This window comes from Aulonocara stuartgranti (assembly GCF_965226115.1).
Source record: "Aulonocara stuartgranti genome assembly, chromosome: 5".
NCBI lineage: Eukaryota > Metazoa > Chordata > Actinopteri > Cichliformes > Cichlidae > Aulonocara > Aulonocara stuartgranti.
The window spans coordinates 40213137-40357315 of record NC_138943.1 but is presented as its reverse complement, the minus strand read 5'-3'; the positions used below and the strand labels follow the sequence as shown (position 1 = coordinate 40357315).

The 144179-nt window shown below is 42.3% G+C and overlaps 6 protein-coding genes and 1 long non-coding RNA gene across 7 annotated transcripts; 4 read left to right on the top strand and 3 right to left on the bottom strand.

Annotated features, from left to right (window-relative positions):
- Window positions 1-9859: 9859 nt before the first annotated feature.
- On the bottom strand, window positions 9860-12741 carry LOC309707011 (acidic mammalian chitinase-like). The gene is made up of 11 exons (XM_082534092.1): window positions 12675-12741; window positions 12561-12587; window positions 12255-12459; window positions 12064-12120; window positions 11661-11826; window positions 11353-11477; window positions 11118-11241; window positions 10830-11012; window positions 10597-10713; window positions 10369-10501; window positions 9860-10159 (listed from the first exon to the last, which is right to left on the bottom strand). Exons 1-11 carry the CDS (start codon window positions 12697-12699, stop codon window positions 9903-9905), a joined length of 1419 nt encoding a protein of 472 aa, XP_082390218.1. The 5' UTR covers window positions 12700-12741; the 3' UTR covers window positions 9860-9902.
- Window positions 12742-36404: 23663 nt separating this feature from the next.
- LOC309707037 lies at window positions 36405-36957 on the top strand. The gene is made up of 3 exons (XR_014276884.1): window positions 36405-36469; window positions 36545-36606; window positions 36887-36957. It is a non-coding gene; the product is annotated as an uncharacterized lncRNA (long non-coding RNA).
- Window positions 36958-46938: 9981 nt separating this feature from the next.
- LOC309707021 (uncharacterized protein) lies at window positions 46939-49399 on the top strand (the record flags this gene model as incomplete). The annotated part of the gene is made up of 8 exons (XM_082534111.1): window positions 46939-47187; window positions 47304-47446; window positions 47618-47762; window positions 47859-47902; window positions 48045-48074; window positions 48282-48326; window positions 49109-49147; window positions 49325-49399. The coding sequence occupies exons 1-8, from the start codon at window positions 46992-46994 to the stop codon at window positions 49397-49399; spliced, it is 717 nt and encodes a 238-aa protein (XP_082390237.1). The 5' UTR covers window positions 46939-46991.
- Window positions 49400-49631: 232 nt separating this feature from the next.
- LOC309707012 (acidic mammalian chitinase-like) lies at window positions 49632-52981 on the bottom strand. The gene is made up of 11 exons (XM_082534093.1): window positions 52628-52981; window positions 52509-52535; window positions 52200-52404; window positions 52009-52065; window positions 51606-51771; window positions 51298-51422; window positions 51063-51186; window positions 50775-50957; window positions 50542-50658; window positions 50314-50446; window positions 49632-49953 (listed from the first exon to the last, which is right to left on the bottom strand). The coding sequence occupies exons 1-11, from the start codon at window positions 52650-52652 to the stop codon at window positions 49706-49708; spliced, it is 1410 nt and encodes a 469-aa protein (XP_082390219.1). The 5' UTR covers window positions 52653-52981; the 3' UTR covers window positions 49632-49705.
- Window positions 52982-66394: 13413 nt separating this feature from the next.
- LOC309706280 (uncharacterized protein) lies at window positions 66395-134503 on the top strand (the record flags this gene model as incomplete). The annotated part of the gene is made up of 3 exons (XM_082532648.1): window positions 66395-66510; window positions 133315-133813; window positions 134447-134503. 3 exons carry the CDS (start codon window positions 66395-66397, stop codon window positions 134501-134503), a joined length of 672 nt encoding a protein of 223 aa, XP_082388774.1.
- On the top strand, window positions 91329-92429 carry LOC309707017 (uncharacterized protein). Its single transcript, XM_082534101.1, has 2 exons — window positions 91329-92340; window positions 92400-92429. The coding sequence occupies exons 1-2, from the start codon at window positions 91360-91362 to the stop codon at window positions 92415-92417; spliced, it is 999 nt and encodes a 332-aa protein (XP_082390227.1). The 5' UTR covers window positions 91329-91359; the 3' UTR covers window positions 92418-92429.
- Window positions 107116-115378, bottom strand: chia.1 (chitinase, acidic.1). The gene is made up of 11 exons (XM_082534126.1): window positions 115295-115378; window positions 113603-113632; window positions 113277-113481; window positions 110925-110981; window positions 110670-110835; window positions 110073-110197; window positions 109801-109924; window positions 108121-108303; window positions 107832-107948; window positions 107583-107709; window positions 107116-107488 (listed from the first exon to the last, which is right to left on the bottom strand). The coding sequence occupies exons 1-11, from the start codon at window positions 115311-115313 to the stop codon at window positions 107280-107282; spliced, it is 1362 nt and encodes a 453-aa protein (XP_082390252.1). The 5' UTR covers window positions 115314-115378; the 3' UTR covers window positions 107116-107279.
- Window positions 134504-144179: the final 9676 nt, after the last annotated feature.

Here is a 144179-nt window from a genome sequence, read left to right as displayed (position 1 = left end):
TGTTTTAATCAAGAACTTCTACTAAAAACTTAATAAAAGAATATAAAAGTATAACAGACAATTTGAATAAGCTAGTAATTCAAATAGCCTTGTCTAACCTGCTCCTCAGAATAACTTAGACTCTGCTTTCACTTCTGCAAACTCTCTGCAACTTCCTGTCAGCCTGCAACTTAGTCTTTCTGAAAGACACACACACTGTTTAAACCTCTGAATACAATATCAATACTGTAAATTATATTATTAATGCAATGGTTTACTTACAGCTGGGCTCGTCAGGCACTCTTTTTGGCTGCAGTGGTTGTTATCATATTCTATCTCCTGTTTCTGCTCGGTTTCAACTCGTAATTTTCGACTCTCCTTTTTCTCCTTCCCTCACGCTCACACACACAGTGGGGGGGGGGGGGGGGGGGGCAGTCCCACACGTTCTCCCTGCAGCACGGACTATACTGCCCGTGAGGCTACAGTCTTAAAGGGCCATGCCTGTAACACTCAGCTCATATTGCCTTTATATTAAATCAATTTGTGAATAATACGTTTTAAAAGATTTCTTCACATCAATATGCAAGTAGAGGTGACGTAATTTAGTGATTCACCTGATTCACCTGATCCAGCCTTAACTATAAGCTTTTTCAAAAAAGAAAGTCTTAAGCCTAATGTTGAAGGGGCTGAAGGGTCTGCTTTCCATACTACTTTTAAATATCCTAATAACCACAAGTAAGCCAGCAGTCTGAAAGTTATGTGCTCTAATTGGGTGATATGGTACTATGAGGTCTTTAAGATGTCTGTCAAAGGACTGTAAGGCCAGTATGTGGAGTGGGCCCAAAAGCAGGCTCAGTTGAAAGCAGGGACGATTTTAGCCCATTTTTGGGGGTGCTTCATGTTTGCTGCCCTACAATCCGTCCTGCTCTGTAGTAAAATCAGCGACATTTGACTGTCCTGTTGCTCCCATTGAAATGTATACAGCCTATTTAAAATCTAAAACTTAACATTGTCCGTAGCCTGCTGTTGTTATCACTGTCCTGTTTGAAATGTAATGAGAGAAACTGGTTATTTTGTCATATGTGCTGATATTGAACCCAAGGTACTAACTAGCTAATTGACTGGATGCCCATTAACCTTATAACTCCTGGTGTGTGTGTGTGTGTGTGTGTGTGTGTGTGTGTGTGTGTGTGTGTGTGTGTACAGAGAGACAGGCAGGTTCATAATGGATATAAGGAAGTTTTTTTAAAAACAAGAGCCACGTTTAGGTAAAAGTGTGAGATCACATGATCTATCAATAAAGGATAATGTTGGATCATCCATCCATCCATCCATCCATCTTCATCCGCTTTATCCGGGGCCGGGTCACGGGGGCAGCAGCCTAAGCAAAGAGGCCCAGACCTCCCTCTCCCCAGCCACCTCCTCCAGCTTATCTGGGGGAATACCAAGGCGTTCCCAGGCCAAGCGAGAGATATAATCTCTCCAGCGTGTCCTGGGTCTGCCCCGGGGCCTCCTCCCGGTGGGACATGCCTGGAACACCTCACCCAGGAGGCGCCCAGGGGGCATCCTTGTCAGATGCCCGAACCACCTCAGCTGGCTCCTTTCGATGTGGAGCAGCAGCTGCTCTACTCTGAGCCCCTCCCGGATGGCCGAACTTCTCACCCTATCTCTAAGGGAGAGGCCAGCCACCCTTCGGAGGAAGCTCATTTCTGCCGCTTGTATCCGCGATCTCGTTCTTTCGGTCACTACCCACAGCTCGTGGCCATAGGTGAGGGTAGGGACGTAGATCGACCGGTAAATTGAGAGCTTCGCTTTTACACTCAGCTCCCTCTTCACCACGACGGACCGGTGCAGCGTCCGCATTACTGCAGCTGCAGCCCCAATCCGTCTGTCGATCTCCGGCTCCCTTCTCCCATCACTCGCGAACAAGACCCCGAGATACTCGAACTCCTCCACTTGGGGCAGGAACTCATCCCCGACCTGGAGTGGGCACTCCACCCTTTTCCGGCTGAGAACCATGGCCTCAGATTTGGAGGTGCTGATCCTCATTCCCGCTGCTTCACACTCGGCTGCGAACCGTTCCAGTGCGAGCTGGAGGCCCTCACCCGATGAAGCCAACAGAACCACATCATCTGCAAAAATCAGAGATGAGATTCTGAGGCCACCAAAGCGAAAGCCCTCCGCCACTTGGCTGCGCCTAGAAATCCTGTCCATAAAAATTATGAATAGAACCGGAGACAAAGGGCAGCCCTGGCGGAGCCCATCACCCACCGGGAACGAGTCCGACTTATTGCCGGCAATGCGAACCAAGCTCCTGCAACGGTTGTATAGGGATCGAATGGCCCGTAGCAATGGGCCAGACACCCCATACTCCCGCAACACCTCCCACAGGACACCCCGAGGGACACGGTCGAATGCCTTCTCCAAGTCCACAAAACACATGTAGACTGGTTGGGCAAACTCCCATGCACCCTCAAGTATCCTGGAGAGGATAAAGAGCTGGTCCAGTGTTCCGCGACCAGGACGAAAACCGCATTGTTCCTCCTGTATCCGAGGTTAGACTAACGGACGAACTCTCCTTTCCAGCACCCTGGCATAGACTTTCCCAGGGAGGCTGAGGAGTGTGATCCCCCTGTAGTTGGAACACACCCTCCGGTCCCCTTTCTTAAAGATGGGGACCACCGCCCCGATCTGCCAGTCCACAGGTACTGCCCCTGATCTCCACGCAACATTGCAGAGGCGTGTCAACCAGGACAGCCCTACAATGTCCAGAGCCTTCAGGAACTCGGGGCGGACCTCATCAACACCAGGGGCTCTGCCACCAAGGAGTTGTTTAACTGCCTCAGTGACCTCGCCTCCGGAAATTGGCGGGTCATTCCCCTCATCCCCAGACTCTGCTTCCTCCTCAGAAGACGTGTCAGTGGGATTAAGGAGGTCCTCGAAGTATTCCTTCCACCGCCTAACAATTTTCTCAGTCGACGTCAGCAGCGCTCCGCCAGCACTATACACAGTGCAGGTAGAGCACCGCTTTACCCTCCTGAGACGTCTCACGGTTTGCCAGAATCTCTTCGAGGCAGTCCGAAAGTCTTTTTCCATGGCCTCTCCGAACTCCTCCCACACCCGACAGCAGATAAAGGATCTTTATCTGCAGTAAAGATCTTTTCATACATTGTATACATTGTACCATAAGCCAAGGTGTCTCCATTTTTCTAATTTTTTTAATAATATTTTGTACATTTCAAGGACTCTTCTATTTTTGGAATGTATTTTTTATGTATCTTTATTATATTATACACACACATTAAAAGTGAATCTCTGTCCAAAAAATGCACTGTTTACTTTTTACTCACTGTGAGCATCATTCATTATTCTCCCGCAGTAATTAAGGTTAATGTCAATGGAAAATTGTACTTAGTAGTCAGTATAATCTTTTAATAATATAAGTTTACATATGGTAGTGATAGGATGTGCAATCCTTAATAGTCTGCAAAAGCTTTGCGTGCATTCCAGAGTGCTCTGGCATTCACACCCACATCCTAGGAGCATGGGAAAAGTCGTACCTTGTCTTATTGTTTTACGGTAGGATTAACGTAGCTATGTCAGTTTTAGTCTAAGTGCCCTTTTTTAAATATAGATTAACTGTTGGATTTTCCAGACCAGCAGGTTAAGTGAAGTCGTTTATGGGGTCACACTCTGACACACACACACACACACACACACACACACACACACACATACACCTCCACATTCCAATGTAAGGAATAAACGCCCACTGAAGTATAAATAAAGACCAGGGCAGTCTCAGCGTGGCGAGTCTCTGAGCCCTCACTCTCTCGTGCGAGCGTTCTGGTGACTGCCCTTGCTAGCAAGAAAACTGTGTGTTTCTCTGTGTGATTCTCAGCTGAAGAAGTGTTAGAATATATTTCTTAACAGTTAGGATATGTTTTTTTTTTTATTTTTTATTTTTATTCCAATCCATTCTTCTTTGGCAGCATTTAAATAGCCATTATCAGATTTGATGATTTTGTTACAGACTTTTCAAAAAGTGTTTTGCTTTTGTTTTCACAAACGTGGGATTAAATTGTGTTAAAATGTACAAAACAGTGATGTCATGTTTTGAGAAGAGGACTCAGGCACAGAGAGACTTGATGAATTTAAGAATCTTATGATTTAATAAAGAAATTTGCAGACTTGCACTGAGAGGGTAAAATTATGATGACTGATAATGGAGATGAAGACAACAGACGATGAGGACAGGGAGGAACAGGGGTTTAAATGCACCAAGGAGACAGTCAGAGAGAACTCGGGACAAGTGGAGACATTTAGGGATGCAGGGACTGACAGAGACAGGGAAGAAGTCTCATTGTGACGAGTAAAGTTTGGGCACCTCTTTGGGTGCTCAGCACCCCCAAAGCTCTGATCCTAGAATCGCCCCTGGTTGACAGACTGGTTCACAATAATTTATTTAACTTAGGAGTTTCAACAATGAAAACATGGCAGAAGCGAGAGTCTCATGTGGGTCAGAGGGAAAGAAGGGTTGTTGCCAGGCAGAGAACACGGCCAGTAAGTAAATCTTGATAGAGTCAATCCTTACTTAAAAAGCAGCAAGGAGCTCTTGGAGGAAGCAACAGAGCTAATGTTCAGGTGAGTGGTGAGAAGGACTCTCAAGACAAGAACTGGAATTAAAAAGCTCCTCCTAAGCTCAGCTCTGCTGAGCCCCCCGCGGTCCGCAGCGCTGTTGAAAAGGCTGTGGAAGTCCCTGTATTAAACACGTAAACCAGGGGCCCGTTCTTCGTACCTCGCTAAGTAGGTTAGCTGGATTAGATTGTTGACGATTTCGCGTGATCTTGGATCGTTCGGTTCCCCGAAGCTCATCCGGGACTTGCTGTCATAGCAACAGAGCCGTAAGCGTAAACCTGCTCGGGAGCAGGTTTACTTTATGTAAACAGGATTAGATCGCGGCCACGCAGGTATGTCCGCTTCATTTATACGAAAGCAACAGCGATATTCCACCACTGTTTCACCATAAATAAATAACATCAATGTAACTAAAGACAATGCAGCACCTGATCCATTTATTGATTTCACACAGATACATACAGGTCATTTCCTAAAAAAGGTAAATCTACTATTAACATTCTATTACATGTATGTTATTATTACAGATGTAATTCATATTTCAGAGTAGTAATTGGAAATTACTTTGTGTAATCAAGATGAGAGACCACGGCTATAAAAGCGAAGGTGGATTTGGGAACCCTGTCGCAGCCATGTCCTGTCCGTATACGCGAGACACCCATTGTGGAAGGTGCAAGATTGATAAGGAGAGTTTTCAGAATTCAGCGTATATTGCGGGACAGACAGGATCCTTTAGCTCAGCGCGACAGTGTGCTCATAGAGAGATATCGATTTTCCCGTGAGGATATAATTTACTTAACCAACTTGTTGACGAGGGGGTGCAGGACCACCACCTGTCTTTTTTTTTGCTCTGCCCTTTTCTTGGTTGCTGTTATAAACAAACAGATCATTCCAGGGTCTCTTTCCAAGAGACTCAAAGCAATATAAGTGATAAATATTACCATTCTGTAGAATATTCTTATATTTCACTTTTACTTGTTCCCATGTTCTAGTGGGTCCTGTTGTGGCTCTAATGTGAAAGAGGATATAATATAACATATTATAATATAATGTAATATAATATTGGATAATATAGTGTAATATAATAAATCTACCCTACCGCCTACTGGTGTTGGCCAGAGGGGCCGATGGCGCGATATGGCAGCCTGGCTTCTGTCAGTCTGCCCCAGGGCAGCTGTGGCTACAACCGTAGCTGCCTCCACCAGTGTGTGAATGTGAGAGTGACTGAATAGTGGCATTGTAAAGCGCTTTGGGTGCCTTGAAAAGCGCTATATCAATCCAATCCATTATTATTATTATTATTATTATTATTATTATTATTATTATTAAATTACTTACGAGTTTAATTTGTCAGCAACTTTCTGCCAGCCCTCTCTCCTTGCTTTTGCAGCCTTTGCAGTGTTCCCTTGCGTTCTGATTAAACTCTGAAACTCCTGAAATCCCTCACTCAAGAGTTCTTGCTCTGCTGCCGAAAAATACCGAGCACGCTCCGTCGACATTTTCGCCGACCAATCAGAGGGTTGCCGATCAATGTTTCCACTATCGATGCGTAGCCCCTTTTACGACACCCAGACGTAGAGACCTAAAATTCATTCCAGATACACAATATAACCATCCCTCCCAAACAGTGGTCACAAATCAGTCCAAATGTGTGGTAGTGGGCACATCTGCTATATTGAGATAATCCATCCCACCTCATCAGGATGCTGATCTGACATCATGAGTAGTGCACAGGTGTACCTCAGACTGCCCACAACAAAAGGCCACCCTGGAATGTGCAGTTTTTTGCGCTATTGGGGGTCTGGGGACCCAGAACCGGTCAGTATCTGGTGTGACCACCATTTGCCTCATGCAGTGCAACACATCGTCGCATGGAGTCTATCAGATTGTCAGTTGTGGCCTGTGGAATGTTGGTCCACTCCACTTCAATGGCTGTGCGAGGTTGTTGGATATTCGTGGGAACTGGTACACGCTGTCGTATACGCCGGTCAAGCACATCCCGAACATGCTCAATGGGTGACATGTCCGGTGAGTATGCTGGCCATGCAAGAACTGGGACATTCTCAGCTGCCATCTGCCCTGAACAATGTGAACCATGATTCATCCGTGAAGCGCACACCTCTCCAACGTGCCAGACGCCATCGAATGTGAGCATTTGCCCACACAAGTCTGTTACGGCGACGAGCTGGAGTCAGGTCAAGACCCCGATGAGGACGACGGGCATGCAGTTGAGCGTCCCTGAGACGGTTTCTGACAGTTTTTGCAGAAATTGTTTGGTTGTGCAAACCAATTGTTCCAGCAGCTGTCTGGGTGGCTGGTCTCAGACGATCTTGGAGGTGAACCTGCTGGATGTGGAGGTCCTGGGCTGGTGTGGTTACACGAGGTCTGCGGTTGTGAGGCCGGTTGGATGTGCTGCCATATTCTCTGAAACGCCTGTGGAGACGGCTTATGATTGAGAAATGAACATTCAATGCACGGGCGACAGATCTGGTTGACATTCCTGCTGTCAGCATGCCAATTGCACGCTCCCTCATTGCTTGTGGCATCTGTGGCATTTTGCTGTGAGACAAAACTGCACATTCCAGGGTGGCCTTTTGTTGTGGGCAGTCTGAGGTACACCTGTGCACTACTCATGATGTCAGATCAGCATCCTGATGTGGCACACCTGTGAGGTGGGATGGATTATCTCAATATAGCAGATGTGCCCACTACCACACATTTGGACTGATTTGTGACCACTGTTTGAGAGGGATGGTTATATTGTGTATCTGGAATGAATTTTAGGTCTCTACGTCCATCCCATGGGGAATGGGAGCAGTAACAAAGGTGTTGCGTTTATATTTTTGTTGAGTGTATATAAATAAAACTGAATTAAATGGAACTGATAGTGAAGTACTGGTTTAGGATTTGTCTTCAAAATGCTCACAATAATTTATCATTTATAGCTTTTTCTCTCTGTAGCACTAAAAGAACCATAGTTTTCCACAGCTGCATACCAAACAGATAAATAGCGCACTTAAGTAACACAATGTAGTATTTCATTCAGTGACATATATTATTATTATTATTATTAAACTAATAAAGTTTGACAATGAAAGTTTGATAATACCAACCATTGAATAAAATATCTTAAACCTTAAACTTGAAAGAAATGCCAAAAAACTAAAATTGCTTCCTCATACCCTTTTTTCTTTTGTGTTTTCTTTTTTATATTTATTATTTTATGTGATATGTTCTTTGTTTTGAAGTTGTTTCATCCCTGCAGGATCACTTAACATATTGTTAAAATTTTTCCTAGTTAGATCACTAACAAAAACAGGCATTCACCTGTTATTCAGAGGAGATGTGATTCCTGTCATGACTCATAAATGACTTTTTTTCCTGGACTGCTAAATCACTATCAGACTCTGGATTGAGACTTGCCCCTTTGATGTTGTGACTATACAGCACAGTTGTTCCAGGCTTACTGAAAACAATTACCATTCACTGCTCACGATATTGATAATATGTCTGTGAAGGTTCTCAGTCATCCAGGTCCTCGTAGTCAAAGGAGCTTGCAAAGAAAAGCGTCTGGACTTCTTTAAGTTGCTTGAAGACGTTTCACCTCTCATCCGAGAAGCTTCTTCAGTTCTAAGGTCAAATGGTGGAGAGTCCCAGATATAAACCTAGTGGGAGTTTCCCCCCACAGAGGGACAAAAGGACCCCTTGATGATCCTCTAATCGCCTGAGCCAAGGTGTGAAACTGGGTGTGGGTCCCAATCAGCCAGAGTTTCGGGTGTGTTCATTGTGAAACCTGGCCCCACCTTATCATGCGAATTCCTGAGGTCAGATGGCCCAGGATGTGAGTGGGCGTTAAGGCGTCTGGGAAGGGATCTCAAAACTGGATTATAGATGGCGGAGAGTTGGTGTCGTAAACCCCCGCCTCTGTTCAAAGATGGTCGCTCACAGTGGACATAGATGGCTTCTTTCACTCCTCTTTCAAACCATCTGTCCTCTCTGTCCAAAATGTGAACATTGGCATCCTCAAAAGAGTGTCCTTTATCCTTAAGATGCAGATGGACTGCTGAGTCTTGTCCTGTGGAGGTGGCTCTTCTGTGTTGTGCCATGCACTTGTGAAGTGGCTGTTTGGTCTCTCCAATGTAGAGGTCTGAGCATTCCTCGCTGCACTGTACAGCATACACCACATTGTTAAGTTTGTGTTTTGGCGTTTTGTCTTTCGGGTGAACCAGTTTCTGTCTGAGCGTGTTGCTGGGTCTGAAATACACCGGGATGTCATGCTTGGAGAAAACTCTCCTGAGTTTCTCTGATACGCCGGCTACATAGGGGATGACAATGTTGTTGCGTCTGTCCTCCCTCGCTGGTGTCTGATCTTCTTTTCTGTGCCTCTTTGCTGACTTTAAGAACGCCCATTTAGGATAGCCGCACGTTTTGAGTGCTTCCTTTACATGTGTGTGTTCCTTCTTTTTCCTTCAGGCTTAGAGGGAACATGTTCTGCCCGGTGGTGTAGGGTCCTAATTACTCCAAGTTTGTGTTCCAGAGGGTGATGGGAGTCAAAGAGGAGGTACCGGTCCGTGTGTGTGGGCTTCCGGTAAACTTCGATGTTGAGTTTGCCGTTCTCTTCAATGTGCACCGCGCAGTCCAGGAAAGGCAGACAGTTGTCCTTTGTGTCTTCCCTGGTGAACTTGATGTTCTTATCCACAGCGTTAATGTGCGCAGTGAAGGATTCCTTAGAACTGAAGAAGCTTCTCGGATGAGAGGTGAAACGTCTTCAAGCAACTTAAAGAAGTCCAGACGCTTTTCTTTGCAAGATATTGATAATAGTTTTTATATAACAGAGTGAACTACTTCCATAAACATTAATCTGGCAGTTCAAATCGATTATGATATGATTATGATACAATGTCTATTATGTTACTATTATGTACACTCAGTTTCTGTGACTGAAATGAAATCCCATGAGTGTATATGTAGTTAATAAAATCCATTATATTATATATTACTGTTGGATAGATGCTTAACAATAGTTGTAAGAGGCAACTTTTTTAAATAAAACTTTTCAGAAAAAAATATTATATTTTATTATTAATAAATATAGCAAAAATAATAAGCCAATTTGTAATAAGGTACTTTGAAGATTTTGTTTTGGAATTTGCAACCTGTATGAGACATTTAAACAAAAAAAATCATTTAGGTAAATGATTGTACGTATACAAGATGAGTTTAATGATGATGTTTAATGAATGATGTTTGCATCAGATTTAATACACACTGCCTTCACTCTTGGCTCATGGCCAGCCACAACACTTGCAACCGTCATGAAAGACAGATCCAGATCCACACTGGGAAACATGGGTCACGCCACCAGCACAGTTGTAAAAGCTGCTTTGGTCATCTGGGTTTGGGTAAAGGCCATCTGGTTTCCCATTGCAGAATCCTGGTCCCGGGGCATGGGTGGTAGTGGTTGTGGTTGTGGTGGTGGTGGTTGGAGTGGTGGTGCTCGTTCCAGGTTTTGGGGTGGTGGTTGGGGGTAGTGTGGGAAGCTCTGGAAGCTCTGGAAAATACAAGTTTAAATTCATGTTTATATAAGTCACTGCTTAAAATCAATTCTACCTTCTGAAAATATGCTTGTTTAGAAAATATTACGTCTTCATATCTAAATTTCACAGGTTCTTATGATACCAGTTGCACACTGTTTTTTTAAACATAGAAAGACTAAAAGAAATCATTGGCGTTAATCTGCTTTGGGCATACCAATTTCAAGAAGGTTGCGCAGATGAGAGAGCAGAGGATGGGGACCCTCCCCGCAGAATTTTCCTGCAAAGTCATCCAAATCAAGAGCCCACACAAAGGCCCCGCCAAACTTCTGATCTTTCAGGTAACGTACCTATTGGGGAAAAATTAAACAGAGATTGATATCACTACCTTGTACATACATAAATGTGTTAAACATAAAGAAATGATGCGAGTTTTCTCACTTACCTTGGTTTCATAGCTCTCCTTGTTGTCAAATCCTACCCACTCATTGTTTTTGAAAGCATAGGGGACTTTCTGGTCTTCAATCCAGTTAATGGTGCTGCCTTTCACGAAGGTACAGATCTACAGCACAGACTACATGGTTAACATTTGTCGTTTTATAAATATCATTAGATATCAAAGCAACATATGCTATACATCATGAGGCAATCATTAAATTCCAGCCTTAAGAAATGTACCTCATAATAAGACCAGAATCCAGCTTCACGGGTGTATGGACCAGCTGATGCTGGGCCGCTAGCTGGAGCACCAACACCAGTGTTTGATGATGTCAGGCGGAAGGTACGACCATAAGATGCAAATCCCATCCTCAGCTTCTCCAGTGGGGTGCCATTGTCTCTCCAATATTTCATGGCATAGTCCTATAGAAGTTAAAAAATGTGAAGTTTGTGTTCATAAGAAGTTACCTGTTAAAGTTACAGTTATCTTTTAAATGAATCTTATTTCAGTTTTAACGGTTTACTTACAATGTTGAAATAGATAAGGTCACCAAAGTCCTGAGATCCACGGTACAAAGGGCTGTTGTGTCCAGTGAATTGCTCCCAAGTTCCATGGAAGTCGTAGGTCATTATATTGATGAAATCTAATTCTCTGCAATAAGGAAATAAACATAAACAGTGACTTTCATGCTTACATTGCACAACTGTCAGATTTCTAAAAGTAGTAGATGAAGTAAGATGGTTTATAAAGCAGGACCCTCACTTGGCTATCTCAGCGATCTCATATCCAGCATCAATGGTTCCTTTTCCAGCAGCAACAGCAGCAGTTAGCATGAGCTGGGGATTGCCGGTAGCTTGGGCTTCAGCTGCAAAGGCAGCAACAAGTTCCTATAAAAGTGCACCACATAACAGTGTAAGAATGGAGTCCATGGGGTTTAGGAGGTATAGCAGATCATCTACCGATTGGAAGGTTAGTGGAATCAGTCCATTTAGCATTTACCATTCAAGTATGATACAAACGAAACAACATCAATGAGATGTAGATTTTAAAAAATGGAGATCTATACCCACCCTGCAGAGCAGAGTAAACCTCTGTTTGTCCTCAGGAGGACTTCCACGGGATCCAGGGTACTCCCAGTCCAAATCCAGACCGTCAAATCCATGAGTCCTCAGAAATCTGATAGTAGACTGGATGAACTTCTGACGATTAGCTGCAGTAGAAACTGTGATGGAGAACCTGCAAAAAAACAAAAAAACACAAAAACCAAGTTAACATTTGATCTTTATAGTAAAATCTGCTTAGTGCTTTATGTCTTTAACAGGAGAATTGTGATTAATGTTTGCTGTGTTTAATAATGGAAACTTCTTTTTGATTTTGATTTGATTCAGACTGATGGTTTACACATAATATTTGGTTAGCTACGTACCATTGTCCTAATGTGAAATAATTTTCTTTCTTTAAAGTATTTCTTACTGTGTTGACCCAAAGTTCCATCCACCAACGGCCAAGAGAGTCTTCAGGTGGGGATTCCTGGAAACAGCAGAAAACTTGTAATATCATTAAAGAAACTGTAATATCTTAGTGGAAAACTCTTAAAGACACGATACGCTCAAGAGGTATTGTGTTTTGCTTTACCTCTGACCTATAGGATAATATCCACTTACTTGGTCTTCAGATCATTGAAAGACTTGTAGAGGACGTCGTCATTCCACTCGTAGGTAACCAGCTCATTGTTGGAGTTGATGATGGAGAATGCATAGATGAGGGTGGTGCATAGGAAAGGGTCCACATTTTGTGGCAGAAACTTTCCATCTCCAGGCCTGTACTGGGACCAGTTGGTGAAGTAGCACTCCATCCTGCTGGCAGATCCTGTGGCGGTGCAAAGTAATATTAATAAAGCACAGGTCCCAGTAGTGATACACAAGTAGTGATCAAAATGTCAGTTGTTTACCAAAGTAAACCCAACTTACCCAGCTGGCTTATCACCAGGCACAAACCTATGGAAATTTTAATATAAGAGTAAGCAAAATAAAAACTTGCATGATATACTTATATTACATAGATCCAGTAAATTCTTAAAATACCTGCTAGAATTGTGAGCCTGGCCATCTCAGATTCACTTCTTAAGAGTTCACTTAATAAAAATGAAGTTGGTTCTACAAATCAGGCAACACTGTAAGACGTATAAAAGTATATATAAATAAATAATCACAATTACGAGAGAATAACTTCGAGAGACTGTTCCCCTTGTTTACTCACCTTGAGACCAGACGAAATACCCAAAAAAGCTGCAGCGAAGGTGGGTCTTTTATACACCTGATTGTATTATGAAAACCAGGAAGGTATAGCACTCTTTCGTAAATCCAAGTCATAAATGGTTTCTTTATTAGGATGTGCTTTGATAAGAGAGTGCTCAGTCTTAGCCATAAGTAGACAATAATTTACTCTATGTGGTATTCTTTTTATGTATATGACCCTGGTGTACTTTAGGTCACTAGATATATCACATTATCATCAGTATTCAGTTAAACCAATCTTAGGACACAATAATCTCCTGATATAACCTTGTTTTGGATACAGAGCATATTGTTATGCTGTCATGGTAACCTTACCTGGGGAAATATAGGTATGCAATTTTATTTTTTGATTATTTTTGATTAAAATAAAGAAGAAAATAACGAAATGGATTATAAAACAATAATACACATTGAAATGCACAAAATGAAAATGTAAACTTTAATATTTCAAGATTAAAGTCAATCTTCAAAGTACAGTGAAGTGTTTATATAAAAATATTCTGCACATTTCAAGTTTATTCTGACAATACAAGAAAGAAAATCCTTTCTTACTGATTAATGATCTACTGATCTACATTATACTATATTTGCACACTTTGCATCTTGCACATCTTCATCCTGTCTTGTCTACAATATCCTGACCATAACTTGAACCTGGTATTCAATACCTACTGCACAATCATCTCACTTTACTGTAATTACACATGACCACTTCGTATTGTCTCTGTCCTGTCTTTGTTTATTGTACAAAGATGTAGTAAGTAATAGTACCTTTTTAGCTCTTAATTTCAATCAAAGCTTTATTCGTCACATTTACCCAAATTTAGCAATTTATTATTTATTTGTAATTCCTAGTTTTATATCTCTCTGAGATTATTTTTTTTTTATATTCTTATAAATGCACCATGGGGCTTGGGGCGAAATGGCATTTCGGTACGCTGTATACTGTGTATATTATTATACTGACAATAAAGACCTTGAATCTTGAATAATGCCTGGAACTAATGGTGAAGGTTTGAATTTCTCAAAATCTGTTTGTTTTTCCTTTAAATGGTCTGTTTTTGAGTTTCAGGTTGTTATTTAAAATAGATGTTGTCAGGATCTGACGGCGCCCTGACCGGTGGACCTGCCAGTGTGTATATTTGTGTGCGTGTGTATGTGTCTTCCCCTCCGGCTCCGCTGTCATGTGATATATGTGACATATAGATAACAAGGAAGACCTGAACAATAGCAAAAGATGTATTTGTTTTCCATGATAACTAATTTCTTTAAAAAGGGAAAATAAATCAATTCATTCAGGAATCTAACTAAATATCTAACCAAAGTATACTTATCTCTAAGTATGCTTTGGTTAGAAAGGTGGCAATAATCAAAAGAGAAGCTCGTAAACTCGTAAAGCTGTATTATGACATATGACATTTATTTCTTTATATCATATTATGGCATTTATATCTTTTGTTGAAGACTAGCCATGACCTTTGATCATCAACCATAAAGCAAAGCAGCAACAAAGTAATTCCTTCATATATATATATACACACACATGAGTGCGTGCATGTGTGTGTGTGTGTTTGTGTGTGTGGATAGGTGCATAGGTATAACATAATATACCTACATAATAAGTAAATAAGTAAATCACAAACAAGTATTTTTTTTTTTAATGGCTCTCACCTATGGCAGTTCTTACAATCCATTCAAATAAATTTGATTCACTTCAATTCAATTTTACTTATATAGAGTCAGAATAATAATACTTATAATAATAATACATATGGTTAATGCTCCAAGAAAATAAGATAGTAACTAATTAAACTAAATAAAATAGTACAATATATTGTAAAGTTACAAAATATAGAATAGCTTTAATTATAAATATCCCAGTAGAGAGAGATATTAGGCCCCTTATGTCAAACAGAGTGATTTGTGGCCCCAATAAAAATGATTTGTAACCCTAGGAAGTAATAAAGGAAGTAATATAGGAAGTAACAAAAATATGATATTCATAAAAATATGATATTCATCAAAAAGTATGATATTCATCCAAAATATGCTAGTTCATAGCTCATTGCTTTTTTTCCCTCCAAAAAAGAACTAATTGATTATTTTAAAAAAAAAAGTTTTTATAACTAATAGCATTATTTCATTTTTAAGCCATTAAAATACGTTTTTTTTACTTTTTATGCTTAAAAACGCCATCTGGTGGTGGGTGTGTCTGGGACCGTGCTTGTGTCTTGGGTCCGTGCTTGTGTGTTTAAAAATGTGTTAAACCAGGGTAAAAGTGCTTAGTTAAACTTTTGCTTTGTAACGTTCAGTATGGCCAGACATACAGGTTGCATGCCTCGGGGGAAAACTTTATTTCAATTTATTTGCATTTGTTTAATCCGAACAAAGAGATTTAGAATCAAACTCAGAATCGCAAAAAACTCTCGCGATCCCCGAAAAACTACCCCAAGCATAAGCGCACCGCTGCGGCACACCTGCACCAGGGTAAACCTCCGCCTATCCCACTCCTGCTTTACAGGTGAAAATAGAGCAACAGCACCGCTAGTCTTTGACTTTATTTATGTTCTGCTGTGTCTTACTTGCATCTATTTGAAAGACTGAGTGTAAACACAAAAAATATTTTATTTTATGTGCTGGGATGTGCAGAAAATAGGTTTAAATGTTAAACAAATTTCTTCCAGTCAGAGAATGTTGCATATAATTAAATTTTTGCTTGATGCATAAAGTTAAAAGATTAAAACTAATAAAACAAGTTTAAAAAAAAAGAGACTTTTCCATTTGATTACATTTTGTATGATGGATTATGCAGAAAAAGTAGATTTGGGCTGAAAGATCTATCGCTTTATCACCTCTTCAGGTTGTAAATCGTGTTTTTTAAAAAGTAACTAAGTAACTAATTACTTTTGAAAATAAGTAATGAGTAAAGTAACTGGATTACTTTTTAGGGGAAGTAATCAGTAATTAGTTACTGATTACTTTTTTCAAGTAACTTGACCAACACTGATTATGACCCATCTCACCCTGGTAGTTTTTGCGGTGTGCAAAAATTGATTAAAAGCGTACAGGATGAGACTGGTACAAAGATTAACGCGCAAACAGCTCAGCAGTTCCTGTCAGAGCAGGATGCTTACATCTTACACCGAGCTGCACGCCTGCGCTTTCCGAGAAACTGTGTGTTTGTCCCCAGACACTTAATCAATACCAAGCAGACTTTTGTGATATGAGAGCATTATCCGAGCATAACGATGGCTATCAATATTTACTTACAGTTATAGATATTTCCTCTAAAAAGGCTTATGCAAGAGTCTTGAAAAACAAAACAGGCGTTCAAGTCACTAAGGCTTTTGACTCTGTCTTAAAAGATAGCCAAATCCCTCAAAAGCTACAAACAGATAGCGGTATGGAATTTTTTAGTTCCAGTTTTCAATTTTTAATGAAAAAGCATGGTATAAATCATTTTGCTACAGGGAGTGATCTAAAAGCCTCAGTCTGTGAAAGGTTTAATAGAACTAAGTAAAGGAAGTAAAATGTATAGATATTTTACAAGATTTATTACACAGCTATAACACTAGTTATCATCGGTCCATAAAAATGGCCCCGAATCAAGTAAATTCAGACAACACAGCATTAGTATTTCAAAACCTATATGGCACTTCTTCTTCTTCTTGCTGCAGAAAAAGCCCATGAAATTTAAAAAGGGAGGTCACGTGAGGCTGTCTAAAGTTAGAGGTGTGTTTGATAAGCGGTATGAGCAAACATTCACCGGTGAGATATTTACTATTGACCAATGCATACCCGGAGACCCTCCTGTTTATAAAATCAAAGATTATGATGGGGAAGAAATTATCGGTAGTTTTTACGAGCATGAGCTGCACAAAATCGCTCTTGCCAAGGAAAAGCTCTATCACATAGACAAAATTCTCCCAAAGCATAAACAGAGGGGACAGGTTTATTTCCTGGTCAAATGGAGGAACTGGCCTGATTTTGAATGGAGGAAAAAGGGTGATGCTGAGCAGAGGCCTGATGACGTGATTAAAATGAAAATACGCGCCGGCTTTTATGAGGACACGTTGAGAGCAGAGATTGAAGCCTGCCTCAGGCGTATCGACTCTGATATTTATCTAAAATATCACCCGATTGTTAAAAAGTTTGAATTCACAGCTGGGGGCATATATCAACTTAGGTTTTTCCCGCCTCTCGCATATATGCTTGGTGTCCCAGCAGGTGTCTGGCAGCGATTCGAGCGCAAATTTGCCCCATAACCTGCAGATATAAAGGCAGGGTGTTATCATCTATTCTGTTATTCTGATATAGCTGCGTTACAGCTCATGGGTGATAGCTACTCCCCCATACTGCGTACGGAGATATCATCACCCTGTGCTTTAACAAACCAGACTACATTCCTGTGGCTCGCAAACACATCGAAAATATCCATATTGAAATCAAAACCGATCAGAACGAGCCTGTAAACTTTACCTACGATAAAACGATAGTCAAGCTACATTTCCAGCCTGTCAAGGATCTGCCATAACTCATAGCAATATGGATAATAATAGATTTATACGGTATTAGGAAACGCAGGCTGGTAACGGCCTGCCCGGCTTTTCAGGTGCGCCAGTAATTTACGGACGAGGAATAGCATCTATTTTCTCAAAATTGTTTAGATTTGTGACCCCGTTCATAAAGCGGGGTGTGAGCATCGCAAAATCTCATCTGAAAGCTGCTGTCAAAGGCTTTGCTTCAGATGTTGTCACCTCCTCACTCTCAAATTTGACTCGTTCGAACACACCAGAACAGCAAGAGGGCTCGGGGCTGAGCATAATTTCACGTAGACCCTTAAAACGGCCTCCGGGTCAGAGGCTGACAGAGTTTAAAAAGCAGAAGAAAACGGTGAAAAAGAGGCAGACTGGTAAAACCATCAGACGGACAGGACACAAGTCTAAAGCTGATATATTCTAAAAAACAACAACTAAGAAACAAACAGCAATGTCTTTACTTCACGAGAGATCAAGTGAATGCACCTTATAAAAACACCTTGTGTGTACAAGAGATATTGAATTGAGGATGAGGAAAATGATTTGACCTGATTACGGTAATTTACAGGGCATGGTAATGCTAAAGAATTCGCTGGCATGAAGTTTGTTAAATAAGTTTTCAGGCATGCGCTTGCAAGCGTGCTGCGGCTGAAAGGATCTACTCCTGTCTCTTCAATAAACCCGTTTCTGAACAATGTGGAACCCCGAGCTAGAATTTCAACATCGTTTTCACAGTATGAAAGGGCCTCTTTCATGAAATTAAAGGTGCCGAAGCTGACTGAATGATACCATTCGTAAAATTCCTGCCTGCCTTGGGTCGTCATCCATTCCAGACTATAAGCGGAGGGGGGAGGGTAAGGGCCTGAATAAGTTAGGTTTTGTTTCGAACTGAAACAATGGGGGGAAAAGCCTTTAATGCTGTCTGAAAAACCCATTGCTTTGGGTATAGCTGACAGTGGCAGTGTTGCCAACTCCTCAGTAAGGAAAATTGCTATTGGTTGTCCTAAAAGTCGCTAGAAGTCGCTAAATGACGTCATCACCTAATTTGCATATTTGGTCATGCTAATCTAATTGTAACCTACGTTGTTGGAGAGAGAAATAACATCGTGGAAGAGACATAAAGTGAGTAAAAAACGTCCTAAATGCATTTAGAGTTTATTTAGAACTACAAATTTAATTTCTTTTAGCAATTATTGTTTTTTTATAATAATAATAATGGATTGGATTTATATAACGCTTTCAAGGCACCCAAAGCGCTTTACAATGCCACTATTCATTCACTCTCACATTCACACACTGGTGGAGGCAGCTACAGTTGTAGCCACAGCTGCTCTGGGGCAGACTGACAGAGGCGAGGCTGCCATATCGCGCCAACACCAGTAGGCGGTAGGGTAAAGTGTCTTGCCCAAGGACACAACGACCAGGACAGAGAGCCCGGGGATCGAACCGGCGACCTTCCGGTTACAGATACGCTTCCCAACCCCCTGAGCCACAGTCGCCCCAGGGTTGGAATTTTAATGTCACAATTCCAACCCTGCTCCTTTACCCGGGCCTGGACCGGCAAGTGACCTGAAATAGGCGCTCTGGTGGAGTTACTTTGTGTGTGTGTGTTTATAAGTAGTTTTAAACCTTGTGATCCACAAAACAGCATAAGAGTAAAAGAAGAACTGACTGCGTTACAGCACCCGCTGCTTGTTGAGAGTAAAAGCGATACGCGCTTTCACATCTTTTTTTAGGGGTCTGAAAACTCGCTAAATATAGCGACAAAGTCGCTAAGTTGGTAACACTGGACAGTGGCATAGGGAGAAAGCAGGAGGAGTCAATATAGCGCTGATTAAAGTCTGGGTCTGCAAAGCTGCATGATCAAGTTTGGTTTTAAACCTTGCTTAACCATGACCCTGAGAATAATGTACGCGTCAAACCCCTTAGCATTATGAGCGACAAAGATAGAGCCCTTAAAGAGAAGGTGTCTAAAATGTGCGAGGAACTTTTCAGCACAATCCTCACCCTGACAGCTCCAAGAGCGATAGAAGCGAGCTGGTTTCGTCTGCGTTTTTGCCTTGTGCTCCTGTTCCTCCTTATGAGATGCCCTTAGAATTTGAGGGTAAGATAGAAAATAGTTAATCATGTTAACTACAAAAGGGATAGTTTTTATAAAATAAGAAAAAAGTGAGAACCTAGAGAGACTGACCGTGATTGGATCTCAAAAGCCGGCGCCGTGAGTTTCGCCTGCCAGGGGGAGAGGCAGCATTGGCTGGGATGCTTCTCTGGGAGCCAGGGACACGGGGACCCAGCGCTGAGCGCAAATCTTGCCTATCCCTATCGGACAGACAGATATTTTTTTCCCCTATGGTCGCGGGAGAGAACAAGTGCCAGTGGGGATGGAACTGTGGCCGGAAGAAGAAGAAGAAGCCGACCGACCTAGCGTAGAGAGCAGGCCTTACCTGTCGCGGGTCGAGAGACGGATGTTCTTGTCTGTGGATCGCTGGAGCTCTGGTGGAGAAGAACTCGGTGAGCTCGAAAAAAGAAAGTTGTCCAAATCTGAGATGTCTAAAAAAAAAAAAAAGTTTTCTTTTGTACAATTAGCTTTTAATACGGGGAACAAGAATGAAACAAACCTACCAATTCGATCGAGAGAATCAAAAAGAGAAGAGTTGAGCACGCTTATTTCAGAGTCTAAAAAAGAAATAGCAAGGAGTATTTAAAAACAGGAAAAAACAGTAAACATATAAGCATTATATGAACAAGAGTAAGAAAAATGAGGTACCGGATGAGGCCATGATCGCTGCTATAGAAGCACTTTTAGCTCCGAGTGTTAAACTCGAGTTTATATACATTTTAAAAAAGTGTATTCCAATTGTTAAACAAACCCTATTTGCATGGTTCTTGAAGATGAAAAGCTTTTTTTGACAGAAAATGGTTAAAAGCAAAGGATGATTAACACTTACCGATTGATATGCACATAAGGAAAGAGACGCCAGTTGTTGAAGCGGTCTGGAGACAGGGGTCTTATGCGAAGTCACAAACAGTCTGAGCGGCGCTAGCTGTCCATGCTTCCGAAGTCAGACGTCTTGTGGGAGCGCCGTGCCAGTCTTAACCTCAACGGGGAATCATAAAAATCCAAGCTGCGTGCGATTGGCTAACCGGGGTGCGAGGGGAGCCGCCCCTTTGTTATGTGATTGGCAGCGGGGTGAAGTTAGGCGGAGTTGGTCTCCGGCGCAAATTTCGAACGAGGTAAGCAAGCATTCCGGAGCTGAGCCGCGGAGCAATTAACAAGGAAAAAATTGTGCGCTGGCTGTGGTTCTATGCGAGTAAGAGCGAGGTAGAACTTAGGCTGTGCGCTGAATTTGAGAGGAGCTAGTAAGAGGTATCGTTTTGAAGAAAAAAGACAAAGGACTTTTCAGGATTTTTCCCCTGTTTTCGAATATAAGGTTTTGGGTATAGGAGGCTGCTGCATTGAGCTGCGGCCGCAAGGTGGTTGGTGCCTGCCGTGGTGGTAATCCCCGAACCAAATGGTGGACACCAGAGGTGAAGGGAGCCACCAGGCTGAAGAAGGAGTCCTATCGGGCTTGGTTAGCCTGTGGGACTCCGGAGGCAGCCGACAGGTATCGACAGGCCAAGCGGAATGTGGCTCGGGCAGTGGCTGAAGCAAAAACTCGGGTGTGGGAGGAGTTCGGAGAGGCCATGGAAAAAGACTTTCGGACTGCCTCGAAGAGATTCTGGCAAACCGTCAGACGTCTCAGGAGGGGAAAGCAGTGCTCTACCTGCACTGTGTATAGTGCTGGCGGAGCGCTGCTGACGTCGACTGAGAAAATTGTCAGGCGGTGGAAGGAATACTTCGAGGACCTCCTTAATCCCACTGACACGTCTTCCGAGGAGGAAGCAGAGTCTGGGGATGAGGGGAATGACCCGCCAATTTCCAGGGGCGAGGTCACTGAGGCAGTTAAATAACTCCTTGGTGGCAGAGCCCCTGGTGTTGATGAGGTCCGCCCCGAGTTCCTGAAGGCTCTGGACATTGTAGGGCTGTCCTGGTTGACACGCCTCTGCAATGTTGCGTGGAGATCAGGGGCAGTACCTGTGGACTGGCAGACCGGGGTGGTGGTCCCCATCTTCAAGAAAGGGGACCGGAGGGTGTGTTCCAACTACAGGGGGATCACACTCCTCAGCCTCCCTGGGAAAGTCTATGCCAGGGTGCTGGAAAGGAGAGTTCGTCCGTTAGTCTAACCTCGGATACAGGAGGAACAATGCGGTTTTCGTCCTGGTCGCGGAACACTGGACCAGCTCTTTATCCTCTCCAGGATACTTGAGGGTGCATGGGAGTTTGCCCAACCAGTCTACATGTGTTTTGTGGACTTGGAGAAGGCATTCGACCGTGTCCCTCGGGGTGTCCTGTGGGAGGTGTTGCGGGAGTATGGGGTGTCTGGCCCATTGCTACGGGCCATTCGATCCCTATACAACCGTTGCAAGAGCTTGGTTCGCATTGCCGGCAATAAGTCGGACTCGTTCCCGGTGGGTGATGGGCTCCGCCAGGGCTGCCCTTTGTCTCCGGTTCTGTTCATAATTTTTATGGACAGGATTTCTAGGCGCAGCCAAGTGGCGGAGGGCTTTCGCTTTGGTGGCCTCAGAATCTCATCTCTGATTTTTGCAGATGATGTGGTTCTGTTGGCTTCATCGGGTGAGGGCCTCCAGCTCGCACTGGAGCGGTTCGCAGCCAAGTGTGAAGCAGCGGGAATGAGGATCAGCACCTCCAAATCTGAGGCCATGGTTCTCAGCCGGAAAAGGGTGGAGTGCCCACTCCGGGTCGGGGATGAGTTCCTGCCCCAAGTGGAGGAGTTCAAGTATATCGGGGTCTTGTTCGCGAGTGATGGGAGAAGGGAGCCGGAGATCGACAGACGGATTGGGGCTGCAGCTGCAGTAATGCGGACGCTGCACCGGTCCGTCGTGGTGAAGAGGGAGCTGAGTGTAAAAGCGAAGCTCTCAATTTACCGGTCGATCTACGTCCCTACCCTCACCTATGGCCACGAGCTGTGGGTAGTGACCGAAAGAACGAGATCGCGGATACAAGCGGCAGAAATGAGCTTCCTCCGAAGGGTGGCTGGCCTCTCCCTTAGAGATAGGGTGAGAAGTTCGGCCATCCGGGAGGGGCTCAGAGTAGAGCAGCTGCTGCTCCACATCGAAAGGAGCCAGCTGAGGTGGTTCGGGCATCTGACAAGGATGCCCCCTGGGCGCCTCCTGGGTGAGGTGTTCCAGGCATGTCCCACCGGGAGGAGGCCCCGGGGCAGACCCAGGACACGCTGGAGAGATTATATCTCTCGGCTGGCCTGGGAACGCCTTGGTATTCCCCCGGATACGCTGGAGGAGGTGGCTGGGGAGAGGGAGGTCTGGGCCTCTTTGCTTAGGCCCGCGACCCGGCCCCGGACAAAGCGGATGAAAATGGATGGATGGATGGTATAGGAGGGTTCCCTACAAGTTATTCTAGGGGTTTTTGTGCATTTTTTGGAGAAATACAGAGGTTTTTTCGGGAGTTTTTTCCTTCTTATTAGCCTAAGGGATGTGGTAGGAAACTGCGAGAGATTTTATCGAGTTATTATAGGGTTTTTTTTGTTGTGCGTTTTTGGAGAAATACGGAGGTTTTTTCAGGAAGTTTTTTATGTTGGGAGCCGCGGTGCGCTTATGCTTGGGGTAGTTTTTCGGGGATCGCGAGAGTTTTTTGCGATTCTGAGTTTGATTCTAAATCTCTTTGTTTGGGTTAAACAAATGCAAATAAATTGAAATAAAGTTTTGTCTGGCCATACTGAACGTTACAAAAGCACAAGTTTAACTAAGCACTTTTACCCTGGTTTAACACATTTTTAAACACACAAGCACGGTCCCAGACACATGCGCTGACCCACCGCCAGATGGTGTTTTTAAGCATAAAAAGTAAAAAACTTTTTTTAATGGCTTAAAAATAAAATAATGCTATTAGATATAAAAACTTTTTGATGAATATCATATATTTATGAATATCATATTTTTGTTACTTCCTTTATTACTTCCTTTATTACTTCCTGGGGTCACAAATCATTTTATTGGGGCCACAAATCACTCTGTTTGACATAAGGGGCCTAATATCTCTCTCCCAGTATATTACGTGAAACTCAATATAGATATAGTTGGAATTGAAGTGCCTCTCCTATCATATTGACTATTTTTTCTGTGGAGGATGTACAGATATTAAGTGTATGCAAATATTGGTGTCACGGTACAGGGTCTGAGAACCAGAATGTGTAAACTCTGGTTTAAATTAATATTCTTTGATTTATTTTTATGAATGGTTCTCTTTATTGTTTTCTACTTATGTTATATTTATAGTTTCTAGTCTTTAGGTTTCTGCCTCTGCCTTCCCTCTGTTTCATGTTTCTCCTTTTCTTACTTGTTTCCATGATCCATCTTCCCTCTGTCTCCCCAGTCAGTCATGTCTCCATGTCAAGTCTGCGTCTAAGTGTGTGTCATGTTTCCTGTTTTATTTTGACAGTCTTGCATCCTGTGTTAGTGTGCTCAGATTTCTTTCCTCCCATCTCGTTATGTTTTATCTCTCTCAGCTCTGTATCCCATGTGTTTTTTGTTTTTTTTTCTACCTGTCTCATCCGGCACTGTAACAGACTTATTGTCTGAAGGCCAAGAAAAATGCTCAACAGATTTACTTCCCCAAGTGCATCATTACAGCTTTTGCCATACTGATCCACTTGATTCTCATAGTTTACTCAATGTTTATTTTTTAATTATTTTTTAATTTTTAAGATATTATGATTAAAATGTACAGAATCGGGGGAAAGAAAAAAGACAAAGAAAAGTTACATTGGGAAATGGCTCAACAGAAACATCTTGATGCATGCTCAATCATCCAGGTAAGTAAATCTCCAAAAGTTGATTCTGTTCATCTGGGCTTCACTTCACTTGCATCCCAGTCACAGAAGCGTTGGAGGTCGTTCGTAAGAGATTACAGGATCACCCCAACCTCAGCAACAGGACCACTCTCAGCATTGACCAAGTGTGTTTGCTCTTGGAACTGTGTCTAAATTCCACCTACTTCACATACAAGGGTCAGTTCTACAGGCAGAAACATGGGTGTGTCATGGGCTCCCCAGTTTCACCCATCGTGGCCAATTTGTCAATGGAAGAAGTGGAAAAGAGGGCTTTGCTATCCTACCCTGGAACACCACCAAGCCATTGGTTCAGATATGCGGATGACACCTGTGTGAAAATCAAATCTCAGGACGTACCACAGTTCACATTAACTCGGTGGACCGACGCATCAAATTCACCAGGGAGGATATGAAAAGTGGCAGGTTAGCCTTCTCAGACTGTGAGATTTCCATCAGTAATGGAGGACATCTAAAAGCTGACGTGTACCGTAAACCTACACAAACAGATCAGTATTTAAGGTTTGACTCTCATCATCCACTGGAGCACAAACTGGGCGTCATCAGGACACTACAACACAGAGCGAACACCATCCCCACAGACACAGCGGCCAGGGAAGCAGAAGAACATCAAGAAGGCCCTGAGTAAATGTGGTTATCCCAGCTGGACTTTTGTCAAAGCTGGGAAGGCTCCTAAAGAAAGCTCCAGCCGATCCAGGAGAGAAGGACAACCGCTGCCTAAACGCAAACCTGTAGTGATCCCGTACATGTCAGGAGTATCGGAGCAGTTGAGACGCATTTTCTCTAAACCCCAAAACACACTGCGCCAAAAACTGGTCCACCCCAAGGATCGGGTCCCCCGACACAAACAGAGTAACATGGTGTACGCTGTTAAGTGCAGGAGGATTGGCAGGATTTATACATCGGGGAAACCAAACAACCTCTGGCGAAGCGGATGGCACAACACAGAAGAGCCACCTCATCAGGCCAGGACTCTGCAGTCTATTTACACCTACAGGCCAGTGGACACTTTCAATGATGAGGATGTAACATCCTGGACAGGGAGGAACGCTGGTTTGAGGGCGGAGTCAAGGAGGCCATTTACGTGAAAAGGGAAAGACCATCTCTGAATGGAGGAGGGGCCTAAGGGTCCATCTGTCACCATCTTACAATGCTGTGATCGCAGCCATTCCCCAACTCTCTGTGAATGGGACTCATGGCCATTGATCATTTTTTTCTTTCTCTCTCTCTCTCTCTCGCACTTTTTTTCCGCTTCACTCCGCATGCGAGCCTTGTGCTTTGTGCTGGGCAGAGGGGGGAGGGGCAGTAGTTACAGTTGCAGTAGCACAGGAACAGAGCGGAAGGGAGAGGCAGAAAGAGTCAGGGACAATAACGTCACATTAGAAAGGTATAGTAATCATCCACAACTATTTTCTTTCTTTTTTTTTTTTTTTTTTTTTTTTTAATAAACAACCTAGAAGAACACAAATAAACCAAAATAAACAAATATTCAAAAATAAACAAACGGGTGTGCCATCTACTGTGTATATACACACACACACACACACACACACATACACACCCATATAATTAGACATACATACACATACCTACATACATATGTATTCACCTATACCCTCATACATACTGACATATACATATATACACATAACAATTCAGAAATGTGGCATACATAATTACAGAGATTCAAACAAAATCGGGTCTCCTTGACAAAATGTAATGTTGCCATTTAACCCAAATATCACTAAATATGTCATATTGGAGTCTATTAATGAAGGTAATTCTTTCCATTTTAAACATCCCATAAACAGTCTAATGCCAGTCATTTAGTGATGGAATTTTCACACTAAGCCATTTCTTGGTAATAGTCCTACGGGCAGCCAGACTCAGAATACCATACAACAGCTTGGACGTTTTATCTACATTCACTGAGTATACAGTGGGGCAAAAAAGTATTTAGTCAGCCACCGATTGTGCAAGTTCCCCCACCTAAAATGATGACAGAGGTCAGTAATTTGCACCAGAGGTACACTTCAACTGTGAGAGACAGAATGTGAAAAAAAAATCCATGAATCCACATGGTAGGATTTGTAAAGAATTTATTCGTAAATCAGGGTGGAAAATAAGTATTTGGTCAATAACAAAAATACAACTCAATACTTTGTAACATAACCTTTGTTGGCAATAACAGAGGTCAAACGTTTACTATAGGTCTTTACCAGGTTTGCACACACAGTAGCTGGTATTTTGGCCCATTCCTCCATGCAGATCTTCTCGAGAGCAGTGATGTTTTGGGGCTGTCGCCGAGCAACACGGACTTTCAACTCCCGCCACAGATTTTCTATGGGGTTGAGGTCTGGAGACTGGCTAGGCCACTCCAGGACTTTCAAATGCTTCTTACGGAGCCACTCCTTTGTTGCCTGGGCGGTGTGTTTTGGATCATGTTGGAAGACCCAGCCTCGTTTCATCTTCAAAGTTCTCACTGATGGAAGGAGGTTTTGGCTCAAAATCTCACGATACATGGCCCCATTCATTCTGTCCTTAACACGGATCAGTCGTCCTGTCCCCTTGGCAGAAAAACAGCCCCATAGCATGATGTTTCCACCCCCATGCTTCACAGTAGGTATGGTGTTCTTGGGATGCAACTCAGTATTCTTCTTCCTCCAAACACGACGAGTTGAGTTTATACCAAAAAGTTCTACTTTGGTTTCATCTGACCACATGACATTCTTCCAATCCTCTGCTGTATCATCCATGTGCTCTCTGGCAAACTTCAGACGGGCCTGGACATGCACTGGCTTCAGCAGCGGAACACGTCTGGCACTGCGGGATTTGATTCCCTGCCATTGTAGTGTGTTACTGATGGTGACCTTTGTTACTTTGGTCCCAGCTCTCTGCAGGTCATTCACCAGGTCCCCCCGTGTGGTTCTGGGATCTTTGCTCACCGTTCTCATGATCATTTTGACCCCACGGGATGAGATCTTGCGTGGAGCCCCAGATCGAGGGAGATTATCAGTGGTCTTGTATGTCTTCCATTTTCTGATGATTGCTCCCACAGTTGATTTTTTCACACCAAGCTGCTTGCCTATTGTAGATTCACTCTTCCCAGTCTGGTGCAGGTCTACAATACTTTTCCTGGTGTCCTTCGAAAGCTCTTTGGTCTTGGCCATGGCGGAGTTTGGAGTCTGACTGTTTGAGGCTGTGGACAGGTGTCTTTTATACAGATGATGAGTTCAAACAGGTGCCATTCATACAGGTAACGAGTGGGGGACAGAAAAGCTTCTTACAGAAGACGTTACAGGTCTGTGAGAGCCAGAGATTTTCCTTGTTTGAGGTGACCAAATACTTATTTTCCACCCTGATTTATGAATAAATCCTTTACAAATCCTACCATGTGGATTCATGGATTTTTTTTTCACATTCTGTCTCTCACAGTTGAAGTGTACCTCTGGTGCAAATTACTGACCTCTGTCATCATTTTAAGTGGGGGAACTTGCACAATCGGTGGCTGACTAAATACTTTTTTGCCCCACTGTAAATATCCAAACAAAAGTTCATCCCAATTAAAGGGGAGTTGCATACTAAAAATGATCTGTAACTCAGAATGAATAGATACCCAAAAGTGTTGATCAGTGGCAGGACCAAAACAAGTGGAAGTGTTTTATTCCTTGGGCCCCACAGTTTCTCCAGCAGCTAGAGTGATTAGAATAATGTTTACTTTGTGCAGGAGTAAATGGCCTGTATTTTATATAGCACTTTCCCTAAGGACCCCAAAGCGCTTTACATATCCAGTCATCCACCCATTCACACACGCATTCACACACTGGTGATGGCAAGCTACATTGTAGCCACAGCCACCCTGGGGCGCACTGACAGAGGCGAGGCTGCCGGACACTGGCGCCACCGGGCCCTCTGACCACCACCAGTAGGCACCAGGACACAATGACCGAGACTGTCCGAGCCGGGGCTCGAACCGGCAACCTTCCAATTACAAGGTGAACTCCCAACTCTTGAGCCACGATCGGAGTAATAAAAAACCCACAGAGCCTCTTCCAACCAAAACATCTCCATATATTAGAACTAGAAATTCTCCACTGAAAAGCACACTGCTGATACCAAATGTCATTTGAAATTGCTGTATTTGTTTCCCTTTCCCATTTTTTTTTAATGTAGGTAGTATTCCGCTTCTTAACCTCTTGTATACCCTTATACAGTCTAGAAATCACCTTGAGGCCGGGATCTGCCTGGTAAGCCTTGACAAATATACTCAAAACAGGTAGAGAGAAAAGATCTGTTCTCTTAGGTATAAAGTTATGTAGGTGATGCCTAATTTGAAGAAACCTAAAAAAAATCCGTTTTGCTTAACTGGTATTGATCTTTTACTGATTGGAAGTCCCTAAAAATTCCCTTATCGTAAAACATACAGTATGCCATTAAGCCTTGTCCTGCCCATTTTTTATATCTTACATCTAACTTATTGGGTAAAAAATCAAAATCAAAAGCGCACCATTTTAAAATCCTGGCCTCTTCATTCCAATCATTCTTATTAAGAAATTGTAACTAAAGTTTTAAAGGCAAGTTAATCCATTGGTTTCGTTGATTAATTTGTTTTTAATGAGTGTCACATCCCCTAAGCTTGCCTGAATGGGAAAACCTCTTAAGGCCACTGTTTCTGTTTCTATTTCTTTCCATCTCGCTTGGTAGTCTACATTACACCAACACACTAATATCCTCAATTGAGCTGAAATATAATAATCTTTCAAACATGGGAACCCCAACCCTCCTTTGTCTTTAGCCAACTGGATAGTTTGATACTTAATCCGTGGTTTTTTCCCCTGCCATATGAACCTAGAGATTATTTTGTCCCATTCCTGAAATTATTTATCAGTTATTTCAACTGGGAGTGTTTGGAACAAATAAAGCATCCTGGGCAAGATATTCATTTTAACTGTATCAATACGTGATTCAAAATTTAAAAATGGTAATAAGTTCCATCTTTTAATATCCTCATTTATTTTATAACACAAAGGATTAAAATTTGCATTATATATCTTAGAGAGATCTTTAGTAATATTTACTCCAAGATACTTCATCTGCTCCGACTCCCAGTTAAAATTGACTTTAGACTTAATTTCCTGATTTGGCTTATAATTAAAAGTTAATATCTGAGTCTTCGATATATTTAGTTTATAACCTGATAGTGAGCTAAAGGTCTCCAGAAGTGATAACAGCTTGGGGAAAGTAATGTTTGGATTTGTCAAGTAAATCAAAATATCATCAGCAAACAAGAAAATCTTATGCTCTCGACCCATGATCTTGACTCCAGTAATAGTATTGCTTTGTATAACACTTTGACTCAGGGCCTCTATGAAAAGAGCAAAGAGTGAGGGACTTAACGGGCAACCCTGACGTGTCCCTCTCTGTAAATTAAAAACATTAGAAAGCGCCCCGTTAACTTTAATTCTTGCCCTTGGTGATTTATATAGTGCTTGAATAATCCTGATAAACGATTGATGAAATCCAAACTTGCCCATGACTTTATATAGAAATTTCCAATTAACCAGATCGAAGGCCTTTTCAGCATCTAAGCTCATAAGGACAATCTGAATTTTATTTTTCCCAACATAATCAATAACATTATCTTGCATTTCTCTCTGCTTAATAAAACCAGTCTGATCCAAGCTAATTATCTGAACAAGAATATTTTCAATTCTTTTGGCAAGGATGTATGTGAATATCTTATAGTCCTGGTTAAGAACACTATATAGGGCGGTAATTTCCACAACCAAGCCTGTCCTTTCCTTCTTTAGCTATTAAGGAAATAGAAGCCTCATTCCAAGATGGGGGGATTACTCCCGTCTTTAAAATATAATTGAATGATGTTCTCATCAAGGGAATCAATAACTCTTTCATTTCCTTATACCAATCTGATGGGAATCCATCCGGGCCTGGGGATTTATTAGGTTTTAATTTTTGAAATGTCTTAACTTCTCCCTTTCTAGGACCAGTATCTTCTTAGGAATGGTTTCATTTACCTGATAAGCATGAAAATGATCATGGAAACACGTTTCATGCTGAACCATAACAAAAACAGCTTTATCATCATGCAAAATTATCGAAGTTATCTTGCTGAAAACCGGCATGTTTTCATAAGTGCCTGTGCAAACAAAAAGCCCAACACGATATTCAACTCCACTACACTTTACCCAGTTTGTGAGATTGACAGTGTTCTGTAAATCAACATGAAGATATGGAGATATAATTTCTGAGTATTCTTGTGTTTCAAGTGAACGCATTTTAACTGGACCAGACTCAACTGCTTTTAAACTCATACATTCCCAATAATAAGCTAATGCAAACTGATGTTTCCTTGCAAGTGATACAGTCAAATTCTTAAAGTTCTTAACACAGTCTTTGAAAAATTTGTGTTTGGCTTCAAATCTCATGGTCCAGATATGAGTGAGAGGACCAATCTTTCGAATGCACCTTGGATAGTGGACCATGAAATGATGTTTTGGAATTAAGTTGTTTGATGGGTATAGTTCCTTAAAGAGTCTATGGTGTTCAATAATCAGGTGCTTTAAATACACAGTCATTCCTTCAGTGATAGAGTATGAGAAAACTACGTTTAGAATGTGCAACAACAAAAGCAACAAATGCCAGTGCAAATCATCCTCTGGTACCAGGTCACCAAATATCAAAGGTATGTTTGTGATCAAACAAAGTGTTTGTGATGCATTTAAACCTATTCCATACCCTGCACGATCCAGGTTAATATTCGTTGGTTTATTTCTCTTTTCCATATAGCCGTAATTAAAAGCATATATCCTATTTAACAAGCTATCTTTAGAGATGAAGTATTCGATTAAATATTGAAATAGCAACTTGACTTCATATTGACCAACCCCTTCCAAAATATCATGCATGATGTCAACGGCATAATTTTCCGCAATATTGAAATATTTTAATGAATTAAGTATGCTCTTTCTTTTTATGCCGAATGAAGATGTTAATGTTGGATCATCTACCAAATTATTATAATGTTGGTTATTCAGAATTGGTGATCTAAGAGTTAAACATGGGTCGTCCTTTGAGAAAACGAATTGAGCTGAAGACTGATCAATTAGGCAAAATCTACAAAAATAATTAGCTCTAAACGATTCCAAAAACCCAAGAATGCTATGCATCCCCAAGTTATCACCTGTAATTTGTGCCAGAGTACCAAATACAGGAAATTTAGCAAATGGAACAGCAATCCCACTCGTCTCTAATATTTTCAGGTCCTTTACTAGGGGCTTCAGGATTTCATCAATTCCATATTTTTTTGTGTCTTGTGCATAAAATAATGATACCAGATGAATGTTCATTAAAGCCGAATTCAGACTGGGAGGAAGATTTCTAAGGATGAAGTAAAGGCAGCCAACTTTGTGTATACCCTTTTTTGAACCTAAAGGACTTGCACACTCAAATTCGTCATAGTACAATTCCAAATTTTTAAATAAATCTGCAATGGCTGATCTGGAGGGACTGTCATTCGGTAATAGGGTCAATAATTGTTCCTGAATATTAGATTGCCAATCTCCCACAAATTCCTCTAAGTTCTGAACTGTAGAAAGAACTATTGTATTTGGTACACCACTTCCTAAAAGTCTGGCAATAATGGAGGCACACATGTCCTTGCTCTGATTTGAGAATGAAGGGCCTGCTTCAGAATTTTGGCACTGAGATGATGTGGATGGTGTTTCATCATTTAAGCACTGAGAACTACTAAACTGTTGGGTATCATGGTCAGAAGGGGTCTCATGAGGAACACATGTGCTAACAGTAGCATGTATCTTATTCAGATGTCTTCTAAATCCAGAATAACTTGAGAATTGTAAACAACATCCTATCTGACCACATTTTAGTTTCAAATTTTTGCCAGGATACATTCCATGAACTAGTTTTAAATGTCTGAACAAAAGTAAAGCTGTACCAAAGGATAAAGCACAGAGAAAGCAGGTCAACATTTTGAATGCATAACCTGGTTACTACTTATTCAACAGCTTTGCTCGCAACTCTTTGACTCTTGGACTTTCCACTGTTGTGCCTACATCAATATTGTACACAGTGGTCTGCAAAAATGTGTACAGGCTGGACAGAGCGTCTTCATATTTCACACTGAAAACAAAGTGGCACTTGAACAGCTCATCAAATGCACCCAGTGATGTGCCTGACTGACATGGAAGAAGCTTTCGATCCAAGACTATGTAGAAGCTGAAAACCTGTGCTTTTGAAGTCCCTGTGGCCAGGAGATATGGCTGAGGGTTTCCTTCATTGTTCATGAGGTGATCCTCAAGGCTCTGGCAAGACTGAAACACAATAAAAAGCATCACTTTATAAACCCTTGGGTTAAGAAAAAGGAAAGGGGAGACAGAACTGAACTTCACTAACATATAAAAACTGATTGAGGGTATGAGCAGAAAATAAGTGATCCATTCACACATTATGCACACTGCTGCTTTTTTGATAACTTTTAAAAATGAAAACTAAAATTACTACACTAATAAAGTGTTACTTTAGGACACTACTTGGCTCATCAGCATCATCCATTTCTTCGTTCAAAGCAGATTTCAGCAATCTTTTCAGAAGACAAGTCTCTTTAAGGTCTCTGGCTTCCCTGGCAACCTTGTCTTTAAAACTGGTGTTCCATTTTTCCAGGAACCTGGAAGCAGTCTCTACTCCAAACATCACTGCAAAGTCCTGCAAAATCTAACAAAGGAGAAGTATGTCCATTAAAATCAATTTTTTTAAGTCAAGTATTTTTCAGATCCCCATTTGTTTACCTACCAGTCCTTTAGTGTCCAAAAACCGAGGAAACATCTGAAGAATGTTTGCTGATTCTTGTGGGTCATGGAGTATCTGCTGACGATAGTAGAATGTCTCTCTCATCTTCTGGAAGACTATATCTTGGTCAGTGGTGTGATGAAGAAGAGACATGGCTTCCATACATTGATCTCTTGTTTGCTGGTCATTAGTATATTTACTTACCTTCAGCTTCAGTATAGATGACAAAACACACCTCTTTGACTCCTGCAAGTTCAGGAAAGACATCCTCATCCACCTCTATACCCTGCTCATCTGTGACTTTCAGTGCTGCATTTTCTGGTATGAGAAACTTCTGCTGCACTGAAGTAAAATCATCACTTAGTTAATAACAACATTATCATTTCCTCTTTAATGACTTAGTACAAACCATAACCATAACCATGGGCGATCGTGGCTCAAGAGTTGGGAGGTCACCTTGTAATCGGAAGGTTGCCGGTTCGAGCCCCGGCTCGGACAGTCTTGGTCGTTGTGTCCTTGGGCGAGACACTTCACCCGTTGCCTACTGGTGGTGGTCAGAGGATCCTGGTGTTATTTGTCTCTCAGAAACAGTTCATAACTTCCCTTCAACTCATTCATGTCACCTAAAAGGTAAACCTGTTTCTCCATCACCTGTTCAGCTCTGATGATCCAGTAAGGACATCTCCTGGTTTCATCTTCATGTTTCCCTCTCACCACATATCCAAACCGACATCATGACCAGCAGTTTTTTTGCAGCTGTGGCTCCAGCAAACATCAGCTGATACTAGAAAGTAATATTAAATAAATTCTAACAACAGCTGATCAAGCTTTAACGTGCTGCTGTTGTTTAGCGCGACATCCGCTGGTTTCCTCTTTCGGCGCAAAGTGAGCGATAAACAAACAAGAGAGAAAAGCCGATCAGCTGATCATTGATCAGTTTTCATGACTTAAGTAGAAACGGGAGAGGGAGGGGGGGAGAATGAGAGAAGAAGAGGCAGCTGTGCAGCAAAGACACAGAATAACTCCAGCTTTGTGTCTTTTTCATTGTAGCTGAATTACGGGACAAACTGTTCCTTTTCACCTCAATAAGAAACGCGTAATATTTTCTCTGAATACCAGACGGGACGGTTGGCAACTCTAATAACTTATGAACAAAATAAAGTTCAACATCATTAACTTCATAACACCCACCCAGCTTTATAGAAACTCCGTCATGCTAGCTAGCACGCAGTACGGAAAAAGTCAGCACAACGAAAATAAACTCCACCTAAACTTGGTTCATATCTGACCCAGAGAGACTGCAGGTCATAACTTCTTACCTGAAGTTCAGTTCACACTTGGACCGGCGGCCGCCTCGGGTCTCTTTTCCTTCTGCGTCCCTTTTCCTTCATCCACCTGCTGGCCTCCACCACTTGCTAATGTTACTGAATCTGTGGAAGCTACGCGATAGCCACCACACGAAGTAACGAGTAACGAGCCTATCTAAATCCCAGTAACGACTAACGCATTCCTGATTTTGGCATAATAACTAGTTACCGTGCTCGTTACCACAATAATAACGTAGTTACTGTAACGCATTACTTAATAACGCGTTAGTCCCAACACTGTTGATATCGCATCAATGCAGGCTGCACCTCTCTTTGGTTAAATACGGCCATTACCATGAGTCTAAACACAATATTACTGTAGTTAGCTAACGTTAAATGAAACATTAGTGTTAAAAAAAAGAAATACAAATGAACGTTTTCATTGACAACGTGAAATGTGTATCTTCAAATACAGTAAGATTAGTTAGCTAACTTTTGACTAATGTTAGCCTAGCTGCTATCAACGAATCAGCGTAACATGCAGAAAACACGTGTAGTGCTAGTTAGTTAACTTTATATTTTACTTATGCATCCATGTAACTGAACATATATATATAAATAACATTACTACACTCACAGAAAATTCCAAAATAAATAAAGTATTTTTACCGAGGCGGCCGCCGGTCCGAGTGTCAGGTGAACTGAACTTCAGGTAAGAAGTTATGACCTGCAGTCTATCTGGGTCAGATATATACCAAGTTTAGGTGGAGTTTATTTTCGTTATGCTGACTTTTTACAGTCAGTTACAATAACTCCTACTGCGTACTAGCTAGCATGACGGAGTTTCTATACAGCTGGATGGGTGCTATGATGTTACTGATAGTGAACTTTATTTTATTCATAAGGTTAGTTAGTAGAGTTGCCAACCGCCCTGTAAAAAACGGAATTCAGAGATGTAGTCAGAGAAAATATTACGCCTTTCGTATTGAGCTGAAAAGGAGCACAGTTTGTCCCGTACTTTAGCTAGGATGGAAAAAGACACAAAGCTGGAGTTATTCTGTTTCGTTACGCTGCACAGCTGCCTCTTCTTCTCTCATTCTCTCCCCCTCCCTCTCCCGTTTCTACTTCAATCATAAAACTGATCAATGATCAGCTGATCGGTTTTTCTCTCTTGTTTGTTTATCGCACACTTTGCACCAGAAAGAGGAAACCAGCGGATGTCGCGCCAGACAGAACCAAAGTGTGAGCAGTTGTTAGAAGACGAACATCACCCATCTTGAACATCCATTGATCTGTATAGTGCACTCTATGTAGTATTTTGTAGTGTATTAATTGTAGGCTGGGATATCTAATCAATTTAAAGGTTTTTGAGCATTTCTGAGACCAGAGGTTTTGCTGTATAACTAGTCTGTCAAGCGGAATAAAGTCTGTTCTTTCTAATGTATATTCAAAGTATTTAATTCCTTTTCGACGCCAATCTGGGAAGTTAATCATATCATTGTTCTGTAGTATGTCAGGGTTGTTCCAGATAGGTGTACATTTGCATGGGATTAATGAAGACCTTTTTAGAAACTCCCACCATGCTGTCAGAGAAGAGCTGATGTTGATGCTTTTAAAGCATTCATGTTGTTTGATGTTTGAGCTGATAAATGGAAGGTCTGAAATCTCTAGATTATTACATAGTGCCTGTTCTGCATCTAGCCAGGGCTCATCTAAGAGGGCATGTTTTAAACATCCTGAGATCAATTGTAGCATATGTAACCCACATAAAAATAAAAAGAACTGTATCTATAACTAAATCGGAATCTTAAATTCCAACCGGAGCGTGTCCATGAAGGCATCGTGACGCGTCATGACGCACGCCACGCCGCGAGGCTGCACGTGCCTGTTGTGACCAATCCTATTCGCGAGGCACTATTATATGCCTTCCGGGTTGTCGCCTCGAAACGACGCGGGGGAGAGGCGTTAGCGGATGGAAGCAACAGGTACGTGGGGTGAGCGCTTTTCGCTGTTTACTATCTTGACTTGTTTTTGAATTAATTGTGGATTGCGTTCAACAGTATTTTGATACCGCCGCGGGTAGATGCGTGGGGCTCGTATGTGACATCGCACGTAGTGAATGGTGAGTTGAGCCTGAATGTTTGTTTGTATTTGTGACCTGTATCAGTATGCCAGTGCTATTAGCTGATGGGATAACTAAGGCTGAGGCCTACTACATTACTACTACTCTCACTTTACGTGGCTGTAGTTTTGTTATTTGAGATTGTCATTTATTTTAATTCATTACAATGGTTGGATATGTATTTGTTGTATTTTCTCATGGATTTCATTGTGTACACTGGAACTAAAGCTAGCTTGGGAAATTTAGATGAATTTTGCTAATGGTGGTCTTGTGATTATAGTGCAGGCTAGTGGTGCCCTGGAGAGACCACAGCGACACCACTACTTTGGATGGTGAGCTAGGCCCAACGAGCCAGAACCCCAGCTATAACTTCCTGCGGTCTGGTAGGAGGCTGCTGCGGCCTACACTCTCCCCTCTTGGTTTTCAGTCCCCTAAATCTCACTTTCGAGATCTCAGTCTTGGAATCTTAGTGCTGATCATCATACTTCCAATTTCAACCTGTCTAGACTGTCATACGCGTTGGACTTATATCAATCGTGAAATAAACTTTATGGACATTGTTTGCCAGAGGTTGGACGAGGTTGCTGCACCGCTGTGCAGCGGATATTTTACAAGCTTGAATTATGTTTTATCTTTTCCTGTCTGCAGATTTTGTAAATATTGGTATTTGGTAATTGCACTTTATTTTCACTATAAATAATAACTGTAATCACAATATCTGTGGTTGTATGTTTATTGTACTTCACTCACCTCCTAGAGCCGAATCTGATATCTTCTGAATTAGCCCAACTACTCATAACCAACTTAAATTATTTTAGCTTATGTACTTGCTACACATAGTTGCTAAGAAGTTAGGCAGATCCTCCTTTATCCTTGATCCTCTGTAGCATTTCGGTGGTGCCGACTGAAGCCCCATACCCATGAGACGGCATCTAAGACTGAAGGTGTTCTAAAACAAAAACATCTTCAATCTTTCGTCTCCTTGAACTCCACATAACTAACCATTTGGACTTTGCAAAAGAGCACCAAGCACGGGAAATTGAAAGGTGGAAGAAAGTTTTCTCTGAGAAAAAATGTAACCTTAATGGTCCTGATGGTTTCCAACGTTACTGGCAAGACAAGCAGATCCCGCCTGATATGTTTTGAGGATGATGGTCTGGGGTGCTTTTTCCTTCAGTGGAACAATGGAGCTTCAGGAGGTGCAGCTGTGTCAAACAGCTACTGGCTATATCCACATGTTGCAGAGAGCGTCCCTCATGACTGAGGGCCCACCTCTGTATGGTAACAACTGGGTTTATGGGTTTATCAACAGGACAGCGCTACAGCACACAATGCCCACAGGACAAGGGACTTCTTCCAGGAGAATAATCACTTACAGAGGATTGGCTCTCTCTTGAATTTATGTAAGCATCTTGCACATATTCAACACAGTTGCCTCATGCTTTAAAGTTAAGTGTAACTGTATATTGTTCAACACACTTGGTGAAAGCAAACTTTGGTTAAATCTTCAAGGTACTAATCACAAAAATCTTTAACAATAAAAACAAAAAACAAAGCCCAATGTCAAGTCTATTTGATACTCCCTTTATGACAAGAAATTCTCTAGGACACAAACAAATAGTGTAATTCTTTGGTAAGTCTTTCCAATGGCCTCTATGTAGAGTTCAGTCATACAGTATAGGGTGATCCTGGATTTTTCTTTTAGAGCAGGATAGAGCAGGATGTATTCTCCATCTCCCATATCCATATCATGGTTGATTTCATGGTTGAGTCTTTCAGTTTTTTAATGGCAGCACCCAAGAGCTTCTCAGATGACCAGCTTGGTTCAACATTTAATGGTAGTGCTTTCCCTCTTATGGGTCTCTTGTCAGTCTTTGTTTTGTTCATCATCCCAGCAAAAAGATAGATTACATATTAGAAAAAACGATGGTGGTCACAGGTTGAAAACCTGTTGTCAGACAACAAAATAAAAGTTTTCAAATCTTTTTTAATAAAAACCTTCACTGTTTTCTTTGATTTCTTTTTTTTTCTTTTTGGATTTTGAGAGCATCCTCCTTTCAGGCTCTTTACCTTCAGGGTATTTGAACAAATGCTGAACAAATGACTTGGCTGAAAGGAGGGAATGAGAGGGAGATAGTAAGAGGCTCTTCATTAGTTTATCTTTGTATATAACTCAAAAGCAAACATGATAAAGTTAATACTGAAAAAACATATGAATATAGTATACATAAAACACCACCTCTTCCCAGTCAGATCCACCACAAACACGTTTTTGCTTTCAGAAATGTAGATTTATCAGTCATATCACACCGGATGTCTACAATTTCCCAACTACAAACAAATTCTTTGCTTTATGACACTATTTGCTTATACATGAATACAGATCTGAAAAGTTCAAACACCAAACATGTGAACAAGTCTTGCCCTCTTCATTTTATTTTCTTACAAAACTAGTTAGACTTAAAAGATAACAGCCGGTGCAGAAAGTATTACCTCTTTAGTATTTGAGGTCTGCTGCTGTGGCAGCAGCTTTAGCCAGGACAAAGCTGTTTTTTTCCACATGAACAATGAAATTTGTTTTCAAACTTAAACCCACAGAATGGACAATGCATCTTGCCCTGAAAAACACAAGTTGTCTGAGTTTAGTTGTTTATTTCACCTAAAGCAAAACAGCAGTCATATAAACCCTCATGTGTGTTTCAACAGATGACAGATTTTCAGGCTAATAGTTAACATCTAATAGCAAACCTATATCTATAGTATTTTCATTCCTCACAAATCTGAAAAATTCTCCACTTCTTTTAAGTGTCTCCCAGAGCAATGCTTAGCATGTTTTGGTGTTTATGTGTCCTTTTGCAGCGTTTTTCTGTTTGCTGGTGTTTTCTAAAGTTGCAGTCCATTTGGCCTCTCATGGCCACCGTACCTTCCAGTTTCAACATAACTTTGCACCAGTGAACCAAGTAAGGTTCATAAAGACATGGTTGAGCAAATTTCGTGTGGAAGAATCTTACTGAACTACAAAGAGTCCTGTCTACAACCCGATAGAACAGTTTTGGATTGAATTAGAGCAGAGCTTCTTATCCCACAGTGTCTGACCTCACAAATGTGCTTCGAGAGAAATAGTGAAAAGTTACCATAAATACACTACTAACACTCCCAGAAGGGTTGAAGGTTTTATAGCTGCAACGGGTGGGTCAGCATTGTATTAAACTTCTATGCATGTGAAAGCAGAAAAGAAAATAATTTTGGCAATATAGTGCATTTTGCAAGGTTAGAAACTCTAAGCAGTAATTAACACTTTATTCCCATACGGTAAAAAAATACATTTTTCCTGGCCAAAATATATTTCAAATATATGGTAAATATATTTTGTATTTGTGATGCTCCAAAAAAATATATTTTTGAAATTTAAAATACATTTCTTTCAAACCAAAATACATTTCAAGAAAATACATTTCCAACCTTTCAGTAGAATATATTTCAAAGTATCCCTTATCTAACCTCTTTGGACCTGGCGTCCACATATGTGGACGTCACATTTTGGGTTATTTAGACCAAAATACTCAATTTTGCTCTACAAGGGCCTGATATCCACTTCCGAGGACATTATACTGCTACTGTTCTATCAAAATTTTAAACAAATATCCTCATTTGTGGCTCTTATTTTTCTTAAAAACAAAAATAAGTTAAAAGAAAATCTGGTAATTCTTTTTTTTTACATTCATCGGGTGAATGTTAAGGGTTCAATATTGAGGAAGGGTACAAGAGGTGATCGAAGAATAACCACACTGATCCGGCCGGGTGAAGTCAAACGATGATTTTAATGAATACACGCGTGGGAAGACCAGTCTGTACGCAGACAAGAATTAATCTTCAACTTAATCAAAGCACAAACAATTATTTTATAGCATCAGGGTTTGATTAATGACGCCCCTTCATACGTCACAGGTACATTTTATACATAGATCAGCTCAAAACCACAATGACTTTTAACATAGTTCGAAAGAACATCATCTTCTATTTTCATAGCCGGTACTTCCGGTCAACCTTTCAGTTTTTGTCTTGAAGTGAATTGTTCCCCTTTTTGCCGAGACAACAAGGAACGGTTCCTCGTTTACAGAGACAGAGTGTGTGTCACGACCTCACTTCAGCCTCCATATATCAAATTCCCTTAATTTATATTACACAGACGTCTTCTATTTACAATTACTGTCAGATCTGGGTTCTCATTAAAATGACCCAATGTGCCCAAATATCAAAGAGAAATTAAAAATGCATGTCGTGGAAGACTTCGGGTCTTAGGAGGTTAAAATGTATTTAGTGCCATAATAATAATAAAAGTAACAACATCTGCATCTAATCACATCTGCAAACACAGTTGGATTCAAACAAAACACAGTCAAAGGTCTAGCAAGAATTAGGTTATTTATTCATTTGCTTACAGTATTTCACATTAGACAATATTAGCATTCACTTGACTTTGAAATTAATAGTCATTGATACAGTACACAAAATACAACTGCTATGTACACTTTAGTTTTTGACAATATATACAATATAGTACTTAAAGAAACAGTCCACTTTTTTTGAAAATAGGCTCATTCTCCATGTCCCTCAGAGTTAAAAAGTTGAGTTTGACCATTAAGTCTTTGGTCATTTTTATTTTTTACAGATTATACAAAAATCATAAGCACAATGTTCATTTTGTTGAGCAAAATTAAACAGCACTTCAAATTAAGTGAACAATCACTATGTTACAACAGTTATTATGCTCATGATTGGCTGTGTGCCACTGATGGCAGGGTATTTTCAGATGTCCCGTGGATCATTGATGAGCTCATACAGTATGACTCATAGATGAGCATCAAAACAATAGTTTGCTGATGAAGTGTTCAGAAACTGAGATTCTCTTATAGTTTCACAACAAAAGCCCAAAACCTATAAAAAGAAGTGTGTCCTCTGTCCTCTGCCATTTTGCTTTGTTATTTTGTGTTTTCCCCCTCCAGTGCTGGTAAGTAGGCCATGTTAATTTAAAAATACAATCTCTGAATAATAATGGTTACAGAATCAATGATCCCATCTTCCCCCAAACTCACAGCAAGTATCCTACAGTAATGGCTATACATAGCTCATAATGAGAGCAGATCGGGATCTGATTTGTTCCCTTAAAATGTAAGTCTTTTCCTTTGGAGCTGCAGTTGTGGATTAGATTACTTACACTGTACATGTTAGGCTGTAATCTGGTGTTACTGCTGTGTGTTCTACACAAAGATGTGTTCACCTCTCTGAGCAGAATCTGTTGTCTAGGGGCACAATCATCTTCTCAGGAAATCCTTCTGGTTTCCACTTGAAATCTGCTCAATACTCATATTTGCAAATTAAACAATAAGTTCCCAGAATCAAATACAGTTCAATAGCGAGGCAAACTCATATTTTCATATACCTTCTTTCTTGACGCCATACAAATCAACTGTATGGATTCCAAAATGGTCAGACTCAACGTATTAACTCTGAGGGAGTGTTCCTTTAATGATGCAATATAATATAGCACTTAATGACTTAATGTAATGTATATCTGACGTTTTGCCATTTAATGTTTAATTATGTATGTTTTTTTATGAACTGGTTTAAAATCACTTCAGAAAAATACCACATGGCAGAAAATCATGTTTTCTCGTGTTTAACCTTATTTAAGGAATTCACACTGATTAATGCTTCTAAAAATGTAATTGACTTTTAGTTTTTCAGTGTGAATGATCAGACATTTGCATTTGATCTCTGCAGCAAGAATACCTGTCACATGCCCAAGACGTTTTGATACTGGTTCAAAATAACTTGGATTTGAGGCACAGAGACTATGCTTTGCTCGTTCATAGAATCTTCCAATGGCATAACACGTCTCTCCACTTTCATTTTGACATATTACAAATCGTTTAATGTTAAAGAAATTTTGATCATCATCATTCAACATAACAGTGAATGAATTACGTTTGACTACACGACTGTAATCTTCTGAGTGAAACACCTCGCCATTTGTAATGATTCGTTGAAAGTACTTTACTCTGCTCCTTTGTACCCCATAACGACTCAGTGCCATATAGTCATCCCTCCTAATTAATCGCACTTTAGGATGATTAAGTGCAGTGATACCATGTGTGCGAGTTACATCTTTTAACTGTTTAGGTCTTGTTAGAGATTCAAATATCTCCTTGCATTCATTTGAGGCATCTTTCAGTAAAGTCTGGCCATAAAATGGTAAGGCCTTCTGTAGCCAGAACATTTTTACAATCTGTAGCGCAACCCCTTGAGTGCTTTTGATCATGTCTAGTAGTTTAGCATTGTAAGACTCAAACACAAAGGCGGAATGAGCCCACAAAGGCCCCCAGTTAACTACACTCCTTGGTAAATGGAGGCAAAGATGGACATTATAAGACAGATTAGCTTCCCCATAGAATACCTCCATGTCTTTCACAAAATCTGTTAGAAGTGCCTCAGACTCAGTAATCTGCTCTCTAGTTATATTTTCGCCCAACAGAAGGGATACTCCCTTGACTAGTTTAGACCAGTGATTCAGTAGTGGTTCTGGCAATACACCTTTCAGTACAGGTAAGCTATAATAAAAGAGCCACATATACCACTCATGGGCTTTCCAAAATTTCCTCAATGTGACAGACCTTGGCACACGAGGTACATTACATGGCGGTTTAATCTTTAAAAGCATTTCATCTAACAGTTTTGTAGACCTACCTATATACCAGTGCTTTTCATGGTTTTCACTGTTTAACCACAGCCCTGTTACAGTTCTTGCAACACCCAGAAGTACTGAATGCATATAGTCTGGGACAGACCCTTCGATAATATCAAAACTGGGAAGTCTACACAACATACTTGGCCCTTTAACACCCATAACAGCTTTACCAGACTGTAGCGCAGCTTCTACAAATTCATTAGTTTGTTCCTGATTGCGGAGCTGAATGTCCTTCTGAAAAGGATATACACGAGTGAATCCTCTGCCTTTTTCAACTACCTTTCCTTCATGAAGGCAGTAGGAGCATCCATATTCACCATTAAACTGTTTAAAATTTTGGATCACAGGTCTGGCAACTGAGTCACTCATTAGAATTAGAGGGATTACTTTTGTATTGACAGAAACGCCTTTGTCATCTTCCCATGTGAAACCACTGTCCTGTAGGCCCACACACTCATCAATGAAAGGTTTTAAGAAACTTCTCATGTGAGGCTTCTCATCCCCGAACCATAGTGCACAAAGGAGTACATTATCCTGTCTTGTTTTCAATGGCAATTCATTAATGGTGCAAAAAAGGGGCCAAATACTACAAGGGGACTTTTTAAAAACTGGCACACCATCACAGCTAAATGTTAAGCTGAGGGTTTGAAGGGCCGTTTCTGAACCACTTAAAGCTTTCTGATACAAAAAACCATCACAAATGTCACTGAGAGAAGTAGATGTTTCTGTTTGCCTTCCTATTAATTCATCTGTAATTCCTGGCATTCTCAAGAGATTTTTGAGTTGATCTTCCAAGGAGAGGTATATGAAAAAGTTATTGGTAAACCTACTTGCTTTGTCATAGGTGCTGTTGCATTGAACACAATGAACTTGGTCCAGTTCAGCTGACATTATATTACTGCACTGTTCACACACATAACAGATTTTCATGATGTCTTTTGTATCATCAAAAGCTTTGTAAAATGAATATTTTGTCCTGCATGCTGCATCACTGCCACCAACAACATTAAGGATTTTCATGATATCTTCAAGACAGTCATTGGTCAAACTGTGTTTGAGCTTAAGTGCCAGAAGTAGTAGTTGATTTTGCTCTTTAGTTTGACCTGAATCCACTGGGACCTCTATCTGAACAGGACCTGCAGTGCACTCTTCATCATTAGTCATCAGCAGAGTTCTGTCTTCTGGAAGGGTGTCTGGGATTTCCTTGAAAAGAGAAGCGAGAGAGAGAATTATGGGTCCTGTAAGCAAATCTTCAGTGTAAGAGCATTAACCTAGTGGACTCATAGACGCATTCATGTCTATATCGGTGAGATCTGCCCTGTAACCGTCTTCTCTGTATTTATGCATCTCTTTTTTTAACATTACAGCAGAAATTTGAAATTGGTCTCATTCACTAATTGTGCACTATTTGACATGTCCATTCAGTCTTGCCAAAATCTAAGTGTGCTTAGGCTGTCAAAATGAATGCTTAGTGCTTTCTTTCATGATAAATTCTGTAAGAATATATGATTGCAGTAGAAAGTAGAAATTACCGTAAAAATCATAATTAGAACAATGATTACTTGTTTTATTTTTTCTTGTTCAATGCACTAATTCATGAATATTCTTTAAAAAATTATGTCTAGAAATGTAATGATCTTTTTGATTTCATTTCTTGACTTGAAAATTCAACTAACTATTGTGTACTTATTTCGAGAAATCTATAGTCCAATACTCAGAATAAATTTAATTTAGGTTTATGCATTAAAAGTGTTTTCATTACAGTTAACCCAAAATGTTTGTATTCCAACACTAACCTTAAAAAGAGACCAATAAGATTATTATTCATATTAATATGAATCAAGCATTTATTATTTGTTATAACTGAGGTAATTAAATGCTAAGGGATAAGATAAAATGGATGATAAGATAAAAGGAATAAAATGTTATTTTGGTAATCATCACCCTCAAGTTGTTCTAAACCTATTTCTTTGTTCTGTTGAACACAAAAGAAGATATTTTCAAGAATGTTGGTAACCAGTTTCTTGTCCCTACTGACTTCCATAGTGTTGTTATTTCATACTATGTCCATACTATGTCAATGGGGACCAGCAATTGTTTGGTTATCAACATTATTTTGTTCAAAAGAAATTCATACAGGTTTATAAGAGTGAGCAACTTAAGAGTGAGCAATTGATTAGAGAATTTACATTTTTGGTTGAACTGTTCATTTATGAATTTACAAAAATGCAAATTGAACCACCAATCATATCACATTCCTTGATAACATTCTGAAGTTCTTCTTCTGCAACCTTAATTCTGAAAAAGAAAATATACAATAAAGAAAATAGAAATTGCTTATTGCTATATTTGAACTCTAAGTGAACTGCTATTAACACGATAAAGATGTGATCACTTATAAAGATGTTTATTGATCAGTAATAAGCAGATTAGACATAGCCTAGCTACATTCCCTGTTTAAAAGAGCCAACTCCAACTCCAGATCATTCATTTGGGAGCCAGAGTACCTTATGGTATGGTAATTTATAAAGATCATTTTTTCCTTACAATTTTCATTGTGGCTATTAATTACATTTGATAAAATTTACTTAGAATGATGTTTATACCATTGTTTTAAGCAACTGCATGTCCTATTTTTACAAGAACATAAGCTGAAAACACTAATTGAAAATCCTTCAATGCTATTCTGGAGTATTAAGCCCCAAATGTCTATTACACATTGGCTTTGTTTATTCTTGATAAAAAACAAACAAACATCTTAAGCATGCAGTGGACGATTATTTGCCACTTTGAACGATTACATAATTGTGGCATCCTTAGTGATTGCCACTAGATTTATTGATTGTGCGGCCCTATGGCATTCGTTAATGTTAAAGAGTGAGGGATATTACATTACCAACACACCTTTCTTTTTGTGCCCATCTCCGTTTGGTTCTTGAAGGAATTTCCTCTTCAGGATCAGTTAGATAACGTTTATACGAAATCCTTTCAGGAGGCTCGCTCATTTTGACTCACACGTGACCTGTTGATGACATTAAAATCACATTGAAGAAAACATCGAGGATTGTAAAACAGAAACTGCAACATATAAAATAAATGTAGTGAAATATATGCTTACCGAGCAGTTTTCCAGGGAGTTCGCAAAATTTCAGCGTCTTCTTCCGCGAGCGTCTGCACACGCAATGGAGACCTTAACAAAAACTTTAAAAACTTAAACGTAAAGTCCCAAAAACGTCCGTCTTTGTACGTCACAGGATTAATCGAAAAAAAAGGTACTTAAAACAATATAATATGTTTTTTCTATGAAATCTATGCTCGCCAGAGATTATTCAAAAAATGCAGCGTCTTCGTTCTAGATCTGTAGGTTGTGTGAAAGTGTAAAGGTTAATGAGCGGAGCAGAGTATGCGCATGCGCGTTGCCATTGTGCTTTTTATAAATAAAGATAAAATAAAAAGTAAATATTGAAATATTCCCAAACATGTGCAATGAACGCGCAAAAAATATTAATAATAGTAATAAAAAAAATTATTAGTTGTTGTTTCTTCCCCCCCCTCCCCCCCCCCTTTTTTTTTTGAAATATAACCGACGTTTGAGGCGCGAAAGGCCGATATACAGACGGGAAGACACAAGTGGATAATGTTCGCGTTAATTAAGTGGTCGGAAGATGGAAAGTTCTCAATTCTGCCGACTGAACACATTCGGGATTTTGATGAGGAGGAATACTTAAACGGTTTGGAGGAAAAGGACATTTATTTGGTGGAGTGGCGACAAGGCGCCAAGGAGCCAAAAGGCGGGTGGCCGGTCTATGAAGCCTCCATCATTAAGCTAGCAGGTGCCTTTTCTCCAGTATAATATTACTTTATTGTCGCTTATTTGTTAATGAAAATATGTAACTTAATTATATTATGATGTACTTTAGCCTTTTTTATTATTATTCTGCCTCCTCAGAAAGGGAAAAAACTTTGCAAACAAAGCTTAAGGAAATCGAAGAACAACTACCCAAGCCAGAGGTGCTTAAGAGAAAAAGTAAACCTTCTATGAAACTCCTTGAGGCCACAGAGGTCACAGACGAACCGGCAGCTAAGAAAAAGGTGAGTGTCTCGCCGCGTACACACACAGACATATATACTAATATATATATATACCTGTTTTGTGTATATATATGTATGTGTAACCCCCCCCCCCCCCCCCCAACATTTTGAGATCATTCCTTCATACAGAAGGTGGCTTTTAAAGAGAGAGTTTTTTGTTTCATTTCTTAGGCATACCCAACAGACCAACAAAACGATCTAAAGTTATGGAATGAAAAGAAACTTGAACATCTACAGCGTGTCATTAATCAGTTGAGAGAAGAGAACTCGAATCTAAAAAGAGAGAACGATAGGCTGAAAAATGAAATACTTGAAAGTAAGTACTGTACTATTGCATGTTTTATGTGTGTGTTTACACTTGTCATATACAATAACTATCAAAACCTATTCACATTTAATTTCACTTTCACAGAAATCCCACCTCTCCTTCAGGCTACACAGCATTTAATTACCAAGGTTAGAAACAAAGCACAGTTATCCTTCATTAATAATCACTAATTACAATGTTCCACATTTCCTTGCCTTTTTAATCATTTTGAGGCCTTTTGGAGTTTTTTTGGGGTTGTTTAGCAGTAATGTTTGTGCCTATTTATTTTAGCCCATGAAAATGAATGCAGATCTTCCTGACGTAAGTAAAATCTAATTAATTTTTTGTCATTACCATTAATTTTGTTGCTTTGTTGTTTTTGTGCAGTTTGCAATCATATAAACCTAACAAGCATCAGTCAGCAGTGTGCCTAACCTAAACAGATTCTTGCTTTATTCACATATGTAGTTATATGTACTTGTACATTGTACCTGACTTGTTTCTAATACATCAGTTTTTCTCTTACAGATGTCAAAGTCTCAACCTGATGCTGCCCTCCCTCATCCTCCTAAAGTAAGTATTAGTTGTTGTGGTTTTTTACGCAGTGTCTGTGTCACGTGATATTATGTCACATGCTAAGCATAACTATTGAAATAATAACTGTTTTATAACAGATTTTCCCAAACACTAGCTATGTTTGTTGTCATTCAGACCAGTACTACTGGTTAGACATTGCTTAATAAGGATTGTGTTTTTTTAGCTGCCATCACCAGTGTGTGAATGGGTTGATGACTGAATGTGTAAAGCGCTTTGGGGTCCTTAGGGACTAGCGCTATACAAATACAGGCCATTTACCATATAATTGATATTCCCGATTAATTTCTCATCTCTGATTGAATGCCTTTGTTTGTTTGCCTTTTTTTGACCATAACAAGACATTTTTGCAGGATGTATATGGTGAATTTATATGCATAGATACAGTCGTAGTGCTTGACACATGCACAGAGCAGTAGATGGACTAGTAGGGAAATAATTACAATCATGATGTTGATTGCTGATGTCAGTATATATATTTTAGAGGAATGTTTTGTTTTTCACCCAAAATGAACTATATTCTTCAGAAGAGATTTTTTACCCCACTGGATTCTTATATATTGTTGTTTTTTTTGCTTGTTTGTTTGTTTTTTCTCCAGAACATGTATGCTGTACCTATTTACTTGAATTGTATAGATATACATGACTTACAAGGTTTAGATTGTTGTGCAACATTGTCACATTCTGATATTTATTCAGTGGTTTTATGGCAGTCAATGTTATGTGTATTTTTTTTAATCTTTAAATATTCTCCTTTATAGGTGCCCAACTCTTCATGCAAAGCGTCTGGGGATTCTAAAGTAAGTATTTTTGATTCTGCTTTGTTCCACCGCGAAATGTCAATCTTTCTTATTAAAGTGTAAAGACTCAATCATCTAAGTTATTCTGAGTTCTTCCTTCTTTCATTTAGTTTACCAGTAATACTCTGTCTGTAACAACATTGTTGACTTCATATGTATGTGTTTATTTATTTAAAGGGTTCCAGTGATGCTGAATATGTAAGTAATTTTGCTGAGAATTTAGGTAGGTGCAAACTCAAATGTGTTTTTTAAAAACAATTTATATTGAAACACTCTTTTTATGTGATTCAAAGCTGAGGTGACCACTGTGACATTATTTTTGTTTTATTTGCTTTTTGTACGAGACAAAATCACTATTAGGCTGATGATGTCTGAACTGAGGCCTTCATTTTTGATGACGCGAGTTATACCCTGTTTATGGCAACTCTATCTATGTATCCAAGGACCCGAGTTATATAGGTGAATGAATGTGTACATAGAGGATACACTGATACACTTTAGTCCCTTTAATAGATGATGTTGGCACCAGATGTAATACACAATGCCTCTGCTCCAGGCTCAAGGCCAGTTACAGCATTTGCAGTTGTCATCAAAGACAGATCCAGCTCCACACTGCCCCACGTGGGTGTTGCCACCAGAACACATGTAGAAGCTGGCTTTGTCATCTGGGTGGGGATATAAGCCATCAGGTTTCCCATTGCAGAATCCAGTTCCTGGGGCATGGGTAGTAGTGGTGGTGGTGCTGGGTGGAGAAGTGGTGCTCGCTCCAGGTTTTGGGGTGGTGGTTGAGGGTAGTGGGGGAAGCTCTTGACAGTACAGATCAAAGGAATTATGTGTTATTGGTGGTTTTTCATTCATGTGTATCAATAAGCATGAATCCCTTAATGCGTAACTGGCTAAAACACAACCTCACCCTAACCCAACCCACTGTTGACCTATTAACATGAATTCTTCATTACTCCAATCGCTACATGAAGAACATTTACTGCCCTCGTACAAAAGTTTTACTAGTTCAAAACTGTATCGAACATATTTGTATTTTTATTGACTGTTGTAGTAACATCTTATCTAAATTACAGAGGTTCTTATGATAACAGTTCCACACTAATTTATTAAATATATATAGACTAAAATAATTAATCTATATGAATCTGCTTTGGGCATACCAATTTCAAGAAGGTTGCGCAGATGAGAGAGCAGAGGATAGGGACCCTCCCCGCAGAATTTTCCTGCAAAGTCATCCAAATCAAGAGCCCACACAAAGGCCCCGCCAAACTTCTGATCTTTCAGGTAACGTACCTATTGGGGAAAAATTAAACAGAGATTGATATCACTACCTTGTACATACACAAATGTGTTAAACAAAAAGAAATGATGCAAGCTTTCTCACTTACCTTGGTTTCATAGCTCTCCTTGTTGTCAAATCCTACCCACTCATTGTTTTTGAAAGCATAGGGGACTTTCTGGTCTTCAATCCAGTTAATGGTGCTGCCTTTCACGAAGGTACAGATCTACAGCACAGACTACATGGTTAACATTTGTCGTTTTATAAATATCATTAGATATCAAAGCAACATATGCTATACATCATGAGGCAATCATTAAATTCCAGCCTTAAGAAATGTACCTCATAATAAGACCAGAATCCAGCTTCACGGGTGTATGGACCAGCTGATGCTGGGCCGCTAGCTGGAGCACCAACACCAGTGTTTGATGATGTCAGGCGGAAGGTACGACCATAAGATGCAAATCCCATCCTCAGCTTCTCCAGTGGGGTGCCATTGTCTCTCCAATATTTCATGGCATAGTCCTATAGAAGTTAAAAAATGTGAAGTTTGTGTTCATAAGAAGTTACCTGTTAAAGTTACAGTTATCTTTTAAATGAATCTTATTTCAGTTTTAACGGTTTACTTACAATGTTGAAATAGATAAGGTCACCAAAGTCCTGAGATCCACGGTACAAAGGGCTGTTGTGTCCAGTGAATTGCTCCCAAGTTCCATGGAAGTCGTAGGTCATTATATTGATGAAATCTAATTCTCTGCAATAAGGAAATAAACATAAACAGTGACTTTCATGCTTACATTGCACAACTGTCAGATTTCTAAAAGTAGTAGATGAAGTAAGATGGTTTATAAAGCAGGACCCTCACTTGGCTATCTCAGCGATCTCATATCCAGCATCAATGGTTCCTTTTCCAGCAGCAACAGCAGCAGTTAGCATGAGCTGGGGATTGCCGGTAGCTTGGGCTTCAGCTGCAAAGGCAGCAACAAGTTCCTATAAAAGTGCACCACATAACAGTGTAAGAATGGAGTCCATGGGGTTTAGGAGGTATAGCAGATCATCTACCGATTGGAAGGTTAGTGGAATCAGTCCATTTAGCATTTACCATTCAAGTATGATACAAACGAAACAACATCAATGAGATGTAGATTTTAAAAAATGGAGATCTATACCCACCCTGCAGAGCAGAGTAAACCTCTGTTTGTCCTCAGGAGGACTTCCACGGGATCCAGGGTACTCCCAGTCCAAATCCAGACCGTCAAATCCATGAGTCCTCAGAAATCTGATAGTAGACTGGATGAACTTCTGACGATTAGCTGCAGTAGAAACTGTGATGGAGAACCTGCAAAAAAACAAAAAAACACAAAAACCAAGTTAACATTTGATCTTTATAGTAAAATCTGCTTAGTGCTTTATGTCTTTAACAGGAGAATTGTGATTAATGTTTGCTGTGTTTAATAATGGAAACTTCTTTTTGATTTTGATTTGATTCAGACTGATGGTTTACACATAATATTTGGTTAGCTACGTACCATTGTCCTAATGTGAAATAATTTTCTTTCTTTAAAGTATTTCTTACTGTGTTGACCCAAAGTTCCATCCACCAACGGCCAAGAGAGTCTTCAGGTGGGGATTCCTGGAAACAGCAGAAAACTTGTAATATCATTAAAGAAACTGTAATATCTTAGTGGAAAACTCTTAAAGACACGATACGCTCAAGAGGTATTGTGTTTTGCTTTACCTCTGACCTATAGGATAATATCCACTTACTTGGTCTTCAGATCATTGAAAGACTTGTAGAGGACGTCGTCATTCCACTCGTAGGTAACCAGCTCATTGTTGGAGTTGATGATGGAGAATGCATAGATGAGGGTGGTGCATAGGAAAGGGTCCACATTTTGTGGCAGAAACTTTCCATCTCCAGGCCTGTACTGGGACCAGTTGGTGAAGTAGCACTCCATCCTGCTGGCAGATCCTGTGGTGGTGTAATATTAATAAAGCACAGGTCCCAGTAGTGATACACAAGTAGTGATCAAAATTTATTTTCTTTAACAAAAAAGAAACAGAAAAAAAACTTACCCAGCTGGCTCATCACCAGACACAAACCTAAGAAAAATTAGAATGTAGGTAAAAGCATGATAAAATAAATGTCAGTGTTTACATTTATATTGTATGCATGCAATAAGTTCCCAAAATACCTGCTACAACTGTGAGCCTGGCCATCTTAGAGTGACTTCTTAATATTTCACTTGATGACTCTAAGAGAAAAAATGATGTCAGTTCCACAAATCAAGCAACACTATAAAAGCTACAACCTCCCACCCACCTACCCACCAGCAAAAAAAAAAAAGAAACCATGATTAAGAGAGAATAAGGGCTGTGCCCCTTGTTCATTTACCGTCAAACCAGAAGAAAGACCCAAACAGCCGCAACAAAGTTTGGCCTTTTATACACCTGATTGTTCTACGAACACAAAGACAATATAGCAGTCTTTCGTAAATCTAGGTCATAAGTGTACTGATTATTAGGACATGCTTTGATAAGAGATTGCTTAGTCTTAGCTATATGTAGGCAATAATTTACTCATTGTGGCACGTATATGACCCTGTACCTTGGGTCACCGGTCACATATCATATTGTTATATAGTATATTACATACAGGGGGTAAAGTAAGTATAGAACATGTCACCAATTTTCTAAATAAATATATTTCTAAATTTGCTACTGACATGAAATTCTTATCAGAATTCAATCGCTAACAACCCATCCGATCCACACACGCAAAGAAATCAAACCATAGATGTCCGTAAATTATGCAAAATAATAAGAAATAATACAGGGGGGAAAGTATTGAACACACACAGAAAGGAAGTTGCAAAAACAAAAACCAGTCAAGACACTCGCAGAAATCCATCAGTAACTAGAAAGCAATTCTGTCAAGAATTAGTAATTAGCTGGTTCAGTCCCAACTGATGGCCTATAACCTATAAGAAACACCTCATGATAGATAAAACCAATGAGCTCTCTGAGGACATACTGATAGCACTGGTTACAGAAGAATTTCTAGGCTACTGAAGGTTCCAGTGAGCACTGTTGGGGCCATAATCCAGAAGTGGAAAGAACATCATAAGAAGACACTGAATCAGCAAGTACAATTGTTCCAAAGAAGACAATAAGTTACTCACTCCACCGCCATGCTCACTGCGTAAGACTCCAGTGTTGAAGAAAAAGCATGTTGAAGTACATTTAAACTTTGCTTTTGGATGCCATAATACACGTGATGTTTGGGTGTCAAAAAACACTGCATATCACCCCAGAAACTCCATAAGAACAGTGAAGTTTGGAGGTGGGAACATCGTGGTGTGGGGCTGTTTTTCAGCACACGGCAGTGGGACACTTAAACTGAAGAAAGGGTGAATGGAAAAGTGTATTGAAACATTTTTGATAAAAATCTGCTTCCATCTACCAGGATAATGAAAATGAAATGAGGGTGGACATTTGAGCAAGACAGTGATCCCACACACAGCCAAGGAAACGCTCAATTGGTTTCATGGTTATTCATTAATTAAATATAGGATGATATGATACCTGATAGAATTTTTGTTTTGGATACAAATCATATTGTTATGCTGTCATGTTCCAGATTAAAGTCAGTCTTAAAATGAATCATTGGAGGAAGTATTTATTCCTTTATGTTTTTTCTATTCATTCATTTCAACATTTTATTCTCATAATACAAGATAGAAAATAATTCCTACCTGGTTTATGACTGTGCTAATAATAAAGGTTTGAATTTATTCTCAAATAACTCTTGTTTTTACTTAACCCCTCTTCTTTTAGTTGGGTTGGAGGTTGTTAAAGTGGATGACCTTATTGTTGTTTCAATAATAAAGTTTGGTTGAAGGTTGGTGGTTTGATTCCTGAAAAGAAGCCTTCTTTTTTTTTAATGTGTGAAGTTTTGTAGACCCAAGTATACAACATGTGTATGTCAGCTTTGTGTCTTTATATAATATAATAATATATAAGATATAATAATAACATGAAAATTTGATGTCAGTTGTTATGGAAAATCATTAGTTTCCAGTTGTAACTGATAAATTAAAAAATTAAAGCAAATAAAGCACGATTATATCATAATACAAAGTACATCGATCATATGGGTGCATTTTGTGATGAAGTGAATGACTCCAATGACTGATACCTAAACATAATAGAAGAAGTATGAAAAATAATAATCACTCAATGTTTGTCAGCTATGTGACAATAATAAAAAAGATGATCATAAACTGAGAAACATCATGACATAACAATATAGAAGTGCCCATCTTCTAAGATTAACCGCGTTGATTATTTTATATCTCTCCTTTGTTGAAGACTGGCCACGACCTTTCATCATGAAAATGTTTCACAGCTAGTGCCATAATTAACATTTAGGTGATTTGGAAATAGGCTTGAGTGAATACACGTTATCCTGTGCAATAAACAGATTTACAATGGTGTGACGTTTGCGTGTGCTGGAACAAGTGATAAACCACTAACAAACTTTCAAATGAGTGGAAAGGAAAAAATAATACAGGTGATTCTGATCCCCCACCTGCTGCATGAATTTACATTGTCAACAAATCATTCTTGACTGTTTTCAGATTTCTTTTTTATTTCATAAAGTGTTTTTAAACAACAAAATATACCCTTTATTTAAAAAAAACAAAGAAAGAGATTTTCCTTGCTTGTGCAATCAGTTAGTGCTCACTCCTTCACATTATCTTATCACTTATCACTGTAAGATAACGTAAGGCCATCTATCTAAACATTATCCTTTTAGATGGCACAATATCCCCTGTGCTTTCCCTTACAAACCCTAGAATTTCTACAGTTTGCCTCAATGTTACACATAGTTTTCAGGGTGTGAAATAAAGTGTGCAAATTAAAATTAAAAGGGTGCTTAAAAATTAATCTTCAAAAAATAAAATAAAATGCAAAACACAAACAGAACATATGATACATATTCTGTTTGTTCCATTTATGATTGCTTGACTGATAAACCTGCAACTTAGATTATACTACCAAAAATATTCGCTCATCTGCCTTTGCATGCATATAAATTTAAATGGCATCCCATTCTAAATCCATAGGGCTCATTATAATGTCAGGCCACCCTTTACATCTACATCAGCTTCAGTTTTTTTGGTAATGCTTTCCACAGTGTTAGGAGCATGTTTATAGGAATTTTTGACCATTCTTACAGAAGCACACTTGTGAGGTACTGATGTTGGACAAGAAGACTTTGGCTCACAGTCTCCACTTTAATTCATCCCAAAGGTATGCTATTGGAACGACTTCAGGACTCTGTGGACTTTTTCCACTCCAAACTCATTCGTCCCTGTCTTTATGGACATGGCTTTGTGTACTAGTGTGCAGTCATGTTGGGACAGGAATGGGCCATCCCCAAACTGGTTCCACAAATTTGGGAGTTTCAGGCCCCAGTCCGCGAGATCTTCAACGCACACCTCCGGCAGAGCTTCAACAGCATTCCCAGGGAGACTGGGGACATTGAGTCCGAATGGACCATGTTCAGCGTCTCCATTGCAGAAGCTGCTGCATTGAGCTGCGGCCGCAAGGTGGTTGGTGCCTGCCGTGGTGGTAATCCCCGAACCAAATGGTGGACACCAGAGGTGAAGGGAGCCACCAGGCTGAAGAAGGAGTCCTATCGGGCTTGGTTAGCCTGTGGGACTCCGGAGGCAGCCGACAGGTATCGACAGGCCAAGCGGAATGTGGCTCGGGCAGTGGCTGAAGCAAAAACTCGGGTGTGGGAGGAGTTCGGAGAGGCCATGGAAAAAGACTTTCGGACTGCCTCGAAGAGATTCTGGCAAACCGTCAGACGTCTCAGGAGGGGAAAGCGGTGCTCTACCTGCACTGTGTATAGTGCTGGCGGAGCGCTGCTGACGTCGACTGAGAAAATTGTCAGGCGGTGGAAGGAATACTTCGAGGACCTCCTTAATCCCACTGACACGTCTTCCGAGGAGGAAGCAGAGTCTGGGGATGAGGGGAATGACCCGCCAATTTCCAGGGGCGAGGTCACTGAGGCAGTTAAATAACTCCTTGGTGGCAGAGCCCCTGGTGTTGATGAGGTCCGCCCCGAGTTCCTGAAGGCTCTGGACATTGTAGGGCTGTCCTGGTTGACACGCCTCTGCAATGTTGCATGGAGATCAGGGGCAGTACCTGTGGACTGGCAGATCGGGGCGGTGGTCCCCATCTTTAAGAAAGGGGACCGGAGGGTGTGTTCCAACTACAGGGGGATCACACTCCTCAGCCTCCCTGGGAAAGTCTATGCCAGGGTGCTGGAAAGGAGAGTTCGTCCGCTAGTCGAACCTTGGATACAGAAGGAACAATGTGGTTTTCGTCCTGGTCGCGGAACACTGGACCAGCTCTTTATCCTCTCCAGGATGCTTGAGGGTGCATGGGAGTTTGCCCAACCAGTCTACATGTGTTTTGTGGACTTGGAGAAGGCATTTGACCGTGTCCCTCGGGGTGTCCTGTGGGAGGTGTTGCGGGAGTATGGGGTGTCTGGCCCATTGCTACGGGCCATTCGATCCCTATACAACCGTTGCAAGAGCTTGGTTCGCATTGCCGGCAATAAGTCGGACTCGTTCCTGGTGGGTGATGGGCTCCGCCAGGGCTGCCCTTTGTCTCCGGTTCTATTCATAATTTTTATGGACAGGATTTCTAGGCGCAGCCAAGGGGCGGAGGGCTTTCGCTTTGGTGGCCTCAGAATCTCATCTCTGATTTTTGCAGATGATGTGGTTCTGTTGGCTTCATCGGGTGAGGGCCTCCAGCTCGCACTGGAACGGTTCGCAGCCGAGTGTGAAGCAGCGGGAATGAGGATCAGCTCCAAATCTGAGGCCGTGGTTCTCAGCCGGAAAAGGGTGGAGTGCCCACTCCGAGTCGGGGATGAGTTCCTGCCCCAAGTGGAGGAGTTCAAGTATCTCAGGGTCTTGTTCGCGAGTGATGGGAGAAGGGAGCCGGAGATCGACAGACGGATTGGGGCTGCAGCTGCAGTAATGCGGACGCTGCACCGGTCCGTCGTGGTGAAGAGGGAGCTGAGTGTAAAAGCGAAGCTCTCAATTTACCGGTCGATCTACGTCCCTACCCTCACCTATGGCCACGAGCTGTGGGTAGTGACCGAAAGAACGAGATCGCGGATACAAGCGGCAGAAATGAGCTTCCTCCGAAGGGTGGCTGGCCTCTCCCTTAGAGATAGGGTGAGAAGTTCGGCCATCCGGGAGGGGCTCAGAGTAGAGCAGCTGCTGCTCCACATCGAAAGGAGCCAGCTGAGGTGGTTCGGGCATCTGACAAGGATGCCCCCTGGGCGCCTCCTGGGTGAGGTGTTCCAGGCATGTCCCACCGGGAGGAGGCCCCGGGGCAGACCCAGGACACGCTGGAGAGATTATATCTCTCGCTTGGCCTGGGAACGCCTTGGTGTTCCCCGGATAAGCTGGAGGAGGTGGCTGGGGAGAGGGAGGTCTGGGCCTCTTTGCTTAGGCTGCTGCCCCTGCGACCCGACCCCGGACAAAGCGGATGAAGATGGATGGATGGATGGATGGATGGATGGATGGATGGATGGATGGATGGATGGATGGATGGATGCATGGATGGAAATTGTCCTACATGTGTAGGTATGCCAGAGCATTAAAAGTTTCTTTCAATGGAACTACGAGGCCGAGACAGATTCCTGGTAAACAACCCCACATCACAGTCCTCCCTCTGCCAAACTTTATACTTGGTACAATGCGGTCAGACAATTACCATTCTCCTAGCAATCGCCAAACCTAGACTTGTCCATTGGATTGCCAGACAGAAAAGGATTTAGGCTTGCCTACCACTTCAAAGCTGAGTTACTGTCATTCCCAAACACTTCCACTTTGATATAATACAACTAACAGTAAATTGTGGGATATTTAGCTTTTTTTTATGTCTGGACCCTGCTGCACAGGTGACATCTAACACACTGGGGTTTCTGAGAAAGACCCATTATTTCAAAAATGTATGTAGAGCCAGTCTGCATGCCTTCATTTACCTGTGGCCATGGAAGTGATTGCAACACCTGGTGGTGTCACCCTTCCAGCACTGTGTTTTGTAGATCTCTTGAACAGAATCATTATCACCCAGTTATTAAATGCTATATAAATGGCACTATTACTGGTAACAGAAGGCAAAAGGGTATGCATACAAAACCCCATATTACATAAAGCAATGCTTCAATGTAAAACGAATTCAAAATTTAAAACAAAATTTTATAAACACATAAAGATCAAGATCATTTTGATTTAGTCAAACTGAAAATGACCTTCTCTCTTTTTGCCATACACTGTAAATTCTAATTAGTTCCCAGAACTCAAAAAAGCTATGCAAACTCGTTCCCTCAACAAAATTGAGTAAAGTTTAAAGAAATCAAAATAATTAAGGAAACTCGTTGCCTCAAAAAAACTAAGTAAAGCTTACTTAAGATGACTGTTAGGACAACTTACACATTGCAAGTCTGCAGTATTAAGAATAACTTGATATTTCTGACTGTACAGTACTAATTGTTTACCTACTGACAAACATTTCAAGTTCAACTAAATGAAAAAACTATTTGTGGTAACCTGAATATGATTAAAAATAATTAACAACACTTTTTGTAATGATGTTAAAATCAGCCCAACTTTTATTTTCAAACACAACAAAGTATAACAGCCAACATACTGGACACTGTTCTGCTGAGCAACAAACAGTTATATCGCCATCACTGTTATAATCTTACAATGAAACAAAGTCTCAGATGTAATTATTCTGAAAATAAGTTTAGGCCTACCACAACTTTGTTTTGTACTTACTTATATAATCAAAATAAAATATTTGTTGTTCTGTCACAAGTGCATCTCTGATTTAAACAACACATTTGTTTTCCATTCCAACACAGGAGCTGGAATGTTGTAATGTTTTAAGGATGCTTGTTTCCAGTCCAGGCATTACTGCTGAATGACTGTCATGGATTGAGGTGATCCACATGTAGGTGCAGAAGAAGGTCTGTAACTTCCCTTAAGTACAGTGGCAGTGGATGTGGGTTGGAGATGCAATGAGCTTGAACCTGCAGGCGACCATCTTCACTGACCACACCATCTGTGACGGAGGACTCATCTCTCCTGGTGTCCTGCAAGCAAACAATCATATTTTTTGGAACATGAACTTAATTGCTTTCTTAAAACATTTTTTTTCTGCATTTGGTATAAACAGACTCCAATTTGGACAATCTCAGGCTCCCTCCCCACGGAGAGGTGACACTGTCAGTCTGGATAGCCGTGACCCCCACCCAACACACAATAATGTCATGAAAGCATCATTTTAAAAAGGGCTATGCAAACATGGCCAATAACGTTCATTCTAATGATGTGCATTTGGGAACAAAACAAATGTTGCTGTTAGAAAACTTGCAGACTTCACTATATACAGTGTAGACCCTCTAAACTAAGTTTGGGGGATGTGATCTTTCAAGAAATGCAGACAAACTGTTGTTGTTTGTTTACTTCCACAGCATGTCTTGTAGAATTAACTGGAGTCACCAGCAACAGCATCGTGCAGTCATATCTCAAGTCTAATAACAGAAAACAGGAAAAGATCAGTACAGAAACAACTTCCCCAAACCAAAGCACAAATAAAACAATAAGTAAAACAGGCTGATCTAAAGTATGATTAAAGCTCAGCCTCATTAATATAAATGTCACTGGCAGTTGCTAATATATTGGAAAACCAAAATACTTACTGATGTCTTTCTGTCCAACAGCAGGAGTGCTGGTCCCTCAAAGACAGCAAGAAGCAAGCAGAGGGAGAAAACACAGAATTTTTTCAGAAGCTGATTTGATCCTTAAAGGCTGTGCAGTCATAATAACGTACAACACAGAGGGTCAATGTAGACCCCATACAACCAAATTAGACTAACACATATAGTAGTAAAAACACCATCTACTACTGTGTCTGAATGTGTGGTATTGGCACTGTCAGTTTAGGCCTAAAGAGATGTGTTTAAAAAAGACCACCTAATTTAAATATAATCATTACATGCTTGTTAAAAGCTAACTTCCAATATATAAAGTTTCTTATAAGCAAAATGACCAGATCTAACATATGGCAGTGTTCATATGTAACATAATGTTTCTTATGATTCAACTGTGGAATATAACTTAATTCTTTAGAAGGACAAGCTGTAATACTTTATTCTCAAGTATAAAGCCAACCTAGTCTTTAACCATTTAACAGGCCACTATTCTGGATTATAGCTTTCACCACAAAACTTGTTTTTAAACACATGTTTTAAAAAAAAAATACTATTGTTAATATTATTATTTAAAATGTAATTAAATAGAAAAGTCGGTTAAATATAAAAGCAGTTAAAGAAAGGCTAGATTTGACATTAATAGATGTCACAGATGTTCAAAAGCTGCCGCAAAGCAGTAGCGGTTATTGATACGGGCTACACGGGCGGTTGCCTGGGGCGGCATCATGGTGGGGGGCGGCATCACGGGCATCGGCAAAAAAAAAAATAAATGCTTGTACTCATGCGTCCCCGACGTCAGCCAGCGCATATTGGGAATGGTACAGGCGCCAATCAGTTTTCTATCGCCCATTTGCTGGGAGTATAGGGCGCCCTTTGTTTGCGAGGTGCGCCTGCTGCTTGCGGCACAGGGAGGAGAGGGCGGGGCGGCAGGGAGCAGCATCTAATAACCAACTTGCAAAGTTAAACAAAATAAAAACAAACCAACAAACACGAAAACACCAGACATCATGATACAGACTTATAATTTGCACCAATGTTTTTTCGAAATTCTGTACATGAAGAGTGAGTGCGAGAGCCCTCGGTGCGCCTGCTCGCTGCTGAAGTCAAAGTAAACTTTATTGTCATCTCCGCTACATACAGTCCAGCATATAGAGAGACGAGACGACGAGGCTCCAGCTACAGCAGTGCAAGTAAACAAACAATAAATATAAGAAGAGTAAGAAAATAAATATACACTTTAGGACTCGGGATAAAGGATCAATAACAATTTAAAATTTACAGTTTCATGATTTAAAGTCTCACACAACCCGTCGAAAGGGGAGGGGCCAGCTGCTTCCAAATAGAGCACATTTCATTTGTAATGTTGTAAATCCAAGCCCATTATGTATTCATGATTTGAATCCTGGGTTGTGTGAAATCCCAGAAATAAACCTTAGACAAAGTGAATCCGTGAACTAAGGCGTAGGTCTGTTGAGTTTATCAGCGTTTTTGGATAAATAATAATACATAATACTGGTAACTTACTTAAATTGAGTTCTAATAACAAATTGATAAAAATTTTGTTCAGCCTACTTAATATTTTTAATTAAACACAATATTAGATTTTACAGTGTAGAAAAAAAAATACATAACTAGCATTACATACATTGTGCAAGTTCACAGCAATAACCGAGAGAATAGCCCAATGTTCAGAGGATTCTGGTAGAAGTAGAGAAGAAGACCTCTCTTTTAAAAACTGCTGTGAATACTGATGAATAAGTAGAATGTAAAAAGACCACAGGACAACAGAAACAGGACAAAACACAATCTACAAGTGAAGACAAAAATTAATGGCATGCAATTGTTGCATATAGACAGATGGCAACTGAAGAGAGGGAAGTGGAGAAGAAATGCTTATCGTATCATGAGAAGTGCAGCAACCTTAGAATATAGCAGCAAAACTAAGAGATGGTCAAAGGTCACCTGATCCAGGCCAAACTATAGCCTTTATCAAGTTTTAAGCTTAGTCTTAAAAGTACAGATGATGTGTGTCTCCTGAACCCAAAATAGAAGGACACAAACTAAAAGCTTTGCCTCCCCTTCTACCACTGGCAACTCAAGGAAACAACAAAGTCACTCAGCCTGCAGTCTGAGAGCAAAGTCCTCTATCGGGACAATATGGTACAGTGAGGTCTTTAAGATAAGGTGGGGTCTAATCAGTCACGACTTTGTACACTATGTGAGGAGAAAGTTCTGACACTTAGGAATGTAATGTGCTGGACAAAAACATAGTTTTTTGTAGTTTCACACCTGTACACTACCACAGTGGATTTTAAATTAGCTGTTAATATATGATTGGAGTACTGCTTTTCAGCTTTAACTCAAGGGGTTTTGCAGTTGGGCTGGCTATAGCCCAGGAGGTAGAGTAGGTCGGAAGGTTGGTTGGTTTGACCCCTGGCTCCCCCCACTGTTCATGTCAAATATCCTTGGGCAAGATACTAACCCCCGGTTGCTTTCCAATGCATTCACTGGAGTGTGACTGTTAGTTAGTAAGCACTTAAAATCATAGAAGAAAGTGAATGTGGCATGTTGTATCGAGCGCTCCGGTAGAGTAGAAAAGTCCTATATAAGAATCGGTCCAAACCAAATCACATCTTCTGCATCATCTGTCAAACATGGTTTTGGAAATGGTATGAGCATGTACGGCTGCACTAGTATTTACTGATGCGAGTGCTAATAGCAGGATGAAAGCTGAAGTGTACGGGGCTATACTGACCTCCTCAGATTGCCAAACTCAAAAGAACTCACAGTGCATCAAATGACGAAAGATTCAACCCACATAGCAAAAGCAACCTGAAAGTTTATCAAGGCAAAGAAATTGCCTCAATGATACCATATTTTTCAATGGTCAGTCACCTGATCTAAATTAAATCAGCACGTTCTCTGGTTATTAAAAACAAAACTGAATGCAGAAAGACCCACAAAGGAGCAACTGAAGGTGGCTGCAGTAAAAACAAAGCAGAGCACCTCAAGGGAGGACACACAGAATTTGGTCATGGTTATGGGTTCTGGACTTTAGTTATTGAGTACAAAGTGATTTCATCCAAATAGTAAAATACCCATTATATTTAAAATGATGTGAGTCTGTCCAATTAATAAAAAAAAATGTAATGTCTAAAAGTTCATGTAATACTTAAATTAAATTTGAAAGTCAGTTTAAAATTTTCAGCTTAAAATGTATCTCTTTGTTGACTGTGAAAAAAATGAAGAACAATGAACTGGATCATGATTAATGATACACTGGAGCACAAAGAAATTATTAATCCATTGATAAGGTAAGAAGTAAATAACAGAGTGACACGTGGCTTGAACATGTGATTGAAAAGTTTCCCAATCATCTGTCTTGGGCACAGACAGTCAACATTGAGGTCAGTCTAAGTCTTTGCTGCTGTTGGTTTCAAAGTGCAATCATTCAGAGATATTGTCATGGTCTGGGTGAGCAGCTGGGATTTTCCATCAGTGCCAGAGCACCCTTGGCTCCGCCCGTGGGCACGGCTTTCTCAGCTTCACGCATCTGGAGCCAATTGGGGCAATCAGGCCAAAGAGGGATTTAAGCTCTGCGCTGTCATCTCCTCCCTGCCAGTTCGTCAGCTACCTGATGTTGGTAACCAGCTCCCACGTTCATGCTGCTAATCTCAAGTTGTTTGACTCACGCTGTTTCTTGTCCTTCAGGACCTATTCTCCAGTGTCGACTGCATGAATGTCATGATCCAAAGCATACCATATCATCTGTGAAACACATGCATGTCTTTGGCTCTGGGACACTAGTGTTTATTGATGATGTCAAAGTCAAAGTCAGCTTTATTGTCAAAGTCCATATGTACAGTCATACACAGGAATTTTAAATTGCAAGTCTTCCATAGCAGTGTACACTAAAATATAAAGATAAAAAAAGGAAAATAAAATAAAATAAAAGTCTTATGTACAACACAATACCATACTATACAATTATTTAAAACAGCAGTGTCCAACACAATCATAGTGACTGTGGGCAAGTTTGTATGCAAGTGGGAGTGGGGCAGTCAGTGAAAAGGCAATGGTGGTGGGTCAGGTGGTGGTTGTATGTTTGAGTAATGGGGAGTTCAGAGGGAAAAGGTGAATGCAGGTCTGGTGTGTGTGACAGCAGGGAGTGAATTCAGCATCCTGACAGTCTATCAGTCTGCTGGTTCTGGCCTGGAGGCTCTTCAGTCTCCTTCCACATGGCAGCTTCTTCAACTGAAGAAGCTGTTGGATGGATGAGTGGAGTCACCTGTGGCGCAGAGGGCTTTCCGGATGAGGCAGTTGCAGTAGATGTCCTGGAAGGAGGGAAGAGAAGCACCCACGATCCACGAGCACCAACCCAGAAACCCAGCATCCAAAACCCCAAAACACAAACCATCCCAAAACAATCCACAATTAATGACAATAATAATAAGTAATACACCAAACACAAAATCACTGAGTCAATGGGCTCATGACCATGACACCCGAAGTCTTTGATGATTCCTTAGTCTTCTCCACATTCAGGGACAGGTTGTTGTTGCTGCACCACTCGGTCAGATGGTTAACTTCCCTCCTGTAGTAGGTCTCATTATTGTTGCTGATGTGATCTACCACAGTTGTGTCGTCTGCAAACTTCATATAAAGGTTGGAGCTGTGTGATGGTGTGCAGTCGTGGATCAGCAGAGTGAAGAGCAGAGAGCTCAACACACATCCTTGGGAAGCCCATGTATTCAGTGTTCTTGAGCCGGAGGTGCTGCTGCCGACCCATACTGCCTGCTGTCTTCCTGTCAGGAAATCTAGCAGCCAATTACACAGCGAGGTGCTGACCCCCAGCAGATCCAGATTGTGAATGAGTTGCTGGGGAATGATGGTGTTGAATGATCGAGTCTTTGGTGCCGGTGTGAAGTTCTTCTGGTAAAGAGGTGGAACCAACAGTGGTCTGCAGAGTGGGCTTGTAGTCTGTGATGGTCTGCATCCCTTGCCACAGCCTCCGAGTATCTCTGCTGCCACTGAAGTTTGCAAAATCCTCCTGGAGTATTGCCTTTTTGCCTCTCTGATGCAGCGTGACAGGTTTGCCCCTGCTGTTCTTAAACTCATCTCATCCCCGGCTCTGAAGGATGCGTTTCTCACCCTCAGGAGCCTGTAGACCTCATCTGTGAGCCATGGTTTCTGATTGGTCTGGACAGTGATGGTGCTTGTCTGTGACATCATTGATGCATTTTAAGATGCAGCCAGTGACAGTTTCGATATATTCCTGCAGGTCTGTGGTTTTGTCGTGTGTGACGGCCTTTTTAAAGATCTCCCAGTCTGTGGTTGAAAAGCAGTCTTGCAGTGCCTCTGAGGACCCTTCTGGCCACACATGTATCTGCTTACGAACTGGTTTGGTGGCTTTGAGCAGGGGCCTGTATGCTGGCATTAGCATAATAGTTATGTGATCAGAGGCACCAAGGTGGGGGAGGGGAAGGGTTTTGTAATCTCCTATCTGGGTGGTGAAAACATTGTCCAAAATTTTGTTTTCTCGTGTGGGGAAATTTAATGTGTTTATGCAGTTTGGAAAGCACAGTCTTTGGGTCTGCATGATTGAAATCACCTGCTAGGAAACAAAAAGGAGCACAAGAGTCCAAACACACAAGAAAACAGTCCAAGAACACAGGAAAACGGATCAAAAACAAAACCAAATCCGAGCCCAACAAGAAACCATGAAAAGTTCAGGGGGCCGACCGTGCACACGGCAACGGGCAAACAGTTCTGGAGGCCGACCGTGCACACGGCAACGGGCAAACAGTTCTGGAGGCCGACCGTGCACACGGCAACGGCGGCGACGGGCAAACAGTTCTGGAGGCCGACCGTGCACACGGCAACAGCGGCGGAGGCAAAACCAATCAGGAGGCCGACCACTTGGAAGGTAGTGGTGGCCACTGAGCAGGTCTGGAGGTCGGCCGCGATGCCAGCGGCGGCGACGACGAACTCTTTCCGGAGGCCGTCCCCGAAGGCCATGATGCCAACTTAGAGGCCCGGAAAACAGCCGGCAGAGGCGGAACGGGTCGAGTTGGCTCTGACGGTGGTGTGGCAACCGCAGCACCAGACGAGGCAGGACCAGACGAAGACGAAGACGAGGCAGGACCAGACAAAGATGAAGACGAGGCAGGACCAGACGAAGACGAAGGCGGAGCTGAAGCTGGACCAGGCATGGATTAAGACACGGAGGCTGGACCAGGCGTGGATGAAGACACGGAGGCTGGACCAGGCGTGGATGAAGACACGGAACAGGCTGGAGCGTTTTCTGCGAGACCGGGGCATCCGCGGTGAGGAAGCAGACGAGTGGGCCGAAGGATAGGCTGCTAGTGAGGAACGGCAGCACGGAGGCCCTCCAAGCGCTAGCCGGGTCCCGTCAAAACGGGAGCTGCACTTCCACAATGAGTCCGCTGGATCCATTACTGGTCGCGTCGTTCTGTCAGGGCTCTGTGTGCAGGCAGGCGGAGAGGAGGATCCAAACGCAGGACTCAGACACTAACTTGAAACTCAAAAACCTCAGCTTTATTGCTGGTACGAAAAAAACCATGAAGTGAACATGGAATATGGAGAACAGAAACACACAGGCATAATCTGATGGTACGACGCGACACCCAGCATGGGAAAACACAGGGCTAATATACACAGGGTAGTAATGAGGGAATGGGCAACAGAAGGGAGACACACCTGGGGGAGATCAGGGCTAACGAGACGGAGCAGCTAAGCTGCACACACTAACATAAGACAACAACTTGCACAATAAAACAGGAAACAAGAATTACTAAACCAGATGCAGACATGACACTGAGAGACAGACTAGACACTGAACAGAAACTGCAACACACATGAGAACCCAAAACCTAAGAACTGATCCCTCACCAAGAATAACAGAAACAGGTCTATAATGATAATAATAAACAAAGCACCAGAACATCAGAAAACAATCCATAATGCAAAAATAAACCAAAACATAATAAACTCAAAATACTGGGTCCAACGGACCCAGAACCGTGACAGAAACCGCTCTGACCAAAGTGTTTAATGACATATGTCTGAATACAGACAGTGGAAAAATGTCAGTCTTAGTTTTACTGGATCTCAGTGCAGCATTTGATACAGTTGACCACAACATATTACTCAAACGACTGGAGAACTGGGCAGTTCTTTCAGGAACTGTACTAAACTGGTTCAAAACATACTTAGAAAACAGGAAATACTTTGTATCAACAGGTAACTTCACATCTGAGCAGACAAGTATCACATGTGGAGTTCCCCAAGGTTCCATCTTGGGACCCCCTCTGTTTAACATTTACATGCTCCCACTGGCACAGATTATAAAGAACAACAAAATAAACTACCACAGCTATGCAGATGACACACAAATATATATCACAATGTCACCAGGAGACCATGGCCCTGTACAGGCTCTTGTTAAATGCATTGAGGAAATTAATGACTGGTTGTGCCACAATTTTCTCCAGCTAAATAAAAACAAAACTGAGGTAATAGTCTTTGGCGCCAAAGAAAAACGATTACAGGTCACCAGAGAACTTCAATCTATACACCTAAAAACCACAAACCAGGCGAGAAATGTGGGTGTAGTGATGGATGCAGACCTAAACTTAGAAAAACACATTAAGACAATAACAAAATCAGCTTACTATCACCTCAAGAATATATCAAGGATAAAAGATCTGATGTCTCAACAGGACCTGGAAAAACTAGTCCATGCATTCATCTTTAGTAGGCTTGATTACTGTAACAGCATCTTTACAGGTCTACCTAAAAAATCAGTCAGACAACTACAGCTCATTCAGAACTCTGCTGCTCGAGTCCTCACTAAGACCAAAAAAGTGGACCACATCAGTCCAGCTCTGAGGTCTTTACACTGGCTGCCTGTCCGTCAGAGGATAGACTTTAAAGTTCTGATGCTGGTCTATAAAGCTCTGAATGGTTTAGGACCAAAATACATCAGTGACCTCCTGACCCAGTATGAACCTTCCAGATCCCTCAGGTCATCTGGATCCGGTCTTTTATCAGTTCCCAGAGTCAGAACCAGACACGGAGAAGCTGCATTCAGCTTTTATGCTCCTTATATCTGGAACAAACTCCCAGAAAGCCTCAGATCAGCTGAAACACTCAGTTTATTTAAATCCAGGTTGAAGACTCACCTGTTCTCAGCTGCATTTGAATAAAGCACCAAATCCACACTTTAAGCTTAAATTTCAAAACTTACATTTAACTACTGATTTTATCTACTGTTCTGATTTTATCTGTTTTGATTTTATATACTGTTTTGTTTGTTTGTTTGTTTGTTTGTTTGTTTGTTAATTAGTTTGTTTGTTTGTTTGTTTGCTTGTTTTAATCAATTTTAAATCATGCTTTTTATTTGTTTTTGTTTCTAATGTCTCTGTAAAGCACTTTGAATCACCTTGTTGTTGAATTGTGCTATACAAATAAACTTGCCTTGCCTTGCCTTACACCACTGCAATCAGGAAATATAAAATATTTAGGTTTTAATGTCTCTCCCAAGCTTGCAGATCTAACTAAATTAAACCATATCCCACTTTTAAAGAAGGTAGAAGGCGATCTGGCTAGGTGGAAATGTCTACCCATATCACTCATGGGAAGGGTTGCCTCTATAAAAATGATGGTCTTACCAAAAATAAATTATTTATTCTCAATGATCCCAACTAAACCACCACAAGATTGGTTCAGATCTCTAGATTCATGTATGTCCAAATTCCTTTGGAAAGATAAACCCCCACGTATCAGCTTAAAAACACTACAAAAGACCAAGGATAAAGGAGGATTAGATCTACCTAACTTTCAGCACTACTTCTTAGCCAACAGGCTTCAGTTTATCTCAGGATGGCTAAAACATACCGTCTTAGATGAACCTTGGCTAGATGTAGAACAAGCACTTTGCAATAATCTAGAGATCTCAGACCTACCATTTATCAGCTCAAACATCCAACAACATGAATGCTTTAAAAGCATCAACATCAGCTCTTCTCTGACAGCATGGTGGGAGTTTCTAAAATTGACGGAGTCTTCATTAATCCCATGCAAACGTACACCTATCTGGAACAACCCTGACATATTACAAAACAATAATATGATCAACTTTTCAGATTGGAGTGGTAAAGGAATCAAATACTTAGAACATATACTAGAAGGAACAGAATTTATTCCATTTGATGGACTAGTTACACAATATGGGATCAACAAGAAAAGATTTTTAGAATATCAACAAATTAAATCCATAGTAAAAAAGAAATTTAAACCGGGTCAAGTTGAACTACAAACACCACCAAGTGTCGTTCAATTTCTTACTCTTAAAACCCCCAAATTACTATCCAAAATATACAGAATGCTTTCTAAAACAGATGAATCAATATCACTTCCTATTGCAAAATGGGAAGCAGATTTATCAGTTAACTTAGACCTAAACTTCTGGTCTCAGATTTGCTTAAAAACCTTTCATCTAATTAGAAATCCCAGTCTTCAATTAATTCAATACAAAATACTACATAGAGTGCACTATACAGGTCATCAGATGTTCAAGATGGGCTTTACGTCTACCAACAACTGCTCACACTGCCAAACCAATTCACCGGACAATTATATCCACGCTCTTTGGTTCTGTCCACCAGTGCAGAAGTTTTGGCGCGAGATATGTGAAGACTTATCGAGGTGTCTGAAATGTAACATTCCAACTTCCCCCTTAGTGTGTTTGTTGGGCAGCTTAGATAATGTCACTTCAGAAAAGAATATAGCCCATATGGTTTTCACTGCCCTATGCATAGCCAAGAAAACAGTCCTCATGAACTGGAAAAATAAAAATAATCTTAACTCTAACCAATATAGAAATTATCTATTAGATTACATTAGTCTTGATACAGCCTCTGCCACCACATCAGATCAATTTCTCTGGGCTCCTTTGATCAGCTCCATCACCTAGTGGGGGTGGGGTGTCATAATTTGGTCCCACCTTCGCTGTTGTGATTGGTGTGGGGGTAGGGACAGGCTTAGGGTGTCGTGGGGTTCCCCAGGAGCATCTTCCTTGGGGGGCTCAATCCGGGGTAGCGGTCATGGCCTATTAGGGGCTCTGTTGGCTCTTAGGTGATGGTTTCCTCGTGGTAGCCTGGCTGCCCCTGGGTTGGTCCAGGACAGGCGTGGGATTCTGGGGGCGCTCCGTCTCTGGGCTGGGGCCCCCTTTCCCTGGCGGGTTGCGGAGTATGGGGGTGCCTACTGGGGTCAGCGGGGGAGCTGGCGGGCAGAGGGAGGTTTTGGAGTCTTCTCACACCCCCGTTCTCTGTGGCCTGCTGGTGCGGGGGGGCAGGAGGAGGAGTTGGCTGTCCGAATTGGGTCTGGAGTGTGGGGCCTCCCTGCTGCTGCGGAGTCGGGGCGGTCTGCTTCTCCCCACCGCAGCGAAAAGGGTAACACCACCTGGGTCTGGGTGCAGTTTCCCCCTCCAGGGACAAGGGTACCTAGACCCGCTTCGTAGAGTACGCTTGGGGAGTGTGATCGTGTGTACAGCGTCTCTTTATGTCTGTCTCCACGTTGGTTGAGTGTTGAGTAATTGCATATGAGAGCATGAGGGTGGGAATGGATGTTTGTATATGTGTGTGCCTGTATGTCTGTGTCTATATGTCAGGTTGGGTATCAGACACCACCTCTCTGGGGACATCTCAGGCCCTCCAAGGTTTGGAGGCCTATCTCCCCCCACCACCACTTCCCCTGCCAGTGGCAGACGCCCTCAGACATCGGTGCGTTGGTGGTCCTTTGTGTCCGGGGGTGGGTGTCCAGGTACACACCGGCTCACTCCTTGGTGACTGCTTATCGGGGCCTGGAGCCTGGGGCTCGCACGGGCCACTTCGGGTGTGGGGTGCCCTCGGCTTCTCGGCCTGGAGCTTGGTTACTCTAGTGCAGCTGGCTGCTGGCGGAGCTCACGGGCACATCACTGCAACCCCCCCTGGCTTCTGCTCTGCAGCTGGTGAGTGACCCCTCATCTGTAGCCTTGCCGGAATGGTAGAGCGGTCTGCACTTGATGATCATAAGCTCCAGCAGAGGTGAACAGTGTTTGCAAGCCACGACAGCATCACAACACCGGGCATTGTTGATGTGAACACAGAGTCCTGCTTCGCTAGCCTTGACCCCTTCGGCGAGAGCTCTGTCTGCTTGAAAGCATGTTAGCCGGTCGAGTTGAATGGAGCTGTCGGGAATGTTATTATTGAGCCAAGTTTCCACAAAGGCGAGGACACAACACACTCTCACTGACTTCAAGGTGGACCAAAGTAAGCATACACAATCTAGCTTGTTGTCCAGGGAGCGCACGCTGGACAGTACGATGGTGGGAATAGCAGGTTTGTTTGGATTAGCCGCTGGCCTGCTCCGGATGCCTCCACACTTACCCTGCTGTCTCCTCTCGCACAGCCTGAGACGTTTCCACTGTGGGCGAGACCTTGCGGCAGGGATCACTAATTGTAGATGCCTCCGAAGCAGTCCGCTGTTCCTCAAGAGTGATTGGTGGCTCTTCCGTGATTAGAAAGTTAGTGGATTTGCTTCTCTTGATTTTGAGAAGGAGCTCATGACTGTAACAGCGTTGTGAAAAACAAGCAAAAGAGCAAAACAAAGACCCAGGAGTTTATTAAAGCAAAAGGTGGAATATTCTTGAATGGCCAAGTCATTGACCTCTTAACCCAATTGAGCGTGCATTTTACTTGTTGAAGGCTTGAAACAGAAAGACCCACAAACAAACAGCAACTGAAAGCCTCTGCAGTAATAGCCTGGCAAAGCATTATGTAATGCGGAAGGCTTTAAGAACCAGGGGACCCAAGGGAGGGTATAAAAGAGGAAGTAGCAGCAGGTCTTCCTCTTCTCTCCTTTGAAGTTATGAGTGGCTGTGAACAATGGTGATTTGGGAAGTGAAAAGCCTGAGAAGATTTAGTTGCCTGCTACACAAACTGTGGTTATGTATCTCTATAGCAGAGATTCAGGTAATCTGAGAAGACACTAAGCAAGTTGTGCAGCAAACATAGTAGTCAGTTGCAGGACGGGCTTGTGTCACAGTTTTTTCCTCTTTCTCCTTTTCTGTTGCATTTTCTCCCTAGTTTGTTTCAGAGCAAGGGTCACCTTTTAAAACTGATTTTCTAAATTTAGTCTGGGTTTGCATTTATGTTAACTGAGCCGGTGCAATATTAGTCTGTGTGTAATCCCTGAGCTGGGTCTCATGCCTCATGAGAATCAGGTCTTATGGTGGATGGATTTCCTGTGTTTTAACATAAATTGATTGCAGTTATACCAATTATTGCCTTGGGGAAGCACTTAGTGCGTGGGATAAGTGTTCTTGTGAGCCGTATTTATCTGGGTGGACTTGTTTTTTTTAAAGCAACGAGCACCTGTTTTCTTCTGGTGAGAGCAAGCTACCAGGTGATTGTTACATTGCTGGCAGATTGCACGATTAAAGGTACAATGTTGGTCGTTAGTGACCTTTTAATTGTGATATTTTAGTTTCATTGCAGACCTTTTTTTTTCTTTTAAAATAATAAACTTTAATGTATCCTGGCTGATTCTGACCTCTTTGCCACGTTTATTCTGGGTTCGTTCCTTTAAGAGCTCTGGGTCTGAAAGTTTGTATAAGTAGTATAGAGGCCCTTGGCAGTTATTGTGTGGTTTCGATCACTACAATTAAAAAGGAGGAAACTGGTGAAGGAAACATCTGGTGATGTCCATGAGTTCAAGACCTCAGGCTGTCAGTGCCAGCAAAGCGTTTTCAACCATGTATTTGAAATGAGCCAGCCATGGGAAGAAGGCTATTCTGTGAGCCGCAGTCCACCATGAAACACCTCCCCAAACATGAGTCCCAGAGGTGGGACCAAGTCATTGTTTTGCAAGTCTCAAGTAAGTCTCAAGTCTTTATCCTCAAGTCTCAAGTCCAGTCTCAAGTAATGTCAGGCAAGTCAGAGTCGAGTCTCAAGTCACTGGTGTAAAAGTCCGAGTAAAGTCACAAGTCTGAAATTTTGAATTTCAAGTCCTTTCGAGTCTTTAAAAAAAAACCCGAAAAAAGCATGTTGCAGTTATATGCTAAATGTAAATATTAGACCATGTAATTTTAAAATCTGTGTTTTTCTCAACACATGACAAAATAGTGAACTTAGAAAATATACACAAATTGTGAAATTGCACCTCTTTAAAATGCAGCTCAATTAAACCTAGCTCCAAGAATAATTTTCACCGACAGTTCTGAGATAAGCTGCATGTTATTCTTGGATGCGGTTGTAGGACCGGCTTTAAAATCGCATGACAAAAATATCATACACATTAAAAAAAACTGCATCACCAACGTAGCCTGGACAACATTTGCTAGTTAGATGAAGTCAGCTATCTCATCGTAGCATATTTATATGCATATTTATAATCAGAATCAGAATCAGAATCAGAATGGGGTTTATTGCCAAATGTTGAGCAGGTTTACAACATTAGGAAATTGCTGCGGTGCTTCAGTGCAAACATGCTGTCATAAATAGCACTTAAATAGACATGAAAAAAATAAAAGTAGGGATAAGAATTAAAAGTGCTACGTGGAAAGATATGTGCATGAGATATACATGAGATATATACATGAGAATGAGAATTAAGAGTGCTACGTTGAAAGATATATACATGAGTGCAGGTGGTGATCAGTGCCAAACATAGAATGATGCAGTGACACAGCGTAGGGTCATGTGTTAGTGGCGGGTACAGTCATATGGTTATTGTTCATGTGTCCAACAGCAGAGGGGAAGAAACTGTTCTTATGGCGAGAGGTTCTGGTGCGAATGGACCGGAGCCTCCTGCCTGAGGGGAGCAGGTCAAACAGACTGTGTCCAGGGTGAGAAGGGTCAGCTGAGATCCGAGCTGCACGCCGCAATGTCCTGGAGGTGTACAGGTCCTGCAAAGATGGGAGTCTGCAGCCAATCACCTTCTCAGCAGAGCGCACAACACGCTGCAGTCTCTGTTTGTCCCTGATAGTGGCTCCAGCGTACCACACGGTGATGGAGGAGGTGAGGATGGACTCGATGATTGCAGTGTAGAATTGCATCATCGTCCGTGTTGGCAGGTTGAATTTCTTCAGCTGCCTCAGGAAGTACATCCTCTGCTGGGCTTTCTTGATGACGGAGGTGATGGTGGGCTCCCACTTCAGGTCCTGGGTGATGGTGGTACCCAGGAAGCGGAATGAGTCCACAGAGGTGATGGGGGTGTCAGTCAGGATGATGGGGGGGAGTGGGGCTGTGTGCTTCCTGAAGTCCACAATAATCTCCACTGTCTTCTGGGCATTCAGCACCAGGTTGTTGTGGCTGCACCAGGACACCAGACGTTCAACCTTCCTCCTGTAGGCAGACTCGTCCCCGTCCGAGATGAGTCCAATAACGGTGGTGTCATCTGCAAACTTGATTAGCTTGACAGACTGGTGGGTGGAGGTGCAGCAGTTGGTGTACAGGGAGAAGAGCAGAGGAGAAAGAACACAGCCCTGAGGGGAGCCGGTGCTGATGGTCCGGGAGTCCGAGACATTCTTTCCCAGCCTCACATGCTGCTTCCTGTCCGTCAGGAAGTCAGTGATCCACCGGCAGATGGGATCAGGCACATTCATCTGGGAAAGCTTGTCTCGGAGATGGTCTGGAAGGATGGTGTTGAAGGCAGAGCTGAAGTCCACAAACAGGATCCTGGCGTAGGTTCCTGGGGAGTCCAGATGCTGCAGGATGAAGTGTAGGGCCATGTTGATGGCGTCGTCTACAGACCTGTTGGCTCTATATGCAAACTGCAGGGGGTCCTGAGATGGGAGAGAACTAGGCGCTCAAAAGACTTCATGACCACAGATGTCAGAGCCACGGGTCTGTAGTCATTTAGTCCAGTGATCCTAGGTTTCTTGGGGACAGGGATTATGGTGGAGGACTTGAAGCAGGCAGGCACATGGCATGCCTGCAGTGAGGAGTTGAAAATGCCAGAAAACACTGGGGCCAGCTCGTTTGCACAGTGTCTGAGGGTGGCAGGAGACACGCCGTCTGGGCCGGGAGCTTTCCGAGCATTCAGGTTCTTAAACTGCTTCCTCACATCTGCTTCATGAATATGAAGAGTTGTGGTGGGAGGAGGTGGTGTGAAATCCTCTTTTGTGTGGGGTGAGGAGGGGGGTGTTGTAGGTGAACGGTTTGAAGGTGGTGATGGCTCTATGTAGGGGGGAGAGGTGGGGGAATGAGTGTCCAAAGTGTCTCTATTGTTGGGGCCGTTGGAGGTGTGAAGGCTGCCTGATGGCTCGTCTAAACGGCAGTAAAAGTCGTTGAGGGTGTTGGCCAAGAGCAAGTCATCAGTGGAGTGGGGGGTTTTAGGCTTGTAGTTTGTGATATTCCTAAAACCTTTCCACACAGAGGCCGAGTCATTCTCTGAGATCTGCTGCTGCATCTTCTCAGAGTGCTGATGTTTAGCAATGTCCACTTCTTTAGAGAACCTGTACTTGGCCTCTCTGTAGCAGTCCCTGTCTCCGCTTCTGAACGCCTTTCTCTTTTCCAGCCACAGCTTTTTGAGTTTAGGAGTAAACCAGGGTTTGTCATTGTTATAACTCACCCTGGTGCGTGATGGCACAATGCTGTCCTCACAGAAGTGGATATAGGAGGTGACAGTGTCCGTAAACTCGTCCAAGCTGTTAGAAGCAGCCTTCAATGTGTCCCAGTCTGTGGACTCCAAACACGTGCGAAGCTCCTCCACAGCCTCGTTGCTCCACAGTTTTTTAGTCCTCACGACGGGTTTGGAGAGCTTCAGCCTCTGTCTGTACGCGGGGATTAGGTGGATCATGACGTGGTCAGAAAGTCCGAGTGAAGCGCGGGGCACCGCACGATAGGCCCCGCTGATCGTGCTGTAGCAGTGGTCTAATGTCCTCTCCTCTCTGGTCGGGCATTTAATATACTGCTTATATTTTGGAAGCTCATGGCTCAGATTGGCTTTGTTAAAGTCCCCAAGAGCAATGATGAGAGAGGCCGGGAATGTCCGCTCCGTGTGGAGAATCTGCTCCGCGAGTGCGCACTGAGCTGCCTGCGCATCTGCGTCTGGCGGGATGTAAACAGCGGCCAGGATGAATGAAGCAAACTCCCGCGGAGAATAAAACGGTTTGCAGTGGATAAAAAGATATTCCAGAGAGGAAGAGCAGTGCTGAGCAATCACTGTCACATCTGTGCACCAGCCACTATTGATGTAGAAGCAGAGACCTCCACCTTTGGACTTACCGGAGAGAGCGGCCTGCCGGTCCGCGCGCAGCAGATGGAAGCCCTCCAGCTTGAGCGTGCAGTCTGGGATGTTCTCACTGAGCCACGACTCCGTAAAACATAAGACACAGGAGGAGGCAAAGTCTCTGTTCATGCTTCTCATCAGGGCCAGTTCGTCAATCTTATTGCCGAGTGAGCGTACATTAGAAAGGAAGATCCCAGGAAGAGCAGTTCGCAGTCCGCGTCTCCTCAAACGCACGAGTGCGCCGGCTCGCTTCCCTCTCTTTCGGCGTCTCGCTTTCCTGGTCAGAGTCAGCAGTAAATCTGCCGCAGATGCGACAAATATTGGAAATAAATCCACAGGCGTTGTAGTCCTGTAGTTAAGGAGCTCTTCTCTGGTGTACGAGTATCCAGAGGAGTGCCCAGACACAGAGAAAATGCACAAAAACAAAACAAAAGTAATGCACTGAAGCACCAGGGCGACCATCCGCGGCGCCATCTTGGTCTTGGTCTTTTCATACGGTTCTTGGAGTGAGTGCATACACTCATGAAGTTTAGTAACTTCAGGTCACTGCAACAAGCCCAGGTACAGTTTACCGATGGATGGGTACAGGACCTTGAAATGCACCGTGTAGAAAGTAAAGACCATCGTACGTATCATAAGTTTACCAATCTCACAAATCGTCGTCATGAATACACATTCGTTAACCGTTTATTAATAGGACCTTTGAGCTCAACGGTAATTAATTAGCAGTGGAAATAATCTCTGGTACGCATTACAGAAATGTAGCAGTGACAATAATATTGTATGCGGCAATTAGTGATACAAAAAACCTGTTTTATCCTGTGAATAAAAGTATATGTTTTTGTCAATGTACCATAATAACAGAAGCGAAACACAATATTGTGTCAGGACAATTCACTATTTATGCACAATAAATAAAGGAGCATAGCGCCACAATTTCTGTTCAGCGCCAGACTTGCTTGTAACCTATATCACCAATTATGTTAAGAAAAATGACGTATTAACGACTAAAAAACTCTGACCTTCGTGTAAATGCTTGGAGCAGACTAACCTGTGAGCTGGAGTGTTCTGGGACGTTATATTTGGTCTTTGAATGGCTGCAATCCAGGCCACCCATCGCCTCTTTGTTACTTCGGAAACATGGCTTGAACAATTTCTCTTCAACGACATAATCCGATAACAACTGATCTCTTTACCCGTCGGCTTCCCGTGGCTGTCATGCGACCGGCTATTGCAGTTAATAATACAACAGCTTCTTGACATTTTTGTGTTTCTTTTTATCGCTGTGTGACTGATTTCAATTGAAAGCCTGCGTGCGTTAGTACCTCTTGCCACGAGTTCCCAGAATCCTTTGCGGTTCTACCCCGGAATGACATCACATTTTCAATCTCTATATAATATACATGTTAAATTTTATATTTGGGGTGAAATATCAAGTCTTTTCAAGTAAACCGGTTCAAGTCCAATTCAAGTCCCAAGTCATTGGTGTAAAAGTCCAAGTCAAGTCACAAGTCTTAGAAAATTTTTTCAAGTCAAGTCTAAAGTCATAAAATTAATGACTCGAGTCTGACTCGAGTCCAAGTCATGTGACTCGAGTCCACACCTCTGATGAGTCCTCCATGAAAAGCAGCTTTTCCTTGTTGCCGTCGTGGCTGCTACAGAGCACTGGTGGGCCCGTTTCCCTGGGTCTTAAAATTGCAAGGCAGCAGACAGTGCCATGCCTTCGCTCCAAAACGCTGATGATAAAAACAAAGCCCTTTTCCACGTTGCCGCCGTACAACAATCCCAGCCACCGTGGATGAGTCGGAGGGCCCGTGGAGTATCGGTGGGCGAGCGGGGGAAGCCACTGGTGAGTCCATGACAGTCGCCTGGACACCAAAGCCCCGGGTAGCCAGGAGGATGCGATCCTCCTCTTCTGAAAGGGAGCGGTAATCCTGCGTGGCCAATAGCGGGGAGTTGGCAAGTCCAGCACACACCTCAGCCGGCAGCTGTCAGAGGAAGAGGTGGATGAAGAGGAATCCTCCGTCATCCGTGCCCAGTAAGGACAGCATGCTCTCCATGAGCTCGAGAGCGGTACCATTGCCCAGGCCCGCGAGGGAGAGGAGTTTCTCGGCCCGCTCAGCATCAGAGAGGAAGTAGCTGCTTGAGGCGGTGTATTTACCTTGGGCGGGGGGTCCCAGAGGAGAGTCATCGGACTCTCTCATCATTGCTCTTGGGGACTTTAACAAAGCCAATCTGAGCCATGAGCTTCCGAAATACAAGCAGTATATTAAATGCCCGACCAGAGAGGAGAGGACATTGGACCACTGCTACAGCACGATCAGCGGGGCCTATCGCGCGGTGCCGCGCGCCTCACTCGGACTTTCTGACCACGTCATGATCCACCTAATCCCCGCGTACAGACAGAGGCTGAAGCTCTCCAAACCTGTCGTGAGGACTAAAAAACTGTGGAGCAACGAGGCTGTGGAGGAGCTTCGCACGTGTTTGGAGACCACAGACTGGGACACAATGAAGGCTGCTTCTAACAGCTTGGACGAGTTTACGGACACTGTCACCTCCTATATCCACTTCTGTGAGGACAGCATTGTGCCATCACGCACCAGGGTGAGTTATAACAATGACAAACCCTGGTTTACCCCTAAACTCAAAAAGCTGTGGCTGGAAAAGAGAAAGGCGTTCAGAAGCGGAGACAGGGACTGCTACAGAGAGGCCAAGTACAGGTTCACTAAAGAAGTGGACATTGCTAAACATCAGCACTCTGAGAAGATGCAGCAGCAGATCTCAGAGAATGACTCGGCCTCTGTGTGGAAAGGTTTTAGGAATATCACCAACTACAAGCCTAAAACCCCCCACTCCACTGATGACTTGCTCTTGGCCAACACCCTCAACGACTTCTACTGCCGTTTTGACGAGCCATCAGGCAGCCTTCACACCTCCAACGACCCCAACAATAGAGGCACTTTGGACACTCATTCCCCCACCTCTCCCCCCTCCATAGAGCCATCACCACCTTCAAACTGTTCACCCGCAACACCCGCCTCCTCACCCCACACAAAAGAGGATTTCACACCACCTCCTCCGACCACAACTCTTCATATTCATGAAGCAGATGTGAGGAAGCAGTTTAAGAGTCTGAATGCTCGGAAAGCTCCCGGCCCAGACGGCGTGTCTCCTGCCACCCTCAGACACTGTGCAAACGAGCTGGCCCCAGTGTTTTCTGGCATCTTCAACTCCTCACTGCAGGCATGTCATGTGCCTGCCTGCTTCAAGTCCTCTACCATAATCCCTGTCCCCAAGAAACCTAGGATCACTGGACTAAATGACTACAGACCCGTGGCTCTGACATCTGTGGTCATGAAGTCATTTGAGCGCCTAGTTCTCTCCCATCTCAAGACCCTCACGGCCCCCCTCCTGGACCCCCTGCAGTTTGCATATAGAGCCAACAGGTCTGTAGACGACGCCATCAACATGGCCCTACACTTCATCCTGCAGCATCTGGACTCCCCAGGAACCTACGCCAGGATCCTGTTTGTGGACTTCAGCTCTGCCTTCAACACCATCCTTCCAGACCATCTCCGAGGCAAGCTTTCCCAGATGAATGTGCCTGATCCCATCTGCCGGTGGATCACTGACTTCCTGACGGACAGGAAGCAGCACGTGAGGCTGGGAAAGAATGTCTCGGACTCCCGGACCATCAGCACCGGCTCCCCTCAGGGCTGTGTTCTTTCTCCTCTGCTCTTCTCCCTGTACACCAACTGCTGCACCTCCACCCACCAGTCTGTCAAGCTAATCAAGTTCGCAGATGACACCACCGTCATTGGGCTCATCTCGGACGGGGACGAGTCTGCCTACAGGAGGGAGGTTGAACGTCTGGTGTCTTGGTGCAGCCACAACAACCTGGTGCTGAATGCCCAGAAGACAGTGGAGATTATTGTGGACTTCAGGAAGCACACAGCCCCACTCCCCCCCATCATCCTGACTGACACCCCCATCACCTCTGTGGACTCATTCCGCTTCCTGGGTACCACCATCACCCAGGACCTGAAGTGGGAGCCCACCATCACCTCCGTCATCAAGAAAGCCCAGCAGAGGATGTACTTCCTGAGGCAGCTGAAGAAATTCAACCTGCCAACACGGACGATGATGCAATTCTACACTGCAATCATCGAGTCCATCCTCACCTCCTCCATCACTGTGTGGTACGCTGGAGCCACTATCAGGGACAAACAGAGACTGCAGCGTGTGGTGCGCTCTGCTGAGAAGGTGATTGGCTGCAGACTCCCATCTCTGCAGGACCTGTACACCTCCAGGACACTGTGGCGTGCAGCCCGGATCTCAGCTGACCCTTCTCACCCTGGACACAGTCTGTTTGACCTGCTCCCCTCAGGCAGGAGGCTCCGGTCCATTCGCACCAGAACCTCTCGCCACAAGAACAGTTTCTTCCCCTCTGCTGTTGGACACATGAACAATAACCACATGATTGTCCCCGCCACTAACACATGACCCTACGCTGTGTCACTGCATCATTTCATGTTTGGCACTGATCACCACCTGCACTCATGTATATATCTTTCTACGTAGCAATCATAATTCTTATTCTCATGTATATATCTCATGTATATCTCATGCACATATCTTTCTTTCTACATAGCACTTTAATTCTTATTGTCTGCACTGAAGCACCGCAGCAATTTCCTAATGTTGTAAACCTCAACATCTGGCAATAAACCCATTCTGATTCTGATTCTGATTCTGATCATGCAGCGGGTGGACAGTGGATCAAGCGAGGCCACCACATGGTGGTATTTGGTATCATCAGCTGAAACTCCACGAAGAGCAAACTGAGCTTTTACGTGCACGAACCAGGAAGGAGGGTCGTAAAACCAAAAATCTGGCTGCTTAAGTGCCACAGTAAACGCAGCCATCAGCGGAGGTGGAAGTCCGGTGGAAACCGATGCTCCCAAGCCGGCGCTGGCTTCGTCTTCAAACCTTAGCATGTTCGCCACATGGGTCACCAATGTGGCAGTATGTAAAGACGACAGGAGAGGTCTCAGTAGGTCTCACTACAACTTTATTAACCAATTCACCAGAACTCCACATACAAAAATCGCCAAAATCTCCACCCCAACACTTCCCTTAAACTTGGGTGTGAGTGGAGTCACCTGGTGGTCCGCCACAGTATATATGATGAATTCATCAAATCCCAGCCTCTAACACAGTGCGCTGAATCTGAGCTTTGAGTGTCCAGTATATTCTAATCAGTGCAATTTAAGCATTCACTGCACCTACAGTATCTACACCTGTGTGGCAAATGTGTGGTAAAGACACAGATAATGAAATTTAATTATTAATACAATATACACGATGAAAAACAAAGGCTGAAATTGATTCAGTTTAGTACTTTTCTCTGTATGCTCTGTGATTATAAAGGCCTTAACTACTTTAAGACCTCTATGAAAATCATTTACAGTATATATTACAGAATTTAAATCACTGCTGATAGTCTGGTTGTTTATATTTTCACGTTTTTGTGTCTGTAGGGCTGTTTGATGACGATTTGGACTCCTCTGGGAGATGAGGACACCCCCACATCTGTTCCATACTGCAGCCATGGATGGTGTTACAGCTCGGAGTCAGCTTTGGGGCATCAGACGCACACACAGAAAACCAGCACCTGGACTTCATGCAGGAGAGACGGCCTCAGTGATTTAGATTCATAAGCCAGTGCAAACATTTCTGGCCTCTTATCACTTAGATTTCTTTATCTTAAAAGTGAATGCATTTACAGCAGGAACTCCACACGTAGCCATCAGAAGTTTGGTAGCATGACTACTGTAAAGTTTTGTAGGGTCCTTGTTAAAAATCACACAAGCACCACACCACATTTGTCATATATAGTTCCATTTTGTACAGTACATTGTTGAAATTATAAACTATATATTCCAGTTATCCACTTATCAGTAATTTTTGAGTAAATGGATGTCACCAAAAAGTTGATTCTGTTCAGGACGTAGCAATTTCAGTGGGAGAAACGTTTCGTCACTCATCCAAGTGACTTCTTCAGTCTCAGCTGACTGCAGGTTTCCCCAATCTTATAAACAGTACATTTGCATAATGACTGAAACTAGCCCACTGAGGCTGGGAGGTCAGTTCCTTCATCATAATTATGCAAATTGCTGTGGCTGTGGCATCAGCAGTTTTGGCTTGTGTAAAAATTACCGTATGATTAGCACACATTTTTGCACACACTGGGCAAGTCATTTACATAAAGTGAAAAGAACAGTGGGCCTAGAATTGAACCCTGAGGGACACCTTACAGTAAAGATAGGGTGACTTGGTATTCTTTATTTGCTCGCATTGTTTTCTATCTGATAGGTAAGACTGTATCCATTTAACGGTGAGATTACTAAAGTTAAATGTTGACAGTCTAGACAAGACCTTAAGAGGATTCACAGTGTCAAACGCACGCTTGAAATCAAGAAAAACAGCCACAACATAACACAAAACAGTTACCAGTCCTAGAGTTACCAGTGCTTGTGGAGAAGAGGGTTTGAGCCAAGTTCCCGAAAGTCCCATGAAATCAACATTTGAATTAAAGAGAAGATGTTCCAGCTGTTCCCTTTTAGGGGCCATGCTGCATATGTTCAGATAGCCACCTAGGAGCCCTTTGTCTTTACACTGTGGATCCCATATAGTCCTAGCTTGATTAAGAGTCCGAAATAACTTACACGATCAATGCTTTTTAAAGACAGGGTTCCTCTGTATACACATGGATAGTAAGTCAACTAAACCTTGTTGACTTACTAGGTTTAGTTGTAATGGGGACCTGCAGCAGTGAGGTGTTAGCCCTGGAAACTGCTGTAGCCCCGGTAGCAGTGATGGTGTTAGCCTGGGAAACTGCTGTGGCCCAGGTAGCAGTGATGGTGTTAGCCCTGGAAACTGCTTTAGCCCCGGTAGAAGTGATGGTGTTAGACCTGGAAGCTGCTTTAGCCCCGGTAGAAGTGATGGTGTTAGACCTGGAAGCTGCTTTAGCCCAGGTAGCAGTGATGGTGTTAGACCTGGAAGCTGCTTTAGCCCAGGTAGCAGTGATGGTGTTAGACCTGGAAGCTGCTGTAACCCCGGTAGAAGTGATGGTGTTAGACCTGGAAGCTGCTTTAGCCCTGGTAGAAGTGATGGTGTTAGACCTGGAAGCTGCTGTAGCCCCGGTAGAAGTGATGGTGTTAGACCTGGAAGCTGCTGTAGCCCCGGTAGCAGTGATGGTGTTAGACCTGGAAGCTGCTTTAGCCCCGGTAGCAGTGATGGTGTTAGACCTGGAAGCTGCTTTAGTCTAGGTAGCAGTGATGGTGTTAGACCTGGAAGCTGCTTTAGTCTAGGTAGCAGTGATAGTGTTAGACCTGGAAGCTGCTGTAGCCCAGGTAGCAGTGATGGTGTTAGACCTGGAAGCTGCTTTAGTCTAGGTAGCAGTGATGGTGTTAGACCTGGAAGCTGCTGTAGCCCAGGTAGCAGTGATGGTGTTAGACCTGGAAGCTGCTTTAGTCTAGGTAGCAGTGATGGTGTTAGACCTGGAAGCTGCTGTAGCCCCGGTAGCAGTGATGGTGTTAGACCTGGAAGCTGCTTTAGTCCAGGTAGCAGTGATGGTGTTAGACCTGAAAGCTGCTTTAGTCTAGGTAGCAGTGATAGTGTTAGACCTGGAAGCTGCTGTAGCCCAGGTAGCAGTGATAGTGTTAGACCTGGAAGCTGCTTTAGCCCAGGTAGCAGTGATGGTGTTAGACCTAGAAACTGCTGTAGTCCAAGTCCAGGGTTTCGCTCAACATCGCCAGCCAGAAGTATTATCATCAGGAAATTCACAACCCCAAGGAATGATCCAAATACCGTTTTAACACGTTTACTTTGGGCATGCCCACAATCCAGGATTCTTGCATAAAAGATGTTGGCTCCTCTTGGCTGGGTGGAGAGTTAAATTAACCATTTTCCATGGACACGTTAAGCTCAAGAGGAATTCAAATTCAAATTCAAATTCAAATTTTATTTGTCACGTACACAGTCATACACAGTACGATATGTAGTGAAATGCTTGGACAACTGCTCGTGACCTAAAGAAAACAAAAAAGGAAAAGGCTATGAATAAGATAGGAAATAAATATGAAAAATTAAAAAGGGTAAATTTAACTAGGAAGGAATAAAATATAAATTAAGGTTAAAAAGGTAGAAAGACAAGAAAAGAATAAACAAACATGGCAAAATCAAAGGGTTTTTGATAAAAACATTTTTTAGCAAACACACAGGACCTGCCAGACTCTGTGGCTGCACCCTGGTGGCCAAGTTGAGTTCCCAGTTTTATCCTTTAAAAATGTAGCTTTCAAATAATTTCAGTTTCACTTCTCACCAGTCAGTTTCAGTTCTACAATTCAGTTTTTTGGGAGTACTTAAATCACGCTGCTGTTATTGTGTATATATTTATTTATATTTCTTCATACATTCTTATATAGTTCTATATTGTGTATTTTGTTGTACAGTTATTTTATTTTCAACTTTAATTTATATATTTTATCTTATTCTTTCCCAGTTAAGTTTACCCTTCATTCTAATTTGTGTTGTACAGTTATTTCCTTTTTAACCTTAATTTATATTTTATTCCTTCCTAGTAAAATTTACCCTTTTTAATTTTTCATATTTATTTCCCTTTTTAATTTTTCATATTTATTTCCTATCTTATTCATAGCTTAGACTAACTATTCCATCCATCCATCCGCTTCCGCTTATCCTTTTCAGGGTCGCGGGGGGCGCTGGAGCCTATCCCAGCTGTCATAGGGCGAAAGGCGGGGTACATCCTGGACAGGTCGCCAGTCTGTCGCAGGGCTAACACACAAGGACAGACAACCATTTGCACTCACATTCACTCGCACATTCACACCTAGTGACAATTTGGATTTTCCAATTAACCTATCCCCACAAGCTGCATGTCTTTGGACGGTGGGAGGAAGCCGGAGTACCCGGAGGGAACCCACGCAAACACGGGGAGAACATGCAAACTCCACACAGAAAGACCCCGGCCTGATGGTGGAATTGAACTCAGGACCTTCTTGCTGTGAGGCAACAGTGCTAACCACCGTGCCACCGTGCTGCGACTAACTATTCACTTTAGCTAAAGTTATTAAGTTAGCTAAAGAGTTGGGATGCTGTGTTAGACATAAATAAACCTAAAATACAATGGTTTGGACATACATTTGCACATTTCCCTACTGTAGAGATCTCTGCAAGCATACGGGAGAGGGTACAAGATGAACACTTTGGAATTCTACTAGAAACAGTCGATCATATTTGTTTGTCAAAGCTGAATCCAGGGCAAACTACGCTAAATTAGCGTTTTTAGCTAACAGCTACAATAAGCATAAAAGTTACTGTACGGCTATCATTTGTTAACATGACGCTTGTTCTTATACTTGTAATACATTTATTACCAACCTGAGAGTTTATCCGCTGGTCATTTGACATGACGAATGACTTCTGAGGTGTTAATCCAGCTCAAGATGCTGTAGATTCCCGTCAGTAATGCTTTCGGTCCTCTGATAAAACGGAGTCCTATAAATCTGCACTCAATTACTCTGGAACTGGAACCGGATGTAAGTCCCAAAAAACAGTTTTTTTTGTGTCCTGTCTGGCACTGTAGCAATCATAATTATTGTCTGAAGGCCAAGAAAAATGCCCAACAGATTTACTTTCCCAAGTGGGCCTTTTGCTATACTGGTCCACTTGATTGTCATAGTTTATTTGATCTTTATTAGTTATTTTTATTCTAAGTTATTGTAATCAGGCCAGATTGGACTCGGGGACGGGAAAGAAAAACAAGAAGAAAAGTTCAGAAGAAAGTTAACAGAAGGAGAAGGAAAGAAAAAGGAGAAAAGACAATGAAAATCTGCTTCATCACCTTTTTTTTTTTCCTGGATCACCTGTTGAGAAAAAAATAAAACAAGCAGAAGAAGACGAGAGCAATAGAATAAACAACATCACGATGATCTATGGGAATATAACAGTAAATACTAAATATTAAACATTATCGTGCAGCACGTAAGATCGACAGCGCACAGTGTGCTTTGAGGTAGGAGCCAAAAAGGGTGTAGTTTGTGGGTGTGATCACCCGTGTGTACACCTGTGAGCATGGACGCACTTGTTTTTAAAAGGTTCCTTCATGTAATGATCTGCTAGAGGGTGGGGGGGGGGCCACAGCCCCGTCCTCCAGGGCATGAAGCAGGTATGGAGGAGATCAAAACTCCAGACATCCAGAGGCCCCCAGAACACAAGAGACCAAGGAAGACCAACAGAGGGGCAGCCGCGCCACTGTCCCAGAAAGAGCTGAGGAGAGTCCCAGATGAGGGCTCACTCAGCAGCCGCAGAGCAGAAGCCGGGGGGGGGGGGTTGCAGTGACGTGCCCGGGAGCTCCGCCGGCAGCCAGCTGTGCCAGAGTGACCGAGCCCGAGGCCGAGGGCACCCCACACCCGAAGTGGCCCAAGCGAGCCCCAGGCTCCAGGCCCCGATAAGCAGTACCAGGAGTGAGCCGGTGGGTACCTGGACACCCATCCCTGGACACAAAGAACCACCAACGCACCGATGTCTGAGGGCGTCTGCCACTGGCAGGGGGAGTGGTAGGGGGAGATAGGCCTCCATACCTTGGAGGGCCTGAGATGTCCCCAAAGAGGTGGCGTCTGATACCCGACCTGACATATAGACACAGACATACAGGCACACACAGATACAAACATCCATTCCACCCTCATGCTCTCATATGCAATTACTCAACACTCACACAGCAGCAGGGAGGCCCCACACTCCAGACCCCAGTCGGACGGCCAACTCCTCCTCCTGCCCCCCCGCTCCAGCAGGCCGCAGAGAACGGGGGTGTGAAGACTCCAAACCTCCCTCCACCCGCTCATTGTAGTGTTGATGCATGCGTGTTCTAAGGTGCATTTAAAACCCAGGAGGGCATGGAGCTACCTGCCAGAGAGCAGCAGGTAAGCGCATGGTCCCTCCTGCTAGCCCTCAATGACTAAGTGTATTTAAAATTGAGAGGTGGCCAACGACGCCAGGGGTGAGGTATACACCCTGATGGTCTTTTGGAGTCCGTGTAGCGTGCCCACCCCCAAGATCCTATATGTATGTGTAATGAGAGTGTGAGTAATGTGAATGTCTAAGTTGTGGGATAAAATTGAGGCACAGGCAGCCAGAGGTGGACAAGGGGGGGGGGGGCTCCCCTTCACCCAGGTGACACACCCCTACTCCAAGGCCCTGCATGTGTGGGTGGTTGTGGCGGAGCGGGAAGAGGGAGGCAGCTGGAGATGGGGAGGGAAGGAAGGGAGGGGCAAGCGGCCCCTCCCTGGGGCCAGCTCCCCCGCTGACACCAGTAGGCACCCCCATACTCCGCGACCCGCCAGGGAAAGGGGGCCCAGGCCCATCCGGACCGGGGCCCAGTACAGCAGCGCCTCCCGGCCCCACAGAGCCCTGGGCAGCCCACCCGACCCCACCACAGAGAAAACTGCACCCACCCCACCATCCACTCATCTTCCAGACTACATAAGACAATAGACGCCCAGGCTGAGATCTTCCTCCACCTCTCCTGTATCTCCCCCTCCTGCAGGGTGAGTTCCTGAAGAGAGGAGAGCTCCTGCAAGATGTCGCAACCTCCCCTACCAGTCGAAGAGCCCCCCAGGTGGCTCGATGCACTGGCGGCACCCTGCGCCAGGGCTGAGCCCCCATACACCCACCCGCCCACAACCCCAGCAACACACCAACCAGGACCCAAGCCCCCGAGGCCCAGCCAGGGCCCCATCCTGGAGACGGAGCACCCCCACAACCCCACGCCTGTCCCGGACCCTGAGAAGTGAAATCTTTCCTTCCCCTCACCTCTACCAGAGGTCTGGGAGCTTGAGGATCCGGTACAGTATCTTTGCTGTTCCTAGGACTGCGCTCTTCTGGACAGAGATCCCTGCCCCGAGTGTGCCGATTACCATGGGGACCACTGTTGTTTTCATCCTCTACATCTTCTCAAGCTTCTCTGTCCCTCCTCCCTTGGTGTTTTCTTTTCTTTTTTTTAAATTTAGTTTTTATTGACATTTTATTGACAGTCACTGTACAGTATCATGTGCATCAGCTTCAATAATTTGTTACATCCACCTACATGTTTTTTAACAGAAAGTACATAAATACAAAAGAAAGGAAGAAGAAACAAACATGAACACTTGGGGAGCAAGATTTAATTACCAGTAATATACATGATATATTATTTAAGGTTAGCGAAGTCAAAATCAGGCATGTGTGTTATTATAATGTCCATTCATTTCTTCCAACATGATACACACAGGTCCCTCTTGTAATTCACATTCTTTGTCATTTTCTCCATCCTGTAAATGTCCACTGCGACGTCCATCCACATGTTCAAAATTGGACTCCCAAAGTCAAATAACTTCCAAATATCTCTTGTCTTGCTACATTTATTCCCTTCCAATAAGTTTAAATAACATGACAGACCTAGAAAATATGATAATGATTTGCATTTGTGTTTCCACAATTTCTCCAGCAAACAGGAGGGCTACCTTCAAAGTGAGAGTTTTGGTAAGGTGTAAATTAATATCTTATCAGGCTTTTCCAACCACGTTCCCTCCACCTTTTTGAGCTGCTACATTTCCATTGGTATGTCTAGATTGTTGTCCACTCTTCCTCCGTCATATCTATTCCTCCCTCCATTTCTCATTTTTTGTTCATGTATAGCATGTATAGTTCATGTGCAGCGTTCGATACTGTTGACCATAATATCCTATTAGAGCGATTAGAACATGCTGTAGGTATTACAGGTACTGTGCTGCAGTGGTTTGTATCATATCTATCTAATAGACTCCAGTTTGTGCATGTAAATGGAGAGTCCTCTTCACACACTGAGGTTAATTATGGAGTTCCACAGGGTTCAGTGCTAGGACCAATTCTGTTTACATTATACATGCTTCCCTTAGGCAGCATCATTAGAAGACATAGCATACATTTACACTGCTATGCAGATGACACCCAGCTCTATCTGTCCATGAAGCCAGATAACACACACCAATGAGTTAAACTGCAGGAATGTCTTAAAGACATAAAGACCTGGATGGCCGCTAACTTTCTGCTTCTTCATTCAGATCAAACTGAGGTTATTGTACTCGGCCCTGAAAAGATTAGAAATATGGTATCTAACCAGATTCTTACTCTGGATGGCATTACCTTGGCCTCCAGTAACACTGTGAGGAACCTTGGAGTCATTTTTGACCAGGACATGTCCTTCAACGCACATATTAAACAAATATGTAAGACTGCATTCTTCCATTTGTGCAACATCTCTAAAGTTAGAAATATCCTGTCTCAGAGTGACGCTGAAAAACTAGTTGATGCATTTATTACTTCCAGGCTGGACGACTGTAATTCATTATTATCAGGATGTCCAAAAACTCACTGAAAAGCCTTCAGCTAATCCAAAATGCTGCAGCAAGAGTCCTGACAGGGACTAGAAAGAGAGAGCAGATTTCTCCTGTTTTGGCTTCCTGTTAAATCCAGAATTGAATTCAAAATCCTGCTCCTCACATACAAGGTCTTAAATAATCAGGCCCCATCTTATCTTAATGACCTTGTAGTACCATATCACCCTATTAGAGCACTTCGCTCTCGCTCTGCAAGCCTACTTGTTGTTCCTAGAGTATTTAAAAGTAGAATGGGAGGGAGAGCCTTCAGTTTTCAGGCCCCTCTTCTGTGGAACCAGCTTCCAGTTTGGATTCAGGAGACAGACACTATCTCTACTTTCAAGATAAGGCTTCAAACTTTCCTTTTTGCTGAAGCATATAGTTAGGGCTGGACCAGGTGACCCTGAATCCTCCCTTAGTTATGCTGCGATAGACGTTGGCTGCCGGGGATTCCCATGATGCATTGAGTTTTTCCTTTCCAGTCACCTTTCTCACTCACTATGTGTTAACAGACCTCTCTGCATTGAATCATATCTGTTATTAACCTCTGTCTCTCTTCCACAGCATGTCTTAATCCTGTCTTCCTTCTCTCACCTCAGCCGGTTGCAGCAGATGGCCCCGCCCCTCCCTGAGCCTGGTTCTGCCGGAGGTTTCTTCCTGTTGAAAGAGAGTTTTTCCTTCCCACTGTCACCAAAGTGCTGCTCATAGGGGGTCATATGATTGTTGGGTTTTTCTCTGTATCTATGAAGCGCCTTGAGGCGACTTATGTTGTGATTTGGCGCTATATAAATAAAATTGAATTGAATTGAATTGAATTGAATTATAGGGTCGAGTTTGGTTTCATGTTTATAAGCCCTCTATACAGATCAGAGATAATGCTTCTATCTTTGAGCTGTATGCCCTTTTAAATAGGTCTAACAGCTGTTTGCTTAATTCAGCCTTAAATTTGATCGTTTTTACTGACAAAATGCCTCATCTGTAGGTATCTATAAAAATCCTGTGTTTCTAATGAATATTTTTCTTTTCAAAACTGAGTAGTGTACCTTACATAAAACCCCTTAAACCTTTATTTTTCCTATCTTTGACTCTAGTGTCCAATTTATTTGGAGCAAAATGTGTATCGCATGCACACCACTTAAGATTGTGTAACCTCCGTGCGGATCTGTGATATTTTGCTCGGCTAAAAGTTATCAAGGCTGACAAAAGCTTGGTTTTGCATTTGCTGGATATTGATCTGAAAACTCTTTTCTTGCTCCGTCACGACTGACTTTTTAGCTAACGTAAGCTAAAGTGGCAGTGTCTGGTTTTGTTTTTGACGCTGTCGCCGGTACGAGATTCCGGAATGGCACCACTTACCTCAACATCCAGCTGTGAAAGCTGCATCAACCTGAGCCAAAAAGTGATCGAGCTGGAACAAAGGATATCCACGCTATACCAAATCCAGGGGGCTGAATGCGAACTTGACACGATCCTCCTTGGCAAAGCTCAAACCACCGCTACTAGCGCTGAGCTAGCCGACACAGTGCACCATCCAGCTGCTGTGTCCCAAGATCCCACCAACAGTCAACACAGGCTCTCAACTTGCGTCGCTGGTGCTTCTGCCAAGGACGAGAACTCCTGGTTTCAGCTAGGGGCCAGACCCAAGGCTCTGGTCAGCTCCACTCCACTCCAACCAGCGCCATGGACCATGGTTGAGACGCGTGGTGGCTGCAGAGGGGGCAGGAGGATCCGTCTCTCGCACCCTCACCCCTCCGGTGCGGTAGTATTGGAGAATAAATTCAATGTCCTGGATCCTGTGGACTTTCCTCCTCTGACCGCTAGCCCTCGCCATCCCGCTGTGTCGCTGAGGTCTGCGCCATCTCCACCACTACGCCCCCGGAGCCGCGGCGGGCAACCCGACGCTGTGGTGCAAACTCACCGCGGAGAGCTGTGCTTTACCCCGGCTCCTCGGAGAAGAGGACCCACGGCGCGGCTACCTGGGAGTCACTCACGCAGTCCGGCTGGCGCATCTCCATCTGAACACCCCCGGTGTCGCGGCGCGGGCGTCTCAGATGGCCAACAGCCCTCGGTGGCACCGCCTCTCTCCACGCTGGTCCTCGGGGATTCCATCGTCAGGAACGTGCGGATGAGGGGGGCGCTCACGCTGTCGTTCCCGGGAGCCACTGTTGTTGACATAGTGGACAGAATTCCCAACATTCTGGCATCCCACCCACAGGTTAACCGGCTCATCATCCACATCGGCACCAATGACATCCCCAAACAGCAATCTGAGCTGCTGAAGTTGGACTTCCTCCAACTCTTCAGCCTCCTTGGTCAGTTGCAGGTGAGTGCTTTTATCTCTGGGCCCACCCCCACCTGTGGCAGATGGATAGGCCGTTTCAGCCGGCTGCTCAGCCTTAACACCTGGCTTTCCTCCGCCTGTATCTCCCACGGCGTGGGTTTTATTAACAACTTTGATGCCTTCTGGGAGAGGAGGCATCTTTTTGGGGCAGACGGGCTCCACCTCAACGCCTGGGGACGCCGTTTGCTGTCCGCCAATTTGGCATTTGGCGTACAGCACTCCCGCACATCGCCACTGTCTGCCACTGACTGATGTTCCCCTGGTCCCAGCTCCTATATTTGTTCCACTTTTAACAGTAATACACAAAACTCTGGACTAGGACCTTTCTCTCCCACAGTCAACACAATACCCGTCATAATCACAAACAGAGAGCAACAGAATTATCATAAATCCAGTAACTCCAAAAACATTAATAACCTCCGGCCTCTTCAAAAATATCAACATCCATTCAACTCTATTGTCAATAATCCACCAGTCTCAATCAGTATGGCACTTTTAAATGTCCGCTCTCTGTGGAACAAGTCTTTTATTATTAATGATTTAATTTTAGATAATAAACTTGACTGTTTATTTTTAACTGAAACATGGCTGGGCTCGGATGCACCAGTTGTTCTCACTGAGGCCTCCCCACCAAATTTTAATTTCTCTTTTTCTATTAGAAGTGGTAAGAGAGGTGGTGGGACTGCATCTTTAGCCAACAACACACTCACCACCAAACAAATTTTATTTGATCATTTTACCACTTTTGAATTCCATGCTATTGTTTTCAGCAGCCCTCCAGTTTTATCTGTCACAATTTATAGACCACCTAAAGACAGCGCTGCTTTTATCAAGGAATTCTCAGAATTTTTAACCCTTGTATGGTGTTCGGGTCTGTGAGACCCGTGTTCAGTTTTTTTCAAAAGAAAAATTAAACAATTAATTATTTTTTCACGTGTAAATGTGTTGTGTCTTTCCACTCACTCCACTTGATTATAACTGATTTATTTATAACATTTTATATAAAAGAAAAACGAGAAGCACATTAATTCATAAATGTGATCTAACAAAGGTAAAGGGAAAAAATTAACCATGTTTGCTGTTCATATGTCTTGTAATTGGGATGAAGTAAACATCTGTTGAGTAATTTAACATAAAATTGTTTGATAGTGTTAATTTGGAAAGCCAAAACTCTAGCGGGTCCACCAGACCCATGAACACTGGCTGAGTAACAAAAATATGAACACCACACAAGGGTTAACAAACATACATTCAAAATATAATATGATAATTTTAACCGGTGATTTTAACCTGCACATAGATAATCCTTCTGATCCTGCAGCAAAAGAATTCTTAAACATTCTTCACTGTTTGGATTTTATCCAGCACGTCACGCAGCCGACTCACAACAGAGGACACTCTCTGGACCTGGTCATCACCCATGGGCTGTCCACCAGTGTGTCCTCTGTTGTTGACTTGGCTGTCTCTGACCACTACTGTGTGTTTTTTAACATCACCGGTTTTATTCAGCGGAAGACCTCGGTGCGAACTGTGAGGAGGCGCTATCTAACCTCTGAAGTGGCTGCAAATTTTACCAGGGTTTTAGACGAATGCCCCCCTGTGATTTTACCTGCACCCTGCGATTTGATTTTTAGTTATTTTAACAGCAAACTGAAGAAAAGCCTTGACTCCGTTGCTCCACTCACCACCAAAAAGATTAACGTAAAACATGCATCACCCTGGAGAAACGAAGAAGTCAAAAAACTCAAAAGAAATTGCAGGGCAGCAGAAAGGAGATGGAGGGAAAATAAAAATACTATCAACCATCAAATATTTTCCGAGCAACTTAAAATGTACAATAATACATTAAGGAAGTCAAGAAATTCATACTTCGCCAAAATAATCAGTATTAACAAAAACAATCCCAAGGTCCTCTTTTCCACCATAGATCATTTATTTAACCCTGATTTTAACAGTTCCCAAAGAACCCCCACAGACTCGCTCTGTGAGCAGTTTGCAGACCACTTCAGGGGAAAGATCAGCGCCATCAGATCTGATATTTTATCTAATCGCGATATGATTGTAAACACATCTGAGGGCTCGATTGTACCTGAGGAGACACTGGACAGCTTTGTCCTGGTTAATGCTGAGAACCTTCAGAAAGTTTTCTCCACAGTGAGACCCACCACATGTCTTTTAGATCCAATTCCTTCTTCACTCTTTAAAACACTTTATGGATTTTTTGAGGCTGAGCTTTTATACATGATGAATTGCTCTCTTCAGTTGGGTGTCTTCCCTGCTGCCTTTAAAACGGCGGTGGTGAGGCCCCTTCTGAAGAAGAGCAATTTGGATTGTAATGATTTTAATAACTACAGACCTGTATCCAACTCACCATTTTTAAGTAAAATCTTAGAAAAACTTGTTTTTACTCAGATTAATGACTTTCTGAATGATAGACAGATCCTGGAGATATTCCAGTCTGGATTTAGGGTGAACCACAGCACAGAGACGGCTCTCCTAAAGGTTTTAAATGATCTTAGATGTAACTGGGACGCCCAAAAGCTCTCAGTCCTGGTGCTACTGGATCTAAGCGCAGCCTTTGATACAGTAGACCACGCTATTCTTTTAAACAGACTAAAACACATGGTGGGCCTCTCTGGTGCTGTACACAACTAGTTCACTTCCTGTCTCTCTGACAGAACTTTTATGGTGAGTATGGATACATGTTCCTCTAAGGTCCATGAAATGACATGTGGTGTGCCTCAAGGGTCGGTTCTAGGCCCTGTACTTTTTAATTTGTATATGTTGCCTCTCGGCAGTGTCATCAGGAGGCATGGAGTGAACTTCCACAGTTACGCTGATGACACGCAGCTGTACATCTCCGTGTCTCCTGATGACACCAGACCAATGGATGCCCTTTTTAACTGTGTCTTGGATATAAGATCTTGGATGGCAGAAAACTTTTTACAGCTTAACCAGGACAAAACTGAAGTTTTAATTGTCGGTCCTGAGGCTCAGAGAGAGAAACTCTTGTCTAAATTAGAGGCATTTTCACTATGTCCTTCGCTACAAGTGAAAAACCTGGGTGTTATTTTTGACTCTGAGCTTGGTTTTATCCCACATGTTAAACATGTAACCAAAATTAGGTTTTATCATCTAAAAAATATAGCCAGAGTCCGCCCTATTCTCTCTCGGGCCAACACGGAGATGCTGATGCATGCTTTTATTACCAGTCGCATTGATTACTGTAATGCCCTGCTCTCTGGTCTTCCTAAGAAGAATATTTCAACTTTACAACTCTTGCAAAACTCGGCAGCTCGTGTGCTGACGAAGACCAGAGGGTGGGCCCACATTACACCGGTTTTAGAATCGCTGCACTGGCTCCCCGTGTGTTTCAGGATCGATTTTAAAGTTCTTTTATTGGTTTTTAAATGTCTTAATGGTCTTGGGCCTTCTTATCTCTCAGATCTGCTTTTACCATATGAACCCTCGCGGACCCTGAGGTCCTCTGGTACTGGCCTTTTAATTGTCCCTAAAGTCAGGACACATACTCACGGAGAGGCAGCTTTTCAGTGGTATGGTCCTCGTCTGTGGAACAGCCTGCCGGAGGAGCTCAGGGCCGCAGAGAACGTACATGTTTTTAAGAACAGGCTCAAGACCCACCTTTTTAATTTAGCTTTTACTTAGCGTTTATTTATTTTTTATGCTTATTTATTCTATCCTGTTATTCTATTATTAATTTGGGATTTATCTAATATTTATTGATTTTATTCTTATTCATTTTTTAATCTTCTTACTCTATTTATATTTATATTTATATTGTATCCTGTTCTTATTTATTTTATCATTTTACCCTGTATATATCGTATTGCGTCATATCTCCAGTGTTTCCTCGGAGGGCGCTCTCTGCACCGGGGCTGTTATTGACCGTGGCTGCTGGGTCTCTGGGGTCCTCTCAGCCTGGTTGGGGGGCTCCTTGGCCTCCCTCCTGCTGTGTGCCCAGCCTGGAGGCTGCGGTCTGTGACCGGCTCCCGGTGCAGACGGCTCTCTGTTATAATGTTTCCTCACTTGGCTCATGCGAGCCCAGCCCAATTTTTACTCTTTAAGTGTGCGCGTGTGTGTATGTGTGTGTGGGTGGGGGTGGGGGGATATATGTGTATTGAGAGTGTGGGGAGTGAGTTGGAGGGTGGGGTGGGCTGCTTTTAACTATGTAAAGCACTTTGTGCTACATTTTTTCTGTATGAAAAGTGCTTTATAAATAAAGATTGATTGATTGATTGATTGATTGATTGAAGATTTGTTATATCTTCTTCTAGTTTATACTCTTTCATTACTATTTTCCAAATTCTAAAAGTCAGCTTGATCCATGGATTTTAATAGTTTTTATAAGGTCTTGCAGGCTACTGTCTGCTATAACAGCTTGTATCAGAATGGAGGTCAGGCCCTCCTCAATGCCTTTCCACTGAGCATCATATGGCTGTGTCCCAATTCAGGGTCTGCACGCTTGAAGTATGCATTTCAAGTGCGGTTACGTCACCGCCACGGGACGACAGCTGTCCCAATTCGAAGTGTACTCCAAATGCGCCGTCGATTTCCCCAAATATCAAGCGTGGTCCGGTGCACGCTTCGTGGTCCCATATATCCCACAATTCATAGCACGGCGGTGGGTGTGGATAATTTTGCCTCAAATTACGGCAGAAGGGAGCGGCCGAACAGTTTTTTTTTTCCAAACTTTATTGAACTTATAAAGCGAACAGTCAGTCATTCCAGTTCAGTTTGTACAGTAGACATACACGGCAAATAAGAGTAACAATATACAGTACAGTGAAATAAGAAGGATAAATAAATAAAGGATAAAAAAGAAAAAAAAAGGGGGGAATGTGACAGACTTCATAACAACTTTGTACTTGTTGTGACAGCTCATTCGTTAAACATTTCTGAATGAATTTCAATCAATGATAAACCTTTTTTATTGGAAGTTAATTTAAGAGAGTTTAAGTAATATTCAATTTCAATCGAAAACAAATTAAATGATGGGGTTGAGTTTTGAAATTTACATTTATGTATGTGGAATTTCCCTAATAAGATGGAGCGGCCGAAGAGTGAACTGTCAAAAGTACTGAATATGACGTCACTTATTTATGTGCGAATGTGTAATAATTAAAGTCAGTCATATATTCACAAACACAACAAGCTGAAAGTCAGTGATATATATATATATATATATATATATATATATATATATATATATATATATATATATATATTAGGGGTGCAACGATATTCGTATCGATATTGAACCGTTCGATACAGTGCTTTCGGTTCGGTACGCATATGTATCGAACAATACAATTTTTTTCAAATTTTTTTTTTTCAATTTTTTTTTTTTTTTGTGTCCCGTTTGGATCTATAGCCATCAGAATTGTTGTCTTGAGGCCAAGAAAGATGCCAAGAGGATTTATTTTAAGTGGATCATCATATTGGTCCATTTGATTGACCTTTATTAAAATTATGAATTTATTTTATTTTCAGTTGCAAACGGGACAGACATGACTGTGGGATAGGACAGGGGGAAAGAATGAAAGAAAGAGGGGGAGAGAAAGAAAGAAAACCAAAGGGGAGAAAAAAAAAAGAACAATACAAAATTTGTAATTTATTTTATCAACTTTCCTTCTGACGATGCTGTCTGTGTTGAGCGCTCAGTGAATCTGCATTTGACTACTCCGCCTAGGCTCGAGAGTGCAGCCTAGGCGGAGTAGTCGAACGCAGATTCACTGAGCACTCAACACAGACAGGATGGTCAGAAGGAAGAGCGCAGGGCAAGCTAGCGAGACAGAAGTGGACCTCCCCACCCTCATTCAGATCTGGCGTTTGGAATTATTTTGGTTTTCATGTGACGTATGACCCTGAAGGTAAGCGAGTCATGGACTAAAGTAAAACAGTATGTTGGATGTGCCATGCAATGCTCAATTACATGGGTGGGAGCTAGTGTGTTAGCGCAGTTAGCTCATTAACGTGTTGGCCGTCTAGCCCCTCTGTATAGGGTAGCTCGTTAACGGAGATTTGCCGTGTTGTGGCGTTAAGGTTATTTCAACGAGATTAACCTGAAAGCACTAGTGGGAACACAACGAATATGACTGCACATTTACACCGACATCATCCTAGTGCAAAGACAAAAACAACAAGCATGCTACTAACTTTAGCTGAGTCATTTAGACAGCTGTTATCACAGGATTCTCCTTATGGAGACCTGATATGTTTAATATGCTGCTGAGAATATAGCCCAGAAGAAGCGGATAGTATAGCTTTTATTTTGGAAAGAGACATTTCTCTGTAATAAACTCTCTTTTCCAAAGATGAGTGATTCCTCAATCAGATACAGGGCTCGCAATATCGCTAGCCCGACGTCCCGGGGCTATCTCTCCCCTGCCTGTCGGGCTATCGTAGGAAGGAAAAATATATGTCAATGCTTTTGCATTCTTTCAGAAATGTAGCTGGGTAATTATGTCATTGGGTGAGCCACTGTCAATATGTGACATATTGAAATCGTGTTTGAATTTGCGCTTGTTTTTTTGCTTTCACTTTGCAATCGCGCGAACTGTGTATAGAGAGCGACAGCACTGATCTGTGAGTGATGATAATTTGTGCACCAATTCCTCTGACATCGTCTTATTAATTGTTAGCTTACTATGCAAACATGACAAGTGAAATCTCCCGCAGCTTAAACATGTGAGAGGTTGATCGCGCAGAGAATCGCTGAGCTTATGTGAGTGCGGCAGGATATATATTTCACTACGATGACCTGGATGATTGAGAACCTTCACAGACAGATATATATTTTAGTTCTGGTGAGCCAAATAAGACAGGTCAGGGTGAAGAAGTGACAGCCAAAGAAAAGCTTACCACAAAACGGAGAAGTTATGACAAATCAGACTATAAGGCAAAAAGAAAGTGCAGCTTTATGGTTTCATGGACAAAAGAATTTCTGTGGCTGCAATATGACGAGCTAAAAAACAACACGCACAAGGGTTAGGGTTAAATTTAAAAACTGTACTTTTGTGTTAAAATATATATTTATAATTTTAATAAATGACAAATTTAAAAAGGCATGAACATTTTTTTTTGTATCGAAAAAATATCGAACCGTGACACCAAAGTATCGAACCGAACCGAACCGTGAATTTTGTGTATCGTTGCACCCCTAATACAAAATTCACCCCTAATATATATTAATATATATTATATATATATATATATAAAGTTTGTAGCATGCATGCTTGTTGTTTTTGTCTTTGCACTAGGATGATGTCGGTGTAAATGTGCAGTCATATTCGTTGTGTTCCCACTAGTGCTTTCAGGTTAATCTCGTTGAAATAACCTTAACGCCACAACACGGCAAATCTCCGTTAACGAGCTACCCTATACAGAGGGGCTAGACGGCCAACACGTTAATGAGCTAACTGCGCTAACACACTAGCTCCCACCCATGTAATTGAGCATTGCATGGCACATCCAACATACTGTTTTACTTTAGTCCATGACTCGCTTACCTTCAGGGTCATACGTCACATGAAAACCAAAATAATTCCAAACGCCAGATCTGAATGAGGGTGGGGAGGTCCACTTCTGTCTCGCTAGCTTGCCCTGCGCTCTTCCTTCTGACCATCCTGTCTGTGTTGAGTGCTCAGTGAATCTGCGTTCGACTACTCCGCCTAGGCTGCACTCTCGAGCCTAGGCGGAGTAGTCAAATGCAGATTCACTGAGCGCTCAACACAGACAGCATCGTCAGAAGGAAAGTTGATAAAATAAATTACAAATTTTGTATTGTTCTTTTTTTTTTCTCCCCTTTGGTTTTCTTTCTTTCTCTCCCCCTCTTTCTTTCATTCTTTCCCCCTGTCCTATCCCACAGTCATGTCTGTCCCGTTTGCAACTGAAAATAAAATAAATTCATAATTATAATAAAGGTCAATCAAATGGACCAATATGATGATCCACTTAAAATAAATCCTCTTGGCATCTTTCTTGGCCTCAAGACAACAATTCTGATGGCTATAGATCCAAACGGGACACAAAAAAAAAAAAAAAAAAAAAAATTGAAAAAAAAAATTGAAAAAAATTGTATTGTTCGATACATATGCGTACCGAACCGAAAGCACTGTATCGAACGGTTCAATATCGATACGAATATCGTTGCACCCCTAATATATATATATACACTCAACAAAAATATAAACGCAACACCTTTGTTACTGCTCCCATTCCCCATGGGATGGACGTAGAGACCTAAAATTCATTCCAGATACACAATATAACCATCCCTCCCAAACAGTGGTCACAAATCAGTCCAAATGTGTGGTAGTGGGCACATCTGCTATATTGAGATAATCCATCCCACCTCACAGGTGTGCCACATCAGGATGCTGATCTGACATCATGAGTAGTGCACAGGTGTACCTCAGAGTGCCCACAACAAAAGGCCACCCTGGAATGTGCAGTTTTTTGCGCTATTGGGGGTCTGGGGACCCAGAACCGGTCAGTATCTGGTGTGACCACCATTTGCCTCATGCAGTGCAACACATCGTCGCATGGAGTCTATCAGATTGTCAATTGTGGCCTGTGGAATGTTGGTCCACTCCACTTCAATGGCTGTGCGAGGTTGTTGGATATTCGTGGGAACTGGTACACGCTGTCGTATACGCCGGTCAAGCACATCCCGAACATGCTCAATGGGTGACATGTCCGGTGAGTATGCTGGCCATGCAAGAACTGGGCCCTGAACAATGTGAACCATGATTCATCCGTGAAGCGCACACCTCTCCAACGTGCCAGACGCCATCGAATGTGAGCATTTGCCCACACAAGTCTGTTACGGCGACGAGCTGGAGTCAGGTCAAGACCCCGATGAGGACGACGGGCATGCAGTTGAGCGTCCCTGAGACGGTTTCTGACAGTTTGTGCAGAAATTGTTTGGTTGTGCAAACCAATTGTTCCAGCAGCTGTCTGGGTGGCTGGTCTCAGACGATCTTGGAGGTGAACCTGCTGGATGTGGAGGTCCTGGGCTGGTGTGGTTACACGAGGTCTGCGGTTGTGAGGCCGGTTGGATGTGCTGCCATATTCTCTGAAACGCCTGTGGAGACGGCTTATGATTGAGAAATGAACATTCAATGCACGGGCGACAGATCTGGTTGACATTCCTGCTGTCAGCATGCCAATTGCACGCTCCCTCATTGCTTGTGGCATCTGTGGCATTTTGCTGTGAGACAAAACTGCACATTCCAGGGTGGCCTTTTGTTGTGGGCAGTCTGAGGTACACCTGTGCACTACTCATGATGTCAGATCAGCATCCTGATGTGGCACACCTGTGAGGTGGGATGGATTATCTCAATATGGCGGATGTGCCCACTACCACACATTTGGACTGATTTGTGACCACTGTTTGGGAGGGATGGTTATATTGTGTATCTGGAATGAATTTTAGGTCTCTACGTCCATCCCATGGGGAATGGGAGCAGTAACAAAGGTGTTGCGTTTATATTTTTGTTGAGTGTATACATGTATATATACACACACATATATATATATACATACACACACACACACACACACACACACACACACACACACACACACATATATATATATATATGTGTGTGTGTGTGTATGTATATATATATATGTGTGTGTATATATATATATCATAATAATCTGACAATACTATATTGGGCCATATTATATTTACATTACCACATTGAGTTGACTTTAGTCTCATGAACAACATTAGCTAATTGTTATTTACTAACTAATCTTAAATGACTGTTCAGCACAGAAATGAAGCCCAACAATCATGTTTTACAGTCCCGTGGTCTCAGCCTCAGATACTCAACTAATCAAAGTGATGTCATGACAAAAATGAATGACCAACTGTGGAGCAGGGAAATTATTTTACTGCTATTGTTAAATAATCATCATCATTACTATAATATAATTTACAGTATTGATATTGCATTCAGATGTTTAAACAGTGTGTGTGTCTTTCAGAAAGACTAAGTTGCAGGCTGACAGGAAGTTGCAGGCTTTGCAGAACTGAAACTGAAAGTAGTCTAAGTGCAGGTTATTTTGAGGATTACATGTGAGGATGAGCCTCTGTTCTGGTGAAAAGTCAGAAGTGCAACGGGTGAATTGAGAGAGCATGTAAGGTCAACACATACACACACACACATTAGTTAGAATCATTTATAGGTGGAAGTTTAATCATGTTTTGCTTGGGGTTGCAAAAAGAGCAGTTTGTCGCAGAACTGCTGCTGAGGTGTCAAGATGACAAGCGAGCATCCGGCAGTGACAGGAAGTACCGGCCATGAAGATAGAAGACAACGTTCCTTTAAACTGTGTTAAAAGTCATTGTGGTTTTGATGTGACCTATGTATGAAATGTATCTGTGACGTATGAAGGGGCGTCATTAATTCAAACCCTTATGGTATAAATATCTGCTTATGCTTTGATTAAGTTGAAGATCAATCCCTGCCTGCGTACAGACTGGTCTTCCCACGCGTGTATTCATTAAAATCAATTGTTTGACCAAGATCTTCTGGACCTGGTTGTTTGTACTCTCCTTCCTCAATATGTGAACCTTAACAAACAAAACATTTTTCTCCTTCATTTCTGTCAAACAATGCTATATGTAACGTGTCTCGCGGTTAGTATCATGGTTGCTAGGCAACCTGAACAGCGCGACGAAGCGTATACCGTCCCATTTCACAAGCCTCTCACTTTCGCACTTCTCGTACTTATAGTACGCACCGTACATAGTACGCGTAGTGTGCGTACTTCAAGCGTGCAGACCCTGAATTGGGACACAGCCTATGAGTGATTACACCAACATATAATTGGTGTGCCATGCTGCCCAATAATAGTCCTTGAGAGAAGGAAGGCCCCACCCCCCTTTTCATTTAGCCAATTGTAAGGTTTTAAATCTAAATCAGGGCCTTTTACCTTGCCTTTTATGTATCTGGACAAAATTTTGTCCCCATCATTAATTTTTTTCTGGCTTATTTCTTTTGGCAGTGTTTGAAGTAAATATAATAATTTGGGTAGTATATTCATTTTAATCAAATCTTATAAAATAAACTTAGATATGGGATTAAGTTCCATATCTTCCTTTTCTTTTGTATTGGTAAGTAACTTCATTCTAATAATTCTGTGAGATCCTCTGGTATATACCTTCTCATGGATATTAATACCTTTTATTTCTTTGTTTAGCCTTAAATATTGAGCAAATGGTTCCAAGTATGGTTCCAGCACGGTGGCACGGTGGTTCGCACTGTTGCCACACAGCAAGAAGGTCCTGAGTTCAATTCCAACATCAGGCCGGTGTCTTTCTGTGTGGAGTTTGCATGTTCTCCCCGTGTTTGCGTGGGTTCCCTCCGGGTACTCCGGCTTCCTCCCACCGTCCAAAGACATGCAACTTGTGGGGATAGGTTAATTGGAAAATCCAAATTGCCACTAGGTGTGAATGTGCGAGTGAATGTGAGTGCGAATGGTTGTTTGTCCCTGTGTGTTGGCCCTGCGACAGACTGGTGACCTGTCCAGGGTGTACCCCGCCTCTCGCCCTATGACAGCTGGGATAGGCTCCAGCACCCCCCGCGACCCTGAAAAGGAGAAGCGGATGGATGGTTCCAAGTATAACACAAATAACAATGGTGAACATGCACTGCCCTACCTTATTCCTCTTATCATCATAATACTGTGTGATAAACAGCAATTAATTTTAATCCTAGCCCTGGGGTTATCATATAGTGAATGTATTATCTTAATTATCATTTCATGTAAGCCAAATCTAAACAAGACTATATTTAAAAAAACAAAAAAAAGCTCCAGTTCACTGAATCCAATGCTTTTTCTGCATTGATACTGATTACCATTGCTTCTATTTTATTTTTTTAAATGTGGTTAATAATTTGTACATGATCTTCTATTAGGCACTCTCGAATAAAGACTGTCTGGTCATTATGTGTTAGACTAGGTAAGAACTTTCTCTAATTCTTTTAACTTATTTTGTAAGTTTTCTAATTTCCTATTTCTCATCTTTTTCTTATAAGAGGATATTGCTATGATTTTCCCTCTCAGGACAGCATTTAAGGGGTCCTAGGGGAAACTAATAACCATTGTTGTTAGTTTCCAAGTAAAGGTGGATCTCTTTCTTAATCTGTTCTTTAAACTGAGGATCACTGAGTGTGCTCGAATTTAGTTTCCAATTGTTGGATTTTGGTTGCAGGTTTAAATCAACAGTCAGGTGCGTGGTCACTTAAATCCATTGCCCCAATTTCACAAGTGTATATTTTATCTTTGTCTTTCCTGAGTGTTATAAAATAATCTATTCTTGTGTTTAATGAGTGGGGTGAGGAATATTAAGTATAGTCCCTTTGATAGGGATGTAAGTTTCTCCAAGACCAACCTCCTCAAATAACGTATTAATATTCTTAATTAATGGCTTTGTATTCAGTGCTTTTCCATTACAAATGTCTAATTTTGGTTGTAGATGTATATTTAAATCTCCTCCACAGATTAGAAGACCTATGGTCTCGTTGATAGCATCATATCAATGACGTTCTTAAAGAAATTGATGTCACTTCCTGGTGGCTTATATACAGTGTTGGGGAGTAACGGAATACATGTACCGCCGTTACGTATTTAAAATACAAAATATGAGTAACTGTATTCCGTTACAGTTACCGTTTAAAAAGGTGGTATTCAGAATACAGTTACTTTGTTGAAATAAATGGATTACACTGCGGTACTTTCCTGTTCATATTGTCGCGGGTCAGGACTGTTTGGGTTTTGTTTGACAGCTACGTTCTGTTGTTCCAGGCGGCAGCGTTACGGTTGCCATGGTTACAGGGCGACGTTCTCTCTCTCTCTCTCTGCGACTGTGTGTTTCCTGGGTGAGAGAGCGCCTTTTCGTTGTTGTTGTTGTGCTAAGCTAACAGGCAGAATGCTACAAGCATGGCCTGGTAAATGGTAAATGGCCTGCATTTGTATAGCGCTTTTCTAGTCCATAGGACCCCAAAGCGCTTTACAGGGCAGGGAGAATGGACTGCCATACACGTTATGGGTCTGTGAGCGCGAGGAGGGAGAAAAAGGGGAGTGGAAAGGTACGAGTTGTCATCGAGGAAAAACGGGAGCTGGAAGCATGTAAATATAATAATAACCACTTCAGCCAAGAAGAGTGCCTGACGAGCCCAGCTGTAAGTAAGCTATTAAGACTCGACTGTACACCGTGTTCATGTTTTCCTCCGAAAACAATAAGTTTCGTTGGAGCAGCCTTTCAACGCCTCTCTCTGTCTCTCGCAAGAAAAGTTGACCCACACAACAAAGTAAAGCTATTTTTCGGCTACGAGCCGACAGGGACCCCGCCGTATTAGTCAGAGGTCCCTTTACTACAGTTCGGAGTCGCGGACCTTCAGTAATAGTAATAAATCACACAGCAATAGTACATTCACGTTGTTGTAAAAAGCATGATGATATATTAAGCAATCCAAAGTATTCAGAATACGTTACTGTCATTGAGTAACGTAACGGAATACGTTACAGAATACATTTTGGGGCATGTATTCTGTATTCTGTAATGGAATACATTTTAAAAGTAACCTTCCCAACACTGCTTATATATATTTAGCAACGTGACTGGATTCCCCTCAATATTTTCCCTTACTAAAATAAATCGCCCCTCCTTATCACTTATCTCAAATAGTTTTTCAAAGTGTAGTTTGCCTGACAGAAGGATAGCCAGTCCTCTCCTTTGTCCAGGCACTTGGTATTTTTCAAGCTTCTCATGCTCCTCCTTCCTGATAGCGATATTACTTGACTTAGCTACATCTACCACTACAGCCATCTTCTTTTGCTTGTCGACCGCTAATATGTTCAGTTGGTTAGCCATTGTCTATCTTTATACGTAAGTCAAGCACCCTGGGGGTTGTCTCTCATTTTTTGACTTTGGGAGTGGCAATGTCATACTCGGCATGGATGTTCCTGTATACTATGCAGCTACTTCGTTATGGTGTTGCATGTATGCTCTGCCTGCTAGCAACTTGCAGCCTGCTGTTATGCACTGATTTCTCACAGAGGCATCTTTATATCGCCTGCATCTGGGGCTTGTCTGATACCAAAAGTAAATGGACAGTTGACTCAATGACATAATGAAGGAATTGCCCAAACCTGCCCATGAAATAGCCTTTATCAGTTAGTTAAGAAGATAAAGTCCTGGAGTTGATATAAGGTGCGGTGTCTGCATTTGGAAGGTTTTCTGTAAACAGACAAAAGAAGCTCTACATGTAGCTGAAACAAGCCATCCTTAAAACAAAAAAAAATACATCTGACAAATTGCTACAATATTAGAAGTGGCAAAAACAGCTTGATGATACATCCTGGAAAAATGTTACATCCTGAGAAAGAAGGAAAGCGCAACACAAAAAGACCTGGACCTCCACAGAAGATAACAGAGGTGGATGATCACAGAATCATTTCCATGGTCAAGTGAAACCCCTTTACAACAGCCAACCAAGTGAACAACAAAAACTGATTGCTGCCTAAACCTAATAACTGACTGGGCCACCCTTTTAGCAGCAGCAACTGCAATCGAGGGGGGGTGCATCACTTTTTCAAACAGGGTCATGTACGTTTGTATTTTCCCCCTAATAATAATAAACAACCCTAAAAATGTTGAACATTTTGAACATTTGTTCAGCGATCTGAGACATTTGAGTGTGACAAACATACAAAAAAACAAATAGAAATCAAGAAGTGAACAATTTCTCACGCCACCGTATATTCTGTTCCTGCTAAAACCCAGGATGTTTTAGCATGAGCTGTGAAAAGATCTTACTGAAACATTACCGATTGCCTTAAACATTTATTATGTTGTGCTCTGTAGTTTATGTTTCTGTGGCTCAGGGCCAGTTGCAGCACTTGCAGGAGTCCCAGTAGATGAGGCCAGGCTGGCAGCGGTGCAGGTAGGTGTTTCCCTGGAAGCACTGGAAGAAGGTGGTTTTGTCAGCTGGGTTTTCATATAACCCATCAGGACGGCCACGGCAGAAGTCAGCACTTGGGTCCCTAGTGGTGGTAGGGCGTGGAGTGGTGGTGGGCTTTGGCGTAAAGCCTGCACAATGAGACATGAAAAAATATAAGTTGCACACAGCAAGAGATTTTTTAAAATCAAATCTAAGTTAGTGAAGCTAATTTACAGTAATTACCCATCAACATTCTGAGGTGGTTGATAAGAGGATATGTGCCAGCTGAGCAGAAGTATCCACTGAAGTCATCCATATCCAGAGTCCACACATGGGCGCCTCCCAGGTTGTTGGCAGTCATCCATTGAACCTACAGGACAGCAATATAAGGAAGCAAGAACTCTTAGAATAATTACAGGTACAATTCAATAGAGCACAACAAAAATGAATAAAAAGCATAGCTCTTCCTGTTTTAGCACAGAAATTCTTTACCTTGGAAGAATAGCTGCGCTTGTCATCATAGCCCAACCAGGAACTCCCATAGGTGGCATATGGAACCTCTTGTTCAGAGATCCACCCAACACTAGCAGTATTAATGAAGTCACAGATCTGATAAGAGGGACACATAGACCTACATCAGATAACAGTGAATTTGTGATAGTGATACTCTATAGCTGTATATAATTGCCCACAGATGTTAGTCAAGGGTAATAATAGATATTTTGAGGAATAGATGACTTTTAGCATATACCAATCAGAGCTTTTTAAGAACCTTTTGTACCTCATAGAAGGCCCAGAATCCAGCAGTTTGAGTGTAGGGTCCAGGGTCTGCAGGGCCATTAGCTGGTGCTCCCAGGCCATTTGCCCCACTGCTAAGACGGTAGGTTCTACCATAAGTAGGGAAACCTAGCAGCAGCTTTCCAGATGGTGCTCCCAGGGATATCCAATAGAATACAGAGGAGTTCTACAAAAAAGGAAAGGAAACTTCATTTCAACTGTAAATCTGTACCAAATTCTTCAGAATTTATTACTTCTTTACCAGCTTTACCTGTTTCTCTGAATCTCCTTTAGAGATCAGTTAGACAGAGAAGCTGTAAGACATACATATATTTTATATATATATATATATATTTTTTTTTTTCTTGATTCTGTCCACGAAACACTTTCATAGCAGTTTCCACAAGCACTGCATCTGTACGTCCCCAGTCTCTTCCTTACCACTCTTCTATGAACTCTGTTCTTCAACTTCCACAATTTAATCATTGGCACTACCTTCACCTGTTTCCTCTTCATCTCAAAGTCATCTTATACAACGCTATCTAGTTCTGCCTGGCTAAGGCAGATAGGACACCACTTTGCAGTGTCCTATCTCTTTCTGTAACTTCTGTATAAGATGCAGTCCACCTTTATACACCTTCCTCCACTCATATGCCACCTTATGTTCCTCCCTCTTCTTGTTATACATGTTCCCTACAGCCATTTACATCCTTTTTGCAAGACTGACTGCCATCTGTCCTTCTACATTTCTCTCCTTAACATCATACCTACCCAACACCTACTCATCACCTTGTCCCCTTCACCTACATTTCAACTGAAGTCTGCTCCAATCGCCACTTTCTCCCCCGAGGGGGCATACTCCACCACTTCATCCAGCTTGCTCCAGAATTCCTCTTTCCTTAATCATTAATCGAATCTAGTTTAGTTCTAGTTGGACTTCAGTGCAGCAATCGGTAGCACCGACCACAATATTTTACTAAGAGATTAGAACATACCATTAAAGGAACTGTGACGCAGTAATTCAAATCATATCTATCTGAAAGCAAACGAAAAAAACAAACAAACAAACAAAAGGTTTTTAGTGGCCTAATCAAAGTCAGGCCTTAAATCCAAATGACCCACAAATGTGGCTGAATTACAACAATTCTTTAAAGAGTAGGCTGACCTGGGCCTCCAGGTGAAAGAGTCATTTCTAGTTACTGCAAATGCTGGAGTGCAGTTTTGGCTGCACAATCAGGTGTTAGGTTTAGAGAGCAGTTACTTTTTTCAGGTAGGTTTCGATAGCTTTTTTCTCTGAATGAATGAAATCATCATTTTAAAACTATGTCTTGTATTTACTCTGATTATCTTTGTATAATTATAACATTTGTTCTCATAATCCGAAACAGTTAAGTGTGACAAATGTGAAAAAAAAACATGTTGCCATTCAGTTGTGTATTACTGTGCTACTTTGTGTTTCTGTGAGACTGTCTAGCACTAGTACTACAAAATGTTGGTACTGGTCACTAAGTGCAGCAGTACTGTACTTAGTGTTTCCAGTTTTTTCTCATCAGTATGAAAAATCCTTTTTTAATTTCACATTTAAAAATGTTTTTTTTTTTACAGTTATTATGAAATCAGTATTCATTATTATTCATCCACATGAACACAGTGAAAGATGTAGATGTGTTGGTGTGTTTCTTACTATATTGTAATGAATTTGTGAACCAGGGTCCGCAGAGCTACTGTAAAGAGGGCTGTTGTGTCCAGTTACTGCCTCCCAGTGTCCGTGGAAGTCATAGGTCATGATGTTGATGAAGTCAAAGTGTCTGTTGGGTTTTTATTGAACAGTAAATGTAAAATGGGGTTTTGTGTCATTTGAAATGAGTAATAGTGATATATCTATTTCAGTACACGACACCTACTTTATGGATTGGTGTTACTTTGTTGAAAATGCGCATACATGCTTAAACTTACGGTGCAATCTTGTTAACTTCGTATGCTCTGTCAATGGTCTGACGGATTCCAGCAACACTGGCCGACAGCAGCAGCTGACTCCTCCCGCTGTCTTTTGCATCATCCTCAAAGGCTTTGGCCAGCTCCTATAGACACACCAAACTAAAGCAACTTAGATCCAGTTAGTTTCATCGGTCACACCCTGGCATCATTAACAACAGAGGAGTTGAATCAAGAAACCGTATCTAATGCCATTAGGTATATCAGTAGCACAAACAGACCAAATACTGTAATATGATCATGTATTGATAGATTTTAATGTGTCCGCACTGTGCTAGTCTACTGCATTAAAAGAAACAAACATGCAGTATGGCCTGGGCCACATTTTATTTACTGTCTTTGTGAGGTTTACTATATGGGCCCTACATAAGGGTATATAGACTCTATTTTAACAGGATTGGCTGACTTTTCTGGTAACAAAATTGCAATGCACTAGTTAATGACAGATAACATATAATAACATTTAAGAAGGATAAACATTACAATACAAAAATAATACACCATTATAATACATTAGTATTGTATTGAAAATTTAAGGACAATGTGAGCTGTGTTTACCGTGACCAGTAGAGTAAATTTCTCTTTGTCCCCCACTGGGCTGCCATTGTGTCCAGGATATTCCCAGTCCAGGTTTAGCCCATCAAAATTATGGGTGTGAAGGAAACTGATAACAGAACTGATGAAGGCTGCACGACTCTCAGGTCTGGCAACCATAGCAATGAATCTGGTGCAATGCAGGGAAAAAGAACCGTAATAAAGGAAGGTTTTTGAAATAGATACGAAAATATGAGAACTGGTGTAGATGGAACTCACGGGCTGACTCCATTGACCGTTCCTCCAACAGTCAGCAGAGTCTTCAAAGCAGGGTTGCTGGTAATAGAGAGGCAGAGAAAAGACAGGACCTTAAATAATTCAAGAACACTTTACCCCCATTTATACTCCCGATGACTGTGTATTTCACAGCCATGGGTTGCCTGGAGAATTAATAATGGCTTATGTCATACAGTTATATATATATAATATTCTTAGCTATAATTTTATTTTATTTTTTGCTCAACATTTTAATGAGATCTGAAAAAGGATTCTGCACATAACAGAATCCTGAACAATCCACCGAAAAGGGCAGAAGCAGGTTGGAAGCCCTGGCTGGTTGCAGTAGGACTGGGTGATAATTATAGAGGTTTTCTGATGCATTTAGATGGTACACCATGATAATGATAAATATTGTGGTAGCTCCATTTAGATAAAATTGAATGGGAAAATCTGTTTTTGCTCCATTTGGTGGTTAAATACCTGATAAATACAGATGCTGCTTTAACACACTGATGCTCACATTCTGTCATATTGCCAGTATGTCCAGCTCAATTACTTGCTTTCTACAAATAGATCCTACTGTAATCCAAGCTTTTTGTTGCACACTTTTTCTCTGCCATCCTTTTGAAATCTTAGCACCACTTAATAGCTAACTCGGATTGTAACTTAACTTTTGCCATAATCAAACTACTGACCTGATACTGATGCAAATGAAAAGAAAATCTGTCAAAAAGTGGCACTGAGGCTTGATGTTTCTGGGTCGAGGGTTCTAATTTGTCACTGGTTTGACCTTTGCTTGATGTTCTTCATCCAAAAACATGCTCATGTGTAGTTTAAGATCCTGGAAAGACTCCTTTGTTTATTATAAGTTATTTACTTTCATCCTAATTATTTCTAAATAATGAAAAAATGTTGGGATGGGATTAGAGATCACAGATACAGTCATGGTGAAAAAAATGCACTTCTGTTTCTTCTAAGGTTTGACATATTTGGACATAATAAAAAAATTTCTCTTAACAGGTGTTAAAATTGGATGAACACAACATGAGATTAACAACATATCATCATATAAAAACATCATATAAAACACAAAAAATCTGAGCCAAAGTGCAGAAGTGGTGTGTGAAAACTAGGTGCACCCCAGGATTTAGCAATAACTGCATGATGTCATCAGTCTCTCACATTATTGTGGACTAATTTTGGCTCTTATTCACTATTTCTTTGCAACTTTGCATGAATTCATTGAGGTTGCGAGTGTTTACGCACAGCTTTCTTAACCTTTTGAATTCCAGGGCTATTCTGAGGCTCCTGCTTGAAGATGACATGCCCAAAAAGCGCTTTGAGCGCTCTGGGAGAGTAGATAAGCACCACAGAAGAATCAGTACATTTACCTTAAATGAACTGATTAAGTCTCACCAAAAAGAATCAAAATATGGACATTACCTGCAGAAAGATCAATGCTACTGAAATGAAACAGAGCAATGTTGCAGAGGTTTAATTAAATATATATCTAGTGTTTTGCAATTTGGTACAAATGGTACCATCTATGAAAGTGGAAAGTTCTTAGGTATTGAATAGCAGTTATTGGTGATCATAGAAACGGTTTGTGAGGTTTTACCTGAGATTGTAACGTTTCTGTGGATACCATACATGTCTACATTTAAACAACAGACCTGGTGGCACAGCCCATGAAAGCAAATGTTCCCTCTCTGCTCCCAGTACCAGGGGCATCAGGGTTCAACAGGTTAAGGTCCGGCACAGAACTGTAATCAGGTTGAAGTCTAATCTTTGAAAAGCTGATAGAGCACCATTCAACCATTCTGTTGTAGACTTGCCTTCGTGCTTCATAATTGACTGTATAATGCTACATAGTGGAGTTCATGGTTGACACAATGACCAGGTAACCAGAATCTGTGGCTGCAAAACAAGCCCAGATTATCACCCCTCTACCTCATACCAACTGTCAAGCATGGCTGAGCTTGGTCTTTGTACTAATACGCTAAAATGCTTTTGTCAAACGTGGCGCCATGCATTTTGGCCAGACATTTGCACTTTGGTCTTGTCTGTTCAGAGAACAATGATCAAGAAGTTGTGGTTTGTTCAGATGCTGTTTTGCTGAGCTAAGTCATGCTTCCATTTTTGTTTTACAGAGAAGAGGTTTCTTATTTCTCCTCACCCAACCAAACAACCATACTTTTGATTTGCAATTACTCACCTGCCTCCAACTCAGCCTATCTCTTCTGTAACATCAACCATCTCTTAAAGTGGGTCTACTTTCTCTTTACTGTGACTGTCGTAGTTGTCTAAATTAACATTGGTGCCCAGTCTGACTCTATGACTGAGCAAACTCACACATTCTTGAGGCTGTTGAGGCTGCTGTACAGCTGCGGATCATTCCACTCAACGGGGCTGATCTGGTTGAAGCTGTTAATGGTGGCCAGAGCGTAGATGACATGGGTGCACAGGAAGGGATCGATGTTGTCTGGAGTGAATTTGCCAGCACTTGGTCTGTACTGGGCCCAGTTGGTCATATGACACACCAGCTTACTAGATGAAACTGAAGGAAGACACATTCGGTTTTCTCTGTAACCATCATGGTGATGAGATGACTCGATCACTAAATACAAATCAGAAACTTTATTGTCATTGTCACGAGAACAACGAAATGAAATACTTACCATTATGTAGAATGAATAGAATGCCCAGAGCTGAGAAAGAGATGGAAAAAAAGTAAATCAGGTTACCTAGAAACTATAAAACTTAGAGACAACATAGAATACAGAAGATCATGTCACAAACTCCATCCATCATTTTTCTGCTGCCTAATCGTGTCAAGGTTGTAGCAGTCTAAGTAGCAGTACAAGCTGAGATGCCAGGACCTCTCCCTTCCCTGTCACTTCCTCCAGCTCTGTGTGGGAACACCGAGGCTTGTCAAGGGAGCTGACAGATTTAATCTCTCCAGCATACCCAGGGTCTGTCCTGAAGCCTAGATTCCTGCAACACCTCACTTAGGAGACACCAAATAGGCATCCTAATCAGACGCCTAAATAACTTCAATTTGCTCATTTTCATGTGGGTGTCATGATCCTGGGCCATGTTGGCCCAGCATTCTTAGTTTTCATGTATTTTTGTATTTTGTTCTTTATTTAGGCCATGGGTCCTGGGTTGCTCTGTTAAGTTGTTCCTTATTTGATTTCCCCTGTGTATCTGTGAGCCCTCGTCTCCCCTCCTTGTGTTTTATTCCATGTTTCCCCAGCCTGCTATGCCTGTGCTCTCCTGTCTCTCTCTCTCCTCCTGTCTGCACCTCTGTGTACTTCCTGTTTTACTTTGACAGTCTCCCGTCAGTGTTGTGTTACTCCTGCCGTGTCTTGTTATGATTATCTGTGTCAGCTGTGTTTCCTGTGTGCTCCCACTTCCCTCGTTAACCCTCTGTGTATTTATGTGCATGTCTCCCTCAGTTCGGTTTCGCGTCGTCAACGTCTCCTCCCCGAACCTCTGTGCTTTTCTGTGTTCCCTCGGTCCTCAGTTAGCATTCCCAGTTTAGTTCTGTTTCTTTGTGAAGCCTGCAATAAAGCAGTGATTTTGAGTTCAGCTTTTTGTCTCCGTGAGTTTTGCGTTTGGGTCCTCATCTGCCTCCACACAGCCAGTTCATGACAGTGGGGGACTAGGGACTCTACTCTGAGCCGCTCCCGAAAGGCCTCCAAGGTCCACACCCTATCTCCACGGTTGAGGTCAGACACCCAATGGAGGAAGTCTATTTATGTCACATTTTTAACTCTTTCTTTGAGGCAGTTTTACTCACGGACAGAGTTGAGAATAGGAATGTAGCCTGACCAGTAAAATGAACAGCATCGCTTTCATGCCCATCTGTCTCTGCCTCACAACAAACATGAACCACTGCCAATGCCAGACCAATACGCGTCTCAATTTCCCACCTTGAGAAACTCATCCACCCCAGGGGGCCTGCCACCGAACCCCCCCCAATTTTGTTCAGTTATGGCTGACCAGACCCAAACTAAACTTATCTTGTAATACTTGTCAGCTGCCTCCAGTCTAATAACAGGATACTGTTGGAATACTGCGCTCCGAGTCACACTCCTCAGTCTTTATGTTATTGTCCTGAGCAGGAAAATGAAGTCCTCAGCTAGGACACCTTCCACCAGCTCATGTTGGGACTACAAACAGGGGTCATACTCTGAACCGTTCAGCACATAAAATAGTCAAATGTGGTTTGTTTCAGCCAAACCATATTTAACCTGTACCTCTCAAACTACTAACTTCTCCTTATGCTCTACTTCTGAATAAATAAACAAAGGACAACTATTGTATAAATGGATGAATAAATGAATGTAATATTTAATGAAATTTACCTATGAGGAGTTTCCCCATGTTGCTTTCAGGTTCCACGGGTTTCCTTTCGTAGAAGTGAACTTCCAAATGAGTGAATCAGTTTCATTCACTGGCACACAAGTAACAAAATCAGACTTTAAGTGCTGTCACAGAAACATTTTTTGCTAATTAACTAGCTAAGCTTCACTTGAGCAAAATTTTACAGACTGCGTTTTACAAACGGACAAAACTTAGATTAAACTTTGATGCACTTGTAACAATTAATTATTAAAACATACATAATAAAAAAACCTAATAACTAATTTATCTTTAATTTTAGGCTTACATGTAGCTACTATAAAATGCACTACAAGCAACCAAACCAGACAAAAACAATGATGATCTCATTACCGTTTGACAAGAAGAACTGAAGCAGATTTGAGAGCTTGTTTGAGTGGGTCAGATTTATATCATCCTAATGACTAATAGAAGGTGTCAAAGTGCAGCTGATAAGAGCTCAGTGTGGTGGGAGTCTGATGTGCCTAATAATCCCCCACCCCCACCCCCTTCTAGTAAGACCTGCCAAGCCCAGTTAAGAATTTGACCCAATTAGATAAGTAACTGATATCGCAATGATAACTGTAATCAGCTTTTACTTAGTCACTGGAATTTACCAATGATCATCAAACAAACCCTACAATAATACACTGCTCTATTATTGTAGAAGTACAGTGACTTGAGGCAACTTTTGTTTGAATTGAATTCAAAACTATTAGCTTTCATCTCCGGGTGAGCATGAATATCCACAGCAAAGACATGAGAGCTGTAGTTACACATTACAAATTAATTCAAAGTAGAGTTAAAACAAGGATAGATTTATATTAAAAGTCACAAAATACAGCTATATCCAGCTGTATATAAAGTAACTACATACAGTACAGTTAGCTATCCTTAACCTTTAAGCAAGCAGCCTAAATATGAATTTCTTAAATGTTTGAGCAGCAGTGGACTATGCATGGAATGCAATCACTGGAATCTGCTTTGTGTTGACGTTTTTCCTTGTGTATGTCACTAATCAGGCACAACATTAAAAATATCTGCTTAGTGATCTATAGGTCTGTCACTAAAACAATTCTGATCAGATGATTATCAGAACTGAATCTTTCACAGCAGAACACTGCACAGTAACAAGATGCTAATCTACATCTATCATGTTATCGGATGATCGTGGCTCAAGAGTTGGGAGTTCGCCTTGTAATCGGAAGGTTGCCGGTTCAAGCCCCGGCTTGGACAGTCTCGGTCGTTGTGTCCTTGGGCGAGACACTTCACCCGTTGCCTACTGGTGGTGGTCAGAGGGCCCGTTGGCGCCAGTGTCCGGCAGCCTCGCCTCTGTCAGTGCGCCCCAGGGTGGCTGTGGCTACAATGTAGCTTGCCATCACCAGTGTGTGAATGGGTGGATGACTGGATATGTAAAGCGCTTTGGGGTCCTTAGGGACTAGTAAAGCGCTATATAAATACAGGCCATTTACCATGTTATATCACACCATATTTCATTATTAGTTAGCAGAATTTACTGTTATTAATTCACAAAGATACAATATACGCTGATTACAGTTAGCATTGCAATATCAGTTACTAATCTGATTGGTCAAATTCTTAACTGGATTTGTAAGATCTTACAAAGAGTTGGGGTGGGACTGATGGGAATCCAGTCTGAACTCTTATCACCTGCACTTTGACATTGACATTGAGATGATAGAAATGTGACCACATCAAACAAGCCCTGAAGTCTGCACAACTTTAAAACCACTGATCATCTTGTTACAGTTTGTGTTCTGTTGTGAAAAATTCTGACAATCATCTGATCAACATCATCTTAGTCTCACAAAGCAGATCTATACAATAATACGCAGGTGGTTTTAAGGTTGTGCCACAAGCGAAGGGTCACTGAATGTCAGTGAAAAGTAGATCCCAGTGATCACCATTACTAAGAACATTACCTCAATGTAGAGTCAACTACTGCTACACATCAAATATTTATAAAATTAATATTTAGACAACTTGTTTAAAGGTTAAGGATAGCTAACCGTGGCTGCATGTAGTTACTTTATATACAGCTGGATATAGTTGTATTTTAGCTTGTATTTTTAGTACAAATCTATCCTTGTTCAGAAACCTACTTTGAATGAGTTTGTAATGTGTAATTACACCTCTCCTTTGTTTGCTGTGGATATTCATGCTTACCTGGGAATGAATGCTAGTAGTTTTGAATTCAATTCGACTCAACTATATAGTATAGCCAAACACTCACCTTTACGTAAATAAATTTTTTTTATAAAAATGAATTAAAACTGTAGCTCAGGTGGGAGAGCAGGTCAGCCACTAATCAGAAGGTCGGTGGTTTGATCTCAGGCTGCCTCCTGCATGCCAAATATCCTTGGGCAAGATACTAACCCCGTGTTTGCCTACTGGTGGTGGTCAGAGGGCCCGGTGGTGCCAGTGTCCGGCAGCCTCGCCTCTGTCAGTGCACCCCAGGGTGGCTGTAGCTACAATGTAGCTGCCATCACCTGTGTGTGAATGTGTGTGTGAATGGGTGGATGACTGAATGTAGTGTAAAGCGCTTTGGGGTCCTTAGGGACTAGAAAAGCGCTATACAAATGCAGGCCATTTACCATTTACCATTTTAAAACTGATAATACAATCTGGGGTGTGTGATATTACTCATTACTGCTCTTGTATTTAAGTTGGCAGGTTTGGTCACACATTGGCCTTAACACACTGAGTAGCATTAGCAATTTATAACAGCTGGTGTTGGGTTTGTTTTGCTTTCAAGGAAATGCATGACTTTTCTCCTGTATCTCAATTTGAGTGAATATTTAAGATTGGATCCATTGGATTCACCCAGGAATGGTTTAGGAGTGAGAAGGAACGATAAAGGAATAGTTCACTCAACAGAGCTCTGACTGTTTGTCAGCCTGGCTACAGAGCTGAAGAGAAACCTGGGGTTGTTCTTATTGTCTTCAATCAGTGATGAATAGTAAGATGTTCTGGCTTTGCAGAGGGCTTTCTTATAAAGCAGCAAACTATTTCTCCAGGCTAAATTATGATCCTCTAAATTTGTGACACGCCATTTCCTCTCCAGATTACGAGTCATCTGCTTTAGGCTACGTGTTTGAGAATTATACCACGGAGTCAGGTACTTCTGATCTGAGACCTTAGTTTTCACAGGAGCTACAGTATCCAGAGTCGTACGTAGTGAGGAGGTGAAATTATTAACAAGATAATCGACCTCTGTTGGGGTAGCGTTCAGATAGCTGCTCTGCTCTGTGTTGGTACAGGGCATTGGAGATGATAACAGTGGGTGGATTATATTCTTAAACTTAGTTACAGCGCTTTCAGAAAGACATCTACTTTGATAAAGTCTACTCTCCACCGCTGTGTAATCAATTATTGTAAATGTAAATGTTATCAGGAAATGATCAGACAGGAGAGGGTTTTCAAGAAACACTGTTAAATGTTCAGTTTCTATGCCATATGTTAAAACAAGATCTAGAGTGTGATTAAAGTGGTGGGTGGGTTCTTTTACATTTTGAGAGAAACCAATTGAGTCTAATAACAGATTAAATGCCATGTTGAGGCTGTCATTCTTAGCATCTACATTAATGTTAAAATCACCCACAATGGGATGGCTGTAGCTCAGGTGGTAGAGCAGGTCAGCTACTAATTGGAAGGTTGGTGGTTCCATCCCAGTCTGCATGCCAAATATCCTTGAGCAAGATACTAACCCCATGTTTCTCTCCGATGTATACATCGGAGTATGAATGTGTATGAATGTTAGATAGGGAGCACTTAACAACTTAGTAAAAGTGAATGGGTGAATGAACAAGTTGCATAAAGTACTTTGAGTGCTCAGACAGAGTAGAAAACTGTTATATAAGAACCAGTCCATTTACCATACTAGAAAGAGAGAGCAGATTTCTCCTGTTTTGGCTTCCTGTTAAATATAGAATTCAAAATCCTGCTCGTCACATACAAGGTCTTAAATAATCAGGCCCCATCTTATCTTAATGACCTTGTAGTACCATATCACCCTATGAGAGCACTTCGCTCTCGCTCTGCAGGCCTACTTGTTGTTCCTAGAGTATTTAAAAGTAGAATGGGAGGCAGAGCCTTCAGTTTTCAGGCCCCTCTTCTGTGGAACCAGCTTCCAGTTTGGATTCGGGAGACAGACACTATCTCTACTTTCAAGATTAGGCTTCAAACTTTCCTTTTTGCTAAAGCATATAGTTAGGGCTGGACCAGGTGATCCTGAATCCTCCCTTAGTTATGCTGCAATAGACGTAGGCTGCCGGGGATTCCCATGATGCATTGAGTTTTTCCTTTCCAGTCACCTTTCTCACTCACTATGTGTTAACAGACCTCTCTGCATTGAATCATATCTGTTATTAACCTCTGTCTCTCTTCCACAGCATGTCTTTTATCCTGTCTTCCTTCTGTCTCCCCAACCAATCACAGCAGATGGCCCCGCCCCTCCCTGAGCCTGGTTCTGCTGGAGGTTTCTTCCTGTTAAAAGGGAGTTTTTCCTTCCCACTTTCGCCAAAGTGCTTACTCATAGGGGGTCATATGATTTTCTCTGTATCTACTGTACAATATAAAGCACCTTGACGTGACTTTTGTTGTGATTTGGCACTATATAAATAAAATTGAATTGAATTGTCTCAGCTGGTCACCATTCCCACCCAGGTCACGGTCAATGCAGGAGGTCATAGGTCATCATCATGCATTGATCATATATATACACAAATGTTCCTGAGCATTGCTCAAATATTGTTTCTGTTCCAGTTGGTTATAGTGACCATAATGTTGTAGGCTTGACCAAGAAAACGAAACCGTTGAAAACTGCACAAAAGATTATTTTTCACAGATAATACAAAAATTTCAAAGCAGACACGTATATTAATGACGTAAAGGAAATTCATTGGACTGACATCTGCCTTGAGCGTTACCCTGATATGGCATTATCTATGTTTATTGAAAACGTTTGCTACCTGGCTGACAAACATGCCCCCTTAAGAAGATGTACTGTTAAAAAGAACTACACGCCTTGGCTAGATAATGAACTTAAGGCTGCAATGTCAGAAAGGGATATAGCAAAAGTAAAAGCACATAAGTATGTCAGTCCACAAGAGTGGGCAAGATATCACGAGTTAAGAAAAGCTAAGGACATAGCCAATTATTTTGTGAATTATTACAGCAATAAAATAACAAATTTAAAATCTAATATGAGCAGAGGCGATCCCACATCATCACAGCGTCTTATACAGGATGTTATCATGAATAATAAGCAATGCCAATTTAAGTTTGAGGCCGTGAATGTGGAGATGGTAGAGCGCTTATTGATATCACTTCCTGACGATACATCCTCCGGCTCTGATAGCACAGACAGTAAACTGCTCAAAGTTACAGCCAAGTTTGTGTCCCTTCTTATATGTCACATATGTAATAGATCTTTGGCATGCAGCTCATTTCCATTGCAGTGGAAAGAATCAAAAATAATTCTCACACCTAAAAACAAGGATGACGTTTTTAATGGTGTCAATAGCAGACCTATTAGTCTGCTCCCCGTTCTAAGTGAAATTATGGAGAGGATTGTCTATGAACAAATTCAACATTACTTAAGAGAAAATCAGTTACTCGCTCAGTTTCAACATGCTTACAAACCTGGTCATTCCACCAGCTCAGCTCTCATTCATATGACAGATAACTATATAAACCTCTATATGATGGGAACTTGGTCGGGGTGGTATTCTTGGACTTTAGTGCTGCATTTGATAGACAAACTAAAATGTTATGGATTTTCACCAGCTGCTTTGTGCTGGGTGGAAAGTTATTTGTCTGGAAGAAGGCAAAGGGTTTATTATAATGGTTATTTCTCCGAGGGGTGTGAAATGTACTGTGGGGGCAAGGCAGCTGCCTCGGTCCACTTCTCTATTCAGTTTTCACAAAAGATCTGCCTTAAACTTTTATTTTGCTTAATTATATCATTAATTGTTTATATATTGCAGTTAGAGTATATTTTCAAAGGTTTATTTTCATGTTCATATACATGTCATCCTATTCTGGCAGCAATCATGATGCTAGGTGAAGAATGTTATTAGAATGGAGGAAGGAGGATGCTTTGCTGCAGTGAAATAAGAATCTTGCAAAAACACCATAAACATGTCACACATTAGTTTCTCTGCCAGCTTATCTGTCGGCACCAACAAAATTAATAAAAATATATCCCAATTATAATTCCACTCCAGCACTGTGGAGTACAGCGATGTTGGTTCCATTAGACTGAACTGATTAAAAAAAATAAGGCCGGCTCTGCTAATGGGACACTTAAAGCTGTGGTGGAGAGGAGGGAGATAAACTGGTATCCATCATGGATATAATACTGAGCCACTAAATCTCTTCTAATATCTTCTCATGTGTTGTTTGACTATAAATTTTATGTCTGCATCTTCATCCTTTTCCTCCAAATCCCAACCTCACCTCAAGGTGCTTTATATTATAAGGTAAAGACTCTATAATAATACAGAGAAAACCCCAACAACCAGAAAGTCCCTAATGACAAAGTCCTTGGCAACAGAGGGAAGGAAAACTCCCTTTCAACAGCAGAACCAGGCTCAGGAAGGAGACATTTTAGTGTTCATTTCCTTTCTTTTAAGAAATACAGGAGAACGACTACCTTTTAAAAGATTTGTGTCATCAGCTGAAATTACAAGTTACAGTGCTGGACCTCCATGTGAGCCAACAGTCTGCTTCATAAAAAGGATGACCCTGTAAGCGGGCAATACAGTGTTATACCACAACAACAACAGGTATTATTACGACCATCTTCTCCTGGGAAATGACACGGCGGTCCTGCCGTCCCTGCCTGGATCTTCCCCTGCACTTCACCTCGTCTCACCTCTGCTCTGAAATAGGCAGGGAAAGAAAAACTCCTCGCTCCCTAACCTTGGTCTCTTAATATCAGCTAGCAAGTCAAGCCTGTTGTTTCTACTTCTTATCCAAGTCTAGGACCTTCTGTTCAGACTCCCTAACTTTAACTAGTTATGATGTGTAAGCATGTTTACGGCTGCAACATGTCAGTCTCAATAATTCGATTCAATCGTAGCACTGAATTTATGCTTTTGACCTTTATTACACAGAGTGCCAACTCTTAATGAGGACAACTGCAAAGTGTATATAACAATAACAGAAAACGGCTTCATTTAATCACTTTATTCCTAACAAGAGAGCCTGAGATTAATAATAACAATAATAATAATTATAATAATAATAATAAGGTTAAATGCAAAGTGGTACCTTCCCATCGTGTCAAATCTGACGATTTACAACTTAAAACACTCATAAATATTGTGTTTTATATCTGATTGCCTCAAGGCCTTATGACATCCTCCACACTATGCACTTGAACATAAAACTGATGATTACCTCTTCATTGAATTTTGAGTGTTTTAATCAATCTTGTTACAGTGTTCTTGCTTTCCTGGTCAATGTTGACCGGGAACACTAAAGCAAGAGGTAGGAGGTGAACACAGGAGGGTTATATTGAGTGAAAACAGATGAGTGAAGAAGAAACATTCAGTGCATGGGAAGCCCCCACCAGCCTACACAGTTCAACTAAAGAATGACTCAGGGTCATCTGATCCAGCCCTAACTATATATTTTTTGTAATTAAAAAGGAAGACAAGAATGAAAGTGGAGTTTTGAAAAAAGAGGGGTTTAAATGTAATCGATTGAGACATTAGGATTCACGGGGGATAATCTGGAAGTGCTGCTAAGCCTGCACCTGGTCAACTTGTCAGAGAACTGTGTCAGAGCCGTCCCCTCTAGGTTGAGTTAAGGAGTTATTAACTTCTTCTCTACATCACACATGTTGACCAGAGGCTGCAAAGTACAGAGACATGCTTTACTTAAGCAGAAGTACAGACTCTGCGTTCAAAAAAGTTGAAGTACTGAAGCAATTTAAATCTGTAATTTAAAGTATTTCATTGAAGGACAATTTTCTATTTGTATGCAAACATAACTAAACATTATAATGATAATATAATATCATTTTAGTTCATGTGTATATAAATGTTATTTATATATATACGTAAATTCTAATTTACAAGCAGTAAAAGAGAGTTTAACCAAAAATAACCATTTTGTGTTGCATACATTGTACAGGCTGACTTTGACTCCACACCTAAACAGAAAATTAGTACAGGCAACAGTTAAACTGAGATTCAGCAGTGAAGAGGAACCTAAAGGTCTGCTGTAGTGCTTAAACCTGAAGAAAAGAATCACACCTCAGGAGAAAGTCTAACGTGGGCTCCAGTACAGGCTGTGATCACCTGATCTGCTGGTCTTTGTGGATTTACACAGGCAAAATCAACAATATGTAAGCAGATGACATCTTTATACAACAGTAGACAGAAAGTTCAGTGAATCAATGTCAGCATCACCAGCTTAAATGCAAGTGAATAGGGGGGTCATGTGACGTTAATGGCAGACTACACTGTTAGCCTCTGCAGTAATTTCCATAGCTTAGTTCTGCAAAATCAACAGTAAAAAACTCTAAAGGATGTTAGCAGTTTAGTACTGTAATTTGCATGTAATTGCGGGAAAATTCCATGAGAATACATTATTATTACGGTATTATTACTCATGGAAACAGCTGTAAAATACAGCAAATGTAACAATTGGTGATGTTACTGAGATTATACTATTACGCCATCCGGATTTCTGTTGTTTTCTACTGTAGAGTAATTACTTAAATCCTCATTCAGAGTGTATTACTATAAAATGTGATTCACTGTGAAAGCAGTATAACATATAAACTACAATATACAGCATAATTTTTTAACTTAAGGAGTAAGTTGCAGCCACACTAAAATTTAATTCCTTGAACTGAATGGAACCTCATATATTAATAAATGCATTTGTTTATTCAAACAATGTGAAACATTATTACAGCCCACTTTGTATCAAACAGCCAGTCTCACTCTTACCAAAAAGAATATTTAAGTATACTTTAAAAACTAGAAAACAAGCAAGTATATCTTTAGTTTACTTTGTATTTTCTTCCTTTTTTTTTGACCAAATTACATTTAAGCATACTTTAAGTGCAGTTAGAAGTATACAGAAAAGTATAAGTACATTTAGTCTATACTTGTAGTATAGTAGTGCTTGTAATATACTATGTAGTATGTAATTTATTTGAAGTATACCTGAGGTTTACTAAAAAGTACAAAGAAATACCCAGCATGCATTGCAGTGCTTTAACTGTGAAATTAAAACAACTATGAAACAATGATTGATGTTTTAAAACAAGAATCTGTCAAAAATCCTTGTGTAATGTCTTTTGCCTTTTGAACAGAGTAAGTGGGGCAAATCATTAATTAAAAAAATGAAATTGTTCAAACCGTGAGTGAAAAGGGTCAATAGTTAATAAACCTCAACTCTCAAAACACTTTCTCACCTGTTCACAATATGATTCTGGTACTTGAACTATGGGTGCAGTTCTCTACAAATGAAGCCTTTGATAGTTAGATCTGGTATCTGGGGAATGAAGAGATTTGTTACATGTGAAAAATATGTTTCAATTGCATTTAAATTACTGTTTTTTAATCAGAAGTAACTCAAATATAAACTAAAAAGTAAATTAATAGTATACTTGTAAGGTTAGTATTGTGATAGTCGAGTATATTTTAATTATACTCTTGTAGACATTATGACATTATGCTAGTACATTTATAGTGAACAAAAAGTACATCTCAAAGTTAATTTCAAGAATACTGTTATGTACTAAAACGGGGGCCAATATAGTCCCAAGAAGCATTATTAGTATACGTACTAGGTAAGGTTGGGAAATATAATTGAAGTATGCTTATTTTTTGTATGGCCAGCAACAAAAACTAATGGCTACATTTAGAGTAATGTTTAAACATGACTTCATTTAGCAGGATGTTGCTTTTTTCCTCTTCTTATTCTTTCTTATACAGGACCTTCATTTGTTTTGTATAAGGTGGTACTTTAAGACACCTCTGCCTAACGAGTGAACTAACCTAATAATATGCTCTGGTCATCATTTTACACAAGTTAAGGTGTCACATCCATGAAACCTACACCACTAACCAGCATCAGTACTACAACTTCACTCTCAAAATTAATAAATTCTGGGACATCAATTCAATTCAATTCAATTTTATTTATATAGCGCCAAATCACAACATAAGTCGCCTCAAGGCGCTTCATAGATACAGAGAAAAACCCAACAATCATATGACCCCCTATGAGCAGCACTTTGGCAACAGTGGGAAGGAAAAACTCCCTTTTAACAGGAAGAAACCTCCAGCAGAACCAGGCTCAGGGAGGGGCGGGGCCATCTGCTGTGACTGGTTGGGGAAAGAGAAGGAAGACAGGATAAAGACATGCTGTGGAAGAGAGACAGAGGTTAATAACAGATACGATTCAATGCAGAGAGGTCTGTTAATACATAGTGAGCGAGAAAGGTGACTGGAAAGGAAAAACTCAATGCATCATGGGTAGGGATGGGTACCGGTGTCCGGTGCCATGATGGCACCCGTTCTGACATAAACGGTAGTAACCAGACCGAAAAGCAGCGCACATTTCGGTGCTTTATTTCGGTGCTTTTTTTTCCTGAGCTGTGATACACTTTAGATTCTAGCCAATCATTTTACGTTTCCGAGGATAGTAGGCGGGGCCAGGTACGTACGTACGTTCTGTTAAAGCAGAGCTACAGATTAAAAATGCCCAAGGCGAAGCGGTTAAAAGTCTGGCTGTACTTCATAGCAAAATATGCAAACTCAGCAGCAACAAGTGCTTTAAGCTGATACTGTGATACTGTCAAAGGAGGTAACACCTCAAATCCGATGAAACACCTGGCGACACATAGCGTTTTTTTTAAAAGCCCAGAAATGCGCCGTATTTGATAGCTTGCTGCGAGACCTCACACCGAGCACATCTACTGCGGGTGGGTTGCCTGTTATGCAACATCCCCCAAAAACACGAAGAGGAGAGTCCTGGCCCCTAGCCCTGCCAGTGTAGCAGAAATGATGACGGATGATGATGGCAGCAGCAGCCGTTCTTCTCTGCGTGAGTAGGCTAACCACGTTATTACATTAATGCATGTAAGGTGAACTAGCAAACAACATCATAGCTACATGCTGCTGTCTTCTTGTTTGATGGCAGATACTCCCTTCACCCTGGCTAAAAAGGCTAAAATGACCAAAGAAAAAGTGGAAAACAGTTAAACATGAGAGGTTTAGGACAAAGTTTGTGTTTTTTCCATTGTTTAAGCACTGCTTCCAGCCAAGAGTGATACCATATATGCCCCATAGCTGCAGAAAAGGCTAACATTGTTATATTTTTACAAAAAACAGCTGAACATGAGAGGTTTTTGGACCAATTTTGTGTTCTCCATTCTTTAAGCACCGGTTTGAGCACCGTTTGAGCACCGGCACCATTTCAAAAGTACCGATTTGGCACCGGTATCAGATAAAACCTAAACGATACCCATCCCTAATCATGGGAATCCCCCGGCAGCCTACGTCTATTGCAGCATAACTTATGGAGGATTCAGGGTCACCTGGTCCAGCCATAACTATATGCTTTAGCAAAAAGGAAAGTTTGAAGCCTAATCTTGAAAGTAGAGATAGTGTCTGTCTCCTGAATCCAAACTGGAAGCTGGTTCCACAGAAGAGGGGCCTGAAAACTGAAGGCTCTGCCTCCCATTCTACTTTTAAATACTCTAGGAACAACAAGTAGGCCTGCAGAGCGAGAGCAAAGTGCTCTAATAGGGTGATATGGTACTACAAGGTCATTAAGATAAGATGGGGCCTGATTATTTAAGACCTTGTATGTGAGGAGCAGGATTTTGAATTCAATTCTGGATTTAACAGGAAGCCAAAACAGGAGAAATCTGCTCTCTCTTTCTAGTCCCTGTCAGGACTCTTGCTGCAGCATTTTGGATTAGCTGAAGGCTTTTCAGGGAGTTTTTAGGACTTCCTGATAATAATGAATTACAGTAGTCCAGCCTGGAAGTAATAAATGCATGAACTAGTTTTTCAGCGTCACTCTGAGACAGGATATTTCTAATTTTAGAGATGTTGCACACATGGAAGAACGCAGTCTTACATATTTGTTTAATATGTGCATTGAAGGACATGTCCTGGTCAAAAATGACTCCAAGGTTCCTCACAGTGTTACTGGAGGCCAAGGTAATGCCATCCAGAGTAAGAATCTGCTTAGATACCATATTTCTAATCTTTTCAGGGCCGAGTACAATAACCTCAGTTTGATCTGAATGAAGAAGCAGAAAGTTAGTGGCCATCCAGGTCTTTATGTCTTTAAGACATTCCTGCAGTTTAACTCATTGGTGTGTGTTATCTGGCTTCATGGACAGATAGAGCTGGGTGTCATCTGCATAGCAGTGAAAATGTATGCTATGTCTTCTAATGATACTGCCTAAGGGAAGCATGTATAATGTAAACAGAATTGGTCCTAGCACTGAACCCTGTGGAACTCCATAATTAACCTCAGTGTGTGAAGAGGACTCTCCATTTACATGAACAAACTGGAGTCTATTAGATAGATATGATACAAACCACTGCAGCGCAGTACCTGTAATACCTACAGCATGTTCTAATCGCTCTAATAGGATATTATGGTCGACAGTATCGAACGCTGCACTGAGGTCTAGCAGGACAAGCACAGAGATGAGTCCACTGTCAGAGGCCATAAGAAGATCATTTGTAACCTTCACTTAAGCTGTTTCTGTGCTGTGATGAGCTCTGAAACCTGACTGAAACTCTTCAATAAACCATTCCTCTGCAGATGATCTGTTAGCTGTTTGACAACTACTCTTTCAAGGATGTTTGATATGAAAGGAAGGTTGGAGATTGGCCTATAATTAGCTAAGACTGCTGGGTCTAGAGATGCTTTTTGAGTAAAGGTTTAACTACAGCCAGCTTGAAGGCCTGTGGTACATAGCCGATCATTAGAGATAGGTTGATCATATTTAAGATCGAAGAATTAATTAATGGCAGGACTTCTTTGAGCAGTTTTGTAGGAATGGGGTCTAAAAGACACGTTGATGGTTTGGAGGAAGTAATTATTGAAGTTAACTCAGAAAGATCAATTAGAGAAAAAGAGTCTAACTTAACATCAATGGTACTAAGAGTAGCTGTAGATAATATTACATCTGTGGGATGATTGTTGGTAATTTTTTCTCTAATGATAAAAATTTCATTTGTGAAGAAGTTCATGAAGTCATTACTAGTTAACGTTAAAGGGATGGTTGGCTCAAAAGAGCTCTGACTGTTTGTCAGCCTGGCTACAGAGCTGAAGAGAAACCTGGGGTTGTTCTTATTTTCTTCAATCAGTGATGAATAGTAAGATGTTCTGGCTTTGTGGAGGGCTTTCTTATAAAGCAGCATCTGCTTTAGGCTACGTGTTTGAGAATTATACCACGGAGTCAGGTACTTCTGATTAGAGACCTTAGTTTTCACTGGAGCTACAGTATCCAGAGTCGTACGTAGTGAGGAGGTGAAATTATTAACAAGATAATCGACCTCTGTTGGAGCAGCGTTCAGATAGCTGCTCTGCTCTATGTTGGTACAGGGCATTGAAGATGATAACAGTGGGTGGATTATATTCTTAAACTTAGTTACAGCGCTTTCAGAAAGACATCTACTGTGATAAAGTCTACTCTCCACCGCTGTGTAATCAATTATTGTAAATGTAAATGTTATCAGGAAATGATCAGACAGGAGAGGGTTTTCAGGAAACACTGTTAAATGTTCAGTTTCTATGCCATATGTTAAAACAAGATCTAGAGTGTGATTAAAGTGGTGGGTGGGTTCTTTTACATTTTGAGAGAAACCAATTGAGTCTAATAACAGATTAAATGCCATGTTGAGGCTGTCATTTTTAGCATCTACATGGATGTTAAAATCACCCACAATAATGATTTTATCTGAGCTCAGAACTAAATTCTGAGAATTGAGAGAAATCAGACAGAAACTCTGTGTAAGGCCCAGGTGGACGATAGATGATAACAAGTAAGACTGGTTTCTGAGTTTCACAGCTGGGGTGGACGAGGCGAAGCATCAGGCTTTCAAATGAATTAAAAGTCTGTCTTGGTCTTTCATTAATTAATAGGCTTGTGTGAAAAATTGCTGCCACACCGCCCCCTCGGCCTGTGCTTCGAGGTTTCTGGTAGTTAGAATGACTCGGGGGTGTTGATTCATTTAAACTAACATAATCATCCTGCTGCAACCAGGTTTCTGTAAGGCAGAGTAAATCAATTTGTTGATCAATTATTAAGTCATGTACTAACAGAGACTTGGAGGAGAGAGACCTAATATTTAATAATCCACATTTCACTGTTTTACTCTTTGGTTCAGATGTGGATACTGTATTGTTCTTTCTTTGTAATTGTTTATGTTTAAGTTGTTTGTTGTTGGTTTTTAGTTTGTTTTTTGTCTGTTTGGGAGCTGACACAGTCTCTATGGAGATGGGTTTTTGGGGGGGTAGCAGGAGGAGAGAAGCTGCAGAGAGGCGTGTAAGACTGCAACTCTGCTTCCTGGTCCCAACTCTGGATAGTCATATAACATCAGAAACTGTATTTTTAGCGGTGCATTTTGTTGCAGGACAGACGTTTGTTCATGTTCAATATTGCTCGAGGTGGTTAATGCTCCTTTCGCTGGTTGCCAACCACCATTTAATAACAGCAAGAAGAAAATATTGATCTGCTTCTAATCAGTCTGAAGGTAAGTGTGTTTTCCACTTATTCGAGAGAAGTCCGAAATGTGTTCTTATTACTGTTTGTTTTGACTTTCAAGCTACCAGGATATTTTCATTCAAAGACAAAATGTAATAATATCTATGAATGTGGAGACTCAAAAGACTAGTTGGGTAATAGTTGCCGACGGATTTATGAGACTTGATAGAAACTTGGACGTTTGCAACAGGTGAATCGGTGAACTACCGAGGTTGCGCCCAAATGCTTAAAGCTGGTCAGTGTTTTCAGGTGTGCTTGTACTACCTGTACGGTGTGGGGTGCTGACTAAGTCATGTTAAACCCATTAAAGCGTCGAGCTCCAATATCTTTTCATTTTTGTGCACTGCTCTCTTGTCGGCACACATTTTCTGTTTATTGAAGCCTTTTGTGAATAATTTTGATCATGTAAAAACTGAGAATTGGTCCCTATTGACAATACTCTTATTTTTTGCATTGCATATGTCATTTAGGAAAGGTAATTGGTCACTGAACTTTTTGCAAATATGTGTATTTCGGAAATTTATATTGTTCAGTTTGCATGTTAAAAGCCACAAACATGTAGCTAACTATAGGCTTTCTTGTGGAACTGAGAACTGTCCTGCCGCTTTCAGAACATTTTCTAACCTTCATTCACATATGCCTAGGAATCACAGAACAAGAAGGGAGACCACTAAGGAGGAGTTTTATAAGTTCACTGGTGACCTCAGCTGTCAAGTTCCTGGATGTGGGTATGCTGCACAAAACTTCACAACTCTTTGTGCCCCTCTCAGATTTCATATCAAAGATGGGGGGAAAGTATTATGTCCATTTGAAGGTTGCTCTAAATACTTCAGTGTCCGAACATCATTTTCCAGCCATATTTCTTGAAAACATAAGTAGACAGTTCAGCAGTCAAGGCAACAAGAAATTGGGGGATTTGCCATAATACAAGGACAGGACACAGTTAATCTATTAGCAGACAGTTGACTTTGTGTCATTTAAAAATGCAGGCTAAAATGCTCTTGCCAACCAGCACCATACAGAGCATCATGGAGGAATTTCAGGATCTTTGCAGCTGTAACAAAAGTAGACACTGAATCCAGGGTTGGGAAGGTTACTTTTAAAATGTATTCCATTACAGAATACAGAATACATGCCCCAAAATGTATTCTGTAACGTATTCCGTTACATTACTCAATGACAGTAACGTATTCTGAATACTTTGGATTACTTAATATATTATCATGCTTTTTACAACAACGTGAATGTACTATTGCTGTGTGATTTATTACTATTACTGAAGGTCCGCGTCTCCGAACTGTAGTAAAGGGACCTCTGACTAATACGGCGGGGTCCCTGTCAGCTCGTAGCCGAAAAATAGCTTTACTTTGTTGTGTGGGTCAACTTTTCTTGCGAGAGACAAAGAGAGCCGTTGAAAGTCTGCTCCAACGGAACTTATTGTTTCCGGAGGAAAACACGAACACGGTGTACAGTCGAGTCTTAATAGCTTACTTACAACTGGGCTCGTCAGGCACTCTTCTTGGCTGCAGTGGTTATTATTATATTTACATGCTTCCAGCTCCCGTTTTTCCTCGATGACAACTCGTACCTTTCCACTCCCCTTTTTCTCCCTCCTCGCGCTCACAGACACATAACGTGTATGGCAGTCCATTCTCCCTGCAACACGGACTACACTGCCCATGATGCTACATTCTTTAGAGCTATGCTTGTAGCATTCTTCCTGTTAGCTTAGCACAACAACAACAACAACGAAAAGGCGCTCTGTCACCCAGGAAACCCACAGTCGCAGAGAGAGAGAGAGCGTCGCTGTCACGGCTGGCGGCGTGAGCCGTGTGGTGTAGGAGGAAAAGGACCCAAAATGCAGGCAGTTGACTGGTGATGAGAATGAAGTTTTATTTGCAGAAGTGGAGCGACTGAACAGGTAGTGAGACAAGACGAATGACTGAAAAAACCTAGACTGGGAAAACTAAATAACAAACCTAAGCATGAAACGGGGAGCGGAGAATGCAGAGAGACGTAGTTACACCGAGAAACACAGACGATCCGACGATGAACAGAAGCCAACACACACTATAAATACACACTAGGTAATGAGGAGATGACATGCAGGGGTGGACACAGCTGATACTAATGGACATGATGAGAGGCAGACCTACAAAGTAAAACCGGAAACACCCAGACTGTTTTGCAACAAAAACACAGGGACCTGAACGGAGCACAGAGGGGAGACACAGGTAGGGATAATAAACACGACAACCAACCCAAAGAATTAATACAGAATCAGAATAAACACCAAACACAAGATGAACCCAAAAAGAAACACAAAACGCTGGGTCAACGACCCAGGATCATGACAGTACCCCCCCCCCCCCCCCCCCCTCAAGGGCGGGCCCCAGACTGCCCAACAGAAGCACAAAAAACGGCCAAAAACAGAAAACAACCCAACCAGGGCGGGCGGCGGGGGACCAGGAAGGAGGGACAGAGCCCAGAAAGACCCAGAAGGTCAAGTTCAGGGGGCCGACCCGGAGGCCGACAGCGCAGGAGGCCAAAACAGTTCGGTTCTGGGGGCCGACCGTGTGGACGGCAACTGCGGCGACGGGCAAACAGTTCCGGGGGCCGGCCACGCGGAAGGCAGTGGCGGCGACAGAGCAGATCCTGGGGCCGGCCACGCGGAAGGCAGTGGCGGCGTTCAGGGGGTGCTCAGGAGGGCGTCCACGGTGGCGGAGATGCCCAACAAGCGGCCCGGCAGATGACAGACGATGAGGAGGCGGTAGTAGGGGACCTGAAGGCTGCGTGGCCCCTGCAGCCCCAGGCGAAGCGGAGGCTGGACCAGACGAGGCGGAAGCGGAGGCTGGACCAGGCGAGGCTGATGAGGATGATGAGGATGCGGAGGCTGGACCTGATGAGGATGATGAGGATGCGGAGGCTGGACCAGGCGAGGCTGAAGCAGAAGCTGGACCAGGCGAGGCTGAAGCAGAAGCAGAAGCTGGACCAGGCGAGGCTGAAGCAGAAGCAGAAGCTGGACCAGGCGAGGCAGCAGCTGATGAGGAGGCTGAAGCTGGACCAGGCGAAGCAGCTGATGAGGATACTGAAGCAGAAGCCGGACCAGGCGATGCTGATGAGGGTGCTGGAGCCGGACCAGGCGATGCTGATGAGGGTGCTGGAGCCGGACCAGGCGATGCTGCTGAGGGTGCTGGAGCCGGACCAGGCGATGCTGATGAGGGTGCTGGAGACACGGAGGCTGGACCAGACGAGGATGAAGCGGAGGCTGGACCAGACGAGGATGAAGCGGAGGCTGGACCAGACGAGGATGAAGCAGTGGCTGGACCAGACGAGGATGAAGCAGTGGCTGGACCAGGCGAAGCGGATGAAGCCAAAGCAGACGCTGGACCAGGCGAGGAGGATGCTGAAGCAGATGCCGGACCAGGCGAAGCTGATGACACTGATGAGGAGGCCGGACCAGGCGGAGCTGATGAAGCTGAAGCTGGACCAGGCGACGGCGAAGCTGATGAAGCTGAAGCTGGACCAGGCGACGGTGTGGGTGAAGACAGGGAGGCTGGACCAGGCGACGGTGTGGGTGAAGACAGAGAGGCTGGACCAGGCGACGGTGTGGGTGAAGACAGAGAGGCTGCAGCAGGCGACGGCGTGGAAGCCGGAGACTGTAGCGCTGCAGGCGTGGAAGAAGCTGCTGCTGCCCGCGATGTGGATGAAGCTGCAGCTGGCGAGGATGATGAGGCTGCAGCTGGCGGCTGGACGGGCTCCTCAGGCCCTCCAGCTGACGAGGCAGGACGCTGGACGGGCCCCTCGGGCCCCCCAGCTGACGAGTCTTGGGGCTGGACGGGCTCCTCGGGCCCCCCAGCTGACGAGGCAGGACGCTGGACGGGCTCCTCCGGCCCCCCAGAAAAAACAGTCTCAGAACCAGTGGGCACTGGAGCCCCTGGCACACACAGAACAGAACCAGCAGGTGCGGAGACCTCTGGCAGAGACGGAACAGAACCAGCAGGCCCACGGGCCTCTGGCAGGAACGCAACAGAACCAGCAGGCACACGGGCCTCTGGCAGGAGCGCAACAGAACCAGCAGGCACACGGGCCTCTGGCAGGAGCGCAACAGAACCAGCAGGCACACGGGCCTCTGGCAAACATAAAGCAGACTGCAGCTGCACTGAGCAGTGACTCAGCTCAGGCAGCGACAGTCCGGTGCAGTCCTCAGCTGGCTTCTTAACCTCCAGGGGTCCAGAGTCAGCTGGGGGCCGAAACCCAGCCTCTGGGGAGGCCCTGGAGTGTGTCTCAGTCTCAGAACTGGCCAGCTCTTGAGGAATGTTTCCATTGTTATTGGGTTTGTCTCTCTGCTTAGAGTAAGAAGTTGTTGAACTGTCCGTTATGGGTTGGCTTGCATGTACAGGAGGAGTAGGTGAAGGTGATGGCTGAACAGGTGGTGGAACTAATAGCTGACCTGCAACCTGAGCTGGTAACTGAGCTAAGGGCAAGTGAGCAGCTGATGCTGGAGACTGAGCTAACGGCTGTGCTAACAGTGGGAAAGGCGACTGCTCCTGAACGACCTGCCCTGGCTCCTTAACCTCCAGGGGTCCAGAATCAGCTGAGGAAGGTGGCTCAGCTTCTGGGGAGGCCCCGGAGGGGGTCGCAGTCCCTTGAAAAACAGGGCTAGCATCTCCAATCCTGGAGTCAGTATTAACCGTACCCTTTAAAGCATCCCTGGATTCAGAGGGTGCATGAAGAGAGCCCCTTAAATCCCTGGGACTGGAAAAAAAGGTCTCTGAAACCACAGTCTTTAATTTTGCCGCTTCAGCATTAACTGAGACAGTGATATCTGATCCTGAGCCCATAGAAACTTTGGATTCAGTCTCTGGGGTAACACTTTGCAGTTCGGAGAAAGCAGAAAGACAGTCTTTACCACTCACCACAGCTGGCTGTGTCATAATCTCAGAGTCCAGCTGAGGAGAGGAGCGCTGGCGGCGCATACGCCGTTTCTTGCGGGAGGAGGAGGCGGAGAAGACGACAGAGGAGGCTAGTGGTGATGGGGAAAAGGAAGCTGGCTCCTCATCGTCTGACCACATAGCCGCGAGGAAAGAGGCAGGTGTGTAGTGATCAGAGCGGGACGCGGAGGCTGAAGAATTCCTTGGCACCGGCACGGAAACAGCTCTCCGCGGTAAAGTCTGCTGCTGCGTTGCAGAGATCTCCATCGGCTGCGACTGCAGCGAGGCCTTCCGGGAATCGACGCGCTCTGACCGCTCCCGAGCCCGCCACGCCTCCTGGCCTCGGCTTAATTCTCCCATGAAATCTCCATAGCAGGAAAGCTTCGACGATCGCCTTAATAGCGTTTAGTCCAACAGAAATTGTCCGTGGGTCCGTGGCGCGGGTTATTCGGCTCATCAGACACTGTACGCGGAGAATATCTTCCTCACGGGCGGAGCCTGCGGGGTCCATAGTATGGTCGGATCGTGCTGTCACGGCTGGCGGCGTGAGCCGTGTGGTGTAGGAGGAAAAGGACCCAAAATGCAGGCAGTTGACTGGTGATGAGAATGAAGTTTTATTTGCAGAAGTGGAGCGACTGAACAGGTAGTGAGACAAGACGAATGACTGAAAAAACCTAGACTGGGAAAACTAAATAACAAACCTAAGCATGAAACGGGGAGCGGAGAATGCAGAGAGACGTAGTTACACCGAGAAACACAGACGATCCGACGATGAACAGAAGCCAACACACACTATAAATACACACTAGGTAATGAGGAGATGACATGCAGGGGTGGACACAGCTGATACTAATGGACATGATGAGAGGCAGACCTACAAAGTAAAACCGGAAACACCCAGACTGTTTTGCAACAAAAACACAGGGACCTGAACGGAGCACAGAGGGGAGACACAGGTAGGGATAATAAACACGACAACCAACCCAAAGAATTATTACAGAATCAGAATAAACACCAAACACAAGATGAACCCAAAAAGAAACACAAAACGCTGGGTCAACGACCCAGGATCATGACAGTCGCCCTGTAACCATGGCAACCGTAACGCTGCCGCCTGGAACAACAGAACGTAGCTGTCAAACAAAACCAAACAGTCCTGACCCACGACAAAATGAAACAGGAAAGTACCGCAGGAATTGTGACAAACTGTAAAATATACAGTATTTTACGATGTATTTTTCAACTACAGTTTGTAGTTCTTTTGCAGTCCTGGGATTGCTTTTCATCTTCAGACAAGGTCCCCAAAACTGCCTTTCTGTTAGTACTCAATCCTAATTGCAGGGTTCATCTTTTAGTGAGGACATATTTGTTGAAATAGCCATATAAAGTTGCTTTTCCAATGATCTCTCTCTCTCTTTTTTTTTTAGATGGCAGACCAAAGAATTTGAATGACACGATTACTCTGGAGCTTGGGAAAGATTTCCACTCCAACTGTCGCATACAGTCACAAGAGGAGACAGAGGTCATCGAGAGGACAGAAGTATGGTTAGAATTGTTGTGGAGGCCATGCAAGTTAACTGCAGAAACCCTAAACGTGCGTCTTGTGAAGAGGTTGCTAAGATCATTGTAAACAGATACCCTCAAACATCTGCAGATTTTACTGAAAAGGGAGAAAGACTGGGTTGTGGACATTATTCACTACTAAGAAGCATTAAATCTAGAGTTGAACATGTTAATCGAGATAATACAACACATAGACTTCGTCAAACAAAGAGAACCAGGAATGAGGAAGACTGCAGTCCCAACAGTAATGCAAACTCACATAAAAAAGTTAGATACCTTGTTGATAGCTATGGTTGTATAAATTGGCAGCCAGTTGAACTTCCTGAGGGGGAAACGCCAGCTTCTTTAGAGGAAAAGAAACACATCCTGTTAACAATTTTTAATTCAGAAGGACCTGGAGTTGTGGAGAGAGCTGATGTGGATGACTTCATGTGCCTCACATATATTTCTCAGCGGCAGCTTATCAACAGTAGCTGAAATTCAGGAGCAGTGGCCTGTCTTGTTTACTCAGAAAAGGTCTTTTTCGAACCACTTTTACAAACTCACAGGCATTGATATCAGTGAGCGCTTAGGTCAGGCCCTCATAACCAAAGGCAGAAGGATTGTTAACTATTTCTCCACCCAGAAGCTCAAATGGAAGCTTGGTATAAGGACACTCATCCAGCAGATAGAAAGTGAGGGAGTTTTGACCAACAACAAGGTTGGCACAGCAGCCATACTTCTCATGATGAAGTATTACAAGGAAGATGAAGACTCCCTCTTTGTCTTAGCAGATGTAAGCTTCTTTCATACAGCTCTATGATTAATGCTGTTGCTTGCTGTCCTGTTATATTTTTTTATTTGTTACATAAAATGTCCTGGTCCTTTATCTGGCAGGAAACTTCTACCAGGATGTCCCTTGAAGCAGAGAGCAACCTGCCCATCACCCCAAGGCTGATTATGCTTGGTAAGAAGTCATTCATGAAATAGAGCTGATTAGACCATATTAGAATTTCTGTTTGGCACAGGAGCTTTTCATGGACACAGGTATCCAGTCTCTGTTTTGTTAGCTCAAATTTCCTTTATAAACCAAGGTTGTTGGACAAGTGTCTCAGTGAATCCAGCAAAGTAACAATATCAAATTTCACATTACATATTACTGATCAACATGGTAGTCTAGCTACACCAACAGCAGAAATACTGAAGTCAATTCTGTAAAGTTTAACAGCAGCACAAACTATAAACTCCAAAATAACCATACAGTTGATTCATCTCCGGTAATTTAACTGGGCTGACTCTTTGTTAGGTGTGTTTAATGTGCAGAATAATTCCCAATTATGTACAATTATAATATGTTAAAATGGACTTGTGTACATAAGGCCATTAATAATCAGTGTTGGTCAAGTTACTTGAAAAAAGTAATCAGTAACTAATTACCGATTACTTCCCCAAAAAAGTAAGCCCGTTACTTTACTCATTACTTATTTTCAAAGTAATTAATTACTTAGTTACTTTTTAAAAACACGATTTACAACCTGGAAGAAATTTGTTTAACATTTAAACTTATTTTCTACACATTCCAGCACATAAAATAAATATATATTTTTGTGTTTACACTCAGTCTTTCAAATAGATGCAAGTAAAACACAGCAGAAAATAAATAACATCAAAGACTAGCGGTCCTGTTGCTCTATTTTTACCTGTAAAGCAGGAGTGGGGCAGGCGGAGGGTTACCCTGGTGCAGGTGTGCAGCGGTCAGTGGAAGAATCCACAAGTTTCTCTGTGAGTTTCCCATTACGTCGTAGCTACTCGGTGCTTGCTTGGAAGTTTAGGGTTTTTTCGGTGTAAAAAGAAGTTTTCTTCCCACGCACAACGGACACTAATGTTTTTGTCAGTTTTTATGGAATCAAATTCAGAGTAAGGTCAGTGCTTCCACGCTTTAAACACTGCACGCTCATACTCTCTCCCGCACTCGATATTTGATCCATTGTTGATCTGCACACAGCTGTTGTCACGAACGTCGCACTCGCTTACGTCACTGTCATGAGACATTCTCGCAAAATCACAGTTTTAGTAACGTAGTAACGCAGCATTCCTACGGGAAAGTAATGGTAATCTAATTATAGTTTTTGCAATAGTAATCCCTTACTTTACTCGTTACCTGAAAAAAGTAATCAGATTACAGTAACGCGTTACTGCCCATCTCTGTTAATAATTAACTGTATACTTTGCTTTATGACTATCTAGACAGTGTGAAGAAGTGAAGTATTGAAATTATTTTATGTTGCATAATGACAACATGTTGCCCTATACATTTAAGGACAAAGTTCAATGACCGCCACCTGCTGGATGGTGAGTGCAGAGGGGCGTGTAATTGTTGAGCTGGACAAAGAGAACACCTTTGCTGATGCGATGTCAGTCTTCTTTGGTTCATTCTATGTATTGAACCTTAAATACCAGGAGTCAGCGGGTGCAAGGTTTTTTGTAAGGATAAACCCTGAAGAGGGAACAAAATGTACCTCCAAGGTTGGGACAAGCAGAAATACTGGGACCGCTGTGAAGCGATTAACCCTCATGTCACAACTTTCCTCCAGCGGCTTACTGAATTTGAGTGGAGATCTTCAAATTAGATAACTGTTTTTGCCATTTTTAGTGAATTTCTTGTATAATTTAAGTAACCAAGTGTTGTTACCTGTGTTTCTGTCACAGTCTGACGAGGGCAGACTGTAGGGGTTGACAAAAGGACCCAAAACGCAGACTCCAAGGAACAGGGAACAGAACTTGAAATGTTAACAAAAAGTTTAATATGACTGGTAAAAAAGGTACAAACAAAGGGCAAGGCAAACTGAAGCAAAATTAACACACTGGGGCGGCTTGGCTTGTGGCTGGCGGTGATGTGGACGAGACCTGTTGGGCAGCTTGGCTGGCGGCGACATGGGCATGGACGAGACCTGTCGGGCGGCTTGGCTGGCGGTCGATGGCGGCGTGGGCCTGCACGAAGGCCCTCGGGTGGCTTGGCTGGTGGTCGATGGCGTAGACAAGACCTCTCAGATGGCTTGGCAGGTGGTCGACGGTAGTGTGGATGTGATATTTGAGGACTTCTCCGCCGCAGTCCTGAAGAAACGCCAGGGATTCTAACAGGGAGATGGGTATCCCCTTCGCGATGATGTACCCGACTAGCCACAGTATCAAGCTGAATGGTCAGGAAAAATCTTTTAGATCCCCCAAAGCGGGCTCAGCTTACCTGGATAAAGTGCCTCAAGTTGCGGGGTCACGCTCACCCTCAGTGGCCCCAGCGGACTGTTGATCTGCGCTTTAATCCCATACGTGTCATGTGTCGGCTGTATGCAGGTGGGAATGGTGGGCCCAAAGTGCAGACTCACGGCAGGCAAAAACTGCATTCAAAACTCAGCTTTTATTGCTGGATGGCGAAACATAACAAAACCACAAAAACACAAAATAAAATTACACAGGCAGAACACACAGCGTGGGATGATTGTAGATGGCGACACAGACCAATGAAAACACAGGGCTTAAATACACAGAGGGAGCAATCAGGGAATGAGAGAAAGGAGGGAAGCACAGCAAAGACAAATCAGGCCTAACGAGCCAGGGAAAGCAAAACCAGACACATTAACATAAGACATGGACCATCAAAGTAAAACAGGAAACATAACACAGAGAAGCAGACCAAAACAAAATAGGTGTTCATTTGCATGACGCACAAACAGACACAACTGAAAGGTACAAATGTGTTGTGCAAGAAACGAAATCAAACGTGCTGCAGATGTGTGTCACAGGTTGATCTGGCTGTAGGCTGTGGCACTTGGCCAGAGGTGGCGCTGGTTGACTCGAGTCCATGTTAGTGCACACAAAGTAAACTGCTCGCTTTAGTTGTGAAGCAAAAACGCTGAAACCGGAGAAATAAACCGTGCGAGGGGAACGATAACGACGACAAGAGTCTCCCGATCGTTTACTCTTGCTGTCCTGTGAACAACATCGGCGTGGTGTTAATTGTTTGCTGTTTTCGCGATCGCGTCGCGCATGAGGATATCACCAGGTAAACTCGCCACATTTTAAACATTTTGTTGTTCAACAGCATCAAGACTGACGGAGTGTGTTTGAGATAACCTCACAAGTGTCACAGGTGACACATTTGCCGTTTTTTTTTGCTGGTTTGTCGGTAGGAGCTACTGAAACGCAAGATTGCCACACATCTGTTCGACCAACGCCAGTTGATCTAAACGCCAGTTGATCTGGAACACCTGCAGGTCTGCAGGTGGCCGCAGCGAGCGGCTCGATGCAGCGCCGTTTGGCCAAGATGATCTACCGCGTTCACCTGGACGGAAACGACAGGCGGGATTCGTCTCAGGTGTTTCTGATGCTGCAGCGACACTTTCTAATGAACGTGCTTGGGATTAACCACACATTTCAGCTGCCGTTCGCTCACCTTCGCTTCATGTTTCACCAGAACCTCAATGACATCGTTGTGGGCTTTCTCTGACGCCACGTGGAGCGGGGTCTGCAGGCTGAGGGAAACGGTGACATCACAAAAAGATCACGAACTGTGTGACATCACAAACATCACTTAAACAGGAAGTAAAACGCTCTGACACCTCGGGACTCACTCTTTAGTCTTCTCGTTGACGTTGTCACCCTTCCTCAGCAGAACTTCACATACTTGCTTCCTCTTTGGGTACCGAGAGGCAGACGCACAATGCTGAGAGCGCACACACACACACGCTTGTTTTTAACACTGAAAATTGTCAATCCATTAAAATCTGCGTGAGTAACTCGGGGCGCTGCCTCACCAGCGCCGTCTCCTGAGTGTGCGGGTGTTTGAAGCTGATGGTCTCCACGCTCAGATGCTTCTTCACTTGAACCATGTCGGCGTCCCTCGCCGCCTGCAGCAGGCTGTGACCTCTGAACTCATCTGAGAAAACAGAAAATCCTCGATGTGCACGCTAATCTGCTAATGACTGTTTGACTTATTTTCTTACAAACAGGGAAACAGGACGTACAGGCGAGCCGCTCCTTCAGCTGTGCGGTTGGAGCGAGGTCGATGGAGCTTTTATTGTAACAGTTCAGGAAGGTGGGGTCGGCGCCGTAGCTCAGCAGCAGAGAGCACACCTGTGCAAACATACGAGGGCCACCTGAGTAAGAACGGGGGAGGAGGGACTATTTCTACAGCAGAAAGTAGTTCCGGTGCCCATGATGCTGTGCTCTGTGTGACTGTTCAGAGTTACTGTGTCAAACATAAGGCCTGAGGGCCAGAATCAACCCGGCAAAGACTCCAATCTGGCCTACTGGACATTTTTGGAAAAGTTAAAAGACGACACAGATTATGGACTTTAACTTGATTTTCATAGCTTGTCCTGCTGATAAAGACAGAGCCATAGTATAAAGTAAACGCAGAGTTATAAAGTAATAGACAATTAAATGTGCAGTAGAAATATATGTTTCTATTTTGTGTTGACTTTTAAAGGCCTACAAACAAAAGCCTACAAACAACATAATTTCACATCCACATTTTATATACAGACTGTGTTCAAAGTGGGGTTGATCACATGTTTGATCACATGAAAGAAGCTGAGTGGTCACATTGTATTTATGACCACATGTTTTTATTCATGTAGGAGCATCATCTGTTTTGGAGGTGGCTGCTCTGGGTCAACCTTTCAGTTTAGGGATGCTCTATGATGCACGGAGAGGGAAACTCATCCCAGGTAAAATGTGATTTGTTGTTCAAGCAATCAGCCGTATGGCCAGCAAAAACCCACACTAATTTGTTTCTTAAATGACCTATCTACTTATAGGGTAAGTAGATGCATCAAAGAAATATTTATCATAGCAGCAATGAAATATTAATGACCATTTAATGAAAATACTGTATGAAGAAAATAATAGTTTAAATGAAAAGGGTGAGTAACAAAAGGAGCAAAAAAACCCTTTAAAGAACAGACAACCTTAAGATTAATTCATTTGGAAATCTCTGAAAGAACAGAATAGATTCTGTCTCAAAAAAACCATTAACAGAATAAAAACTTTGAAGCATGTTTTTTGCAGAGTAAAAACCATGAGATTTCTAACTCTCTAGAGCTTTATGAGTGTTACAGTTTCACTAAAACTGTTTTGAAATTAAGTTTTACATTTTTTAGTACATTTCAAATACAATTTTAATCTATTTCGTTTCTAAACTTTCTAAAGAATTTTTTTTTCCATTTTGTGGATTTCGTGTCTTAAAGGTGTCACACTGTGGAATAATAAAACTCTGCAGAAGAAGTCAGTGGAGCATAATCAGCACAGCAGTGAATTTCACATCAATTTAACGGATTCCATTGAAAAAAAGTCGGCACTGCTGGATGTTAATGGTTCTCTGAAGGCCAGTTTCCTGGGTGGGCTCATTGAAGTTGAAGGATCAGCCAAGTATCTGAATGATAGGAAGAAATCACATCATCAGTGTCGAGTCACACTTCATTACAAAGCTACCACTAAATTCAAACAGCTGATGTTGACTCCTGATGAAACCAAAAACTCTCAAGAAGCAAAAAATGTGAAACGTTTGGCGACACATGTAGTCACAGGAATCCTTTATGGAGCAAATGCTTTCTTTGTGTTTGACAGTGAGAAGCTAGATGATAGCAGCATTCAGGTAATCCAGGATAGCATACAAGCTATCCTAATAAAAAAGATCACCTCATTTAATGTTGAGGGGAAAGTTGACATCAAGCTGAGTGATGAAGAAAAAGCTGTGACTGATAAATTCACCTGCAAGTTCTATGGAGACTTCATCCTTGAAAGCAACCCTGCAACATTTGAAGATGCAGTGAAGACCTACATCCAACTTCCAAAACTACTGGGAGAAAACAGAGAAAACTGTGTTCCACTGAAGGTCACACTGATGCCTCTGAAGAAATTCCATCCAAAAGCTGCTTACATGATAAGCAATGGATTTATTAGTAAGGCTGAAGATACCTTACAGGAGCTTCATAACCTTGACATAAGATGCAATGATCTGCTGGAGGACAGAGTGGTGAGAAGCTTTCCACAGATACAAGAAAAGTTGAGCAGATTCAAGAAGCTCTGTGAGTATTTCAGATCTTCACTCCAGGAAACAATGGCTGAGAAACTTCCCTCCATCAGGGCAGGTGAGGAAGATGAGCAGGAATTAGTGAAAGTGTTTTATGACAGAGACAAGTCACCGTTCAGTCAGGAGAGATTAACCAAGTGGATCAAAGATGAAGAGAGAGAAGTCACCATCATCAGGTACTTTGTAGACATGATGGAGGGAACAAAGATCATCTCAGATCAGTCTGAGCTGGACAGAGAGGTGTTTAAACCAGGAGTAGAGGAAGTTCTCTGCTTTGTTTTCACCTCCCTGAAATCCATTGACCCATATCTGCAGAACATGTCTGACTACTTGGAGAAAAAGAAACTGGAAGGTACTGATGGTAACACTCCACCTACCCAGGACCAATGGTACCGCTCAGATGAAGCGATAAAGCAGATGACAGAAAAGGCCGAAGTTGTCCATGACCTTGCCAAAGCTCTGAAGAACAACAACAGTTTCCGTTTCCTAGTAGCAGCCATTTCAAATGATAATTACAAGGG

What these genes read in the sequence shown, in the direction of transcription:
- LOC309707017 (XM_082534101.1), top strand. Translation starts at nt 91,360, where the DNA reads ATGGCACCACTTACCTCAACATCCAGCTGTGAAAGCTGCATCAACCTG.
- chia.1 (XM_082534126.1), bottom strand. An exon ending in GATTCTGGGCCTTCTATGAG is followed by an intron (nt 107,949 to 108,120) that starts GTACAAAAGGTT and finishes CCCTCTTATCAG; the next exon opens with ATCTGTGACTTCATTAATAC. An exon ending in AGCGCAGCTATTCTTCCAAG is followed by an intron (nt 107,710 to 107,831) that starts GTAAAGAATTTC and finishes GCTGTCCTGTAG; the next exon opens with GTTCAATGGATGACTGCCAA.
- LOC309707011 (XM_082534092.1), bottom strand. Translation starts at nt 12,699, where the DNA reads ATGGCCAGGCTCACAATTCTAGCAG. An exon ending in ACCTTATCTATTTCAACATT is followed by an intron (nt 11,013 to 11,117) that starts GTAAGTAAACCG and finishes TAACTTCTATAG; the next exon opens with GACTATGCCATGAAATATTG. An exon ending in GCGCAACCTTCTTGAAATTG is followed by an intron (nt 10,160 to 10,368) that starts GTATGCCCAAAG and finishes CAGAGCTTCCAG; the next exon opens with AGCTTCCCACACTACCCCCA.
- LOC309707012 (XM_082534093.1), bottom strand. Translation starts at nt 52,652, where the DNA reads ATGGCCAGGCTCACAGTTGTAGCAG. An exon ending in TCTGGTGATGAGCCAGCTGG is followed by an intron (nt 52,405 to 52,508) that starts GTAAGTTTTTTT and finishes ACACCACCACAG; the next exon opens with GATCTGCCAGCAGGATGGAG. An exon ending in GATTCTGGTCTTATTATGAG is followed by an intron (nt 50,659 to 50,774) that starts GTACATTTCTTA and finishes TCTGTGCTGTAG; the next exon opens with ATCTGTACCTTCGTGAAAGG.